Source organism: Paramisgurnus dabryanus, chromosome 10 (assembly GCF_030506205.2).
Source record: "Paramisgurnus dabryanus chromosome 10, PD_genome_1.1, whole genome shotgun sequence".
In the NCBI taxonomy this organism is placed as follows: Eukaryota; Metazoa; Chordata; class Actinopteri; order Cypriniformes; family Cobitidae; genus Paramisgurnus; species Paramisgurnus dabryanus.
In genome coordinates this window covers 2,716,080-2,860,258 of record NC_133346.1, presented here as the reverse complement: position 1 = coordinate 2,860,258, position 144,179 = coordinate 2,716,080, and the positions used below count along the sequence as shown (strand labels likewise).

General features: G+C 37.8%; 1 protein-coding gene and 2 long non-coding RNA genes across 4 annotated transcripts; 1 reads left to right on the top strand and 2 right to left on the bottom strand.

The window, feature by feature from the left end:
* Window positions 1-35,987: 35,987 nt before the first annotated feature.
* Window positions 35,988-126,278, bottom strand: zswim6 (zinc finger, SWIM-type containing 6). The gene is made up of 14 exons (XM_065263489.2): window positions 125,740-126,278; window positions 84,441-84,797; window positions 82,225-82,373; window positions 81,711-81,861; window positions 74,008-74,187; window positions 72,355-72,531; window positions 71,972-72,118; window positions 68,848-68,997; window positions 64,508-64,774; window positions 60,631-60,766; window positions 43,386-43,543; window positions 42,532-42,695; window positions 42,368-42,449; window positions 35,988-38,781 (listed from the first exon to the last, which is right to left on the bottom strand). The coding sequence occupies exons 1-14, from the start codon at window positions 126,164-126,166 to the stop codon at window positions 37,919-37,921; spliced, it is 3,408 nt and encodes a 1,135-aa protein (XP_065119561.1). The 5' UTR covers window positions 126,167-126,278; the 3' UTR covers window positions 35,988-37,918.
* LOC135745113 (uncharacterized) lies at window positions 45,279-50,747 on the bottom strand. The gene is made up of 3 exons (XR_010531027.2): window positions 50,664-50,747; window positions 50,323-50,358; window positions 45,279-45,383 (listed from the first exon to the last, which is right to left on the bottom strand). It is a non-coding gene; the product is annotated as an uncharacterized lncRNA (long non-coding RNA).
* LOC135745107 (uncharacterized) lies at window positions 45,381-50,761 on the top strand. Of its 2 annotated transcripts, none has more exons than XR_010531017.2 (5): window positions 45,381-46,045; window positions 46,553-46,623; window positions 46,780-46,839; window positions 48,570-48,608; window positions 50,594-50,761. It is a non-coding gene; the product is annotated as an uncharacterized lncRNA (long non-coding RNA). The 2 variants fall into 2 exon arrangements; XR_012337763.1 differs by having other exon boundaries at window positions 45,381-46,293.
* Window positions 126,279-144,179: the final 17,901 nt, after the last annotated feature.

Below are 144,179 nucleotides of genomic sequence, written 5' to 3'. Positions count from 1 at the left end.
CTGTAATGCTTTTCTTTGGTGCCTTCTGAAGATAAAGATACAAGAAATGTGATTGTGAGTCCTAAAGGCACAATATGTAGGATTGTCACCACTAGAGGTCGCTATTTCACAATAACGAGCCATTATTGAAAGGTGCATTGTGTAGATGGATCTCTAGAATGCAATATAATATGCACAACTGTATTATCTGTGGTGTATAAAGACCTTACAAAATATTCTTGATTGTTTTATTACCTTAGACTGAGCCATTTTTATCTACATACACCACTGGTCCCCTTCATGGAGGTCGCCATTTTGCACCGCCATTGTTGTACAGTAGCCCTAAACGGACAAAATGCTCTACAGATTGCGTTTCGTCACTATGTTGTCTCAGACGATGACATGTTTATCTTGTGACAGCTACCATAGCTTCTCTATGCATTTCAAAAGGGAGGGGTGAGCTGTGAACTAAGCCGTTGGTTGCACTTCACAATCTCACTGATAGATGCCGCTAAAAATCTACAAAGTGGACCTTTAAAATTAGATATTTTTGGATTTACTTTTGGGATAATGTACACAACTGCATTAAATATGTTATACTCATATCATATATCATAAGTGTTTTTTGGATATTTTATAACAAAAATCTTACATATTGTGGCTTTAATCATCATCGTCATAAAACAAACTTGACTTGCACTTGAAACTTAAAGTGACACCATGTAATTTTTCAACCTTCATAATAAATTTTCAAGACCCTTGTGATAGTACATCGACTTTAAATAGGTTGAATGACATTTCTACCATAGCCTGACAGGGTCTGTATCACTTTTACTCGTATTTTAAAACTTAGGGTTTCTGGTAGTAACCAGAGCACAAAAAAAACTACAAAATTCGACTGCTTTACGGCATACGTCACTTCCACCACACAATTTGTTTTTAACTTGAATTTTACTGGAGGCTTACTTAAGGAATGTAGAGAGCAGCTTCTAATATGTGACTCTGTGGCACAGTCTTTAGTGTCACGGACCTATGACACGGGCGACCCGGGTTCGGTTCCCCTTTAAGGCAATTTTTTTATATAAACTCTTGATTCATACATAAATGCGATGTTCTTTATAAATGACGGCGATTATCTTGCATATAGTTCCCTGTATTCACATGCGGTGTTCGCGTATTTACCTTTCTTTTACTGTGTCTATGATATTTACATTACAATCCAAGATGCTATAGCAGTCAAACTTGCTCAAACTCACACAGTGTAAAACCAAACCCTATTCATTCACCAATCAGATCCGAGCGTTTCTCTCTTCTCTCTTCCTCATTTGCTGCGTTCCGCTGTCACTCGCGTGACGTATTACAAAGCGGCAGCCTTTAGGTCTGCTTGGACCACATCGGTTTACTTGGATTTGGAGCGACAATTTTCACACAAAAGAGAGGAAAAACGAGCGCCATTGCGGAAAATCCTGGTGGCGAGGGAGAGAGAGAGACGATGCAACAATATTTGTTTGGAAAAAGGCAAGGAAATACTTCTGGTCGTTTCTCAATTGGAAGGCTGCAGCCTCCGGAGGTCAAATATGCAGGCTGCATACGTCATCAAGCCTGGTTTATTAAGGTAAACTGAGCATTACATTCGCAAGTCATAAGCATACTGCAACAATTTACGATTAACTAAGTATAATAGTCAACTTTGTAATTGTTAATATTGTGAAATAAGACAGTCTTGATGACGTATACAGCTTAGAAATACGACATCTGGAGGCTGCAACCTTCAGATTGAGACATGGCTTCTGCCACGACGAGTTCCTCATCAGAAAGTTGTAACATGACTGCGTTTCTGCCTGTTGTCTCAAAATGTTGATCGTTTAGCGTTTTAAATGTTTAGTTTTTAGTTTAGTTTTAAGGTTGGCCAGTTCCTTTCCTTTGCGACAGTGCTGCGGCGCTTGTGGGCTCTAGGGGCGCTAGAAGTGAAAAATACATGTCTAGCACCCCCTAGTGGCCAAAAAGTTTCATGGTGTGCCTTTAAGGTTCTAAAAAGGTTTCTTTACACCTTTTTTGGTTCCCCAGAGAACCTCACAGCCTCATAGAATAATTTAGTTTTTACCTTTTTTGGGGCGGTTCACATTTCGCATCAAAATCCGCGCGTAAAACGCAATCGTCTGTTGCTTCTTATCAACCTGACCTGCGGTGCTCTTCTAGAAAGTTGAAATGTTTTAACTCGATGCGGTGCGGATGTGCTTGGAAGAACTGAACCGCGTCGCTTCCGTTATGAGTAAGTATAACCATTTGAAAAAACATTTGAAATAACAAACTTGAGCGCGCAAAAGATGCAAAATGTGAATCGCCCCTTATTGGCTGTAGAAACTTTTGTGAAACAGAATTGAATAAATGAGAATGGCATGATACAATCAATCTGGCAAAAAACTTTTTAGAAACGTTTAGTTTTAAATGTCACTTTAACAAAAATGTTATTGAATAACCAGAACTGAGACTTTTTTAACTGAAAAGGGTGAAAAATAAAAAGTGAACATTTGTGTTAGTTATTTTTTGTATATTAAACAGTCTGAATGTTTATATTAGGGATGCACCGAAAGGAAAATATTTGGTCAAAGCTGAATAAAAAGAAAAACTTGAATAACCAAAAAAATAGATTTTTTATTTTCCTAATTACTTTGCCAATTTTCTCACCATTGCACAAGTTACATTTTGAGAATGTCCTCTCGTTCTCCGTGCTTGTGCATTCAACAGACAAATATTCATTGCTGCTGTGTCTCATACGTTGCATGGTGTTCAGGATGTGTTGATTATAAATTATTTATGAAACTTGTAGTGCTGTATGTTTTTGTGTCTTTTTCTGACACTTTAAAATGCTTTTACCAACATGTTTGCTGAATTTGCACACCTCTAACTCTGTGCTGGTTAATTCAATCGCGTCATCAAAGACCTCATTGTTCAGTAAAATTTATTCGACCTTTTCACTTGTTCGGCTGAACACTGAAAATTATATTTTGCTATTTTTGGCCGAATAATTGTATCTCTCTCTCTTTCTTTCTCTCTCTCTTTCTATCAAAACACATTTAATTTCCAGGCTTGTATTAGCAAAAGACATTACACAGATGGCACATACACGGAGTTCCTTTTGCATACCAAAACTCACCGAATGTCAAAAGGGAGACATTTAGTCATATCTCCCTGCTGTATCTCTTCATGTGTACACTATATGAGTGCAGCTGTTTTACTGCATATGAAACAACACGTTTTTCATCTGATCATTTATCTGAGAGAATCAGAGGTAAGTCACCCTTCACAGTTAGGGGGCGTGTACACCAAAGCGTTTAAACGCGGCTGAAAACGGCAGGCGGACGCCGACTGCTGATTGTTGTGATATTTGTCCCGCCCCTCCTCCACTGTGATTGGACGGCCGACTGAAAAGTGACATTGACGAGCTGAGCATTTTTCCCAACGTTGAACATTTTTCAACTCTCGGCGTTCAGTGTTGAGCTCAGGAAAATTACTGGGCGCCCTCGCTCAGCGCGGACAAAAACCCGCCAGCCGCTGCCGTTTTTGAAAAGTGCGGCGCTTCTTTTGGAAACAATTAAAAACATACGCCAGTCGCCGACGTAAACGCCTTGGTGTGCACGCCACCTTACACAGCCTTTGGTTAAGGACAGCCAATTACAATGTTTCTGTGATGTATAAGAGTAAAATACAAAAATAATTACTTTAACATATCATAGTAATAAAAGCACAAAAGAGATAAGAAATGAAATTTCCATGGGGCGTGTAAACCAATTACACCGGCGGCCGGCTTACGTTTTTTAATTGAAGTACAGTGCGCAGCTGCCGTTTTTTTCCACGCCGAGCTCTCGCTGTTTTTTTCTGCGCTTAGTACCCAGAGTTGAGAAATGTTCAACTTTGGGTGAAACACGCAGCTCGTCAATGTCACTTCTCATTCGGCCATCCAATCACAGTTGAGGAGGGGCGGGACAAATACCACAACAACCAACCAAAGCGCTTAGCCGAAAAATGGCTTCCCGTAAGAGTATAATGCACTTAAAAATGCATCAAATGTTTTATTTTATTTTAATTCATATCTGAATTAGTTTTGACACTGCACTTTTTCATTCATCAATGAAAAGCAATACAGTACATAAAATACATAAAGTAGACTGACAACACCTTTTAGCAGCTTTTTGTTGAAACTTTTAACATTTGTAATTTAAAACATACAACTTGATCCTTTAACTGTTCAAGTTTTATGAAATCATTCATCATTCACGACAAAAGCAACTGTTTTTAATCCAAAAACTTCTGACCAATAAACACTACAAAGCTTACCTCATTTTCATCTTGCTGAAAAACATGTAATATGCTCTTGTATACTGTAGCTCAGTGGTAGAGCCAGTGCAAAAGGGTCATGGGTTCAAACCCAGGATATAAATCTATTTCTTGTGATCTATTTCACAGGGTATTTCAACAAACAAAGTTCAACCAGTGATTACAGAAGTAAGGCCAAGTGTTAAACTAAACCAATTAGTCTAGTAAAAGACATTCTGAGATCGCCAGGCCGTGGCTGTTTTCAGAGCGCCGGCCGTTTCTGTATGCGAGTTTTGTACAGACGAGCATGTCTGCGGTTATATTAGCCTGATGTGAAATTAGTATACATTATGTGTCATATCCCCCATTGCCTCTGTAAATTGGATTCTGTTGAATGGTGGCACACGGCCGCACTGTTGCCTCCCTTCCCTCTCATTTCATCGACTCTTTGCAGCCATTTGCCCGGGATGAAAGTGATATGCGGCAAATTTGTGTATAATATATTATAATGACACGGCTAGAGGTGCTCCCATGACTTCCAACGGCGCCCCCTGGAAATAAGCTAATATGAAATTCTGCTTGTCTGTGTAAAATAAAAGAACTTAAAGATTGTGCCCGCAGAAAGACAGAATTGACTTACTGTGTACTCCGAACACAAAGAAAGGTCACAGGGATTATCAAGGGTGACGAAACACATGAGCTAAAACATGCAACAATGTGCGCAGAAACGTTCGGTTGCGGTTCCCTGACCAGGATGAATCTGACGATGAATCTCACAAACATACCAAATGCAGACACAAATGCACATACATGGCATTTCAAGACGTTTTAGAGTATTAATTTTAATTGATTTAAGCTAACGTGCTAAACTAGATTCTCATTTAACTGTTGCTCCACCACGACAGTAATCGAGGTCAAGACAAGTCAAAGGCAAGTTTTTCAGAATGACGCTTGCCGTCTCTGTTTATACTACGAAAATGTCAAATCTGTGTAAACTATGTGAATCTGTTCTAAATATGACGTCATGTGCATGTGTTAATTCACTTATGTGCGAGTATAACCAAAACAACAATGGCGGCCTACAGGAGTTTATTAACCAGTCCTTCCAGAAAATTATGGAGTTTTTTTGTGATTGTTACGGGCAAAAATCCATGATCTTGTGGCACATTTTCTTAAAAAATGCAATGGAATATGCGGGATATTTATGCAATTTTATGCAATGAAACTGCGGGAACTTGCATAAATTGCGGGGACTTGCAAAATAGTGGGAACTTGCAAAAATTGCGGGAACTTGCAAAAACTGCGGTCGCGTAATTACTTTACGTTCCCATGGCACATGGCTGCGGTTGTGTGATGTAAATGCAACATTTTTCAACTTTTAGCTAAGATATAAGTGACTTTTTACTACGAAAATGCGGGGATTACGAAATCATGCAAGCGTCAAACTTTCGCGTGCTCACGTGAAACTTTGCATGCTTACGTGAAACTTTCGCATGCTCACGCGAAACCTTCATGTGCAGAATTTTGTTTTAAATTTAGTTTCACGTGCGCACATGAAACTTTCGCTTTCATGTGCGAGCGCGATAGTTTTACATGGGCACGTGAAACTAAACACAATAGATTCATGTGCGCACGCGATAGTTTCATGTACGCATGCGAAACTAAACCTTATTTAATTTTTTCTCCATGTCCCCTTAGGGGCTCCGTACGTCTAAACAAAACTGCTCACTGTTTTTGCGTTCTTGATTGTTTGTATTTATTGCTTTGTAGACAAATTCGTATGTATGCAGAAGTGCAGTGTTTCTTTACAAAGTAACATCGCCATCTACTGGCCTAGTATGCATAATACTATTGAGGCTTTGCAGATCCGTGTAAACGCTTTGTGACATCTTTTTGTGATGTGTGGGTGAAATTTTTAAAAACGTGAAGGAAAACTTTTTTTACTACGGTATTTTCGTGTAAACATAGCTTTAATTTTTGGCTGTATTCGTTCTCTAAAGCTTCAGGTGACATGATTTAATTCCGCCTCTGATCAATCACGCTTTTGCTTTTGTAACGATAACCATCTCAGCCAATGAGAGTGACGGATTACTTCTCCAATCTTTTCTTAACTGGCACTTGATCTTGGTCACATGGATAACTGCATCTCTTCTGGCTGTAGACTGCTTAAGTATTCTGAATCAAAGCTGGACCTTTCATCATGCACACGTGCACTGACGTTTCACTATCGGGATGTGGTGTGCATGCATGCGGTCTGTTTCACCGTGCATATTTAGTGAGAAAAAATGCACTTTATCAGCATTTGTGCCTTGGTTTCCATGGCAACAGTATAATGGATTCGCTCTAATTCAATCCCAGAAGCGATACCGAAGCACATACGAGGAAGAAACCCCCCGGTGCCTGCATTCTTTTGAAGTTGGGGGTCGCGAGTCAAACTGTGATAACGGAAAACATGAGGGCCGCAAAAATATTCACAGTAAGTCATCATCACGGCCCTTTGCCGTTCACTGTTCCACGCCTTTTCATCTCAGCCCCGCCCCCCTCCTCCCCAAACGCTCGCGCTGACATTCACAACACAGGACCCCATTGGATTTCACTCCCGCTTTTAGATGTGCGCTTTATTGCTGTGCTCTCCTTGAAATAGAAAGGGAATTATAGCCAGGGTCAGAAGCGTTTCAGGGTAATAAAGTGCTGCCAAACTAAGAGAGTGATTCCAAAGTGACGCTCCCATGAATTCCAGGTATGTGAAGCACTTCAGTAAATGAAAAGGCCGCATGACACAATACACAATCGTGGCTTGACGATGAGAGCCTCTTCCGTCCGTCTCCTTGGTGACCCTGAGTGGAGATCTCAATGGGGTCTGGTGTCTGAAACCCAGAGATGTCCAATTTTCTGACCGTGCCTGTGCAGATGAAAAAAAACACAGCGGTTTTCTCAACAATTTTCTTTGAAATGATTGTAATCATTTTGGTTAATAATAAACGGAAGGCCTTCAATCAAAAGCCAATGATGAGAGAATTGGACCAGTTTACACAAATATGCTGACTAATGTTTCAGGACTCATAAATCATTTCACTTTAAAATATTATTATTTTAATGGATCATAGTTCAAATCAAAATGTACTAATACAAAAGCTTTATCTGTTAACATGAGTTAATGCACAATAAACTAAAATGAATAATTGCATTGGCATTAACCATATATTATTAGTTCATGTTAGCTATAATGCATTTACTAAAGTTAACAAACACAACCTTATTGTAAAAGGTTACCGTTCTTTCTTTTAAAGAACTAAATAAGACTCTTAAAAATGCATTGCACAAAAGCTCTTCAAATAAAATGTCTCCATGCAATGCACAGCCCAGCCTGGGCCCTCATGGGTGATTCTCGCGAAATTAGACTTATGAGGAGTCATGAAACATTTTGATAAGAAAAGTAAATGCTATCAAAATAAGAAGCATACAGTTACAAACATCTCTTCACGTACTATTTTGCACGTAATTTCAAATGACATCACAAAAACCAATTTTTTTTGTTGTTTTTTCCACATTTAAGGGGAAAATTGTCATTACCGCAATGTGTCCATGACTGGATTTGGGTTCTTTGACATGGAAATATTTATAATAAAAAAAAATTAAAAAAATAAAAAGCTTCAGTGGTACAGTACAGTAAAGAAACATGTGGTATTTGGTGATCATTGGTAATAAGTAATATAAATGTGTCCAAGACCAATGTTCTCATCCTCCGCAACAATTTTCAATCATTGTTTAAGCCCTTAATGAACTAACATTTTCAAAAAAAAAAAAAAAAAATTTGGAAGGGACATAATTGACTGTAACACTCAAGATGGCTACCAGGTAAGCAGTTCTTATTTTTTCTCTCCGGATAAAAGTTGAAATTTTGTTTGTCATAGTACCTAGACAACTTTTTAGTTCTCATTACCAAACATGAGTCTGTAAATGCATATTTTTAATGTAATATCACGTTACAGTAATGAAAAAATTTGAAAATGATAATCTAAAAAATGTAAATAATTCTATAGGAAATATTTTTAAAATCCTCTAAAAATAATGGCTATAGTTCAGACCTTAATCTTATATGTGCAAAAAAAAATTGGCTTCAAGGGCTTTTTAAAAAATCTGATGCTGGACATCTTCTAAATCTGGATTTTTGGAGAATCACCCTCATTTATAAAATGCTACGTAGGAACCATCCTACATCTTACGATCATGTATCAAAAATGCATACGTGTGATTCATAAAACAAACGTACGCACTAAAAACTTGCATACCCCTTTCTTCAAGATGTGAAATCTATAAATGATCACAATTGATCTTAAACTTGTGCGCAGCTTTAAACGATGCCTAATTAATGTCATAAACATATTAAAAGCACTTGTCAATGTTTAAACCTTTTTCGAGTAGCAAGAATGGCTTATATTTAAAAAACCTGCAGGAATTGGAAAAGCAAAAGTGCCTACGTCTGCTCAAACCCTGACACGGCACAAAGCATTTTACCACGTTTTTAGAAATATGGACTTTGTCGTGGATTTTTGCGTACGCAAACCTTATGATCAAATCTGTGCGTATGCACATTTATCTTTATAAATGAAGCCCCTGATCTCACAAAAATGTGTATGTATTTTATAAGTTGGCTAATTTGGATGAATTCATACGAAGTGAATCATATAAAAACATATGATTATCATAAAAAACAATAATGAAACCCCACCCCTAACAACAATGTGACGGGCAAAACAAATCATACAAAAATCTATGAATGTGGTCGTACAAATGATTGAGAATTAGCCAAATATGTACGCTGCAAAAAATTAGTATTAGTATTTTTGTCTTGTTTTCAGTAAAAATATCAAAAAATTCTTAAATTAAGATGCTTTTTCCTGATTAGCAAAACGACCCAAGAAAATAAGTCTAGTTTTTAGACCAAAAATATCAAATTTAAGTGACTTTGTGCATAAAACAAGCAAAAAAATCTGCCAATGGGGTAAGCTAATTTTTCTTGAATTTAGTGTTTAAGAAAAATTTTCAAGATTTTTTTGCTTACCCCATTGGCTGATTTTTTTGCTTGTTTTATTCACAAAATCACTTAAATGTAATATTTTTGGTCTAAAAACTAGACTTATTTTCTTGGGTCATTGGCTAATTTGGATGAATTCGTACGAAGTGAATCGTACAAAAACATACGATTATCATAAAAAACAATAAAGAAACCTCACCCTTAACCACAACGTAATGGGCAAAAGCAAATCGAACAAAAATGTATGAATGTGGTCATACAAATGATTGAAATATGTACGAATTGCCGCTGCACAGCCAGCTAGAATGCAGAGATACTTCAGATCACAAATACATTATAGATAGCGAATGCTTGGGTTTTTACTTTTAAGTTCATGCTTTTCAACACAAGATTCAGTCTTTGACCCCTTCATCTAAAAATCTGTCACTTCAGTCGATCCGATCCCCCGAGCACCTGCTGTGATCCGCCTGCATCTCACCCTTCACCCAGAAAAACATCAGTCTCACCTCAGACCACAGCATCACAGTCTTCACCTCTCTGTCTCTCTTTCTCTCTCTCTCCATCTCTCTTGTCCCATCTTCAGCTGGTCTTCGCACCCCCACAGATTGCTTCCTCGCTGTTTGACATGAGAAAGCCTGAGATCTTCTGTTCACCTGCAGGCCAAAGAAATCCTACCGCAACCTTCAGCATCACCATCTGCCGTGTGTCTTTCATACTATAGTGTTGTGTTAGCAAACACCTTCAGATGCCGTGGAGGAACGTAATGACAAACAGGGTCAAAGGAGACGCCAGTTAGTGCTGCCTCTGAATTCCTCTGGGGAAATTTGTCTTTAGGAGCTCAGGTGTAATTATGATGGGATTTTGGTTGGGTGATTTCTTTTTTTACTTTATCAGCAAATACGGTGAGCTTTGAGCTCTTTCGAAACGAAATTAGGAGCGAATTGCACATTTGTGACCCTGGACCACAAAACCATCATAAGACGCTTTTTTCAGCTGAGCGCTTTGGTTTCTATGATACTTCTGCTTTGTTTATTAGTCGTTGTACAATGAACCAGTTGGTTGTTGTGATATTTGTCCCGCCCCTCCTGCACCGTGATTGGATGGCCGAATGAGAAGTGATATTGACGAGCTGGGGTGCGTTTCCCAAAACCATAGTTGCTAATTTCCCATTGCCAACCAACTAAGTTGCTAGCAGGTTAGCCACTATTGTTTTGGGAAATGGACCCCTCAGCGTTTCACACAAAGTTGAACAAATTTTAACTTTCGGTATGCAGCGCTGAAAAACCAAAGAGCGCAAAACCCGCCAGCTTTTCGAAAAGTGCGGTGCTTTCATTTGAAACAATAAAAAATACAACATTGGTGTGGTCACATTTGGATTGCAAAATGATTTTTTTCTCTATGTTTGAATGCAGATTTATTACTGATTATGAAACAATATTTAGCATTTTTTTATTATTATTTGTACACGAGTTTATCAGTGCAATATTTTACTTTATATTTATCACAATATTAGCATTTCACACAGGTGTCACCGCAGACATTTCTAGATAAACACACATTTTTTAAATCAGTAGACGTGAGATTATATTGTTTACATTTATTTACCACACTGCAAAAAAAAATTTCTTAGTATTTTTGTCTTGTTTTCAGTAAAAATATCTAAAAATTCTTCAATTAAGAGGCTTTTCTTGATGAGCAAAATGACCTTAGAAAATAAGTTTAGTTTTTATACAAAATTTATCAAATTTAAGTGAATTTGTGGATAAAACAACCAAAAAAATCTGCCAATGGGTAAGCAAAAAAATCTTGAACATTTTTCTTAAAAGAAAAATTCAAGAAAATTTGCTTACCCCATTGGCAGATTTTTTTGCTTGTTTTATGCACAAAATCACTTAAATGTGATATTTTTGGTCTAAAATTTTTAGATATTTTTACTGAAAACAAGACAACAATACTAATTTTTTTTCCTGAAAATCATTTTTTGCAGTGCAGATGCTTTATCCAAAGTGACAGTAAATTCAACATATACTGTACATCACATCATCAGTATTTGTGTTCTCTGGGAATCAAACCCATGATTTTAGGGATGCAAACGCAATGCTCCAACAATTGGGCTAATCGAGTTTAACTTAAATTATTTGATGCTTAACGTATTCATTTTTAACCCTGTGTGTAAATGACACTGCAAGTATTTCAATATTGATGTGCTGTCACTGAGAATCATGAGAAACATAGATAAACTAGATAAAGCTTGACAGGTCTCTTATCAACATCAACAGCACACAAACACATACAAACGAACTATACAATATGACAAGCAGTCATGATCACGAATGATTATAAGAAATCTTAGATGTTCCTTTAAACATCTGTGCATGATATTTAATAAACAAATATCTTCATAATCTTAAATCAAAATATAAGGATTCCTCTGCTGACATCATTGAAGACGTATGGGCTACAGGACAATGTTAAGAGCTCTTTGTCTATCGTTCTGTGGCTGAAGTGCATTGCAAATTCACAGCACTTTAAAGTTTCTAACGAGTAATTCTGTCACGTTATTACATTTGTGCGCGTGAAATACCATCATTTTGATCTGTATGCTGCCAAAGACAAAGAGAGACAACAGAAAGGATCTGTAGCGTAGAACAATGGTCCATTATAGAGCGGCAGAAAATGATCACCTCTGTGTTCAGGCGATGGTGCACCTGTCACACCAGCAGCTGACGGCTCCATCAGAGCCACTGAGACCTCGACTCAGCCCGGCCTTCATCTGTATGTGTGTGTGTGTGTGTCTGTCTGTGTCTGTGACAGCCCCACTACTGTGCAAACATCCCTACTTATTATCTTAGATGATGTTTGCACAGCTCCGCCCATTCTCATTCTCTACATGCCTTCACTTTAAAACTCACACGCTTATTTATTATAAACTCTTGTTATAGGTTAGCAGGTGTCTGCTGTGGAAATGTTGTGTTTATAAAGCACTTGCAGCACAGAATGAGTCAGAAGTGTTGGGAACAGTAATGCTCTCTCAGAGGAACAGGATGAGCAAAAGATGACAGACACTCGAAATACAAAGATGTGACAACCGATAGAGTTTGACCACATAACACAGAAAACTGACAGGACGTGTGTGTGTGCGCGTGTGTGCGTGCATGTTTGTGTGTGCGGTTTATGAGATCTCATTTGTGAAGGCTTTAATGATAATGAATGCAGATCACAAACAGAGGACACCTGCATGTGTGCCATGTAGCACCAACATGCTTGCCAATTTGCATGTAAAACAAATCATTAAATAAAACAACTGTCTAATGTTTCAATTTTCGTGATTTATTTTTATCCATCTGCAAGATCTCAGGGAAACGTTAGGATGACATTCATTCAACAGAAGAACTTTTTTATTTGTTAAGTTTTTTAATATTTACATTTATGTACACTGCAAAAAATGATTTTCAAGAAAAAAATTCTTCCTATTTTTGTCTTGATTTCAGTAAAAATATCTAAAAACTCTTAAATTAAGATGCATTTTCTTCATGAGTTTTAAGACAAAATCTAATTTAAGTGAATTTGTTCATTAAACAAGCAAAAAAATCTGCCAATGGGGTAAGCAAATTTTTTTTTCTTAAATACTAAATTTAAAAAAAAATATCAAGAAAAATTAGCTTATCCCATTGGCAGATTTTTTTGCTTGTTTTATGCACAAAATCACTTACATTTGATATTTTTGGTCTAAAAACTAGACTTATTTTCTTGGGTCGTTTTGCTCATCAAGAAAAAGCATCTTAATTTAAGCATTTTTAGATATTTTTACTGAAATCAAGACAAAAATACTAAGAATTTTTTTTCTTGAAAATCATTTTTTGCAGTGTATTTGGCAGAAGCTTCTATTTATAGCAACTTACACCACTCAAGCTATTTGCTTTATTAATATGCGTGCTCCCTGAAATCGAACTCATAACTTTTGGACTGCTAATGCAATTCTTCACCAAAAAAGTTCCTGCAATTTAAGATAGCCGTCATTTCACTGTCTAGACCCAATATAGTCTGCATATGAGTAACTCACTTCTAGCCAAAATAAGCTTACATTTGTCACATGTTGTTTTTGCTTTAAATAACTTGTGAGATGTTTGATATGTGAGCAAAGTCAATTACTAAATGTTTTTATTTTATTTCATTTATTTTTGAGCTATGACGTCTATTTAATTTTCAAGTCTAGACGCCTGGGTTGTGTTCGGACCAGCCTGATCTCACAAGAACTCGTACATATTTAACAAGTTGGGGAATTCGTATGAATTCATATAAAGTTAATCGTGCAAAAAACTTAAGATTCCCATAAAAAAACCAACACCAAACCACTAAAGGGGGTCGCACAACAGCCGCACAGCTCAGCGTCGCGCCGAGTTGCGTCTAGGACAACTCGGAGGTATCGTAAACTGGAAGTGCACATTAAATTGCGCGAGCTTTGTCAGATAGCGTCTACTTCAAAATGCAAACTATACGTTAGCAGCCAATGTTAAACCTTAATGATTTGGGACAAATTTGATGTTATTTATTGTTAAACTATGTTAGTGGCGCTTTGTGGCGTGACAGGGATTTGAGCAACTTTGTGAGTCGTAGCTAGGCGGCGCGGACAGGCGCCACCGTGCATATACTCATAGAAAGCATAGAGACCCCCTTAATCTAAACCCAATGTCACAGGGGTCAAGGCAAATCGTACAAAAACTTACGAATGTGGTCGTATAAATTAATACGAATTAGCCAACTTGTAAAATATGTTTGATTTCTCGTGAGATAGCGGTGGTTTGGATGGCTGTTTGATGTGTTTTAACCGCAGAATTGCTCGCTGGGATCAGATAAAAAATTCATCTGAAGAACATTTTGCAATTGTATGCATGTAAAAGTTTAATACTCAATATCAATATATATATAAGTACCAATGTATACTATAGGTCATCACAGTCAGAATCTGCTAAAACCATCACCGTCCAGCCGCAGTTCACAAAACAGCAAGAGCTTTAAAATCTCATTTCATCTCAGCGGTTTAATGTGACCACACTGCCTGATGAGTAAAAAAAATACACACACACACACACACACACACACACACACACACACACACACCAGAAATCTCCATATTTCATTTAATTAATCTCAGGGTAACCCAAAACCTCAAGCAGATGTTCGGCTAATTTCCAGTAATTACTTCTTTCTTTATATCTGCGTAGTGTTTTCGCGAGTCTAAACATGCTTTGTTAATGAAGCTTTGTGTGAGCCGCTGCGCTGGTTATGTGTATTAAATGGACAGTTAGGTCCTAATAGTCTGCTTAACATCAGGGGTCATGTCATAAAATTACAGTGAAAAGTCGTCAAACAACACACTGACTGTGATTTTAATCAGGAAGTTTGAGCTCCTGCAGGGACGCGGATTGAACGATCGGAAGGTTCAAAATCTAAAAAATCAATCGTGCATTCAATAATATGAAAATATTAGCTCGAGCACCAGATCAGATTTGGAAAATATTCAACATTTTAAAAAAAGGTTTATAATGTATCTGTACGTGGTGTATAAAATTTAATTTTCGAATGAATGGTTCTTCTATGACATTGCATGGACAATATCTTGCAGTCAACAGTTAGAAGAGATACCTGCAGAGCAAATGCAATTTTGCAACATAAATATGAATATATTCAGTTGAATGGCACAGACAGAAGTAAACTCTACTGTATCCTTGAGTATGGAGGTTTGTTATCTCTACACCGATGCAATGCAAGAATGCAACAGATCCCAAACATTCAGTGCAGGCCCTCATTTCAACATTGTTCAGATTCTCACATCAATAGAGACGTTACAAGTGTGTGCGTGTGTTTGCGTATTCCTCTGTGTTGTGTTTGTGTGCGATTGTCAGCGTGTTGTCAACCGGGAGCCCACGCTGCATGTTGACTACAACACGCACGCACACACATACCCGTGAGCACACACACCTGCTCGACTGGCTGTCTGTGAACAGGTGGAGCATAACAGAAGGTGCTTATTGTCTCAGTGTCTCACACCTCACCACAGATACCCGAGCAGAAGCAAACCGCAAAATATTCAGCAGAGATAAAACACAAAGCAAATGCAAAGACAAGCGAAGGCTTTAGGTCCAACTGAGTTAACTGTGCAGCTCAGCCTCATGCTGTCATTACGCAACATCCTGCATGTGTGTGTCTGTGTGTTAGATTAATCTGATGAGGGCTGACAACAATAGAAACAAAATGGCTTCTTGCAAATAAGACACAATTTGTCCATAGGAAGTACAGGCTTGTGTGTGTTTCTGCTTTGTGTTATGCTTACCTGGTTGTGTGTTTTCTTTATATCTGGTGTTGTGGAGCTGTGAAACAAAATAGACAAACCTTATCATCTGTGTATGAGTTATACAAAGGCTGTTTTTGACATTGTCCCCTATACCCCCAGTCAGTAGCAGTTAAGGGCTCATTATACTTTTGCGTAAGGCCTAGGACCAGTGTAGGCTTCGCATCGGTTTTCATTCATACTTCTGAGTCATGTCGACGTGCATAGGGTTTGCATCTCTGCATAGGCTATGCCATAGGCTACTGCGTAGGGTTTGCATCTCTGCGTAGGCTATGCCATAGGCTACTGCGTAGGGTTTGCATCTCTGCGTAGGCTATGCCGGAGACTACTGCGTAGGGTTTGCATCTCTGCGTAGGCTATGCCGTAGGCTACTGCGTAGGGTTTGCATCTCTGCGTAGGCTATGCTATAGACTTCTGCGTAGGGTTTGCATCTCTGCGTAGGCTATGCTATAGGCTACTGCGTACGGTTTGCATCTCTGCGTAGGCTATGGCGTAGGCTACTGCGTAGGGTTTGCATCTCTGCGTAGGCTATGGCATAGGCTACTGCGTAGGGTTTGCATCTCTGCGTAGGCTATGCCATAGGCTACTGCGTACGGTTTGCATCTCTGCGTAGGCTATGCCATAGGCTACTGCGTACGGTTTGCATCTCTGCGTAGGCTATGCCATAGACTACTGCGTAGGGTTTGCATCTCTGTCCAGGCTATCCCATAGGCTACTGTGTAGGGTTTGCATCTCTGCGTAGGCTATGCTATAGGCTACTGCGTAGGGTTTGCATCTCTGTCCAGGCTATGCCATAGACTACTGCGTAGGGTTTGCATCTCTGCGTAGGCTATGCCGTAGGCTATGCTGTAGGCTACTGCCTAGGGTTTGCATCTCTGCGTAGGCTATGCCATAGGCTACTGCGTAGGGTTTGCATCTCTGCGTAGGCTATGCCATAGTCTACTGCGTAGGGTTTGCATCTCTGCGTAGGCTATGTCATACGCTACTGCGTAGGGTTTGCATCTCTGCGTGTTGGGGTTGCCACTCTGCGTAGGCTATGCCGTAGGCTACTGCGTAGGGTTTGCATCTCTGCATAGGCTATGCCGTAGGCTACTGCCTAGGGTTTGCATCTCTGCATAGGCTATGCCGTAGGCTACTGCCTAGGGTTTGCATCTCTGCATAGGCTATGCCATAGGCTACTGCGTAGGGTTTGCATCTCTGCGAAGGCTATGCCATAGGCTACTGCGTAGGGTTTGAATCTCTGCGTAGGCTATGCTATAGGCTACTGCTTACGGTTTGCATCTCTGCATAGGCTATGCTATAGGCTACTGTGTAGGGTTTGCATCTCTGCCCAGGCTATGCCATACAATCTACTCAAAAGTATAAAGTCCGCTTAAGTTGCGAGTGTTCATCAGTTGTACCCTCCTTATTGGGATGCTTCATGGGATTGAGTGCACTCGAAGTTCCTTTAGGGACACTCGGCGGCTACTGAACTGAATATTGAAATTTTCCTCATGCCCATAAAAACCTGTTCTGTCGAGGTATTTCAGAATTTCACTGATCTAGGACATTAATTATATCTCCTTTAAATACAATAAAAAGTAATGGAGGCCCTCTGGTAAAATGCTCCCAAATTCACAATGCCTAAATGAAGTTATCAGTTTTATTAATGGGCTCGATTCTTCTTCATCTATTATGAATCGTACAAGAGATCTATTTTACTGAGTGGTCAGAACCGGCCGACGTTATCGGGGGCAATTTCGAAATTAAATCTCTCTTTTGGGCAAAAACGGGAGCGGAGGAATGATGCTTTAATCAGAAACGTCACGAGGAACCGGGGCTTGGTGGGTACCTTAATAGATGGGCTCCATTTATCACCTGAAAGCGTCTATGTAAAGAAGAGTGCCGGGGACTGACGGTATTAATTACTATTCAATTATAAAACCCTGGGCCATAAATAAAAATTAAAGAGGATATTCATGAGGCATTTATAGAAATCCACCGGGGATGTGAGAGATCTGAGAAGAATAAATCAGAGAGAGTCTCTGTGGAGATACAGAGAGCAGCTTTACTGAAGAGAAACTACAGGTAAACAGTGTAGAAGAAAAGAAGTTTAGACTTTATTTAGAAACTTTTGAAAGTTTCATTGGTGTGATAGTGATTGTGTGATGTATATAGGTTAAATATTGCGCATACGAGCCATGGTATCTGTCAGTTCGAAGGATAACACTTCATATTCACTTATTCAATTAATAAATATTAGCACTGTTACAAAACATAGTGCGCTGCCTACCTAGGGAGCATTTTAAAATGTAAAAGGTCTGATATGAAGTCGTTTCTAGACTTTAAAGTTTAAGTTCAATTTTATTTATATGGCTTTTTTACAATGTTGCATTGTTTCAAAGCAGCTTTACATAAAATAAAAATAAAAGAAATCACAGAAAATTTTAAAGTTATTAAATATACAGTAGAATATATTGTTTTCAAAAATATATTTAAATATAATAAAACAGCATATATACATTAGTTGATGCTTTACCTAACATAAACCTACAATGTGCAATACAGTATTTTTTATATTTGTTCATGTGAATATCAGCATTTACAAATACAATTCATTTAAATCAAAAGTTTAACAAAACGAACAATTAAATTGATGTTAACTAACATTATTACACGGCACTGTAAAATGCTTGATTCTGATTGGCCAGTACTGATATTCCAAGGTATGTTGATGATATTCCGAAATATCAACCACTCAAAACTAATAACAAATGGTAACCCAGATGCGGCAGACCATTTTGACAGGTACAGTTTACTACCCCATATGAAAAAAATATATATATTTTCAAATATTCAAAAAATGGCCAAAAATAAATGTGCTGAAATATGTTTACAAAAAATAATTTTTTCCCAATATATATTTTTTGGCCATTTTTTAACATTTATTTTAAAAATAAATATAATTATTCACTATTCATTATGGATAAAAAACATTGTATGTTACAAACCTTTACATACTTATACATTTTATACTTATACTATATATAGATATATTATATACAAACTTTAATATTTTGGCCAGGAAAATATATTTTTTTGCCATATGAGTTGTGTATTTGTTGCCCCTGTAATGAATTTTTAAATATATATTAATATATGAAGGTTAAAACTAAATATATTTTCAAATTCAAAAATATATTTAAAGGGGGGGGGGTGCATGATTTTTGAAAAGGGAGTTGGGCAGACTACCAAAACACACTTGTAGCCAATCAGCAGTAAGGGGCGTGTCTACTAACTGACATTGTTAGGTGTGTTTGACATCATTTGGTGCTGCACAGACCGATTGGTGGCTGACTTGAAGCAGTACATTCCGGTTGGTAATTTTGTCCGACTTCAGCTGGCGCTGCAGGCACGTGACTGTGTCATATGGTTTTTAAGAACCGCGAGAGCGTTTCGAGAGTAGCCGGCTTGCTCAGTTGTGATGACGACACAGCTTTACGTGATTGGTCGCCTCACTGATGACAACGATCACGTGCGTTTCAAGTTTAATTCAACCTTTAGTTCCACTAATAAACATTATAAATTCATGTTTTAAAAACAGGAAAAAACATGTTAATATGCATAAATATATGTTATATTGTGTGGTGTAATAAAATAAAAATGAAAATAACAAACTCTATATTTTAATAATATAGGCTTGTTTCCCGTTATATACAGTATAAGCAGCAATTAAAATATTCAATCTTAAATGTTTCTGGTTGCAACTTTTTATTAAAAGATTTGTTTTTATCGAATTCAACATCTACTTCACTTTATTCGCGATTAAAAACAAGGAAACACGGCGCGCACATCACTACGGCAAGCAGCAGGTGTCTGGCTTGACGCCGGATGATCTCGAACACACCTATTGCCTGGGGTGCGTATGTGTGGGGCGGGTCTATCAAAAGAAGGTTCAATTTCTATTGGGGTAGGGGCGTGTTTGTTTAGGTGACTTCAAATACCAACATTGGCTTTCAGAGATCAAGCACCCCCTCTTTAATTAAGCTTCACTTTCTACAAAATGTATTTATTTTTGGCCAAAGAAATCTATTTTTTGCCATATTACACAGAAAGTACACATAACTATGTCTTTAATAACATATATGACATTATATTTACTCATGAAAAAAAACATTCAGTCAACTAAAATGATAAATAACAGGCATCATATTAAACTAGACATGCCTTTCCATCTTTCAGTACATGAAAATGATCTTTAAAAGAAGGATAAAATGATATAAAATCAAAAGTTCAACATTAAATAAAGAATTTGCAATAATACCATGAACCGCAGTGTAAAAAGCATAGAGACATACATTATCATTAGGTTTGTAAAGAAAATAGTCATTTCTGTACCTTTGGAAAAGTTGCTGTCACAGAGCTGTGGATGGTTGCAGGTTCCTCTGGTTTATTTGGTCGCTTCTTGAACTTATCATTCCCAGAATGCACTGCAACAAACAAAAATGTATTAGGTTTTGTTTGTTGAGAATTTTGCCCTAATGTAAATATTATCTAGTAGATTATCTGCTTATTTGAATCTAATGCATTGAAAAATGTTAACACATTTTATTTGATTATTATTTATATATTTTTAACAAATGTACATTTAAGATACGAATGAGTTATATATCTTAGACGAATTAAAGGGCTTTTTACTGTATGTATAAATAACATGCGCTCTTGCTGATGTTTATAAATAAAACACTGAAAGTTTCTGTTTCAATTCTGAAGACTTTCTTTGAAATGAAAGCTCTTGACCATGTATGGAAATTCATGCACATTTTTTCTAAGAATGTCAAAACAGTCAATGCTAAATGTCAAACATCCACCATGAGCAGACAGTTTTCATACAATCGCATTAGATGCATTGGATTTTATATTTATTTTAGAAGTCCATTATTAACTCATTTGCATAATCAGATCATCATTAAGCTCAATTTAAAATATATTTTATTTCGCTGTGTTGAGCTTTAATTATTTGAATATCACTAATAATGCATTAAACATAATGTTTATTCAAATTCTTGATTTAATGATTTAATGGTGAAGTTGCATTTAAAAATTAATGCATAAAAACATTGATCCATATTGTAACTCAACTCAAAATGTATTAGAGGGACAGGAATGAAAGTGGACCAATTGTCCATCATTATTGCTTCTTTCTTCAGCAGTGACATTTACAAACTTTACAGACAGCCATTGTTTCTGTGCGTGACATTTTTGCTCGTCTTTATAGTTGAGACGCAGAACGTCACGTGTCGTCCAGAAACAGTGTCTTGAAATCTCTGTGGCTGTTGCTTTAGATGAAAGTGTGAGCCGAGACTTTCATCTCCCGAGAAAAGGTCACAAACACCCCAGTGCGATGTATCACATGCTGATAGATGTTTAAGATATAAGAAGACCTTGTTTAAATCTCCAGGTTAACGTTCCATCTGTGGTGAGATGATCTTTGAAGGCCAGAGGAAGAGGATGAGACTCACAGGCTTCAAAAACCAGCAGGCCTTAAAGTTTCTCCATCGCCCAGGGGAAACTCTGCTTCTTTATTGGAGAGAAAAAAAAGTCAAATTTGCCAGGCACACAGAAATCCTCCTCACGGGGAACTTGAGGAGACAGATTTTAGATAGCAGGGTCAATAGTTAAGTTAATGAACTTAAAGGGCACCTTAGATTCTTTCACTGCTGTGATCCTTTATTTAAAAAAAACTGTCTATATTTAAGTCATCTTGACAGCTTATCACCCACAACCACGTCTAGACTTAATCAACAGATTTGTGCACATTTTAGAGAGAAAATCTGTAAATTTAAATAATATATTCAGATTTTATTTTAAACAGACATCTAACATTGCTAATTCTGCTGCTATACCAACACAATCACATGGCAATTTGTACACTGTAAAAAAACTTTGCTGCTTTAAATTTTTTGTTGAATTAACTCAGATTTACTGATATTTATCTTGACAAGAAATGAGTTGCTACAACTTATAAAATGTTGACTTTTTCAACTATATTTTATAAGTTATAACAACTCATCTGTAGTTATAACAGCTCATCTCCAATCAAAATAAATAATAAATTGAAATAACTTGTAAAGAGTTGATTCAACAAAAAAATTAAGGCAGCAAAGTTTTTTTTACAGTTTACGTATTTTATGATATTATTACACAGCTCATTGGAATGCTTGATTCTGATTGGCCGGTGGCGACATTTACAGGTACACTGTAAAAAATTACTCTGGAGGGTGTTAAATTTAACCCATGAAAATTAGTTATAATTTAATTAAGTATATAAGCTAGCAAGTAAAATAAAAAATAATGGGTATATTCTACCTTCACTATCCAATTTTTAACAGTAATAACTGCAATACTAAAAAAATAAGTAACATATACCCCAAAATATTGCCCTTAGCACCGCAAAGTGCGCATGAATCAACATCCAGGCGGGACTCGAGTCACCATTTTTTCATATCATATCGGCGGGAGAACTGCGGTTTGTTGACAGGTAAGTTTTTATTTAACTTGTTGATATCATCATGAATGGAAATGTTAAGTTGGTTAACTGTAAAATCTACCAGAAGTTTAGTCATTTGCGTGCTTCTCTGTCTCTGTTGTTGACAGATTGATAGGTTAGAATATGTCAGTCAGGTTAGCTTTGAATGAAACATCGCCCAGTTCTTGCACCTGCGAATACGAATAAATATCCATATTTATGATTAAAATATGAACTTCCATTATTATTATTTACATGTCTGAATCTCGTGAACAGCGGAGCTGCTCAATATGAGTGGTTGAACTTGAGCAAGCCACGTGACGAGAGAGAGCAGCGGACGGTTGATGTACGATACAGACGGGAGGGCGTCGAGCAGACAAACAAACAACGGTAAAGCTGTCGATGCTAGATAATTACTGTAAAAGTTTTCTTGCATTTATCTGTTAATATATTGAGTTTTGTTTTAGAAGGGATCCATTTATAAAGCCATTTTATTATTATTATTATTATTATTATCATTTACGGATATATACTTAACGTTGCCTTTCGCTTTTTAATGTCTGTTCAAAAAAGTATTTCGGAGTTCATATGTTATATATGAGACTTGTATATGAAGTTGAATCACTTAAAATTTAATGTAAGTACTTCTTGTTAGTGTTCAATGTTTTGTGCACGTGTACTGTGAGTTATAGCATAATATGAAGTTGTATTTTTGCACTTAATAAGTTTTAAATGAAGTTGAAATGTTTGTTTGTATCGATATAGCATGCTAGTCTACTGAGGTAAATGAGATCAGTTTTTCCTCTCATATTATTGTCTTCTTTAATTTTCTAATGATAACGTGAAGAACAGTATTTAGGAATCTTGCTTTTAATGGTTTTTAACATCTCATGAAGCCTTGGTTTATTTTGTTTTATGAAATAATATGTTCAAGAAGCTTTATGTAAAACTATGATATGTTGTATTTCACTTGAAATGTATTGGGGTTATTATACGTCCAATAATTAGTTTTAAATGTTTACAGAATGTTATTTGGTCAATAAAGCAAGCAATTTATGCAATCTTGTGCATGACTATTTTCTTATTCAACCCTCTCTGAATAAGTAATATGTAATGTTTCTTAATGGCTTATCATTATTAATAATAATTTAATAGATCTGTGCCTTAATACCAATAGGGTTAATGTTATTCATTTTTTTATAAGTAATTAGTTATGAAAAAAATAGGTAGACCTTACCTAATTTTTTTTACTTTATCATAGTAATTAAATTTAGGTACTTTTTAATCAAATATATAGGATATAATTTACTCAAACAAAGTGAGTGCAAATTGTTACAACAATTTTTTTGAGTAAATTCTATAGGTTGTTTTTTACAGTGTAACAACTGCTCAAAATGCTCAAAATGAATAATACATGGTGACCCAGATGTTGTAAATTATTTTGACAGGTACAGTTACACAAAAAATAAATATAAATAGGTCTTTTAATAACATATATGACATTATTTACAATTGATTAAACCAAATGTGCTTGTGACATTCCCATACAAAAAAAATACATTTCTCTGGCCAAAAATATGTTTCGAAAATATGCTAAATACATTTTGTAGAATGTAAAGCTTAAATATATTTTTAAATTAAAAAATATATTTAGTTTTAACCTTCATATATGTGTATTTCAGGGGTAACAAATACATTTCTAATTTTACAACTCATATGGCAATAAATATATTTTTTTCTGGCCAAAATATAAAAGTCTGTATAAAATGTAAATTTATAAGTATATTTTTTGCAGTTGAAAATATATTTTATTTGAATCTTTTCAAAGAGTTTATTTGTTACATGTTTACAGGTTTGTAACATACAAAGTTTTTCTTCCAATGCGACATGAATATAAATGCTTTAAAATATATTTATTTTTAACTACATTTCAGAATATACATAAAATGGCCAGAAATATATATGTCATGAAATATATTATATTTTGAAATATATTTACAAAAATGTATGTTTCATCAATATATTCTTTGGTCATTTTTGTATATTTTCAAATAAATATTTTTAAAGAAAGGAAATATATTCAAGTTATTCAAGTTTATGTTACAAACCTGTAAACATAACAGGTTTAAAAAAAGTAAAAATAAATGTATTTTAAACATCAAAAATATACTTTTCAAAAATAACCAAGAATACATTTCTAGCCAAATGGTTTGTAAAATTAGAAACGTATTTGCTTGCCTTTAAAATATATTTAATTTTAACCTTCACATCAACATATATTTTCACATTTTAAATATATTTAAAACATAATTTTAGCAAGAGAATTTAATTTTTTTCCATATGGGGGTTACTTTATTTATACAGCCACATTTGTTAGTTTTTGTACGATTTGCTTCATACGAAGTAGCCAACTCATAAAATTTGTATGAATTCCAGTGAGATCAGGCTGGGTATACATTTACATTTATGGATTTGGCAGAAGCTTTGCATTTAACCTATACATTTAAGCAGTATTTTCATTTCCAGGGATCGAACCATTGATAGTCTAGGTAGTCATTGTGTAGATAGTGGATAGTTTGTGTGTCTGCCATCTGAAACTAAATCTGTTCATTCACCTGACAGCAGCTTCTACAGTAAATCTGTAGTACCAGCATGACCGTGTGTGACAGTAAGCTTGATGCATGAATTGATGCTCTCGAGGGAAGCAGGTGGATTATGGGGTCCTATCTATCAAGGACTACCTTGCTCAGGTGTGCTTTCACAGTCTGGGCTCTCATATGGGTTTCTTAAACCTCTATATGGTTAATTTAATCTCCCGCGGCCACGTGAAATCTCAAAATTTATTTGGACATGCCATGATGAGACAGATAGAAACAGTACCTCACCAAATCATACTGACACACAAAGATGAACTTATTAATATGTAAAATGTGTTAATGTGATTTAGGTGAAACCCTGAGGGTTTTAATGAAAGAGTATAATATCACCAGTCACTGAAATCCACTATTAAAGAGACAAATCCATACAATATCTAGTATGAATGAATGAATCTTTATTTAAACCTCCTAACCCAATATACATACAGCATATCAATTTATCTCCCGGGGGTTATATTCAAATCAGTAGTGAACAATTATGTCACTATGTGAGATTAAGCTAGAAAAAACCATGCCGTTTTGTTTATTTCTGCACATGGAGGATTTACCAAGACAGCAAATCGAATGAATGAGTGTTAAACATCTGCTGTAGGCCAATGGGATTTCAGCACATGACTGCAAATCTCTGAACACAGATAATTAATCTAAATATTATTTTCTCTTTAGTAAATTACACACACATACATGTTAGATGATGATATTACAGTCTCTCTTCTCTTTTTTCATTGTGTTGTGAAGGTAAAGTCACTACCAGGGCAGGACTTACCAGGGTGGAGGCCCCTGGGCTTGAATAAATTTTGGGCCCTACACTCTCAGAACAAAAGGTACAAAAGCTGTCACTGGGACGGTACCCTTTAAATGGGTCCTAATGTTTACCATTTAGGTACAGATATAGGTACATTTGTACCCATTATATTTAGGTACAAAGGTGTACTTTCAAAGGGTACCACCCCAGTGACAGCTTGTGTAAATTATCTTCTGAGAGTGCACAGACAGTAAACAACGTAAAATAAAAAATATCATAGAACTACATTTTAGGGAAGTTTCCCGACAGGGTTTAGATTAATCCAGCACTAGGCCTATTGCTAGGTTATATTAGGGCATTCAAGTAGTTTTTACAAACAAACCTTACAAAAAACATTACTGGTGTGCGACTTGAGAGGCAAAACAATGGCAATGAAATATGTTAAGATTTATCAGTGCAAGATGTGTTTAAATTAAGACAGATCAAACATGCATTTTAGGCTTGGACTAGGATAAAACCTGACTAGGAAACTGCCACTATATCTCTAAAGCAGAACATAAGCCCACTGTAAAATTAAATCATGTATTTTTAGGGATGTCACAAATCCACATTAATCCTGCACATTAAAAAATACCCCATAACAACATTTAAAATCATTGTGTTAGACTTAGCTTAAGAAAATAATAGTCTTGATAAACATTCACCTTATTACACACCATATAATGTTATAAACATAATCAACAAGTGTATTTTTTTGCATATAGCCTACAAGTGGTGCATTGTTTAACAATGAAAAACAAAAGATTTTAGGATGTTATTTAATAATTATAACAAGACCATCATGTAATATTAGAAACCAAAATCCAAAGTGGAGAAGATGATCATTAATTAATTTTTGCGTCTGATATGAACGTAATACATTAAAACCTTGAACGTAGATATAAAAATGAACACTTTTCAGAAGTTTAAACTGTGATTCTGTTAAGCACAAGCAAACATGCTGAAAGAGAAACTGCAGGTAGGCTAGCTACTGGATTATATCAAAAACCATCAGGACATCAACATGGCCATAATTTAGTGCATCCTCACCTCCAGATGAAGTAATAAACTGGACTGATGATTTAAATGTTGACATAATCATATGTGCGTTGTTAACTCTCCGGATTTTGTTATGTTTCGTAGCTATGCTTCGAAAACTATGGTTACAGTGTCGTGTGAGCTGCAAACTGCGAGCAGATTGGATTTCATTTGGCGCTACGCAGACTGCTTGGTGATGAATACACCTGTCTGCTTTACAGTCACTTTTGCGCCGTGATAATTTGATTTCATATAATGATCAGATCGCGCAGTGCCGCATGAAGTCAAATACACCAAATACCAAATAGCCGACTGCATATGAGGTTCAACCCGCCAAAGTAGCAAGTGGAGCATGCGAATGGTGAGTTATTCAGATGTCAATTTATGAATGAAAGTGTCAAAGGTTTGTCAAACACTGTTAAGTATCCTCACGCTTTTTTAAATGGGTATACGGAAGTCCTTGACCATTCCTAGTGGGTATACTGTGTATACCGGCGTATCACGTTCAGTGGCGGAACTAGAATTTTTTTAATGGGGTGGCCAGGGGGTGGCCAAAGCTACTTTAGGGGGTCCATAGTCCATAAAAGAAAATGACGTGTAACCATGTATCAAGAAAGAAATTAATCTTTTGATCGCATTAGATGTAAACATAATCAATCTAAATAAAATCTTTCTACTGTATTTCTTACATCTGATTTACTGTCTGTAAAAGGGATTCACCCAAAAATGAAAATTCTGTCATCATTTACTCACCCTTATGTTGTTCTAAACCTGTATTTTATTTTAATAAATACAAAAGAAGATATTTTGATAAATGATGGTAAGCACACAATTAATGGTATATCCATTGAATTCCATCATGTTGTTTTTATTCCTACTATGGAAGTCAATGGTTAACAGCTCTGTGCACACCATCATTTATCAAAATATCTTCTTTTGTGTTCATCAGAAATAAGAAATTCGTACAGGTTAAGAACAACATAAGGATGTAAAAATTATTTTCATTTTGTGAACTATCCCGTTAATGAAGCAAAAGATCAGGAAATCTAAACTCCATGATAAACCTTAAACTTACTTCAAATAGCAGAGCTCTACACAAGGATGTTTATTTTCGAAGATACAGAAGATGCAAAAGTTTTCTTTTTTCTTTTGATATTTAATTCACTTTAATGACAGAGAGACTTCAACAGGTTAGGCTAAAACCGAATGCAATACAATGTTTATTCGTTTAAGACGTACAGTAACCAAATGTTTAGTATGAAAATCACCAAGACAGCTATTTTGACATATGAGCATTTGTCCGTTTAAGCCAAAAAGACGCGAAGTTGCGAGCATGAAGGCGTTTAAGCTCTTGCTGTGCACGCGCTCTATCAGATATGCGCAACGCTCTTTCAAGTTCAATGTGGCAATCCAGTCGAGTTAACAATCATACAGTAGCCTATAAAGATCACGTCAAGAAAGAAAACATGGTGCTGGGTTTTGTTGTAAAAAGAATTGGTAATCTTAGACTTTATTCAGTCCACAAGAAAATTACCACACTTCCAGCATACGGTGAAATCATGTAGTATTAGCATTAGTGAAGTACGACTGCACTTACATCTTTTTAAAGAGATTCCAATTATGTAGACATGACATTTATCTTCTGATGGTATGAAAAGTATTCGTTAAGTTACAGTAATTTTTCTGACGTGTTTTTGAAAAGACATCACGATGGAGAGATAACAGAACGCGCAGTATGTATATTTTCTTAATTTTGTGAAAAGCACAACATTCAGCTTTTATAGAATTACAAAAAATGACACCTTAACGTTTTAAATGATGTATAAATTATATCTGCATGTCCAAAATCAGCAGAGTAATCCAAGTCTCTTTGCGCAGTGATTGAAAAATAAAGAGTTTGTGCCGCGACCGCAGGGAGGGTTAATATTCATAATGTTTTTAACAATGTGCTGCGCTGCCGCATGTCGAAAATAAACATAGGGATTAAGTGAAAGTAGCGCATTAAATTTGGGGTGGCACACGGGGTGGCCAGTGACCTGTCAAGGGTGTCCAGTGCCACCCTGGACACCCCTCTGGCTCCGCCACTGATCACGTTAGATTACAAACAAACAAGAAAAAACAGAGTTACAAGACCATAGCCTTCTCTAGTAATCTTTTTCATACTGAGCGCTTCATTTTCGCGTTGCTCTTTCTCGTTACATGTAAAGCTCATTCATGACTCCCATTTCGCGTTGTGCTATAGCATCTATGGGTTTCAAAAGCAGTAAACGCGTCATATTCAGCACCAAGATGACTGACATATATATATTAACGAATTAAATGCAGCACCAACCAATAGGCTGTAAAATAAAAAATGAAAACGACTGAACAAATCAAACGAACGCAAGCAAGCACGGAGGCCCCTATTGGCCGGGGCCCCTGGGCTCAAGCCCAATCAAGCCCAATGGTAAGTCCGGCCATGGTCACTACAGACCATTAACAATGAAGTCCAAATGTGTTGGGAGTTTGTATTCTCCAACCCAAGCATTATTTAATCGAATAGCCATCAGATTTGGGTAAGAAACAGATTACAGAGAACTGATGCTGATCTACACAGAAGTGCACGAAAGGTTAACTCATGCATAAGTGAAAAGATGTAAAATCTTGAGAATGTGAAAGTTCAAAAGGTTGTCTTTAAAGCTCTAATATGGAAATACTTTTTCCGAAAGAGCAAACAATGGCAAATGGGTAAATGTGAAGCTTATTGAATGGTCAGTAATGGTCCCTCATAATGGCCACTGGCATTTATGAGTGAATTTGAAGCGCTAAAGTACAGTTTAAACAGTTTTTTTTGCTAAAAGACAAGCAAGGCCAAGTCTAAGGGGGTGGCTAGGGTGGCTTTGCCCCCCCCCCAGAAATTCCCTCTGCCCCTCAAAGATGTCCGGAAAGCCATAAAAATGAAACAAAAACACTTCTTATTTGTAGTATTTATGCAAATGTAAATGGTCAATATAGTCGCAGAAAAAATGAGCAACTTATGCACATAATAACATTTGATTAAGAAAATCTAAACATCCAAGCAGAAAATGTGTCAGTGCATTGCTTACTTTAAAAAGCCAGTTTGTCAAGGACACACTGTATAGGCAAACCAAATGGTTTAGTTAAATTAATCTAGAATTGTCTTTAAATAAAGTCAAATCTATATTTTACCCAATAATGGATTGAAACAAACAGCCCAGCGCTTTTTTAGTGTATGAATCGTGTTTTGATGCCCAACCAAAGAAAATGCATCATTATACACAGTAATACTGCGATGGTCAAACTAACGTTTTATTTTGACAATAATAACATATATTTACACGCACTACATACACAAAAGAGCTGGGATATTTTCAACCCAGCGTTGGATCAGAAAGGCACAACTCCAGCCATTGGGTTAAATTATCCCAGAAATGTTTATATTTGACCTAAAAATGGGCTAAAACAACCCAGCATAGGTCAAATTACAACCCAACAGCATGGGTTTGCCCCTTTTCCACCCAGCAATTTAAAGGGTGTAATAGAAACATTTTATTTTAAAAGTTTCAATATTTTCTAGATTACAAAAAATTTAAGTATATGTACATAGACATAGCAAATAAATAATAAATAGTGAATTAAATAACATCAATCATCTACACTGCAAAAAATTATTTTCAAGAAAATCTTTTCTTAGTATTTTTGTCTTGTTTTCAGTAAAAATATCAAAAAATTCTTAAATTAAGATGCTTTTTCTTGATGAGCAAAACGACCCGATAAAATAAGTCTAGTTTTAGACCAAAAATATCAAATTTAAGTGATTTTGTGCATAAAACAAGCAAAAAAAAATCTGCCAATGGGGTAAGCAAATTTTCCTTGAATTTAGTGTTTAATAAAAATTTTCAAGATTTTTGCTTACCCCATTGGCAGATTTTTTTTGCTTGTTTTATGCACAAAATCACTTAAATTTGATATTTTTGGTCTAAAAACTAGACTTATTTTCTTGGGTCATTTTGCTCATCAAGAAAAAGCATCTTAATTAAAGAATTTTTTGATATTTTTACTGAAAACAAGACAAAAATACAAATACATTTTTTTCTTGGAAATCATTTTTTGCAGCACTGTAAAAAATACTTTGCTGCCTTAAAATTGTTTGTTAAATCAACTCAGATTTACAAGTCATGTCAACAAAGATGAGTTGTCACAACTTATAAAATTAAGTTGACTTCTTAACTACATTTTATAAGTTATAACAACTCATCTCAACAATAAGTTGAAATGACTTGTAAATCCGAGTTGATTTAGCAAAAATTTTTAAGGCAGCAAAGTATTTTTTTACAGTGAGTATATCCATGATATTGCCATTTAAAAAAAGCCAATACATATGAACAGTGAACCCTATGTCATAATTCAGATACATGTACTATTTAATATTATCATGATATTATTTTAGCATTATTAAACAGGAGGGAATGTTTTAAAGTCAGACTACGCAACTAAATTCAGAAATCCTCACTGAATTCATTTTTGCTGTTGTTGTTTTGTTGCACTTACCTTAAGGGATGACATCATCAGGGGGCTGGCTTTTGGAAAAGCTATAAATACAAAAACAAACTTGTTAGAAAGTAAGTAAGGAAACAGAAAAACATTAATTGTACAGAATTCCCACAAAGACATGTTTTCTTTGAAATATTTGAATTATACAAAGCAAAAATGAAGAAACACCTGGAACGTTGCTTGGCACCAGGGACACGCTAACAAATTACAACACAAAATTATACGATTTCTAATATGACTTTACCAACATGAATCTGATAATATATCTTGCTTCATCCAATACATCAAGATGAGGGAGGGGATGTAAATGAAATATCTCAGGAATATTTTGAAAGCGGATCAGGAGGTTGTGTTGTTTATGCCAGCAGCCGTTCATTGTTTTAAGGATTTGACTTCCTGTTTCGGCTGAGAAAGGTCTCGTCCAGACGCCCGGGCCTACGGTCATTGTAGGGTGTTTGGGGTCTGGCTGTCGTGTGATAAAGGATCAAAGTTGACCACTGTTCAGAACTCAACATCTGCGTTAACAACACATGTCAACAGAACACATTTACAACCAACACTTCCTGCCGTAGAGGAAGTGAACAGCACGCTGCTGCCGTAGCGACAGATATCAGATATTCTTTTTTTTATTTTTCGAGGACCGCTAGAAGAGTTTTAAGAGAAAATGACATTTGATGAATGGGTCATCAGCAACGCAAGCTTTATGAGTAAATAGTTTCCTGTTTTATAGCCGATATATCATTGAGATACAAAAGAACCCTCTCAAGATCCCTTATGACATTATTACCAGGGTCAAGGATTTACTGTAGTCAGCGTTGAAAGAAAATTTGCAGTATATATAACCAGTGATAACGTATCCCACAATGCAATGTGCGTACCTTCATCTTTTTTACAATTTTATTCAAAAATCGAACATTATTGTATTTATTATTTATATAGACCAATGATAACTGAATCGAACACATGGTATAGTAAAGTTACATGATGGCAATTAGCATTCTAGGGTGATTCTCACGAAATAAGACTTATGAGGTATCATGAAACATTTTGTTAAAAAAAGTAAATGCTATCAAAATAAGAAGCATACAGTTACAAACATCTCTTCATGTACTATTTTGCACATGATTTCAAATGACATCATACAAACCAATTTTGTGTTTTTTCCACATTTAAGAGAAAAATTTTCATTACCGCAACGTCTCAATGACTGGATTTGGATTCTTTGACATGGAAATATTTATAATTAAAAATCTAAAAAATCAAAAGCTTCAGTGCATGTTATACTATAAACATTTACAGTAAAGAAACATGTGATCATTGGTAAATGTAGAGACAATAATAAGGAATATAAATGTGTCCAAGACCAATTTTCTCATCCTCCGCAACAATTTTCAATCATTGTTTAAGCCTTTAAGGAACTAACATTTAAACAAAAATTGTTGTAAGGGACATAATTGACTGTGACACTCAAGATGGCTACCAGGTAAGCAGTTCTTATTTTTTCTCTCCAGATAAAAGTTGACATTTTGTTTGTCGTAGTTCCTAGACAACTTTTTAGTTCTCATTACAGAGTTTGTAAATGCATATATTTAATTTTAATATCATGTTGTGGTAATGATAATGGTAATCTAAGGTAAATAATTCTATAGGAAAGATTTTTTAAATCCTCTAAAAATAATGGTTATAAGTTCAGACCTTAATCTTATATGTGCAAAAAAATTTGCTTCAAGGGCTTTTTAAAAATTCTGATGCTGGACACCTTCTAAATCTGGAATTCGTGAGAATCACCCACTGGTGTTACAATTTTTTTTACTGTTACTGTTTTAGATACCATTACGTAAAGGATAATGTATTGTTGTCGCAAAAATAAGCTCAAACAGGTCTTGTATAACACTGAAGGGATTCATTTCAACAACCTGCTACCTGTACATTATACTGCTTATTACATGGCTATTTACCTCATAAGTAAGGTGAATTTGAAATATTTTTGCTCATTGAATACAGAACTTCTCTCCGAGGAAAACACGTTTCTTTGGTTTTCAAGAATAAGCAAGACACACACTATTTTGTTTAATCATTTGTTAATTCATTGTTATATATGTTACATTTTTGTGTAATGTTAAACTGTACCTGTTAAAATGACGTTCGAGTTACTGCGTTATTAGTTTTAAATGGATGTTATTTCGGAAAAACCTAACATTCCTGCGCAATCGCGACTGGCCAATCAGAATCAAGCATTTCAGCTAGCCGTATAAAATATATAGGGTATAAAAGCCTGTTTGCATATATATTACACACTTTGTAGTATAAAGCCAAACATTAAAGCAGCAATTCGTCACTTTTGCCTCTCTATCGCCATCTCTGTTTAAAACAATATTGCAGGTTGCGTTACATACTTATCTTTACATGCATGCATTAAAAAAACTTACATTTCCTGTGAAATACAATCAGACAGCTCAGATTATAAATCATTATAATAAGTTGTTAAGACCTGGTGAATCATGGTAAAGAAAGAAGGTAGTTTTTCGTAACTAATCGTTTGCAGAATAAAATTTTTGCTTTACATCATGTACTGTGTATAATAGTTATGTATATATAAATACACACACACACGAATATATTTAAGAAATATTTACATGTGAATATACATTATATATAAATATGAATACTTAATTAATATTTAAAAAAATTATACATGCATGTGTGTGTGTTTATATGAAGAGTTTTGTTGCAAAGCGAGATAAATCCATTTTTAACATTTTTGTCAAAACATGTTTATTATTATGTTATCATGATGTTATTTTGTTTTATGGTGCTACTTAGCTGTGTTTTTTAAGTTATGAAAGTTTAAATCAAAACATTATTAATATTAATTGGAATGCACAACCAAAAAACGAGATTTTTGACAAATAAAAAACAGAGTTATCTCGCTTTGCAACGAAACTCTTCATATATACATAATTATTATTATTATTATACACAATACACACACATATAACGTAAACAAAAACTTTTATTAGTTGCGATTAATCGTTACGCAGCCCTATTTTCACCATTGATTACTTATATACAGTTGCGGTTTTGTCATTTTTTAACCAAAAATGCAGTTTAAAGTCTGTTAGCTATTTCTTTTTCTATTCATTGGATATTTTTCAACAGGGTCGCATCCGGTGTCTTTGGTTAGTGGCATGTCATGCCAGGCCCGATAAAGTCACAAAGCTCGAATTTGTTACCATCTTCACTCAAGAACTTGGAAACCTCACCCGAAACCCGCGGCCTCCTGTTCAGCCCAGCTTTGGCAGGAACATTCACAGGCCTGAAAATGCTTCATGGGAATTATGACTATGAGCCTATTACAGTTTGTTCTTCCAAATGTACCGGGGGTCTGACGGTCTGGACCGAATACTCCATCTTGGATTGACGGTGCATCTGTGCTCTCAGAAGCCGAGTGTGAAGGGAGAACATTGGTCAGCAGGTCTTCGTCCCATCTGTCCATTATGCTGATGAAGAGAGGCAAGAAAAACAAAGCAAACACAAACGAGAATCTATGCATAATCACACAGCTTAATAAGAAAATAAATGCATGACAATAAATGCAATTTCATAGTGCGAAAATCTCCCTCACTTCTCAATGGTCTTGGATGTTTACTATGAAAAAAGTAGTGTGTGAGAGGATCTGTTTTGTTTTATTACTGTGGTCAACCTTATCTTTATAAACCAAACGTGAAGGAATAAGTCGAGTGTCAATCTTTCACTGCAGTCAGTTCATCCAGTTCCTGTTTAGACAAGGTGGGTCGAGTCTTTGTGGAGCTGCCATCAGGAATTTACCAAACTGTAAATCCTAAAGCTAATCTAACACAACAGACGAAAACTTGCTAGAAAAACAATCATGATTTAAGACTTCTCATAATGTAGATCTTTTTTTTACAAAAGATAGCAAGTTTCTGGTCACAAACATTGTTCAAAAATATTTAAATAAATGATTAATTCCAAACAATAATAATAAATGTAAAATGCAAACCATGCAACATCATTGAAGCATTGCAATGAGGACAATTAAGAAAGCAAGAGAAATGTTGGAATAAAATTGCATAATTTTTACTTAATATTTGTGTACCATGTAGAGCTGTCAAAAGATTAATTGCATACAAAATAAAAGTTTTTTTGCATAATATATATAGTAATAATTTTGTATATATAAATACACACACACACACACACACACACACATGCATGCAAGTATTTAAGGAACATTTACATCTATATATTTTTAAATTTAGATTTTGATTTATTTTATATTAAATATAAATTAAAAAATAAACATAACTAACATTTTTCTTCAATTTATGCATGTATGTGTGTATTTATATATATATACACACAAAAATATATTATGCAAACCTTTATTTTGTATGCGATTAATCGCGATTAATCGTTTGACAACTCTAGTACCATGGACTGTTTTTATATTGGAGAGATCTTAGCCAGTTGACACAGCAAGCAGCAAAATGAATGTGCATATCCTAAATGAAACCTTGTTTGTCCAAACCCATCTAAAGTAATTTTTTGTGATTTAATGTTTTTTTTTTTAAAATAAAATCATCCTATTTTATATTAAGAATATGCATTGAAAATACAACCTTGATATCTTTAATGTGATCACGTCAAAGACTGAAATCATGAGTTTTTATAGACAGTCACAAATTTGATCAAACATTTAAAAATGTGTATCGTGTCGTGCACAGAAACAACGCAATGAGTTTCTTCCTCTCAAAAAACTAATTTTAATTAAAACAAAAATGTTGAATCATTAACAAGTTTATAAAACAGTGATTTAGTTACATAAATAAATTGATATCGGTGTATCAAATCTTAAATTCAACTTCATGAGCATGTCGACACGGGTGAAGTACAATCGTTTACCTTTCATAATAAATAAAACAAAGAAAAATTATAATTCAGTTTCTAAACAAACGAAAAGTAAAAGAGCTACAGACATACCTCTAAGGAAGGAAAGAAGGAAGGAGACACTCGACAACGTTTTTGCACCAAAAATTTAAATGAAAATAAAAAACTGCTTTTTAAAGCACAGAATACAGAAGCGTTCAGCTAAAAATTAAAGACAGCAAAGTTGTAATAACCAAAGTCGGTTGGCTTTCATTTTAATGAACAAGTTTGGTAGTTAGAACTCCAGTTTGGTTATTTTAAAGCGTTAAGACAAGGCAAGAAAGAAGGCCGTTTCGTTGAGAAAACCTACAGGGACAACAAAACGTGAAGAAAAAAACAAAAGGGATTACAAAACGTTTCAACAGTCAGACCTGCACAGCAACTTTCTGTCCTGCACAAAGTTAAGATGTCAGCAGATAGGCGTGTACATGTTATTGTGCATAAAAATGAAGCGTCGTCGTGACTCGATTATTGTGGAAAGAAACAAGAGCATCGTCAGGCCAATCACTCTGCATGTCTGCCATAACATCCATACTGTTGAGTCGAAATTTTTCGAGGCACGTCGGCCTGCGTTTCTTGCATTCCCAATTCTTAATGCTAAGGCTTGCCGGATTGTTCGGCGTAGATGCCCAGCGCGCAGATTCACTGCCCGATTCCAGCCCCGACAGCGCTGGCTGTGTTCAGAATAGCACACTACTGTACTAGTCATACTATTGCTGCAGTATATACTATGTATACCGATTCTCTGTATGCATAGAATAACATATGCAAGCAGATATCCAATAATGCAAGTGTACTTTATTTATGAAATGTTTAGCGTGGTTAATGCCTACTTGTAATTGAAGAAAAAACAAAAAAAGTATACAGTATATACTGCGCAGTAAGCAGTACACGAGTACTCGATTCGGAACAGAGCCCGAGGCCCGCGTTTAGTCCCTCTGATATGTTTTGTTTTAAACCAAGGTACTGCAGCTTCAAGTATTTTGCATTACATAGAATATTCTTTATAAATTAGTTAACGTATACATTTTTTCAATATTCAGACATATACTATCATATATACAGTACAATAAAATGCTCTCATTCTTTTGCGTTCATGATCATTTTCTCTTTTTTTCAGTTTTTTTGTGTTTCGTTTTCAAATAGAAATCCCTGAGAATGTATGTCGACAGTCGCCAAGTTTCCACAAGCGCAAGCACAATGGGTTTATAAGCGTGAGCGTGTGACATGCTTTCGGACGAAACAGCACTGCAAAGATGCGCGATTAGCCTGCTAAACGGAAAAAATACGAAGAAAAGTCCCGAATGGTTTGCCGTGTTCCTAACACTTCTTTTAGTACACTGTTGGTTCAGAGAGGAGTAAAGCTGAAGCCATATGAGGTACTCGTCACTTAGGATGGAGGTGTTGTTTGGTTTAAAGCCATATTTCTTCACTTTGAGGCTGTGAATGTTAAAACAGAGAGAGAGAGAGAGAGAGAGAGAGAGAGAGAGAGAGAGAGAGAGAGAGAAAGAGAGATAATCGGAGTGCTGTGTGGACCTTCGCCACTGGACAACATATACTCAGTGTGTAAACCGAAACCTTCGTTTCGCTCTTAACGTTCCCACGCTTTCATACAAATAAAAGGGAAACACACAAACTTCCACAACATGACAACGTTCCATTTTTTTCCATTTTTTATAAGTCTATACACATAATACCGGTGTGGTTCGTATTGTTTTTGTCGTTTCGTTGCGAGGATTTCTTGCTAGCCGAAGCGCTCTCGGACTAGCATCATGAGTTTCTTTTTGCCTTTGTATATCTGTTTCAGGTTGTCTATGAACTGCGTGAACTGAATGTGTCCGTCGTGCGCCATGAGAAAAGTCTCTCGGGCTTTGCTGAGGAACTCGATGAACTCGCTGTAGTGCCGTGGACTGATGTGCGTTAGCCGCGAGTGCGTCGTGTTGATGTAGGCCCCGATCGTGGCGTCCAAGAGCTGTCTTAGCGGGGCCTTGTCTAATGACATCAGTTTCCCAGAATTCCTGCGGCTGTGCAGCGCCACCATGCCGGGCGTGGTCAGCGTGCAGCGTCGCAAAATGTCCGACAGCACGGTGGCGCATTTGACGCTTTTCACAACTAAGGGGATGATGGACGCAAGCTCGGTTTTACCCAGCGAGTGGCTGAGCGCGCACGCCCACAGCACGTCGTTGATGGCCGGGTGCGTGTCCTGGTTGTAGCTCAGGTTCAAGTGGGCCATGGCGAGAGTCGCCAGTTTGTAAGCGCGCATGGGGTAGCCGCGGTGCTCCATGTAACGCGCGATGGTGAAGAGCTGCGTGTAGCTCATGCCCGTGGTGGCCGCGTCCAGCACGATTTGGTAGGCCGTCTCGAAGGCGATGTGGTCCTTCTCGCAGAGCGTCAGGGCCGACAGGGCGCAGTTCTGAGGGTCCTTCATGGCGCACTGCAGGGCTAACGTCCGCGCGCTGCTGGCCAGGTTCTCCTGCTGATGGCAGTCCAGGTGAAGCCGTACGATGGTGCTGTTGGACATGACGGTGGTGGCCACAATGCTGGTGGCCTCGGTGGGCGTGAAAAGCGTGAACCAGCTTTGCATGATGCTGTCCAGGGCGTAGACCCCTGCGGACACAAGATGTTATTAGACTTCCAGAAAGTGAACAAGACACTAAAATTGTTTGTGCATGCAATATTTATACAACATTGGTGATATCTTAATGCTTTTGAGTAATGGTGTGTTCACACCAGATGCGGAAGAGGCGGCAAGCGCGAGTGATTTACACGTTATGTTAATGCAAAGATGTGAATAGGCATCCTGCAGTGCAGTAAGCGCGGCGAATTGAGCATTGATGCGCGATCTGCGCGAGTTGAAAAATGTGAACATTGGCGGATGTTAGGTCAATTCAAAGACGCGAATAGGCATCCTGCGGCGCAGTAAGCGTAGCGAATTGAGCGTTGATGCGTTATCCGCAATGATTTGAAAAATCTGAACATTGGCGATGTTATGTCAATGCAAAGATGCAAATAGGCATCCTGGCGCGTGGTAAGCGCGGCAAATTGAGCGTTGATGCGTGATCTGCGCGAGTTGAAAAATCTGAACATTGGCGATGTTATGTCAATGCAAAGATGCAAATAGGCACCCTGCTGTGCGGTAAGCGCGGCGAATTGAGCGTTGATGCGCGATCTGCGCGAGTTGAAAAATGTGAACATTGGCGGATGTTAGGTCAATTCAAAGATGCGAATAGGCATCCTGCGGCGCAGTAAGAGCGTTGATGCGTTATCCGCAATGATTTGAAAAATCTGAACATTGGCGATGTTATGTCAATGCAAAGATGCAAATAGGCACCCTGCTGTGCGGTAAGCGCGGCGAATTGAGCGTTGATGCGCGATCTGCGCGAGTTGAAAAATGTGAACATTGGCGGATGTTAGGTCAATTCAAAGATGCGAATAGGCATCCTGCGGCGCAGTAAGAGCGTTGATGCGTTATCCGCAATGATTTGAAAAATCTGAACATTGGCGATGTTATGTCAATGCAAAGATGCAAATAGGCATCCTGGCGCGTGGTAAGCGCGGCAAATTGAGCGTTGATGCGTGATCTGCGCGAGTTGAAAAATCTGAACATTGGCGATGTTATGTCAATGCAAAGATGCAAATAGGCACCCTGCTGTGCGGTAAGCGCGGCGAATTGAGCGTTGATGCGCGATCTGCGCGAGTTGAAAAATGTGAACATTGGCGGATGTTAGGTCAATTCAAAGATGCGAATAGGCATCCTGCGGCGCAGTAAGAGCGTTGATGCGTTATCCGCAATGATTTGAAAAATCTGAACATTGGCGATGTTATGTCAATGCAAAGATGCAAATAGGCACCCTGCTGTGCGGTAAGCGCGGCGAATTGAGCGTTGATGCGCGATCTGCGCGAGTTGAAAAATGTGAACATTGGCGGATGTTAGGTCAATTCAAAGATGCGAATAGGCATCCTGCGGCGCAGTAAGAGCGTTGATGCGTTATCCGCAATGATTTGAAAAATCTGAACATTGGCGATGTTATGTCAATGCAAAGATGCAAATAGGCATCCTGGCGTGTGGTAAGCGCGGCAAATTGAGCGTTGATGCGTGATCTGCGCGAGTTGAAAAATCTGAACATTGGCGATGTTATGTCAATGCAAAGATGCAAATAGGCACCCTGCTGTGCGGTAAGCGCGGCGAATTGAGCGTTGATGCGCGATCTGCGCGAGTTGAAAAATGTGAACATTGGCGGATGTTAGGTCAATTCAAAGATGCGAATAGGCATCCTGCGGCGCAGTAAGAGCGTTGATGCGTTATCCGCAATGATTTGAAAAATCTGAACATTGGCGATGTTATGTCAATGCAAAGATGCAAATAGGCATCCTGGCGCGTGGTAAGCGCGGCAAATTGAGCGTTGATGCGTGATCTGCGCGAGTTGAAAAATCTGAACATTGGCGATGTTATGTCAATGCAAAGATGCAAATAGGCACCCTGCTGTGCGGTAAGCGCGGCGAATTGAGCGTTGATGCGCGATCTGCGCGAGTTGAAAAATGTGAACATTGGCGGATGTTAGGTCAATTCAAAGATGCGAATAGGCATCCTGCGGCGCAGTAAGAGCGTTGATGCGTTATCCGCAATGATTTGAAAAATCTGAACATTGGCGATGTTATGTCAATGCAAAGATGCAAATAGGCACCCTGCTGTGCGGTAAGCGCGGCGAATTGAGCGTTGATGCGCGATCTGCGCGAGTTGAAAAATGTGAACATTGGCGGATGTTAGGTCAATTCAAAGATGCGAATAGGCATCCTGCGGCGCAGTAAGAGCGTTGATGCGTTATCCGCAATGATTTGAAAAATCTGAACATTGGCGATGTTATGTCAATGCAAAGATGCAAATAGGCACCCTGCTGTGCGGTAAGCGCGGCGAATTGAGCGTTGATGCGCGATCTGCGCGAGTTGAAAAATTTGAACATTGGCGGATGTTAGGTCAATTCAAAGATGCGAATAGGCATCCTGCGGCGCAGTAAGAGCGTTGATGCGTTATCCGCAATGATTTGAAAAATCTGAACATTGGCGATGTTATGTCAATGCAAAGATGCAAATAGGCATCCTGGCGCGTGGTAAGCGCGGCAAATTGAGCGTTGATGCGTGATCTGCGTGAGTTGAAAAATCTGAACATTGGCGATGTTATGTCAATGCAAAGATGCAAATAGGCACCCTGCTGTGCGGTAAGCGCGGCGAATTGAGCGTTGATGCGCGATCTGCGCGAGTTGAAAAATGTGAACATTGGCGGATGTTAGGTCAATTCAAAGATGCGAATAGGCATCCTGCGGCGCAGTAAGAGCGTTGATGCGTTATCCGCAATGATTTGAAAAATCTGAACATTGGCGATGTTATGTCAATGCAAAGATGCAAATAGGCACCCTGCTGTGCGGTAAGCGCGGCGAATTGAGCGTTGATGCGCGATCTGCGCGAGTTGAAAAATGTGAACATTGGCGGATGTTAGGTCAATTCAAAGACGCGAATAGGCATCCTGCGGCGCAGTAAGAGCGTTGATGCGTTATCCGCAATGATTTGAAAAATCTGAACATTGGCGATGTTATGTCAATGCAAAGATGCAAATAGGCACCCTGCTGTGCGGTAAGCGCGGCGAATTGAGCATTGACGCGTGATCCGCGTGAGTTGAAAAATCTGAACATTGGCGGATATTATGTCAATGCAAAGACGCGAATAAGCATCCTGCAGCACGGTAAGCGTGGGAAATTTAGCATTGATGCGTGATGCGCACGAGTTAGGACATTGGCGGATTTTCGTGCTGCGTTAACCAATCAGGAGCTTGCTCTATCAGTGATGTGATTACAGGAAGCGAGCGGAGGCAGAATAACAAAACAACAATGGAGGACAATCATCATCGCTATACGAGACATCTTCGTACTTTTACAGGAGTTAAAAGGATCTTGGAAGAAAGTGAGTGGGGAGGTCGAACAATCTGGTACGTTTTTTTTGAGTTATATAAGTCCATTCTATGCCGCGAATTCAGGCATGAATGTCTCGAAATGGCTAGAATTTCACGCACGACTTTCACAAGCTAATGAAGCAAGTAAACTCAAAATGTTTAAGCACGGTTTTGCAGACACAACATTTTTGTGTCTGGTGTGAACACACATTTACAAAGACTACCAACAGCTGAATGGCTCAAACTCACCGACTTCCGTGGCACACGTGACCAACCATCGCACCATCTCTCGTCGCCGCCAGTTCAACGTCGACAGCGTCATACGCATTACCTGTGATGCATACATACCAAAAACTTTATAAAATCCTAGACGTGGGCATAAAACACAAAATATGTGGACAGATGGTGGATACCTGAAGACCCAGCTCCAGAGAGACCTTCAGCAGTGTGATGTCTGGTAAGCTGTCCATGAGGGTTGCTATCTTAAAGGCATCCTGCGCCAGTTTGAAGATATGAGAGGAGGAGTGAATGTTCTTCTGGATGGACTCTAATACTGTCTCTAACCTTCGTGCATCACCTAGAAAAGACAAAAAATTATGCAAAATAATGTTATAAAAATAAATAACCACATGCATTTCACTAGTTGCAAGATTTCTCCTTTATTTATTTCTGAAAATTCTGGAAAAAAGAAAATATGACAATGCATTCTTCTTCGCTAGTAGGCAAATACATAACTTTGTAAATATTTCATAGGATATAAACGGATTCACGAACGTGATGGAAATTTGATGTGACTGGCCATTATTTTAAACACAGCAAACATTCACTAGTGACCTTGGGAAAGCGCTCCGAATCTCTTTTCCCTCCCGACTACAGAGATCCATCACACAGCATAATGAGACCGTGAGTCAGCATCTGAGATGCTGAGAATCCAACAGTAAAAACACTGAATTATGGGATGGGATTTCTCCTCATCAGACGAAGATCTGTTCTGAGAAATCAAGCGATTTCAGCCCTACACTGCGGTGTGATCAGATCTTAAAAATAGCTCTGCAAATTTGCAACTTCTCCGAGCTTGTTGTTTCTCCAAACCGAAGAGACAACTCCCGATTTGATTTTATGGCCCGGGTTTGTTGTGCGCCCTGTGGAACCAGTTTGCTAGCGGAAATGCGGTACACAGGCTGCCATTAAGCAAACAGCGCTGTTGTCAGAGTAATTGCAGCCTGCGTTTGATTGATGGGCACGCAGGAGAATGCGATGGTCTAACCTTTGGCGGCAGTGAGCATGGTCGACGCCAGCTCACACTGCTGGGACTCGATGTGGCTGAGGGTGAACCAGCGCGGGTAGCGATTGGGGACGACTGACACTATATGGTGAGGGCGAGACATGTCGCCAGAAGGAGCTGTGGATTCCAACACTGGTAACCTGAAAGAGAAAAGAGATTGATGTATTTAGCCAAACAAAGAGCAATGTGATTAATCACAGCTTTAGCAGAAATACACTACATGGGTGAAAGCACTGGCACCCATTCCACTAAACACGTTTATCTCTACCAGTAATCTCAATCAAAACAAATATTAAGGGTCACCTTATGTCTGTGAAGTTTCAGATCCAAATACCCTATAGATCATTTATTGCAATATGGATTATCACCAAAACTGGGGCACCATTGACTTGCATTGTAGAAAAAAATAATACTGTGGAAGTCAATGGTGCCCCAGATCTGTTTCTTAGAAACATTTTATAACACAAAGTATCTTCACTTCTGTTCAGCAGAACATAGAAATACAGGATTGAGAGTGAGTAAATTATGACAGAAATTATATTTTTGGGTGAACTTTCCCTTTAATAGTCACCTAATATGGCAATTTTTCAACATGTAATATTAGTGTCTGAAGTTTCAGATCCAAATACCCTATCATTTATTACAATATGGATCATCACCCAATCTGGGGTGCCATTGACTTCCATCGTAGGAAAATATAATACTGTGAAAGTCAATGGTGCCCCAGATCTTTTTTGGTTAGAAACATTTTTCAAAATATCCTCATTTGTGTTCAGCAGACCAAAATAATACAGGACTGAGAGTGAGTAAATGATGATGGAATTCAATTTTTGGGTGAACTATCCCTTTAATAGTCACCTAATATTGCAATTTATCAACATGTAATATTAGTATCAGATGTCCCCAGAATGTGTCTGAAGTTAGATAAATAGATAATTTATCACAATATAGATCATCACCCAATCTGGGGCACCATTGACTTCCATCGTAGGAAAAACTAATACTGTGGAAGTCATTGGTGCAACAAATCTGTTTTGGTTAGAAACATTTTATAACATAAAATACCCTATCATTTTTTTTACAATATGGATCATCACCCAATCTGGGGTGCCATTGACTTCCATCGTAGGAAAAAAATACTGTGGAAGTCAATGGTGCCCCAGATCTGTTTAGTTATAAAAAATTTTTTAAATATCTTTATACTCAATCTTCATCTTCAATTGTATTTGTGTTCACCCTTACAGAAAAAGCACATGCATTTCACATGTTTTTCACATGTTGTTCACATGTGGTCACATGTGACCACATGTTATCACATGTTATCACATGTGGACAACATGTGCTCACACGTGGACAATTTATGCTCACATGTGGTAAATATGTGCTCACATCTGGACAATATGTGCTCACATGTGGACAATATGTGCTCACATGTGGACAATTTATGCTCACATGTGGAAAATATGTGCTCACATGTGGACAATATTACCACGTGTGAACAACATCTCACCACATGCTGCAACATAATCGCGAACATGTGGAACATGTTATAACATAAAGCACATGTGAGAAATGTCTTATATAATGCAATAGTTTCAACATGTGGATCACATGTTACCAAACCACAAGTAGGCTAATGTTTGCGTAAACATCAACTTTCGGCTTTACTGTGCATCAACAAGTGTGATAATGTGTACTTTGGTTCCAATGATAAATTATATAAATACATTTGAAATCTGCATAAAGGCAATATACACACGAATGTGGTGGCAGATTTTTTTAATCTTTATTTTGACAAAATGATCTATTTACAAAAATTGACAACATATTTTTAAACAGATATTTGGTTGCTGGCAGGTGGCAATGTTGTAATAGAATAAGACTTAATATTTGGAGAAGGGTTTGCAGACATTATTGTCAGTCCTAGTTGCAATAAAGGCAATGGAAGCTCCTTTGTGTCATCACCTTGTCATCATCAACCTGGAAAAAAGCCACCCTGTTAGTTACAGTGCATTATCATGAAAAAAATATGCATTAATTGCAAACTTGCATATCCAAGGAACACAGAATTATTTGATGGCTCTGCTGTGCAAATAAGGGGTATATTGATCCGCATTTAACCAATCCCAGTGAGCATGCGCAAGCACACACGCACACACGCGCACACACTCCTCTTTTTTTCTAGGCGGTTCCAATCTGTTCTGTGTATTCATCTTTTTTTTACAGTCTGTCGTATTCATTCATCCAGATCATCCAGTCAAAAGGCTTTTTCGACTTCATACGGCGCCAAAAGAACTGACAGGCTGACGATGACGTCAAAGTATCGCGAAAGCGATTCGAGGAGTCTGCTTTCAAATCGCTCTCGCGGAACTTTGACGTTGTACGTCTGTCAGTTGATCTGGTTTAATGTGATTCGCGCTCTTTATCCGTTGCAACTTGCTGTCTGAGGTAAATAAGACGAGAAAGTTGAACCTTGCTCATTAAATGGATAAAAGAAAACCATGTAAGAGTTGGTTTGGATAAATATGCGAAGGACAATAAATGTTAAGTGACCCAAAGACGGTTGGTCTTGTGGACAACGAGGAACAAACCGCCTAAAGGCGGTTGGACAGCGTTTCCAGCACAAATACTCAACGTGAACGGTAAGTGAATTTCATTTAATTCGTTTATTTAACTTTTATAGGTTTTAAGTCGCCTCATGGTAAACATGTTTATTTGATAAGTCATGTTTAACATGCTACGCAGACTGCTATTTTTAAATGTTGAGCTAACATAAATGGGAAATATAACAAAACGCGCCTCGTGCCTTAAACTGAACTCAGACCAGCGCTTGCACAGCAGTCTGATAGGACCGATCTCCGAATTGATACACGTGATAAAACCACAACCTGTGAGTAAAGTTGTAAAAAAACAATGTCGTTTGATAGCAAAAATATCTACAACAATGTATTTTTGAGGTGATTCCTTACTGACAGGAAAGTTCATCTGACAGAAATAGGTTTAAGTTAATCAGCTAACTTATTTTTAACAAATAAATGTCCTTTATTAAAAAGGAAAGTCTATAAATATTTTGATGCTTTCATTTATGTTATTATTTTATACTCTGCAAGATACTGTTGTATAATCACTTTTGCTTTACTTCAATACAGAGAGCCTTGGGTAAAAAAAGGCAGAGTACCAGTGGTTAAAGACACACAAAATGTGGACATCAAAACAAATGGTATGTTATGCTATAATTGAGAGATATTGTCCTTCAAATCAAATATTTAATACATTTCCTTTGTCATGCTCTCATTTTGTCTCTTTTCTTATATCTTTTCATATATTACTCTCATGTGTCCTCTGTCCTTTTAAATGTGCTTTGGTGTTTTGTAAGGCTACATTTGCTCGTGAGGAAGATGATAACGAAGAGGATGAGACTCCTTCAAACCATAAGGTGAATATGCAACCCGGTATCACCCCAAATTAGGTACGTTTACATGCAACCAAATAATCCGTTTGTAATCATATTGATGGCTCAATCGTATTGAAAAGTCCTCATGTAAACACCTTAATCAATATGATTGAGGACGATCGGATGCAAATTGGATCGTATTGAAGTGGTGTACTCCGATCTGTGATCCGATCAGCAGGAGAAAAGTATGCATGTAAACGCGTGAATCATAGTATTTTCTAAATCGGATGCAAAAATACATTGTGCACATGCGCTGAACATTTGTGCACGTATTATATTTACCTCTTATATCACATGATTCTCGTCACAGAAACATGCAACAACAAGGTAATGCATCACGTAACGTTAATAGGGTCACACGCTGTGCACCCAATGTACTAAATTCTGCAGCGTTTATGTGTACTTTTAAAACATTAGGCTACTTAAAGTAATTAATATAGCGTTGTGCCTTTTAAAATGTGTGTTTTCATTACCTATATCTGAAAACTTCTTAAGAACAACTTTCTAACTCAGTTTTAACTTTTATCCAGAGATAAAGCGTGAACTCGACGAGAGATGCTGTCCGCAGCGTAGCGTGGCCAAGTCCTCTGCTTTTTTTCGAGTTTAGATTTGGGCTACTGTTTAAACTGTTTCCAGCAGTTGTTTTTTCTGCGGGTTAAAGATTAAATTATTTCGTTGCTTAGTTCTTGGTATTTGGGCTGTGAATAGTCAGTGGGCTTTTGGGCTAGTTTTGAACATCCATTCGGATGGTTTTGATATGCGAGTCTGGCAACGCTGGCGGTGTGCTTGTGCAGACTGTCGGTTCGGATTCTATATAATGTACATGTAAACGAACATTTAAATGCATGTAAACTGTATCGTCGTAACTTTCAATCGTATTAAATTCAGTCGGATTGACAAAATTTTGTGCATGTAAACAGAGCCATTGTGAAATAGACAGTTTGGTCCACTAGAGCACGGTTTTTTCAAACTGGGGTCCCTCAGGTTGTGGTCTAATGTACGTTAACACTGCTGCCGACTTGAGCTTCCAAAAAAGCTCAGGCCGCCTGGTCAAGGACATTTGTCAATAAGTACGCGGAAGCTTGTTGAAGCTTTGGCCGCTCTGAAGTCTTTGTCACCATGAAATGTTTCTTCGGAATCAGAAAGCGAAGAATGTCTAGGCTATATTCCGATTGGTTGCTGGTGTTTTGCTGCTGCTTGCCGCTGAACCCTGTCATACCTCATTACCATAAAGTTGAGCTTCTTTCAACTTTTTGATTGATGCTCTGGTCGCTCAAAACGCGACGCCGATGGATTTGATGCTCCTTGCAGCTGATAGAAGTCAGCTTTCATTGTAAATGAATGACTTCCGGTAACTTTGGAAGCTCAAGTCGGCGGCGGTGTGAACGTACAGTAAGAGATTCCCCAGCAAATTTCAAGGGAAAAGACAAATCAAAAATGGTAAACGTATACACAGTAGTAGCAAAGTATTTGAGTTTGTAAAAAAATTGCTGAAAACATAATTACAATGTTTCTTTACAAAATATGGATAAAAACTTTAGGAAACGGGTCTCTCGCTAAAACTTTATCATATGGGGTACTAGCTATCATACCGTTAAAAAACTCCTGCACTAGCAATACCTGGGTTTGTAAACAGCTGATAGATGTGCAATTTTTCATAATCATTATTTAAAATACTGCTGACCTCAACACTCCATACACTTCTTTTTCAGATAGTGGATGATTCACACTCAACTGCAAAGCAATGAAAGGTAAGCCAAATAAAACAGAACCTGTTTTGTTTACATTCACTTGCTTAAAGGGATAGTTCACCCAAAAATAAAATTAGGGAAATTGACCCACTCTCCTGTTGTTGCAAACTTGCATCATTTATTTGTGCTGATGAACACAAAGGAAGATATTTTGAGTAATGTTTGTAACCAAACTGATCAGAGGCCCCATTGACTTCCATAATAGGACAAAGAATACTAGAAGTCAATGGGGCCTCTGATCAGTTTGGTTACAAACATTACTCAAAATATCTTCCTTTGTGTTCATCAGAACAAAGAAATGTATCCAGGTTTGTAACAACATTAAAGTGAGTAAATTATGACCATTTTGGGGGGAACTATCCCTTTAATTTAGAGGTGCCCAAACTAGGGCCAATGACCTTTAAATTGGCATGTCATGCCACGTGAGATAAGGAAACATCATTGACGCAGATGTTCATATTTCTAATTAAACAGTTTTTAAAATGTAATTTTTTTTGTTTTATTTGTACATTACAAAAATGTAAATTGAAATTAAATGCAAGGAATTAAAATGAATACATTTATTTTTAATGTACATGGATACTTGAAGGTGTGCATCACGAAACTCAACGAACTCAGGTACCCTGCACTATAGGCTAATAATGGGGAGGTCGAGGGAGTGGCACACAGACAAAGGAAAATGTAAATGTAAAAATGATTGGCAAAATTATTTTCTCAGTTACCTTTGAAAATAAAACTGTATTAGTTATGCATAAACAGTAGTGCTGTGTTCAAAATATTGATACGAAGATACATCGTCATGAACGCCTGACGATGCGCGCATATATACCTCACCTTCCGTATCGATTCGGATGCACTTTTGAAGGTAGCATGACGAATCGCTGTTGATCGAAAATACGCATATGACTCGTGGAATATGTAGAGTTAAAGTTAAAGGGCACACGGGTCTGCACAACTTGCAAACTTCTATTAAATACAGTAGTATTAGGTTTGACTGCATGTGTATACATATATTCATAGATATAGAATAATTAAATGAGAGACAAATATAATGCTTAGAGTAAGGCACTATATTTGTAAATCTGCTTTAAAAAAAACTTTATTTAAGTATTACTTAAAGTATTTCTACGAATTACCCCAAAAGCTAATAAATGAATGTCAAACACACAACAGTTACAACACTGCTTATTCAATGTATAATAAACAGATAATAATAATAATGTAACTAAATTCTGAACAAAATGTAATTCAAAATATTATAGTATTGTGATGTGCATCGTATCGTGGCCTTGTATCTGGATATGTACCGTATCGGGAAATTGTTGGCAACAAAGTAATGTTTGCTTATTTATTTTTTAAATATTAGAAATGTATAAATTAGGAGAATCAGGGCAACTTTAATTTTAATATATAACACAGCAACATTTACTTTAAACTCTCGGCTCTTAGTCAGGTTGGATTTTTGGCCCTTGGTAGAAAAAAGTTTGGGCACCCCTGCTTTAATGTGCAAAAAAGTATATTTTAGACAGGCAGTAAAAGTTAAGAGAAAACAAAACACAATTCTTTGTTTGTCTCTTAGTTGTACTGAGCAAAATTAAAGAAGCATAGGTTTTGTTCTTATTACTTTCAGGGCAACAAAAGATTCTACAAAGTTCTCCAGGCCTTTAAGGGCAAAGTCCACCCTTACAAGAAAATTCTGTTGTAATTTACTCACCCTTATGTCGTTTCAATTCCATACACTTATGTTACTCTGTGGAACACAAAGAAAGGTATTTCTATAATACCTAGTAATATAAACAGATTGAAAGATGAACAGAATGTAAGGTTTTACTCACAATATTGAAGATTGACATAATGGTAAATTGGTAAATAATGTTTATTTTGGGGTCATCTGTCCCTTTAGTTGTTACACTATTGTATTTAAAATATTTTTCCAAGGTGGGCTGGCCTGTTAATATAGGATTATGTTTTTTTTATCTTTACAGAACACATCTGTCACTAAATTGAACCCAGTCACCTTGGATTATGCCCAAAAGTGTATTACAAGAAACTCACCAGAACTGTGATGGACTCCATTTCCACCTTAGAAAAAATGACAACATGCTCCGTCACAGGGAAAAAAGGGACCACTGGTGAACAAAAGACAGAGTCCTGACAGAGAAAGTGAAGCTAGTAATAGGTAAGGATGTTACAATATTGTGAGTTTTGGGCAAATTATAGTTTACCAACTTGTTTACACAAATATTATTCTTTTTAACTATTACATTCCTATTCTAATGTTGCTTTTCCATTGCATAGTAGGGCTGTCACTTTTGAGAAAAATCAAATTCGAACGGTTTCGAATATCATGCAATGTATCCGAATATATTCGAATATCTAGCAACCCATGGCATTTTAAGAACCGGATGGTTTATTTATAGTTCGAATACGGATATTTCACGTCATGTTCGAATGCATATTCGAATATCGAATAAAAAGTGACAGCCCTATTGCATAGTACCCCACGGTTTGGTTTAGTTTGGGTCGGGTCTGCTTACTTTTTGGAGCTTTTCCATTGGGTGCTGTACATAGTACCCGATACTTTTTTTCGTACCACCTCGGTTGGGGTTCAAAGCGACCCGAGCTGATACCAAACGTGATGCGAAAACACTGTAGATCACTGATTGGTCTGAGAAAATCGCGTCATCCTATAATCAGGGTTCGTACGGGTGCTGGAAATCCTTGAAAATACTTAAATTTGAATGTTGTGTTTTTAAGGTTAGAAAAATGCTTGGATTTTATATAAAGGCCTTGAAACTGCTGATTTTATTATACATTGCTTTTATAATATTTTAATGTCTTACTGAATAGTTTTCTTTTAAAATAAAATAATCGTAATTTTGCAAAAAAAACAAAAAAAAAAAAAAACTGGTCGAGTCTGCGCATGTGGCTAGACTATGCCAGGCATTTTGAATGTGCGCCCCCTGACGGAGCAGAAAGGGAGATGAAAACATGCCTGGAGGTTGCCGCTTCAATCTTCGTTGGCTGGACGACGAAAAATACAAATTATGGCTGAAAAACGGACCAAATCCTCGTGTTGCCACTTGCAAAATATGCAAAAAGGACCTGCAGCTCTTCACCATGGGAGAGTCTGCACTTTCAAGCCATATGAAAGGTAAGATTTGAGGGATTTCAACTTTTTGCCACAATCGCGAGCTGACCAATTTCTCGGAGAAATGTAAAATGTGATTATTCAATTTTCATCAGATTGGGTTGGAAATGAACAGGGACTTGAGGCAAAACTGCCACAAAATTAACAAAAGATTTTTCCAAATTCAAGTTAAGTATGCATAAATGCCCCTACACAATCTGTTAAGAATGTTAAAATGAAATGTGGACGGATTACAGTTTAGTTGCTTTAAAATACTTTTGTTCGGTGTATGGAGCGAGGGAACTGATTCAGACGCACACAGTACTGAATTCTGCAGTCTCGTCAGACATCAAAGTGTTAAAAACGATATTTGCCATTAATTTTGCAGTTTATACAAGCAGATTCTGTGTTTACCGGGAAATTCGCGAGTGCTTAATGAGCTAGTGTTGTAGTCTACGGCCGTGTACACCAATGCATTTATGCCTGCAACAGTTTTGTCCGCGCTTTGCGTTTTTTTTTTTCATGATCAGCGCTTAACTGAGCTTGTCACGCTTAGCTCGTCAATAGGCATGTTCGTCTACATGCGGCCCTGTAAGAACTGACGTCAAAGTAACACGAGAACGATTAGAGAAATCAGACGAAGTCTGTTTTCGTCCCGCGCTCGCGGTACTTTGACGTCATCCGGCTGTCGAACTAATGCCTAAAATGGTTGCGTTCCACTCCAGTTTTTCGACCATTTGAACCCACTTCAAGTGTTCTAGCAGTAGTGGGCACTGGTACAACGTAAGCAATGACTTACATTCGAGTGAATGAGACGGAGGGAAGTTAGTGAGGGAAGGTCATAAAAAACGAACTGGAACGCAGGGCCTGTCATGTTTCACTCAGTCGTCCAATCACAGTGGAGAAAGGCGGGACAAAGACTGATAAACAAAACAGAAGTAGCTAGGGAATGTCTATTGCTGGCTTTCTGTATATGATTCAATCCCAATTTAATAATTTGGTTTTTGATGCTAGTAAAATAACCAGTTTGAAGAATGTCAGCAATATGACATGCCTTTTCCCCACAAACAAAAATTTATTTAATGTTAAAATTTATCAACATTATGAACTGACATAAACCGTACTTCTGCAGCATTTAATAATCTTTGTTAATGTTAATTTTTAAAATGAAAAGATAGTCAATTAGTTAATTCATTGTGAACTAACATTACCAATAATTTAACAGCTAAATTCTTATTAAGTAACATTAACAGAGATTTATAAATACCGTAACAAATGCATTGGTTATAGTTAGTTATTTAATACATTAGCTAGTGGTAAGAAATTAAACCTCATTGTAAAGTATAAGCATAATCTTTACAATATCAAGAGCCTTAAGCAACAATAATACATTTCTTGTAATACTGTGGCACTACCCTGTAATTAATTCCTTGTTCATTCTTGTTTTTGATTTATATACTTAAAAAGCTATGCTACATTAACAGTATTTTTATCTTCATACTAAGTTATATTCATGCATCATTATATTAAGGTCTCATATTTTTTGGTGTTTTTATTTAGGAAAAAAACATCAAGATCTAAGTAGAAGACTCCTTCATCCAGGCCCTGCAATGGGGGATTTTTTTCAGCACACAAGCAATTCATCAAGCAGCACAGCTACATCTACACATCCAAGCAGCAGTGTAGGGAGAGCCAGTGCAGTGGAAGCAGCCAGTGGGGTACCAATAGGAATTGCACATCTACCACCCACAGGTTCATCTAATCCACTGCAGTCAACCAGCAACTCCCAAGGAATCATAAAAACATTTGTTAGCTCTAATCCAGCACTGAAAGCAGAAATATGCTGGGCAACAAAAGTAGTAACAAGCCACTATTCATACAAGTCATGTGAGAACATAGGGGATATTTTCCAAACCATGTTTCCTGACAGTACCATAGCAAAACAGTTCAAATGTGGGGGAAATAAAGCAGCATACCTCACAGTGTTTGGGATAGCTCCTCATTTCTCGTCCCTGATGAAGACCAATGCCAAGAAAGAGTCTGGTTATGTTCTTCTATTTGATGAAAGTTTAAATCGGGAAATGAAAAAAAATCAGCTTGATGTTCACTTGAGATTCTGGAATGATAATCGGGTAACCTCAAGGTATCTGACATCTTTTTTCTTGGGCCACCACACTGCAGAACAAATGTATGACCAGCTTGAGACAGTATGTTCAGATATTGGCTTCCACACCCTGATTCAGCTGTCGATGGATGGCCCAAATGTAAACTGGAAGCTCTTCTCCATGGCCCAGCAAAACATAGAAGAACAAACAGGCAGGAAAATGGTTAATGTTGGAAGCTGTGGTTTGCATGTACTAAACAATTCCTTCAGAGCAGGGTGTGCATCCACAAACTGGGAGCTGGGAAATGCTCTTTTAAGCCTTAAATGGCTATTCAAAGATGTACCAGCTCGTAGGGAGGACTATACAGAAATGACTGGTTCCATATACTTCCCTCTTGATTTCTGTAATCATAGATGGCTGGAAAATGTGGAGGTGGCTGAGCGTGCCCTTCAGATTTTGCCTTCTCTGAAAATGTATATCCAAGCTGCTAAAGCAAGAACTGTAACAGAACCAACTTCTAAATCATTTAGGACTGCTCAGAAGATTGTTCAAGATGACCTCTTCCCAGCAAAGCTCAACTTCTTTCTAATGGTGGCTAAGGAAATCAAACCATTTTTGACGTTATACCAGACAGACAAACCCATGTTGCCATTCATGAGTGGTGATCTCACCAATATGCTTAGGAGTCTAATGGAGAAGTTTATCAAGCCGAGTGTAATGAAGAATGCAACTACTCCAGTAAAGCTTCTACAAGTTGAATATGCTGACCCAGTCAACCACATGGATGTTACCAAACTAAAAGTAGGATTTGTCACAGAGCGAGCCCTGGAGGAGCACATCAAGAAGAACCCAGATGCTGGGAGGCTTAGGCTGGAGTTTAGGCAAAACTGCAAGCTGTTTTTGCTAAAGATGGTCTCCATGCTTTTTTCTGGATCCAAGGGTGTTCATCAAGAGCAAAGAGGTAAGCACCCGGAAACTCACCACTGTTCTGCGTCTCCTTGTGGATACAAGACGCATTGAAGAGAAATGCTGTGATGAGATTCTGAGGGAGTTTGGTAATTTCTATGACTACAGCCTGATGACAGCATCAGATTCCTTTAGAAAGTTCAACCCAGAAAGTGGAAGTTTGGATGTATTCTACCATGAACAATTATCCAACAATGCAGAGTTTCACCATCTATGGGAGGTAGTAAAACAACTTCTGATCCTTTCACATGGCCAAGCCTCTGTTGAGAGAGGGTTTTCCGTCAACAAGGAGGTGATGGTGGAGAACCTCAAAGAACATTCATTGATTTCCCAGAGAGTTATTTATGACCATGTGCGGAGTGTTGGAGGGCTTCTCAACATAGCCTACACAAAGGAACTACTCCTCTCTGCAGCTGCTGCCAGACAGAAATATCACATGTATCTTGATGACCAAAGACGTCTAAAGCAAGATAACCAGAAGGCACAAAAGAGAAAAGGACTAATGGCAGAGATAACAGAAATAAAATCCAAAAAGAAGAGACTAGAGGAGGATATGAGGGTCCTCTTGAAGTCTGCTGATGACAATGCAGAAAAAGCTGAATCACATGGAAAACTAAGCTTCATTTCGAAGTCCAATGGTCTTCGAAGAGCAGCAAAGGACAAGGAAAAAAGTCTGGAGACTTTAGAAGAACAGCTAACCGAAAAACTGAAAGAACTGAAGGACACTCCTTAATACTGCAGGTCTTACCCTGTTTGGCATAACCTTGGTTAAGCCAACTATATATTTTTTGCTCTACTGATTTTGTTGTTCATTGCAGTTTCGTTTTGAAATGTCTTTATTGCAGTTTCATTTTTGCACAATTTTCATTGTAGTTTTTTGTACTTGTGTTGTTCATTGCAGTTTATTCCCAACTCAACACCTTAAAGGGCACTTACAATGCCAATTTTAAGTTATTGATAGTTTTATGGCAGAAACAGCTAAACGAAAAACTGCAGGACAGTCCTTAATAGGTCTTACCCTGTTTGGCCTAACCTTGGCAAAGCCAACTATGTATTTTTTGCACTACTAATTTTGTTGTTCATTGCAGTCATATTTTGAACTGTCTGTATTACAGTATAATTTTTGCACTATTTTCATAGCTGTTTTGCACTTATGTTGTTCATTGCAATTTTTCTCCAACTCAGCACCTCAAAGGGCACTTACAATGCAAATTTACGTTATTGATAGTGTTATGGCATTTGTTTAAAGTAAAAAAAACAGAAGACAGAAAACGGATGTTCAATAAAGCATTTATTGAAATTGAAGTTATTTGTCTAGTAATTATTTGTAATTTGTTATCAACTAATCTAGGTTATATAGGATGCCATGTGAACTTACAGACAGGTGATGCATTTTAAACATCTTTTCCTTAAAGTTGTAATTTCATTTTAGGTCTTATTATAGCAAAATAGATTTAATGTAACAAAGTACATAAATGTGTCAACATGTAATTTACCACAGTTTTAAAGTGCTGAAAAATCATGAGTATGCACTTTGAAAAATGCTGGAAAAGTGCTGGAATTTGATGTTGGAAAAGGTGTACGAACCCTGTATAATGTAGATTAGCTTTACCTGTGCTAGCTTGCGCTGTCTCGAGCAAACATGTTGTCATCTGTGCTCTGCTATAAGTTCCCAAACTCCCTTTTAGCGATGAAAAACATCCACAAGTTGAGAATCAGGAACACCATAAAAGTTTTTTCCAAACTTGCAGTTTTTGGCAGAACATTCACATCGAGCACTTCAGCATTATATGCTTAAATGCAACTTCATTGAGGCTCAGCGGAGCACCGTCGACTGACGCCGCGGTGTTTGAACAGAAACTGTCATGTGAGACAGAGGTAACGTTAGTTATAAACGCGATGTGCAAACATCTATTTGTGGTGGCCAATTTTAATTTTGTGGCGGACTGAGAAAATAATAAATGTATGGAAATGTACAATGATGCTCTCACTTGTATGATGTCACAGTCTGCAGCGCAAATATAACGACACCCCTATAATCCCTCCCACTAGGAAGTGATACTAAACTCGATGGAAAAGCTAACCACGCCAAAGTGAGGTGAGCTGACCCGACCCAAACTAAACTAAACCGTGGGGTACTATGCAATGGAAAAGCGCCATAAGTGCAGAGTAAGATCATACACCAATACAAATAACAATACTTACTAGGGTTGGGTATGAAGAATCAGTTTCATTTTAGAACTGATTAAAACTTTAAAGAACCGGGGATTCGTTACGATGCACGCATTTTGATTCTTTTGATCGATTCCTGACTTTTCTCATGCATTCTCGCATGGTGAAACAGTAGTGAGCATTTTATTGTTGTATCTACCTGTATATGCCAGGACCTGCGACAAGAACAGGTGTTTCATTATGCACATGCATAGTTCATCATAATCAATATTTAAAAGTTGTAATGCTAACCAAATGCTGCCATAACCACAAAAAATAAATAAACCCACACGATCATGGTTTCATAATCGATCGTCGATGCCACATTCGAGTGGCCATTCCTACAAAGACCATACAACTAAAAACAGCTAATCCTGAAATTCAAAAAGAAAAAGTAAATGCTATCGAGAGAGACTGATGCTTGTACTGCTCTAATCTTCTTTTTTTTTTTTTTCCTAAAACAGGGAGCCTGCTGGAAGAGAATCTGAGGACTGATGCACATATAACAATGGACATGCATAAAGACACATCTCTAACAATGGACATGCATAAAGACACATCTCTCTCTCTCTCTCTCTCTCTCTCTCTCTCTCTCTCTCTCTCTCTCTCTCTCTCTCTCTCTCTCTCTCTCTCTCTCTCCACATACACACACACTCAGATATACAGTTGTTGTTGTATGGACAGCATTTTATTGATACTTGTTTTTTTATGAATATGTTTGGATACTTCTTATAATTTTCTGTATGTTTGCAAATAAATTCTCCATTTGAATCAGTTTTTCCTTACAGTAAAATGTGTCTTATGTCAAAGTCACGTTGGTGCCTTTATTTTATATCACCGACATCTTAGCAAGATTATAGCTTACCCTTGGGGTCAAAGGGTGAGTTTGAGTCCTGGGTTATGATAAGCAATTGTATGGCCTACTTTATATACTTTAACTCTCAAGTTCACATGTAAAAAAATACGTGATCACATGAGAAACCCATGTGATCACATGTGCATAATGTGATGACAATTTTTTGTGCTTCACATGGAAATTCACATGTGATTCACACAAAAGTGTTCCAAAAGCACACATTTCCCATGTGCAAAACACATGTTCTGCATGTGATTCTAACATGTTTTCATGTGTCACATGTGATTTTAACATGTTTTCACACAATAAATTTCACATGTGAAATATGTGCTTTTGGAACATTTTTGTGTGAATCCCATGTGAAACACATGTGATCACATGTGCATAATATGGTGACCATTTTTTTTTACATGTGCCACATGTGATCCACTAATTTCACATGTTTCACATGGGATTCACACAAAAATGTTCCAAAAGCACACATTTCACATGTGAAATTGAAAGGGAATTTGCATGTGTTTCACATGTGAATTTGCATGTGCTTCACATGTGAGCCCATGTGTTTTACATGTGAGCCCATGTGTTTTACATGTGAGCCCATGTGTTTCACATGTGAATTTGCATGTGTTTCACATGTGAATTTGCATGTGTTTCACATGTGAATTTGCATGTGTTTCACATGTGAATTTGCATGTGTTTCACATGTGAATTTGCATGTGTTTCACATGTGAATTTGCATGTGTTTCACATGAGAATTTGCATGTGTTTCACATGAGAATTTGCATGTGTTTCACATGTGAATTTGCATGTGTTTCACATGAGAATTTGCATGTGTTTCACATGAGAATTTGCATGTGTTTCACATGTGAATTTGCATGTGTTTCACATGAGAATTTGCATGTGTTTCACATGAGAATTTGCATGTGTTTCACATGTGAATCTGCATGTGTTTCACATGGGATTTTGCATGTGTTTCACATGTGATCTCATGTGTTTCACATGGGAATTCACATGTGATTCACACAAAAGTGTTCCAAAAGCACACATTTCCCATGTGCAAAACACATGTTCTACATGTGATTTTAACATGTTTTCATGTGTCACATGTGATTTTAACATGTGTTCACACATTAAATTTCACATGTGCAAAATCACACACATGTGATCACATGTGGCCACATGTGTATTGCACATGTGGCCACATGTGTATTGCACATGTGAGCATGTGTATTGCACATGTGCCCACATGTGTATTGCACATGTGAGCAGATGTGTTTTGCACATGTGAGCACATGTGTTTTGCACATGTGAAATACATGTGCTTTTTCTGTAAGGGCAGCAGAACAAAGAAACACAGGATTGAGAGCGAGTGAATGAAGACAGATTTTTCATTTTTCTGTGAACTATCCCTTTGATAGTCACCTAATATGTCAATTTTCAACATGTAATACAAGTCTCAGATGTCCCCAACATGTGTCTGTGAAGTTTCAATCTGGGGCACCATTGACTTACATTGTAGGAAAAAATTATACTGTGTAAGTCAATGGTGCCCCAGATCTGTTTTCTTAGAAACATTTTATAAAACAAAATATCTTCATTTGTGTTCAGCAGAATAAAAAATACAAGTTTAGGGTGACTAAATGATGACAGAAATTTCATTTTTGGGTAAATTATCCCTTTAAAAGTCACCTAATATGATTATTTTCCAACATGTAATATTAGTCTGAGACGTCCCCAGAATGTGTCTGAAGTTTCAGATCCAAATACCCTAATAGATAATTTATTTCAATATAGATCACCACACAATCTGGGGCACCGTTGACTTCCATCATAGGAAAAACTAATACTGTGGAAGTCAATGGTGCCCCATATCGGTTTTGGTTTGAAACATTTTATAACACTATCCGATCTATCCGATCATGTCAGAACAATGACTGAAGATCAGGCAGGATCTCATATTTTCCTTCAGTGTGGTGTGGATATCCCGGACCATCACGTCCTGGCATGGAAGTAATTACTAACCCATCTACGAAGGGAATTGTATTATGAGGAGATCAGCTCAGGTCTGCCACGGAGAGCCTTTATTTGGAGACCACGGCTTTTTATAGAGAAAGTCAATACGGAGTCTAAATCTTCTGCGGCGGCTAAATTTAGGAGGATCTTCTTTTGATGCCACTGAGCTGCGAAACCCGCTGAAGATAATCCAATCAAAATATCATAACGCATGGTGAGGGGATTTCGTCGGTTGGTTAAAAAAAGAAAATGAATAAAACACACGAGAAGAGATCTGTGATCGGTGTCGATAATCTGAACCAGATGCGACAATAAAACCACAAGATATAAAAGGCGTCTCTTACTGTACATGTACACGAAAAAGCCCCTGTGTGTGTGCGCGCTGACAAAGAAATTCATTAAAATATTCAAAATACATATTAAAGAGATTTGTGGGGTGCATGAGGGATAAAGCGTTACCTCGACAGCCTGAATTAGACTCAACGACACGTATTTATTATTCACACTTTTTCAAAAACTCATTTTCAGCGGCCATGAATTATTTAGCAGTTTTCCAAGCAAAAGGCGCCTTTTGATTAAACCGTGCCCCAGATAACCTCGCGCCCTACACATACACACTCATCTGAGAAACAGTGGAGATTTAACTGTGCGCTCTCAGGATGAGTAAAGTCGGTAAAACCCAAACAGAAAGCTGGGGGCGAGTCGGTTACTGTAGGTGGAGGAGACGGTTTGGAAACTCACCGCATTGCTCTCAGTGCAATTTTGTACGCCAGCTCGGCATCGTGAGGTAGGAGGCATGTGAAGAGATACTTGGCGAATGTGTGCATGGGAACGCTCTCTCTGTAAATGAGCTCCCCCAAACCGCTGTACGGCCCACCTGGAAAGAGAATAAACACGCACACATGAGCAAACAGTCAACAAAAGTTGTGAAAACACACATGATGTACATTGCAACTGAATACTGACACATAATATGATTCATTTCCACTTAAAACACAAGACGGGTCATAGCGTTTCATGGGTGAGAGGTGCATTGTGGGTAATCTGATCAGTTTACAGACTCCCATCATCTCCAAACCTGATAAAACCACACGTCCATTTTTCAAGTGCACAACACACTCTTTATACAGCAGGGCGCAACACAGATAGCTAAACATATCCGCTAAACGCATCCACTCCCTTATAAAACATAGAAAATAGGCCCTATATAGGCAGCAGACAGTGACATGTAACCTCACAAGTGAATGTTTTAGCTTTACAACCTACAAACACGTCCATAACTTCAGAAACACATAAGTATTGATGTGAACATTTACATTTATTCATTTAGCTTTCAGAAAGCATTTAACATTTGGTCTTATCACGTCAATAAGCTGATGACACACAAATAAACAAATGTACAATTTATGCACTTTTATTGTGTGAAACTACTGTTGTATAAGTATTGATTTTAAACGTTAAGTAAAAAAATCTGATTTTTGTATATTATTATTGCAGTTTTTAAATATTGGACGACAAAATAAAATGAATATTTGCCCATATTAGTTTGGGTTAATATGTATTTTTATGTCCAAAGTGTCATGCTGTTGGCTTCGCAACACACTGACGCAAATGTAAAACTGTAAAATTTATCGTATGAATAAGTACTGATTTAAAGCGTCAATTAAACAGTTTGTAAAAAAATATTTTTTTTTTTACATTTCTTTCAATATTAAATAATAAAATAACCAAATATTTGTCCAGATTAATTTGGGGAACTATGTATTTTTATGTGTGTATTGCCACGTTGTTAGCTTCGTAACACACTGACGCAAATGTAAAACAAACTATCGTATGAAGTAGTACTGATTTTATGCGTCAAGTAAAAAAAATGTAAAAAAACAATTATAATTTTTTTTTATTTCTTTCAATATTGAATGATAAAACAACCAAATATTTGTCCATATTAATTTGGGAAACTAAGTATTTGTGTGTAAATATGTATGCGTGTAGTGCCACGCTGTTAGCTTCGTAACACACTGACGCAAATGTTAAAGTACTTATTCATACGATAGATTGTGATTTTAAGCTTCAAGTACAAAATCTGTAAAAAAAATTGTTTAGAAAACAATTGTAATTTTCAAATATTGAACGAAAAAATAAACAAAATATTTGCCCATATTAATTTAGGGAGCTATGTATTTTTATGTTTGTAGTACCACGCTGCAGTTCGCTTCGTAACACACTGACGCAAATGTAAAACAATCTATTATAGCATAAATATGTACTGATTTTAAGCATCAAGTAAAAAAATCTGAATTTTTTATATAATTATTGCAGTTTTTAAATATTGGACGACAAAATAAACAAAATATTTGCCCATATTAATTTAGGGAGCTATGTATTTTTATGTTTATACTACCACGCTGCAGTTCGCTTCGTAACACACTGACGCAAATGTAAAATAAACTATTATAGCATAAATAAGTACAGATTTTAAGCGTCAAGTAAAAAAATCTGTAAAAATATGAATGCAATTATTAATTTTTTACAATTTCTTTCAATATTGAACGATAAAATAAACCAAATATTTGCCCATATTAATTTAGGGAGCTATGTATTTTTATGTTTATAGTACCACGCTGCAGTTCGCTTCGTAACACACTGACGCAAATGTAAAATAAACTATTATAGCATAAATAAGTACAGATTTTAAGCGTCAAGTAAAAAAATCTGTAAAAATATGAATGCAATTATAAATTTTTTACAATTTCTTTCAATATTGAACGATAAAATAAACCAAATATTTGCCCATATTAATTTAGGGAGCTATGTATTTTTATGTTTGTAGTACCACGCTGCAGTTCGCTTCGTAACACACGGACGCAAATGTAAAACAATCTATTATAACATAAATAAGTACTGATTTTAAGCATCAAGTAAAAAAATCTAAATTTTTTATACAATTATTGCAGTTTTTAAATATTGGATGACAAAATAAAACAAATATTTGCCCATATTAGTTTGGTGAGCTTTGTTTTTTTATGTTTGTAGTACCACGCTGCAGTTCGCTTCGTAACACACTGACGCAAATGTAAAACAATCTATTATAGCATAAATAAGTACAGATTTTAAGCGCCAAGTAAAAAAATCTGTAAAAAAATGAATGCAATTATTATTATTTTTAAATTTCTTTCAATATTGAACGATAAAATAAACCAAATATTTGCCCATATTAATTTAGGGAGCTATTTATTTTTATGTTTGTAGTACCACGCTGCAGTTCGCTTCGTAACACACTGACGCAAATGTAAAACAATCCATTATAGCAAAAATATGTACAGATTTTAAGCGTCAAATAAAAAAGTCTGTAAAAAATAAATCCAATTATTATTATTTTTTAAAATTTCTTTCAATATTGAATGATACAATAACCAAATATTTGCCCATATTAGTTTGGCGAGCTATGTATTTTTATGTTTATAGTACCGCGCCGTTAGCTTCGCAACCCACTGACGCAAACATAAGTGAAACCTCTCGCTTTATTTGTGTAGCACTATCTATATACAACTTTCCAAAACAGTCGGGTTCTATTTTAGTTACTTTCCTGTATTAGACGGCTGCCTATATAGCTAGCAAACAGAATTGAATATTTACATTAAAGCACTTCACAGACAATTTTAAGAGACATTACAAAAATAACTAAAACAACAAAGCAATTTATCTTAAGGAGGCAAAAACTAAGTGCTATACAAAGTTACATGCACACATGCACAACAGCTGGCCATGTTAACTCTATTACAGCTCACGCTGGATGTCTCTGTGTTAAAAAAGCTGTCGCTGTTTTGATGGATCCTCACATTTGGCCCAAACTCCCTCAAACCCTGCAGCCAATAGCATGCGTGCCTTTCTGTTTCACGCCTGTTGGCAAACACCGAGCGGAAGGATCCACACAGCAGGGTCGGTTTATCAGTTCTCTTCAATCTTACAAAAACAACAGCATTCATAGCCGGCCCCGTTTGCAAACAGTTTCGGCTTTCCCTCAACACCAACAAACAGCTTCGTCCACCACTGTGATGTTTAACACATTCTGAACTAGGGCTGTCACGACACCGGATAATAAACGAATCAAAGAAAACCTGCGAGGGCAATATTATCGCAATATATATATATCGGAATGGTAAAATAATAATAGGTCAAATTTATCTTTAGTATATTTTACTTTGTTTATGGCCATTGTGGCTCTTAAGGACAAATGTAATTATTCACGATATTGTCGTATATCGCGGTTATTGGCGGTAAGCAAAACGTAAACTAGCAAACAACAAACCGACTGTGTTTACATCTCCTGAAGAACATAAGAAATTTTTCCAGCTTTTTAGTATTTATTCATCTTGAACACTACTGTTTGCTTAAAAAAACCTTGGATATGTTTTTAAACATGCTTTAGAAACTCAGCTAGGCATTTCGCTGACGCAGGAAGACCCAAACGCACCCATTACAGAATCATTAACTAAACCCAAACTATTTCCTCAGGCTACTGCACCTCCTAGCCTCGGTTAATGAAAAACCAAAGCCGCTAAACCGCAAAACGGTTGTCCTACCCAGTCTGTAAATCTGAGAAAGCGCCCAGACTTACCCTCTAACAGGAAGACGGCTTGTTTACGGAAGATCTTGACCAGGGTATCGTCCAAGTCCACTTCCTGAAGCTTGGCGATCAGGTGCTCCTCGTTGCGACACACCTTCTCCTGGGCATACAGTCCGTCGGGCATGATCCTCTGCTGACCCAAACCCATCAGGGCCGTCTCCACCGCCAGGGCCAGATACGACTCGCCCTCTTCCAGGAATCGGCGTGTGGACGGAAACAAGTGCAGTTCGCTGTGTCTACTGGAGCTCATTGGACCGGCTGCAGAAAAAGAGTCAAGACACAAGAGTCACAATCAGTAAAAGCGACACTGGACCACTATAGCAAGACCCAACTGGTTTTCGACAGGTCTTGCTTTATAATGAGGCAACTCTGCCTGGTCTAATGAAGCCAAAGCATGCTCAATTAAACCTGTGACTGACTGAGGTTATGCACTGTACCATAAACTGGAAAATTATTTGCTTCATGTATATCTATGAGATGTCTGAAACACTGAACAGAGCCTCAATGCTGGATATGAGGTAGCAGTTATTAAAAAAAGAGAAAGAGACAGACAGACAGAAAGTGAGACAGGCTGATCTGATCTTAAAACTACATGACTGGCGAATTTTCAATAAAATTCTTCCCAAAACAAAATCAGCATTAAATAGTTTATAAGTTGTTGATCTCAGCAAATATTCCTGCTTTTTAATTGGCTGTATGGAAACAACTAAGAGTGTAACAATACATCGCTATGGATCAATGCCTCGATCCAATGTTTAACGATACTCATGCATTGATGTCAAGCATAAATATCGATACAGGTTATTTTTATTTTGACACTTTCAACTAGGGCTGTAACGATTAATCATGCAAATGCGCGTCTTCACATCCCAAAGACAGGGGGCACCCTCGTGCAGAAACTCCCTTTGTGCCACAGAAGTAGCAGCATTACGAACGCTATTCCAGGAAATGTCTAGAAAATATTTAAATCACCATTCTTCAAATTGTTTCAGGTATTTTCATGATAATAAAGAATATTTTGAATGATTTTGTTTAACAAGTGTTGCTTTTTTAGATGCACGTTATAAACGACTCCGACTCATAATGATTTTAGATTGATAAGGACTTCTTACTGACCAAAACGCCATAGTACACGCACAAGCTGCGCATGAAACACAAAATCGCAGCCTTGCGATTCAGAATCGATTTTAGATTCTTTTTAATGTGACATGCGATTTATCGTTACAGCCCTACTTTTAACATGTTTATGTAATATCCATCTGCGCATTTTTGCCAAACACACATTTTTGTTTCTGCCTATACTACGTGTTGGGGAAAGTTACTTTTAAAAGTAATGTATTACAATATTAAGTTACTCCCCAAAAACTAACAAATTGCGTTACATTTAAGTTACGTTTAAGTTACGTTTAAGTTACTTTTAAGTAACTTTTAAGTAACTTGGCTGAGGCCTGATCTCTTTCAGGCCTTGCAGGTGTTTTTTATTACTGAGAAGTTCTGCATTCAGAAATTGCATATTTAAAATTGCAAAAATGTCAAGCTGCCATCTCAGCTTCCAACTCAAACTGTTCTCGCTCAGGCATGTGTAATTTAGTACATTATTTTTTTAATCAAATTAGTTATACTGAAAAGTAACTCGCATTACTTAAAAAAAATAACTCAAATAGTGAGTTGTACATTTATGAAGTAATGCGTTACTCGTTACTTCAGAAAAGTAATTATTTTTACGTAATGTACGTTACTTGTAATGTGTTACCCCCAAAACTGCCTGTTGCCACGTCAGATTGCAATGGAACAACTAAATTGTCCAAAAAAAGACGGATGTAAATAATTAATGTCTACCTCAGATGCAGTCTAAAATCGATAAATTGACCGAAATACTCTTGAATTTTTTTACTTTCTAATGATTCAATTCTGACGTAAAAAGTAAAATCGGATGCAGATAAAAGTTGTGCATACTTAAACACTGAGGCCCGGTTTCACACACACCCGCAAAAAAACATTACATTACAAGTGTGCATCTTGAGACAGAGCAATCCGCTTGTCAAGTCATCGCTTCATGTAAGACTACAATCCCAACAGCAATTTATGAGCGGTATTTATTCATATCACACATTTAAGCTATATATTTTTTAACGTGCAGTGTACACTACATTCTCCATGCTCAGAATGTCCCAGACAACAATACTTTACCAATTCATAAAAGATTAATGACTTTCTGACCAACTGGGATTTCAGTATGGAGGTAAGGGTTAAAATCGTGATTTTCAGTAGTTTTACACTGAACTGTGAATGTTTATTAGTATAGTTTGTTGTTTGCTTACTGCATCTGATAAAGCGTTTGGACCCAGAAGTTGACATCAGACTTAACAAGTGGATGGCACTGATATATTTGATCAATTGTAAGAAAATTCAAACATGCATTTTATTCTGGAACCAGGCTTAAAGGTGCCAGAGAATGCATTGTAATAATCTGTTAAATTGTTCTCTGATATCTACAAAGAAAGGTTTGTGGCTTTATTAAGTGCAAAAATTATCCATAAATGTCCATTTACAGCCCTAGGATTTGCCTTTACAATGAAATGGTCTATTATTACCATATTTGAAAGGGTCATGAATAATAATGTTGAGCTCTGCTCTGATTGGCTGTTTCTCCTTCAGTAGCTCTGTGTGTGTGTAAACAGATATTATGTTTGAGTCTCTATCAGATTTTGAGGAATTATCAATTGTTTGGAGATTGTTAATGGACGTTTCTGAGTGGTAAGTTTTTTTTTGTAACGTCAATAGTAGAACTTCAGCCTAAACGCTAGCATATAGCATTAATTAGCATATAGTGCCAACTCAGCAGTCAAAACTTAGTTTTAAGCATTGTAACAACATTGTACTTAATTTAATGTTGGGGCGTACATCTCGACTGTAACGTCACAGTCAGTGTTATGTTGAGATTGGTCTGTTTTCCAGCGGTCATTTGCATGCACAAGGTTTAAATAAGGAGGAGAAAATGATCGTGTTAAGGCTCACAATATGTCATTACTATGTACAGAGCTCTTATTATTCATCTATACCTACGTAAACACAGTTTTCCTTTAAGTCTTGTCTGTAAATGTGAATGTAGTATTCTAAGAGCCGAGTCGATGACCCGTCAGGCTTCTTAAACTGAGATTTAAGCATGCAAACATGGGCCGCAGTCTGCCGGCAAAATTACATATGCTTTGCATAAGAGCCTACAGACATGCTAACATGAAAACCGGTTTTCTGAAAAGACTTTTCAGCAAATCCCGCACTTTAAAAAAAAAATAAATTTACATTTATGCATTTAGCAGACACTTTTATCCAAAACAACTTGCAGTGAACTGAAGAAGATATTAATTTTTATCAATATGCGTGTTTCTTGGGATTTGAACACACAATGTTTGCGCTGCTAACACAATGCTCTATCAATTGATGCAACACATGCAAAAATCTGTAAATCCACAGCGTTTTTGGTTACACATCAATGCCACCAATAGCAATGAAAAGCAACCACGTTTTAATGAAGCTTCTTTTTAATTCAACATCAAAATCAAAACCAAGAGCAAACAGGTTAAAGTCTAAGGTTTCACACCTACTTTTCTTCCCCACGCCTTCCCAAATTGTCCTATTTATCTTTACCTAATAAACCCCACGTCTAGTATAAAGTGAAGGACGGCAGACATACCAAACGTGTAATTTAAGCAAAGGTAATTTAAACTGGACAAACGCTTTTACTCCAGGTTTGGCAAACCTGCTTGACGTATACTAATGTACTGGAGATGTATACAGGCCACAGAAACAATCAAGCAATAACCAGAATATGAAATATCTATCAAATGAACCCTACACAATTTAGTGGCAAAGGGATTTGGCACATATATACTTCTTATATAAGCGGGTGTGCTTGCCCGTCTCCTTTCCTGTGCCAATCAGAACGGGGCCGAGCCCAAAGGCAACAATACTGTATAATTGCAGCAGCGTGTTCTCTGATTGTGATACAGTCATCTCTCCAATCAAAGCTCATGAATAAGAGATGGGAACAGAGAAACATTAAAATTAAAAGTGCATTAAAAATGCAGCAGGGAAAAGTGAAGTTACGACTTTTAGGTTGAGATAAAAAGCCGCTCACTTTTAAGCTCACCATCTTTTTAATCTAAAGCAGCAGCATACGTGAGGTTCATTCCAGAGAGGATCAGTCTAAAAACACGCTTAAACCTTTAATTTGCTGGAGATGGCTACTGAGAATGAATGTGGCACTGAGATGTTGAATTCGGCAGTGATGTTGCACCTCATAAATAACCCACATTGTGCAGCACTTGTACCTGAGAAATCCAGGAACCCTCCGTGTGATGCATCTTCATCTCCACGACCGGTTTCCATCAATGTGCTGAACAGAGTCCCGATGGGATCCAGCGGGTGACCCACCCATCCTTCAAGATTCGTGATGGACGTCACACCTTTATGAAGCAGGTCTGGAAAGTGAAAGAGACCTTGTTAGTTTACTGAGCACAACATACACTTTAGCTTTTCTAAAACTATAGGATCTGCCTAGCTAAGCGACTCTCTAGTAGGCAGTAATTTAAGATACCTGGTAGCATTTGTGTGCAATCCCAAAATGCATTGGGAAAAATGTAGTGATGTCGATTCGAAATGTTTATTATTAAAAACATTTGAACCAGTTTGGAGCCTTGACGGTGCGCATGTTGCATCGAGTCATCACTCTCTTGTGAAAATCACTGCACCGGTGTTTTTCATAAAAAGCCCCAGTTCGGGCCGTACAGCCACCTCATTTGAATATTATGAATTATGCGTGGGCACTATCACCACATGCAGTCATTTGCATATAAATGCAATTGACCTGCGCCCTACTGGGCATGAGTGGACATTTAGCTTGAGTGAAGAGCAGAGCCGCATAAAACCGTTACCCGGCCATTAGACACTGAATATGATACACAATATTCAAAGGATAATTGCTTGAACTGTTGTTTAATGTTTTTTGGCCTTTTTGCCACTTGTATTAATAAGAATGGAGAGAAAGGGAAATGATTGAGGGAAACAGAATCTGGAAGGCACGTCTGCTGCGTAATACGATTCGGAAGTCGCTCATTTTCAATGAGAGTCGATGAACTCGGTCAACATGAGAACGAGACGCTGTTGCTGATGCAAGTTGAGCGTGTCAGTAGCTGTGTTTCCTTTACACTGATTTATGCACATTTTGAAGAATCGCATAAGAAACAAGTGATGTACACAGCAAATTTAGAAAAAAAATCCCTTAATTCGCAGAAACGTTTTTACATTCGCTCAGGTGCTTTTTGCGGAGCCCCAAAGGGGACATGGAGAAAAAATTTCATTAAGTTTAGTTTCATGTGCTCACGCTTAAGTTTCACATGCGCACGTGAAACGAAGCATTAAAAAAAAATTGCACATGATAGTTTCGCGTGAGCACATGAAACAAAACTTTAGATTTTTTTACTCCAATGTCACCTGTAGTTTGTTGACTTATGCAATAAAGAGTAAATGCGAATAATGGAAGACGGAAACGTATTTGCTGCATAAATTTTAAAATAGCGAACATTAAACCCATGTGAGCGATCGTGTAGCTGTATCAGCTGATGTTGTCTTTCCCATATATGGGGGTCGACGTCATCGCATTGCCCTTGCTGCTAGTACCTGCATTAAAAACTCTGCATTCCTTCTTCTGTGCACAGCATTCAGTTTGGCAATTACAAGCTGCACTGCTAGTAAATTTATAACTTGCCCAATCGTAACTAAATGCAGCCATGTCTCTATTTTCTAAGCATGCTCGTTTTATTTACTGTTGGTTACTAGTTTACCAATACCACTGTCATTCACGTCATTCACTTAAACAACTTGATGGAAACGCACCTAATAACTATTTTTCGCAAATTGCGAAAAGAAACGTTTAGATGGAAACCCAGCTAGTGATGCATCAAAATATTCACAATTTTATGCAATTTGTCTCTGCTCATATACAGGCACAGAACAAAACTTCAGTGTGGAGAATTGTGCCAGAAATCGTCATCGTTCTAAGTAATTTTAATTCATGCATTAATGGTCGCTCATCTTGTTCTTAATATGATGCATTACGCACTGCTGTGGTTAATAAACAAACACTTTCCTCTACAGAATGCTCATTTATAAACTGCTCTGCTGTCCAAACATAATGATGGTTTTATTTTATCAGTAAAACAGCTGATTTGTGATCAGATATTAACCCTTGACTGCTAAGTCCCAGACCTGGAATGACATTAATTCAAATGTTTTAAATTGTATGTACATTTTTGTTTAATTCCTTTCAAATTTAATTCAGATTTATTTGTATAGCACTTTTCACAATGCATATAATTTCAAAGGTGCAAAAGCATGTATGCACATAGAGGGTTTTGCAGCGAAAGACAGACAAATTTGTTAGATATACTAATGAAATGACTAAAGTGACATTTGTGAAAATAAGGCATTTTAATTACTGACTAATAACCTTTTCATTTCAGGAATATTCCACAATCCTAATAATATACTCACCCAGATGTTTATGTCTTTCTTTGTTCAGTCGAGAAGAAAGTTTTTTGAAGAAAACATTCCAGGATTTTTCTCCATATAGTGCACTTTAGTGAACCTCATTGGTTTACAGTTTCAATGCAGCTTCAAAGGACTGTAAACGATCTCAATCGAAGCATAAGGGTCTTATCTGGCAAAACCATCATAATGTTTGACAAAAATTTAAAAATATGTACTTTTAAACCACAACTTTTCGTCTAGCACTATGTATTATGTCATCACGTCGATTACTATGTAATACGTAAGGTCGCGCTGGCGCATCACAAGGCTGGTGCAAGAAGAAGATGTGGTTAAAAAGTACTTTTTAAAAAAAATGATGATCATTTCACTAGATAAGACCCTTATGCTCCGGTTGGGATCATTTAGAGCCCTTTGAAGCTGCATTGAAACTGTAAACTGTTGAGGTCCAATAAAGTCCACTATATGGAGAAAAATCCATTAATGTTTTCCTCAAAAAAACTTAATTTCTTCTTGACTGAACAAAGAAAGACATATACAACTTGGATGACATGGGGGTGCGTAAACAATCAGATTTTTTTATGGAGTGGAGTAATCCTTTAATAAAAAAATACTCATGTTAAAGAAAACTTGTCAGAGGGTTTTCTATCTGAACTCTTCATATGCTTTATTTGATCATTTTTTAAAATCAATAATAAAGTATTATGACTATAGAGAACGCTTAGAGATTGTTGTTTGATATACATTCAGTAATGTTATAATGATTAGTGTAGGGCATTTCAAAGGTAAAAGCTAAAGTGCGGCCAACCAGTACAGTATTGTACTCAAGTGACAAAATCAACTGCGCAAACAACCCGTTTGAAACTTCATATAATGTTGGTAATCGAACAGTCGGGATTGAAAGTTTACCTTTCTTGTGGTTTCGAAAGAGTTCCAGCTGTTTCTGCTGTTGCCTCCGAAGGGTGTTGACGATGGCGATGGCCAATCGCAGCGCCTCCCGCGGGTAACCGTGAGATCTCAGTGCATCCACCCTGGCGCAGGCCGTAGGTACGTGTTCTGTCACACAAACCCCCCAAAAAACCCTTCAATGAGCACAATAGTAACATTCACCCACATGCAGACTTGCATCTGGCCGAGCAGACAAAAATGAAAAATTCCTTTCATTTTGTTAGAAACTCTTGTTCTGGTTCCATATAAAGCATCTATTCATACTTTTCACTTTAACTTGCTTTTCTGTTAAAGCCTTAGACCGCACAAAGAGGCGAGTCAAGCAAACGTCATTTTCCGCTCACCGTGCCACAGGGGCCAGCCGCGAGAGTCAAAGAGCGAATTTTCAGTGTTGTCATGGTAACAGTAGTTGGTGTAGAGGTCGTCGTTGATAATGTGCTGCAAGTGGCTGTCTTGCCAGTGGAGATCGCATGCCTCGATGGCTCGCGTGAAAACCGTCCGGTGGGGCCTGGCGCCCGAATCTGAGGGGGGAGAGAAGAGGAAATTGCTCTGTCATTCTCAATGCCAGCTTTGAGAGCGAGGCCCCCGAGGGCCCGTCAGTCTGGGGCGAAGCCGAAAAACCTTCGCAAATAAGTTGCAGATTAGTCCAGCGAGCTCAGCTGTCAGTCACGGATGTTGCAGATATGAGCGTGTCTGTTGCGAGATGGTTTGGGTGTGGAGGAATGAGCAATGTATAGCTAGAAAAAAATACATCTCTATAAAGTCTCATAATCTAATAGAGATGGGGAGCATTTCAATCTTACTCAGTTAATATTAAAGATTATATTTTGCGCTTTACATTATGCATGAAAAATGCTGGGTTTTCACAGGCAGGGTCATCTTTTTAGAAACTGTGCCAAGACTTTATGATCAATATATTGACAAAAAACCCATTGATGATAGGTTTACATTTATTTATTTAGTAGACATTTAACATTTTGTCAATTCAAGGTCGATTTAAAAAGATATGACGCAAAATATACAATGCAGGAAAAACTAAGTAAACTAAAAAAACTAAAGTCATAAAAAATGTAGAATATTCACTGCAAAAATGATAGTATTTTTGGCTTGTTTTCAGTAAAAATATCAAAAAATTCTTAAATTAAGATGCTTTTTCTTGATGAGCAAAATGACCCAAGAAAATAAGTCTAGTTTTTCTTGAATATTGTGTTTAAGAAATATGTTTAAGATTTTTTTGCTTACTCCATTGGCAGATTTTTTTGCTTGTTTTATGCACAAAATCACTTCATTTTGATATTTTTGGTCTAAAAACTAGACTTATTTTCTTGTGTCGTTTTGCTCATCAAGAAAAAGCATCTTAATTTAAGAATTTTTTGATATTTTTACTGAAAACAAGACAAAAATACGAAGAATTTTTTTTCTTGAAAATCATTTTTAGCAGTGTAGCAAAACAAAATGATAACGCAAAGCCCTAATGCAAACCAGAGAAAAGCTTTAACATTTAGGCTCACATGCTGTTTAAATCTATACTTTGTAATGTTTCTTTAAATAAATGCATAAACGTAAATGTTGATGCATTGCTAGGAAATCAATCCTATCACTACCCGAACACGTCTAACATCCAACAAATCTGCACCTTTCTGTCTACAGCCTATTACACCGATGCCTAAGGAAGAAAGTCATTTCTGAGCAATTACCCATCCAGAGCATGAATATTTATAACGAAATCTAACATTTCTTCGGCCCTTTTCGCCCGACACAAAAGGCCTGACAAATCAAAAAGTTTCAATAGAGCCATTTCACCCGCTTCCTAACCCCACAGCCATTGCCCACAGTTATGATTTGCAGCGAGGACAAAAGCTGGTGAGGAAGTACTAAACCATTGTTATTATGGGCATTCCATTAGTCACAAAAAGCCTAATAAAAGGGGCGCCGGGCGGCACGCTTGATTAAAAGACCCGCTTTCCACCCTCCCCACTACGCGTGCACACGCTTACCTTGGTTCCCGTGCGCACCCTGAGGCAAGGCATTGGTTAAATTGGGCAGCTCGTTGCCGTGGTTACCATCCTCCAAGGGGCACACGTCCACACTGTTCCACTTCTTCAGCTGTCGGAGCCAAGCGGCCTTCTGTTCGGGCTTACAGTGGGGGTTTAGCACGATGCACATCCACAAGGCACCTGGGAGAGAAAGAGAGAGAGACGGCGTCAACACAAAGACGGGATGGGAGATAGACGGCAACGATGGAGAAATGCTTGGTTATATCATCATCATCAGACAGACTAAGGAATAGATTTGGTCGTTAGCATAGCACTTGGGGACAAGTTTATTTTTTTTATTTGATATTACAGTTATAGTACATAATGTATCTAGCTATGAAAATAATGAGTGATGTTTGCTAGGACATCACTGTTAATATCACTTGTAATCCATTGTTTAAAATATTACATCTCAGCAAATAACCATCTGTTTATAACATAAATGATCTCTGAAAAACTATTTTTTCGGAAGATGATAAACGTTCGGAGGGACTTGAGACAAATATTCAAAATATCAGAGACAACCATACAGGGCAGTCCGACAATATGCTAAATCTATTGCACCTTAGCAACTACAATTGCATTTACACATTTGGCAAAAATTGAATGTGCATTACGCAAGGTATACTTTTTTAGTATGTGTAAGGGTTCCTTTCAGATCAAACGCATAACATTTGCATTGAGCTACAGGAACAACAACATAGCAAGAGCATTGCTATTAGGGATGCATAATCGCGATTAATCTATAGCAGAATAAAAGTTTTTGTTTACATCATATATGTGTGTGAACTGTGTATAATAATTATGTATATATAAATAAATATGCACACATGCATGTATAATTTTAAGAAAATATATATTATTAAGTATTTATAGTTAATATAAATTATACATAAATATACAAATGTATATAGACCGTTTCATCGGGCGCACGTGCGGTGACGCGATAAGTGTCTGGTCCGAACTTTACACCCGGTTTCTGTTTGTTTAATGGTCTGACTAGTTGCTGAAACTAAACTCTTAAACAAATACCTCGTCGAAAATAACAAATGTTTAGGGTTCCTATGTAATCTACGTGTTGTTTATTTTGCTTGTTATATAAATGAACTACTTTAAAAGGACTTTGTTGTTATTTATTCTTCGCAGAGTTTACCGGAAGTTACGTGATGACCACGAAAGCCGCTTGTTTATGTTGTTACTGCTGAAACCGTCTATACACATGTGAACATTTCTTAAATTTATACATAAATGTGTGTGCATTTATCTATACAAAGTTATTATACACAGTTCACACACATATATGATGTAAACAAAAACATTTATTCTGCTATAGATTAATCGCGATTAATCGTTATGCATCCCTAAAAGCAATCCTCTTGCAACCACCAACAATATTTCAGCATTGTAGCTGCGACATAAAAATAAAGCTCAAGATGCACAGATGCTTTTATTTTTGTGCAATTCACTTACATTTTAAAAGGTACAACAAAAACCAGCAACATGAAAATATGAAAAACTATGGAGGTTAAAATACTTTTCAACAAGGTTACAGAGATGCAAAGAGGTTCGTAAACATTTAATGACAGCGGTTTCATTTCGTTTGACAAATAAAACGCATAAATAGGTCAGCTGACTACTCGACTCAACCCATTTACTGTTAACGCAGACAAATGAGTTATGTACCTTTAAGACGAGGTCACTTCACGGGACTTCAGTTTAACTTATGTCATTTATGCTCTACTTTAAATTTGATGATAACCAAAGTTGTACTAATGTCTGCAATTTCTACGAATCAGCGTTATATTTTTGCTTATTAAGGTTGACGAGAAATGCACCAAACTGAAAGCAGTTCATTTGATTGGGTAAACATGTTGTATAATGAGAAAAATCATATCTGCTTAAACCATGACATTGCATAGTGATGAATAAATGTTTTTCCAAAAGCTAGAGTCAAGGGTCTATCAACGCATAAACGTATACAACAATAGTATCCCCAATACACAATGACCCCCAATCCCTGATTTGACAAAAAGAAACTCAGTTATCTGATATCCATCCAGAGACGAAAGCCAATTTGAAGCCAAAGAACCACAAAGTTAAGCAGAACGCTCTCATATACGGCTCTGGATCGATACTCATTCGTCCCTCACCGGGTAAAGTTGCTGGGCATTGCCGGCAACCCACGAGGTTCATTTCGCCTCTAATTCATCCCATTGGCTGCATTAGGCAGTGATGTATGAAGGCTGACGCGAGCGCCGCGCCATACGGATTGTGTATGATGGTTTAATCACTCCCAGAGTGCTCCACAATGACACGCCGAGACTACCTGCGAGAGCCAGCTGAAAGGAGGAGCGGGCGAGGTGGAGGAGGGGCAAAGGAGCAGGAAAGAAACGAGACGGGGAGAGAAATGAAGAGAGCGAGAGAGACAAATGGATGATGGCAGGAAAGGAATTAGATAGCCATGGAGAAAAAGAGGGGAATACAAAGGAGAGTGAGATGGAGAGAAAAGCGAAGGAGGAGAAATGGGATGCAGGAGGAGAAGATGTGAGGAAATGATCTGGAAAATGAGGGAGGCTTCTAAAGGGGGTGGGGACGCGAGTTTCGCCTCTTTGTTTGGACCGTTGGAGGACAACATGAAATACATGCATGCTGAAACATGCATGCTTAACAAAAATTTCAATGGACATTAACAAATCAACAACATTCTCGCTAGTATATTTAGTAAATACCTAGTTGGGAACAATTAGGTCAAAATTAAATTGGAATTGAACTGTAATACGGGAAATTTCTTACAATTCCAATTCCAAGACGAAAGCCGACGAAAAAGACGCGAGAAACCGACGATGCTAACGCGCTACATGCTAATCAAGACGTTGCTTGCTGTCTACCTTTCCATTGTCTTGAAGTTGCTGGCACTGCGGCTTTGTGTTTGGACAACGTAAAGGATTAGCACTCACTAGTGTAATCATGTCAGCTGAGAGAAGTCGTGGCCTAATTTTCAAGTCTTCTCCGTCATACGTAACCTAGATGAAAACGAGTCACTTTCACCGCGCATGCCCCTGTGCCCGGATTAATTAAAACAATATTGAGCGCTGTCGAATGCATTCATGTGCCCGCAGACAGGAACACACTGCATCCCTCCCCCACATTCGATTCGACCGTGGCTTTCATGGACCTAATTTGAGCTTTCACTCCAAATCTCATCCTCGCTGTCAGGTCTCGAAGCGAGAGCATCCTGTGGTTCTACACACAAAAGGTATTGGGCAAAAATGTTGGTGCCAAATGTGCATCAAACAAATAAAAAAAAGCTTTTTTACTGAAGCCATGCATCATTTCTTGCCATGCAAACACGCATTTTTTACAGTGGTATAGTAAGTCCTCTGCGGGATGTGTATGTTTGGAAATCATTATTTTTGTAATTCAGTTTCAAGCCCCTGGTGGTGCCCACGCAATTATACACTTTACCGTTGCGGTCAAAAATCATAATTGACCCCATTTACCGAATACACATATCTGGTGTTATTGTGCATAATTCATCAATCATGTTATCGCAAAGTAAAACATTTGTTCTCATAAAAGTTGCTCCACATTTGACCTATGTTTTACAATCCAATTGATTCCCAAAAGAAACAATAATTTTTTATCAAATCCACTTAAAATGCATTAAAATTAAAGAAATTAGCATTATCTGTTTACTAGCTAGATACTGGTGGTCAATGCCAATCTCGCAATCCGAACAATATATGGACCCATAAAGAAAAACCAAAGCAACATCAGCAAACCAATCCAAACAGCCATCAAGACCTGCCTGATGCAAACAGGCCTTTGTTCCCCCAACAAAAGCGACCGTCTCCCAGCGGAGGAGGCAGAAGACGGATGGAGCGAGGAATGTTGGGAGGGGTGGGAATATAAATCTGGGCTGTAATCTCTCTCGCACACTCGCTGGCAGACGTCTCCTCATCCTCAGTGCCTACCTGACCGCCGGTGTCAGATTAAGTGTCCGGGATTTAATGAAACGGTCTTCGTATTATCGTGCCTGTCAGGGAGGAAGAAGAGGGGGCAGCCTTCATAACGAAGGCCTCTCCAATTACGGTGGGGCTTAGAGGGTCTGACAGCCATAATGATTCATCTGAGGGATAGAGAAAGAGAGAGAGAACAGATCTGTCCCTCTCTTTAATGAACCAGGACCCCTCTGTGAGCTCTTCAGGGGGTTATAAGGGCTCTCAAAATGGCTGCCGGAGTTGAGGAGCGGATCAAACACTTGAAAGATACTCCGAGTTTAGTTTGACACACTTCGTAGCAACTAGATATCTAGAAGCGGGATGGTATCAAAATCATGTGACAAACTGCAGCAGACTTTATGCTGACACATTTTGGGTATCTACTGTATGTACCTTGATGTTACTTGGAAAAAAATGTGATTTATACTTTCAGAAATCTTAGGTGTCATTTGCAACATTGCTAGTGTCTTGGACTCGCTTTGGTTGTATTAGTCCGGGTTGCTATACTTTCCATTTGTAACGCAGATACTCTCGTCCCTTTCTGGATAGAGAATGCGCAGAATGTTTGGTAACCGAAACTATTCAGTTAAAAATAGCAACTTTCTCGGACATTTTAAAATGCTACCACACTGCCGACATGTTAACAGTTTTTATAAAGCATGCATGCATGCCCTTCAACCTACGCTGATTGCATCATCAAAAATGTTATTGTTCTTTAAAACTTATTCTGTCTTTTCATTTATTTGGCTGAACACTGAAAATATTTTTATTGTTTGCCATTTTCACCTAAAAGTTTCAGTTGCCCAACATTTGGTGAATAGCTACTTCTGGATTTACTTTTTAAAAAATATTAATGTGTACATTTATAAAGTAATGCGTTTCTTTCACTCGTTACTTCAGAAAAGTAATGCACGTTACTTGTAATGCATTACCCCCAACACTGCATGACGATTAATCGCGATTAATCTATAGCAGAATAAAAGTTTTTATATGCGTGTTAACTGTGTATAATAACTTTGCATAGATAAATGCGCACACATGCATGTATATACAGTATTTAAGAAATGTTAACATGTGTATATACACATTTGTATATTTATGTATAATTTATATTATATATAAATATAAATACTTGATATATAAATATATTTTTGTTCTTAAAATTATACATGCATGTGTGCATATTTATATATACATAATTATTAAACACAGTTCACACAAATATATGATGTAAACAAAAACTTTTATTCTGCTATAGATTAATCGCGATTAATCGTTATGCAAAAGTATCACAAGGAACTTCAAAAAAGTTACATTTTGTTTAAATACTTTCTTTTATGAATTTCAAACACATTCAATGTAAGGTCTCGTACTCATCTTCCTCTCTGATACAGTTTAACACAAATATATGATGTAAACAAAAACTTTTATTCTGCTATAGATTAATCGCGATTAATTTTTATGCAAAAGTATCACAAGGAACTTCAAAAAAGTTACATTTTGTTTAAATACTTTCTTTTATGAATTTCAAACACATTCAATGTAAGGTCTCGTACTCATCTTCCTCTCTGATACAGTTTAACACAAATATATGATGTAAACAAAAACTTTTATTCTGCTATAGATTAATCGCGATTAACTTTTATGCAAAAGTATCACAAGGAACTTCAAAAAAAGTTACATTTTGTTTAAATACTTTCTTTTATGAATTTCAAACACATTCAATGTAAGGTCTCGTACTCATCTTCCTCTCGGATACAGTTTAACACAAATATATGATGTAAACAAAAACTTTTATTCTGCTATAGATTAATCGCGATTAATCGTTATGCAAAAGTATCACGAGAAGTTTAAAAAAGTAACATTTTGTTTAAATTCTTTGTTTTATGAATTTCAAACACATTTAAATGTAAGGTCTCATACTCATCTTCCTATCTGATACTGTTTTACACAAATATATGATGTAAACAAAACCTTTTATTCTGCTGTAGATTAATCGTGATTAATTGTTATACAAAAGTATCACAAGGAGCTTCAAAAAATTAAACATATTATTTAAATTCTTTCTTTTATGAATTTCAAACACATTCAATGGAAGGTCCGGTACTCATTTTTTCTCTCTGATACTGTGACTGGCACCCTGGGACCTGGAGTGCTGTGTTTGTGCCCACGGCTATTGGGTGCCAAAGCAAAATTGATGAAACATCACAGGATTTGAAAATTGGCAGGCCGGTGCGACAACACGGGCCAATCACAATTAAAATGATTACCGGTCCTTCTAATTCTCACCGCTCTCATTCCAATAGTGCTGACAGCAAGAGATTGAATTGGAGGATTAAAAAAAAACAGGATATATTTTCTACATATACCGCTCTGGGTGGATTGTATGGCAGTAAAACAACATTTACTGTCTGGCTCTGTGCTTTTTGATCTAGTTACAGTAATTGAAGCAATAGAAGCAGAACGTAGCACTCCGTCGGTTTCCAGCGCTACGGTTCGTGTGTGCTTACCGCACTATATTTTAGATGGAACGCCCAGGAGGGTTTTAAGTGGGAAAAGAATATGCAATATTGATCAACAGCAAAAGCTACGAATATGCAATCTGGCAACGGCAGCATCCTCTAAATGGCCGTCCTTAGAGACGCAGGTTGAGCTCAGCACTGTTCCGAGTACAGTGAAGATGATCTCAAACTAGGCTGCACTGAGGGCAACAACACAACTACGGTGTCCCGCTAAACCACACTTTATACACACACACACACACACACACACACACACACACACACACACACACACAATTGCAATGCTTTCTCACAGAGATGCCTATATTCAGGGTTCCCACACCTTGGCAAACTTCAGGTTCAGGGACCTTTCAAGGACTTTCCAGGTCCAATACCCTCAAATTCAAGTACTAAATGTGGGGACACATTTCAAGTGAGAGCAAGGTTACATCGTGTTACCTTTTTAAGATACATTGTTACAGTTCCCTTTCGAGGGAACTCACGCTGCGTCACTGCAGTAACACTTTGGGGATGCCTCCAGTGCGTCTGAATGTGTATATCAAATACAACCAATGGTGAGGCTTAACGACAAAGACAGGGTGACGCGGGAGCCAGGAAGTATATCGCTATCTGAAATATTGCCAAACACTGCGTTACAGGGATGCAGGAAGTATGGCAAGGGAGATGCAGCGTCTCGTTCCCTTCTCAGGGAACAACAGATACATACATAACCAGAGATGTTTTCATGTGTCAAACACAACTATGCAAAAAAGCATTTTGGTATGAATCAACATTCACATACAGAAGATATAAGCATTTAAAGCCATCAGTTTAGCACGTGGGCTTAAAAAGTCTAGAATTTTTGTGATATTATCCTACACTACATAGGGAATATAATATAGATTTTCCCCCCAGGAAATTTCTTGCATAAAATGACCTGTATCTATGTATGTAAATTTTCAACAACTTCCCAGGGCCTTGAATTCCCCCCCCCCAGATTCACAATTCAGATTCACAGGCACACGTCAACTCGGGAGACACAATCTCCAATGCTGGATAAATTTAAATGTTACGAAAATTGTGACTGATACAATTTTGTCTTACGATCTATCTGATGATCACCAGACAGTACGTAAAGGAGATATGAAGGGTTTACTCTTACCTAACTCATCCCAAAGTTGCCGATATTTGTCCGTCATTGTGGTTCCCTGTTGTCGCCACAGCGCCAGGCGCGGGTCGGCCATGAATTGCTCTGTGATGAGCGTTAACATGCGAGCACCATTAGAGTCCCGCATCTTTAGCATCTCCCGTACCTACAACACAAACACGTAAACAAACACTTTGAGACTTGTTTATTCAGTAGTCAGATCTGTTTTAGACATGCACCGAATGTTTAGCAAAAATAAAAGGCATCTTTAAAATGCATCCACATTGCTGACATGTGTGCACACCTCCCACTCAATGCTGGTTGCTATTTGATTGCATCACTAAAAACGTTATTGTTCAGTTTATTCAGTCTCAATTTTAATGGCAGACACCAGAAATGTTTGTTTGTTATTTTCGGCCGAATAGTTTCGGTTGACGAAATTCGGTGCATCCCTAATCTGTTTATTTCATGGTTTAAAAGCATTAATGCTGTGAGATGCCAAAGAAAGAATCAGGTTTGACCGGCTCACCTTTGAGAACAGAAGATTGAGCTGTTTGCCCGAGCCGTGGTATCCCCCCTGAGACAGGAAGAGTTTGACCTGTTCCTGGACCTGCTCTTCATCCAGATGCCAGCAGTTCTCATCGTCCACACTGGCCCCTGCTGTGGGGTCCGGGGCCCCTAATTCACATCAGGCAACAACGCAAGAATAACTCTTGATTAAACAATTGATTACAAAAGAGTTACAAGAAACACGGCACGATTACAGATCAAAGCAGTTGATAATAAAAAACAAATCGTATGCCTAAAATTCAACACAACTACTACAACCTACACAGAGCTGTAATTCAAAGCAGACGGCATGTTTGTGATTCAGACATGAGTCGGTTCAATTTGCTTCACAACCAAGGAAACTCCAAACCCTAAACAACGGCTGATGATTTAAGCATAGTCCACAATGCAGAGGGTCTATAGTAAAGATTTATTAGACGCCACATCAAACCGACTTCCTGCATTCCAGCCGTGACCTCACACGAGCCCGGCTGATGAAAGCACTTCCCTTTTCCTCCATTCTGAAATGTGCTGTTTGCTGACGTTTTTTTCCTATAATTGGCACATCCGCTTTAGATTTCCTCTTCCCAACAAAAGAGAAATATAATATGGCCATTGTGCCTCACGTCGACAAGAGAGACCGAACCAGCCTTTCTCGCTCTTTAGATTTATGTCATCAGGCTCTGGGACCATAATACTCAATAACACCAATAACTTTGGGGCGCTACGCAACTCAAGACGTCTGCAAATGCTATGGAAATCTGCATGGGACTTATAAAAGCGGATGCGAGGCAAAGACTTTAAAGGGACCATATGGAAAACAGCAGCTTTTGAAATAAGATTTCAATCTACCATGCAGAAAATACTCACTCTTAATTTATATTTTCCACACAAATCTATCTACAGGTATTATGTATCCAAAATAAATTGAACCCATGTTTTACTTGAGCATTTTCAGTGTAGTCACCCTTTGGCTAGAATTTGTAAAATAGTACTTGTGTCATTCAATCGAACCGCTTCTTGCGTTTTCAACAATATTGATGGTGTTCACATCTTTTGTTCTAATAATTATTTAATTGCAGCACTTTGCAGTTCGGGCGGCCCGCCTAAGCTGGGAACCCTACCGCCTTAACTATGTCGTCCAAAAAAAATAAATAATAATAATAATAATAGCTGCAAAAAAGGCTGTCAAGTGCATCTCCGAGAATAGCGCAAATAACCCTACCACCTTAACTAAAACATTTCCTGCGTGAAACCCTGAATTGATATTATAATATTAATATTATATTATCAATATGTAACCCTGGACCACAAAACCAGTCCTAAGGGTAATTTTTATTGAGATTTATACATCATTTGAATGATTTATAGTTTGATAAACAATATTTGGCAGAAATAAACTATTTGAAAATCTGGAATCTGAGGATGCAAAAAATTTAAAATATTGTCCAAATTAAGTCCTTACTAATATAATTCAATTTCTTATATACTTACTAGGGCTGTCAAAAGATTAATCGCAATTAATCACATACAAAATAAAAGTTTGTGATTGCATAATATATTTGTGTGTATTGTGTAAAATTATTATGCATATATAAATACACACATACATATATACATAAATATAATTTTTCTTAAATGTATACTTTCAATATAATATAAAATATATGGATGCGTGTGCAATTTTATATAAAAAATATTTACACACCGTGCACACACATATATTATGCAAAAACAAACTTATTTTGTATGCATAATAAATAATTTTTAAATGAAATAAATATGTTGAATCTATTTTATTTTTCTCCACATAATTTTTTGAAACATTCAGACACACACTGTAAAAAAAAACACAGCATGAAGTCAAAACAACTTAGTTTTGCAAGTCAATTAAACATACTTTTTTAAGTTTTGCCCTGTGAATAGATGACATAACTTATAAAAACTAGTTGAAGTTGTTTAACTTCATTTTAAGCTAAAGTAGCATAAAATATATGTTGATTTGACAAAAATGCTGTATTTTTTAGTGCATGCATTCAGATCGAATGGTTTTGAATATCACAAAAAAAACATTTTCTCATGTCTCCCTGAACTTTTGAACGGCTGTGTACTCGAACTAAACAAACACAACCTACACCAAAAACATTGAGATTTTATATGAGCTTTCCAACGCATTCATCAGATGCAGGTTCTCACCGTGCACTTGGTTGATCTCTGAGTTCTGGGACAGGATCTCATCTGCGAGTTTCTGGGCCGTGGGGAGGACTTCTGTGTGATGGACGGTGATAAGATACTGCACAAACTTTTGCAACTGGTCCCTGTTCATTTGGAAAAGAGTCTCTGAGATGGGGAGGTGAAGTTTGACCTGCTCGGGTCTCCGTACGCGGTACAGCGACAGCGCCACCACGTGAGCGCAGTAGAAGATGTCCTTATTTCCACATCCGCACGTTACGGACGTGATCTTGCAGCGGTCGAAGCTAATGGCTACGCTGCACACCATCTCCGGTTCCGACGATGTGGCCGGTTCTGTTACTGTACCGCTGAGATGAAAACCTGCGGGATGGAAAAAGACGGAGTTAAAACTCATTTCCTCATACTGATCAGTTTTACAGTTTTCCTATAATAGATAATAAAAATCTGTAATAGGAATCTGAGTTGGAGCGTTGGTGAATTCAATCTGCATGTCTGTCAACTATCCAATGCATTCAGTCTATTTAACAACTGCAAGACATCCTCAAATGTCAATTTTTTGAAAAGGGACAGAGTAAGTCAAGGTTTCAGTGTACTGCTGGTGAACAGATGTCTGTGTGCGTAAAGGGAGATCTGACAGAGGGCGGGCAATGTGGGCGGAGCCGTTCGGTGACTGGCGTGTGCCACTACAAAGGCCAGAGTGAATAAAGCAGCTGCTCATTTAAATATTATTTATAGCACTCCTTGTTGTTCATCCAAAAAAGGCGGAGCATCAAACATTTACTATGAAGTGAAGCGGACACTAATGAGTCTCTCCCATCCACCCAACGCCCAGAAAGTTCCCATCTTCTGCGTTTCCAAAACTTCCCGCTCCCAGTGGTTTCTGATGCAGGACTGAACGGAAATAAATGAAATTATAATGTAATGTCTGCAGAAATACTGCTAGGAGTGTATTCACTGGGGGCAATACATCGATATGGATTTCGATATGAGGTACCTTTATTTTGGGTCCCTGCGATTTCACCAAATAAGATGTGATCCTGAATCAACATTTTTGTTGATCCTGACTCAACGTTTTAATAAAAGATACCCCAACTTACCCTTAACTCAAACCCTAACCATTTTTAAACCCTCAAATTAGTGTTAAATAAAGTGTTAAAGCCCCTAACCCAATCCTAAACCTAAATCGAACAAATACCCTAATCCTAATCCTGCAATCTTATTGGTTAATGAAAATGTTGATCCAGGATCACATCCTACTTGGTGAAATCACCTTTATGGTCGACACTCTCCGCGTTCGTATTCCTTGACGAAACGTCCATATAACGTATATTTCCACCAAAGTGCGCATTTTCGTTTATTTCCGTGTGTTAGTGTCAGCAAGTTTAATTAGGGCTGCAATTATTAAATCGCGTGTCCCATTAAAAATGCCTCTGAAATGTGTTTCATGCACAGCTTGTTCGTGTACTACGGCGTCGGAGTCGTTTATGACGTGCTTTTAAAAAAGCAACACTCGTTAAACAAAATCATTCAAAATATTGTTAATTATCCTAAAAATATCTGAAACAATTTGAAAAACAGTGATATAAATATTCCTGTAGACATTTCCTGTAATAGCGTTGGTAAAATGAGTTTCTGCACGAGAGCGCCCCCTTGCTTTGGGATGTGCCGGGAATTTCATCGTAATTCATTAAAATTCATTCATTGAGAAAACGCACATTTGCACGATTAATCGTTGCAGCCCTAAAGTTAATGCAATGCAGCAACAAAGCCATTTTAGCAGCGAAAACACAGCGAAAGAGGCAAAAGACGTTGTGACTGACCGCTATGGGACGCAAATCGTGGGTTTGGAAATATTTTGTATTTGGAAAATCGACTGGACAAACAGATTAGCAGAAAACCTTTGAAACACTAAAGACTTTGACTGTTGTCATTATAAGCTTAATTTTGTGTGACTTTTTTACCCTCATTTATTTTTCTTTATTTAAAAAAAAAGTTAATTTTCTAAATATGCTAATTGGGACTGAAATTGTGCTTTTTTTTAAAGAGTTTAATTAAACATTCATGTTATAGATATTTTGGTTGCATTTGTGAGTTATTAAAACAACTACTTAACTAGGCACGTATTATTAAAGTATCAATAAATTAATCAAATCGTATTTGCATTAAAGAATATTTGATGTATCGGCAAATATCGCATCGCTGGCGGCAGATGACCAATACTGTATCGTATTGCCATGAACTGTCAAGTTTACACCCCTAGTATTCACAGCGATGTCAAAAGTACAGCTACTTTAGGTAAGCCTAAAAAAAATGCCAATAAGTAATAGAGTTTGAACAATGACAGTCAAAGACAAATGACATCATTAAGATTTACAAAGGTCATAACAGAGATTAATGCAGGTGATTATAATCTAATAAATGCATTCATCAATGTCCTATGTCTTGAGTTGGCCTTTTTCTTCACTTGTGTCTTAATCTACAGTCATCAGTTTCTTATTTTATTTATTTATTTGCGACATCCAATGCATTACAAGATAAAAACATTTCATTGTGTGTTCCTGGGATCGAACCCAGAACCTTTGGCGTTGCTAATGCTCCATCACTGAGCTACAAGAACACACAACCTTTGCTAAATGGTGAAAAAATGTATTAGCACATATCCTGTTAGCATGAGAACAGCCCATTATTAACACCCAAGCAGAAGCAGCAAAGAAGTTTCACATCCGTTTTGAATGTGCTGACCTAGTAAAGCCCACCTATATAGTCTCTTTCCACAACATTAAATATACTTCATTACTTGAGAAAAGCTTTTGCTTGTAGTATGCTGAGAAACGTTGCACAGCGCTATTGCACAATAGGGAGTACACGAGTGTAAAACAGACACCAGAATCACATTGCTTGGGTACACAAAGGGTTGTGCACAAGATGCAGCTGACGGCGCTTTAAAACGTTCACGCCCATTACGGTTACGCATGATATCGGTTTACCTTCTGTTTGTGGAGGTCATGTCGAGGATTTCAGACAGATGACAAATGCTGAGCTGTGGTTTGTTGTTCAAAACACTCCCTATGTGTTGGGCCATACCGCATCACCTGCGCTTACCTCGGTAAGTCTCATCCTAAATAAACATGTCTAAACTTCTATCTCTTAACACAAACCACTCTTAGTTCATCAAGAAACAGTGCTTTTGTTACAGGAGGTAAACAGACAAAGCAATGTTTGGGATATAACGCTGCAAATCAAGTAATTATGCCGGTGGTCTCAGGGTGGTCACTTACCCAATCACCAGACAAAAACACACTAACTCTCAAACGACATGCACAGTAGTGAGCATCATCATCGAAATTATTTTTCTTAAACGCTCCCTGCGGAAGGGGGAAGTAATAATGAAGCCAAGCGAAGATTTGGGAGCCAATATAAACAAACATCGAGAGACCTTGCTATTCATCACGGCCCAAATGACTAAACAACAGCACGTGGATGCTGATGTCTCATGAAAACATGTCAATGTCACATTTCAGCTCAAAACCTAAATAAAATACATTTTGCATAAAGGCAATGAACACAATGACTACTGCACACAATTAAACGATTTTAAATACTAAATGTGTTCTCAAACACTTCAATAATTTGTTTAAAGGTAAAGTAAAAATTATGCCACATTTTACTCACTTTCAAGCCATCCTAGGTGTGTAATGCTTTCTTTATTCAGCCCAACACAATTAGAGTGACATTAAATAATATCCCGTCTTTTTCCAACATTATAATGGCATTGGATAGTGCCCCAATTTTCAAAGCTCCACAAAGCTGAAAAGAGCTCATTTTTGTACAGTGATGATTGTGATTTTATTCAGAGATTTCAAAATGTGCTTAATTGACATGAAAATAAGGGGCTGCGTTACAAAATATCTAATGAATCTAAAAATAGGCTTCATTTTCTTTGAGCAAACTGTAACTTTTAAATGTTCCCATTTATATTCAAGCTAGGCGCTCTGACAATTTCTCTCACAGACAGACAATGAAGATACACACACACACACACACACGCACACACACGCACAAAATGTTTTTTGCCACTGAGGCTTTCATGGAGACAGGGGAACTCTTTAACAAGCGTCTGGCGTCAGGAGAGGATGTCGTACGGGGAGAGCGCAAATTCTCCCGAGCTTCCATATCGCGCGAGGAGCCGCGTTTCCAGGACAGACCGTCACAAGGAAGCCATCTGTTAGCCTGGGTTAAAGGGTGCGCTTCATTTCCTGCTGTTCAGTGACAGACTGCTAAATAATTAGCTTCACCTTCACGCCGCTAACAGCTCCACCACAATTTTTATGCAGGACTAACTAACCACATGAAGCTTGTCGTCTCCTGTAGATGCCCGAAACTCAAATAATAAAGCAAGGAGAAAATCTTACTCACACGGAGCACAAAACCAGAAAACATGCCTAAAACAAAATCAATACACACTTTACCTTTTTGGTTGTAATGTGACCCAGAAATTTTCTAGGTGCCACGTACACGGCACAATGACATTTATTGTGGTTTTATGACAAATAATTACACAGCACATCGTATATCACGGTTTTATAAGCTCTCGGGCTGACGAAAGTGTCACATGTCAGCTGATGGGTCTTTGAGTTATGTCAGAGACCCTCCTGCAGGGGGATTTACTGCCCGGGCGGCTGGTGTTAAAGGGAGCGTTATTGGAATAGCTGGGGCAACAAGACAATTAGTATGACTTTAATTAAGACATTTTCTCTGTGGTCAGTTTTATTAAAGCACTTAGATAAAACCCAAAGGATATTACACACTTCAGACAGCACAGGAGAGCGATCTACAGCTTATATGCAACTTGGGAGGGCAGCAAATTACAAGATGCTATACGCTAACACGTTGCTTCAAAAAGACAACTACATAAGCTGATCCGAGATTTGAATTTGGTCTTCAGGCAAATAGGATTTAGAGATGTTCAATTTAGTATACACTCTAAAAAATTAGTTTTTTTCAGTAGGGTTGCAAACCGATTAATCGCGACTAATCGTTTGTAGAATAAAAGTTTTTGTTTACTTGATATATGTATGTGTACTGTGTAGAATAAATATGTATATATAAACACACACATGCATGTATAATATTAAGGAAAAAATATGTATAAATTAAGTATTTATAATTAAATCTAATATAAATTATATATAAATTTAAAAATGTATATACAAATGTAATTTTTTCTTAAAAATATAAGCATTATTATTACAGTATTATTACTATTATTATTACTATTACAGTATTATTACTATTACAGTATTATTACTATTACAGTATTATTACTATTACAGTATTATTACTATTACATTATTATTACTATTACATTATTATTACTATTACATTATTACTATTACATTATTACTATTACATTATTACTATTACATTATTACTATTACATTATTACTATTACATTATTACTATTACATTATTATTATTACATTATTATTATTACATTATTATTATTATTATTATATTATTATTATTATTATTATTATTATTATTATTATTATTATTATTATTATTATTATTATTACTATTACAGTATTATTATTATTATTATTATTATTATTATTATTATTATTATTATTATTATTATTATTATTATTATACACAGTACACACGCACATTTGATGTAAAAGAAAAACTTTTATTCTGCAAACGATTAGTCGCGATTAATCGTTTTGCAGCTCTAATTTTCAGCCCAGCATTGGGTCAAAAAAGGGACAAGCCCAGACATTGGGTTAAATTAACCCAGAAAATGTTTATATTTGACCCAATAATAGGTTAAAACAACCCAGCATTGGTTCAATTACAACACAAGGGGCTGGGATCGTCAAACACTAGGTTGAAAATATACCCAGCATTTTTAAAGAGTTTTGACTTTCAAATTCTGGGCTGCCAGTTTGATCAGGAAAAATAACTTAATATTAATGAATATCGCAAACAAGCATATTGCAATGGTTTGCAATAACCAAATAATTGTATTACTTCAAAAAGCAATGTACAGTCAAAGTTTTGTGTAAATGCAGGTAGCAAAGAGAAATCTCAAGACAATGACGAATACAATAAAACATACATAAAAATGGATGTTTGTTGCATAATTTTTAAGCCAAAAGCAGTAACGCATCGCATATTGTTTAGTGCATTGTTTAGCAAGTTATTGAATATTGCATTTTTCTTCAATACCGTTTTTATATAAATAATTATACCATTCATGTGCTATGCAATTCATTAGTTTTTGGGCCTTGAAGCAAAACCAGTTGTGAACCACTGAAGTACAATACAACAACAAGATACGTATTTATGCCACTAGTAGTGAGGTGAAGCCGATATCGGCAGTTTTGTGGAAAAGGCATCGGCGGATTAAACCCAGCTGAGAGAACCTGACGGCACAGAGTTGAGATTGATAACTCCTTGTTTCCTTGCCGACAGCGGGACTAGTCACTCTGATACACCCTGACAAAATAAATGAAGAAGAATGCCGGCTGAGGCTTTTTTCGCTTGTGAAACGCGCTGCAGAAATGTGCTCAGACAGCCCCACGTTCCCAAAGATGGACAAGTCTTATTGTACAGCGTCTATCACCGGAGAGCCGCATACGATACGAGCCTTCCCGTAACCTTTCCGGCCCGAAAACGACCTTTTCCGAGCATTTCCATTTTAAAACGTCCAATTAGCTCTGACCTACACATCCAAAAGACGGATCTGCGGCATCGGGCGTCGATAAATGCAATACAGGTTGGGTTCAGATCAACACTGCAGTGTGTGGCTGACACAAATGTGTACATTGGGGGGAGAAACACAGACCTTTAATCAGCTAAATTCCTAAAAAAAATACAAACATTGTCCTAAAGAACCTACTTGTACTAAGACGAGCTTACAATGAGACACTGCGGGGAAAAGCCTACAGCTGAATCACATTGCCGATTCTCACAAGGCAACCCACAATGCGTTGCTTGATGTTGCTAGCACAAGCAAACAAGTGTTTTCCATTATGCTGAAAGATATCGGATGGAGGGAGTGTTTGCTTTGGGGAAGACGCTAGAGAAACGCAGCGCTTAATGATGCAGAACGTGTTTTGGTGTTTACTTACTCCGGCCAGTACACAGATAAAATACAATCTCGCCTGGTCCTCACAACCCTGGCGAGAACAAACCGAATTTAATACAGTGTGTGTTTTTAGCTCACTGGCTCCACGGTTTAACCCTCCAGCCATGCGAAAGCCACCTGGTTTCCAAGGATCTCTGGTGTGACGAGAAAAAACCCAGAAGTATTTGAAGGCTAATGCTAATTTACTCCTCCAGCTAGATAACTAGAAAGAATTCAACCCTGTTCAACCCACCGTGATTTGAAAACATGGGCGTTTCAGGACCTCATGTGCAAGTTATTAAACGCTGACATTTCGGCCCCATCACGCCCTTTAGGGCGGTCACTGGAGAGTTCCCAAAGAGGCCCGTACGTCTCAAAAGTAGCCAATTTTAGCCTGAGCCCAACACTGAGCTGTTGTCCCAGAAACCACTTCACCGTGCTGAAACCCTCGTTTCACTTGAGCCGGTTCAACATAAACCAGTTTTTTTTTTCTTCAGACCACCCAAACACAAGAAAATGGATCAAACGCAGTTCCAGTCAGCTAAAACGGTCGACAGCGTGATTACTACCACGTCCCTCAGCGCTCGCCACTTCAACCAAAAATATTCAATGCTGAATAATATAAATCAACACAAAGGCAAATAACAGTAGCCATATATAGTTACAAAAAATTGTGAGGGTGCTAAAATCGAGGTCAGGGGTGGAAGTAGTTTCCCTGCTTACAAATTAAATAATTGATCTCATGAGACATTTGAAAGAAACATTAATGAATGTTTAACCATTGCATCACATTCGCAGTTATAAATGTGTTTGTGCAATACTTCTGCAAATTCAATTTTCCCATCGCCAAATGCTTACCTAAATCAAATTTGGAAATTCCCAGAGAATCGCGCATAATCAGACATCAAAACATGCCAACGTTAATCATATAGAGAGTCATATCTCCAATACACATACATACAGTTTTACATTTAATTTCCAATGAATATCTCAGTTTCAATAAATCAAAATAAAAGACCCAGCAGTCAGACATTAACAAAGACCCACCGAGAGCTTCATCTTGGTATCAGATCCATTATATTGTCTGTATGAAAAAGACAAGCTCGGTTATATAAACAAAACACATTCCTTGATCTGCAGGCTGTAATTTCATCTGTCCATACTAAAGGTTTTCTGAAAGTGGACACGACCATACCGACGAGCATAATTTATGCTAAGGTCAGAGGTTACACGAACAGTATGAACACTCTGTCATTTGTCTTGTTTACATAACTTTTCATTCATCTTAAATACGAAAAGATGTCTTGGTGTTTTTGTAGAAAACATGACATACAACTCGATTATTTTTCTCTTCCTGATGGAAGCAAAAAGTGTGTACACGACTATGCGTGCGTCTGCCATCGTGTAAAAGTCTTGGTGTGTGGTCTCATCAGTAAACAGCTTGCTGCTGGTCTGAATAGAGACCAGGCTCTTTACCAGGGGCCTGGAAAAGCACAGCTGCAGCCCAGCGGTGTTTTCACAACAATCAGCCTTCGCCACGCAATACGGGGCCCAGCGACCAACCGGGCCCCCTCCTCCTCCTCCTCCTCCAGGGGCCGGTCTGTTTGCTCAGTGGATCGCTTTCCTAAAACACATGAGAGAGAACCAGATCTGCTCTAGAAACGCTAGACCCCTCCTACTGAAGAAAAGAAAAAAAACAGACTTACACCTGTTTCCCGGGGTGGTCTTAAAGACCTTACGCTTCGGCCTTGATTCACATTACGGGATGAAATGGAAAACCAGGTTCTCAGAAACACGTGGTGGAACGAAAACAAAGGCTACGGCCGAAACCCTCTTTTTACGATCAACACTGCTGTGTGGAAATGAAATTGAAATGGTTAAAATTTTCCTATAGTGAATATATGTGGCTAGTTTAGTTTATGTGGATAGCTTTGTTTTGAAACTAAGACAACACCCCAAATTATATAAAGCAATCTTCTCAACACGCATAGAAATTAACAAAAATAATTGTATCCTCAACAAAACACCAAATATTGTGTTACATAAGGTTCACCAAGCAAAAAAGTTTACCAAGTCGTCCACTGCTTGAGCCCGAAACTTAATAGGAGTCAACAGGGTGGAAATATGGCTGTTCAACCGATGAGAAAGCAGATGTGTTTGATGTGTTTCTGCATGGGTTTACCACATCATCCCTCGCCAGCGCGGGAGCAGAGGTGTGGGCTCCGGGGAGGGGTGCGCTGGACCCTCCCTGCACATTAGGGCCTCAGTGGGGAGGGTGAAATGGCATTTATAAATAGGAAGCAGCCACGTACACGAGACCAAGTTTGCTTCCCTATGCCACATAATATCGGAGATCGCCATATGTGTATGAGGCTGGGAACAAGATATATATAACATGGTAAATACTTTGCTAAGCTCACTGTATAGAAGGCCAAATAACTCTATCTATCTCTCTATATATCCATCTCTCAATGGGGCGGTTTCCCGGACAGGGTTTAGGTTAATGCAGGACTAGGCCTTTTTATATTATATATTAGGTCAATTAAGAAGCATTTTTACAAACATACCTTACAAAAAATACTTCAGTTGTGTATCTTGAGAAAAGCAGTTTAAACATGCATTTTAGTTTTGGGACTAGCATAAGCACTTTCCAGGAAACCGCCCTTATATCTCCATATGTCTATAGCTCGATACAAGTCTATAGCTCGATACAAGTCTATAGCTCCATAAGTGAAGCGCCTATAGCTCCATAAGTGAAGCGCCTATAGCTCCATAAGTGAAGCGCCTATAGCTCCATAAGTGAAGCGCCTATAGCCCCATAAGTGAAGCGCCTATAGCTCCATAAGTGAAGCGCCTATAGCCCCATAAGTGAAGCGCCTATAGCCCCATAAGTGAAGCGCCTATAGCCCCATAAGTGAAGCGCCTATAGCCCCATAAGTGAAGCGCCTATAGCTCCATAAGTGAAGAGCCTAAAGCTCCATAAGTGAAGCGCCCACCTCCTAGACAGCTCCGCCCTCTTGCTCCACAGTCAGCTGATGCTGCGTCTCATGTGTTTCACTTCACTTGCACCCGCTCACCCTCTCTGACACGCACACACCCTTAACGTTTTTTATATAAAGCTAACTATAAATACCACACAGTAATCTAAACCTCCACAACGTTTAAAACATTTACATAAATAACAAAAACGTCACCACAAAGGGAGGTTTTGTCATATATAACAGACCTCCAGAGCAATACTACAAATAAGTAAAGCGCCTATAGCTCCATAAGTGAGGCGCCTATAGCTCCATAAGTGAGGCGCCTATAGCTCCATAAGTGAGGCGCCTATAGCTCCATAAGTGAGGCGCCTATAGCTCCATAAGTGAAGCGCCTATAGCTCCATAAGTGAGGCGCCTATAGCTCCATAAGTGAAGCGCCTATAGCTCCATAAGTGAAGCGCCTATAGCTCCATAAGTGAAGCGCCTATAGCTCCATAAGTGAAGCGCCTATACCTCCATAAGTGAAGCGCCTATACCTCCATAAGTGAAGCGCCTATAGCTCCATAAGTGAAGCGCCTATAGCTCCATAAGTGAAGCGCCTATATCTCCATTAGTGCCTATATGTCCATAAGTGAACTGCCTATATCTCCATAAGTGAAGCGCCTATATGTCCATAAGTGAAGTGCCTATATCTCCATATGTAGATATGAAACATTTACATACTATAAACAAATTGATGACCCATGCTTTAAAAAATACCAGGAAAATGCACTAGTTAATTAGGTGAAGTTTGATATTAACTTAACTGGGTTTTGTAACCAAACAGTTATTATTCATATACAGAGATGTCCACACTTGAGCAAGCTTTTCACTTCCCCTTGAGACACTTGCTTGGTTAGCATGCCTGGAATTTACACCCAGACTAACTGACTGGAAAACTTGACTAATAATGCACATGAAGAAAAGAGTCACGCACAGATGACAGAGAGAGCGCAAGAGCGAGAGAGTGTGTGAGCAGAGGAGGCAGAGAGAAATGCTGGAGTGTGCAAGCCCCGCCCACCTCCTAGACAGCTCCGCCCTCTTGCTCCACAGTCAGCTGATGCTGCGTCTCATGTGTTTCACTTCACTTGCACCCGCTCACCCTCTCTGACACGCACACACCCTTAAAGTTTTTTAAATAAAGCTAACTATAAATACCACACAGTAATCTAAACCTCCACGACGTTTAAAACATTTACATAAATAACAAAAACGTCACCACAAAGGGAGGTTTTGTCATATATAACAGACCTCCAGAGCAATACTACAAATGTATGGCTTAGTAAACCCACACTCACAGAAACGTGCCAGACACACCCCTGTGTGGCCAAACCCTAAACCGTGTCTGTCCCCGAGCTGAACTGCTGACATCACGGCAATATGAGAGAGCGCGTGGGGAGGGTGGGGTGTGTGTGAGAGAGAGAGAGAGAGGGGGAGAAAGAGAGAGAGCGAGAGAGAGAGAGAGAGAGAATTCCTAAACAGTAGACAAACCCACTGGTGGGAAGCTTAGAAAGCCCTCAGCTGTGGCAAGAAAAAGCGAAGGCTTGGCCGCACGCCAGACCTCTGAGCTCAGCATTTTGTAATGCACTTCCTTTTCGCTTAACAGCTTGCATAATAGTGCCGGCCGCCAACCTTTAACTCTTTGTTTCCTGGACGCTATTTAATGCATGTGTGGGATGGGGCAAAACAATGACTGTTACAAAACAAACAATACAAGCAAATCACTTTCCTAGAATTACCAACCTCCAGGTTCTGAAAACAAGCACCTCTTGGAAATCATTGGGCCGATGTGGCGAGACTGCATAACCTAAAACTCTCCAGACAAGTTCTCGCCTACTGCCATGCACTTGACAGCTGTTTTTCTATTCAAAGTGGCATACATTGCATTACAAAGTATAGCATTTTATCAGCATGTCTGTTTCTTGGAAATCGAACCCATGACCTTTGTGTCACTAAAGCACGGTTCCACCATTTAAGCGACATGTATATGAAAATGTCCTTCAAAACCTTGACACGGGAATGAATCCATCAGACAAAGCCTCAACAACATTCAAGTCAAAGTCACTCAAGTCAAAGCTCTTTTTCCCTACCATCCTCATCAACCACCGCCCCAGTCAGGCCTGTTTACACTGACGCTCGACAGAAATGTGCCCAGGCAACACACTTCAGCTATCTCATCATGGTAAGCCCAAACGTACCTCTTCAAAAACTCTAATCCGCTTCCTTTTGTGCGAAACAAGGAGCTCAAGCCGGACTTTCGGTTCACATGCAAGACGGCAGAATCTAATAAATGTTTATCCGCCTTTCATTGGTGCGCTAATACACCACCAGCCAGCCAGAGTCTATAATATCTCCAGTCCTGGGGGACAGACTGCATGAGTCTAAAAAAAGCAGAGCAAATAGCATGTTTGAAAAGGTGAAACTTCACTGCATCGCCCACAAAAAAGATTTAAATGTCACCCCTGAGGAGGAAGGTCCCTTTGACTACAAATTCAACGTGGCAGCCGTACGTCCCTGACCGTGGACAGACACCGCTGAGGGAGAGATCACTCTATGTGCTCTCATTTACTGCAGAGGATGTCATGATTGAAGAAGATGCAGCTGTAATACACAAATATTACCTTTCCTAACTCGTGCAGCTATTGTAAGCCAATTTGTATCACCTAAAACCCTTTATGGGCACCAACAACTGATAGTCCCCCTTGTGTCAAATCTAGAACCTAAGGCGAAGTCTGTCAAGTAAAATTTTAAATCATTATTGTGCAAGTTGTTGCATGCATACGGATGAGAATATACAGTATGCAAAAGTTTTTTCTTTGATCATGTTTTATGAATAAAGCAATTCCTATCCGAATACATTAAGATACTGTAAGAAGCAATAATAAAAAAAACAAAGCAGTTGACCACGATCACCAATTGCTTAATTGGTACCCAAAATAATACCCTAAAATAATTAAATTTAAAAAATCCCAATTTGTTTAAATCCCAAATAGACGATGCAAACACGATAATTTTCTCCTTCTTATGTTAACCTCATACATGCAAAAGACTGCTGAAAAACAGACCAATCTCAACATAACACCAACTGTTTTCATTACAGTCATGATGCCCCCAACATTAAATTAAAGAAATAATTACAATGTTGTTACAATGCTAGAAACAAAGTTGTGACTGCTGAGTTAGCGCAATATGCTAACGTTGAGGCTAAAGTTCTACTATTGACGTCACAGAAACGTCCATTAACAATCTTTAAACAATTGATTATTCCTCAAAATCTGTATCTACAGACTCGAACACAAGATTTTTTTACACAGAGCTACTAAAGGAGCTGCTCTGAGAAACAGCCAATCAGAGCAGAGTTCAACATTATTATTCATGACCCATCCAAATAAGGTAATAATCGACCATTTCATTCTAAAGGAAAATCCTAGGGTTGTAAATGGACATGTAAAACCGTCTCTGTATAATTTTTGCACTTAATAAAGCCACAGGCCTTCCATGTAGATATCAGAAAAAAATTAACAAATTTTAATCTATTCTTTAAAACTTTCAAAGTAAAATGCATCATTCAATGGCTCTACGAAAACAAAATGGCGCCTCTACTTCAGCAAACCAAAACATTGGCATTGAGAAGAAGCTGTAAAAGAGCCAAGGAAGCGTAAGGCGTTCCTCCCCATTCACACCAGCAATGACGGCCACGACACTGAAGAGACGGTTGACATGACTGTCTGGAGGGGTCATTCTCAACTTGCTGTGACTAGACCGGTCTTTAACTGCAGGCCTAGGAGACAATAGCATCCCACCTTCTTTCAACGGCATCCCACCCCTCACACAAGACCCCTGGCTCCCCTCCAAGCCCTGCATTGTCCGAGTCTGAATGTGCAGGGTTAGGTGTGCAGTGTAAGGTAGCAGTAAGCCCTGCTCACAATAGAGAACACAATCTCTCCTTTAGACATAGCAGCCGGCCCCTGAAGGGTCCGAACCATGAGGGGGTGGGGTCCGGTTTGGTACGTAATTGTCAAGAAGAGTGAGGGGCTCTCAAACTAAAGCCTCGACAACAAAGCACCTCTCTACAACCCTTTAACCGTGCACAGGAACCACAAAAGGGTCCCACAGCCTTCCAGGCCAAATCTGCAAAGACCTCTGAGCAAACAACAACAAGAGGTGGAGGAGTTGGAGACGATGACGACAGTTGGGGGAGGAACCGGGATTCAAGCGAGCAAAGCATCCACAAATTAGGTCAATGAGGATTTCCCCAAACTAGGTCAAATGAAACCCATTGCAAGCAATTTCCAACTGCTCTGATGGGGGAAATAAAGATGGGTGGGTGAGACATATTTGGAGAAAAATTCATTCGCTTGCTTGCTGTGTTTATGTAGTGGGAAATCTTTGCACTTCTCAGATTTAAGGAGTTTCTGCAAACAAATCAACCAAATTAGCGAAGGGGCTTAGAACAGCCAAAACACATCTTGTTTCCAGGGACCATATAGTGACATTTGGAGCCCAATTGTGACCATCACGGGTTCCTCAGACCCTGCCAAAACACATTCTTTAAAGAGCAGCTTCAGTATTGGAGAGCTCCATCTGTCCATGAGAATAATAATGCTTTTATGGCTTTCAGCAATTGAAGCCCCTAGCTAGAGGTAAATAAGGCGTCCACGATGTATTGAAATACAAAACAGTTTTTCCTTCGCGTTTCAGAAATATTTCACATACACACGACAACGCTGTCAAAAAGATCAACATTAATTATGCATATCCGCGAAGATGATTTAATCCCCTGGATTAAGGTTTGTTTATACTCGCTCTTTGCTCCGCCACGCGAGCCTCCACGTGTCTCAACAAACGGACGAGGCGTTTATAGTTGACATGCTTGCTGTTGCACTATTCTTATAAAAAAACAACAGGGGGCGACTCGAGCAATCGAGTCCAAAACCAACACAAGAAAGAGGATAGAAGTTGTTTGCTGAAACAACCCTGGTACTTGTAACACCACAGCTTGATATAAATATGAATAAAACATCTCTTAAACATGTCTTAATGAAATGATAATGATTAATAAATGTTTTTACTAAACAAACAATACAGAAATCTCAAGCTTTTTATTTTGTTCCTCATCCAGTGGTACATTCAATACAAATATAAGTTTGCATAATTTACTTTAAGATTGTCAGATAAACATACGCATTGTTTTTCATGGATTGATCAAAGAGACACGTCACAATCTTGCATGCTCGGACAAAATCGCCTTGACGTCTGTAATTTTCGGATGCGGCGCTGCATGCGTGGTTACAAAAATTGCCATGCACAACTCTAGGCGAAATTGGGTCTTACGCACCCAATGTGCACGACCGGCAACTACGGTTGACGTCATTTTTGTTAAACGCACTAGCGTAATCATAGGGAAGTGTCGAGTATAAACAATACGTTACATATGCCAGGCCGGCAGATGGCGATGTTACTTTGTAAAGAAACACTACAAGCCTGCGCACATATGCATTCATCTGCATTCAATCAAGACTGCAAAGGCATTGATCAGTTTTATTCAGAAGAACGAGTAGGTAGGTTTATTACTACAAATGATCCTGGACTATAAAGCTCCACAATTTTGTAAACTTCGGTGTAGAGGTGCTAATAAAATCACAGCAAAAACACAGTAGTACTGCATAACAATGAATCGCTACTAATCGTTTGCAGAATTAAAGTTTTTGTTTACATGATATATGTGTGTGTACAGTGTATAATAATTATGTATATATATAACTACATACATATGCATGTATAATTTTAAGAAAACAATATATTTATATATCAAGTACACACACATAAATTATATATAAATATAAAAACATGTTAAATATATACACACACATATCAAGTAAACAAAAACTTTTATTCTGCAAACGATTAGTTGCAATTAATCTTTATGCAGCCCTAAAAAAAAAGTCCTGCAGGCTGCCATTGTTGTTTTGGTTATACTCACACAAGCCAAACTGCATAAAACGTTCAGGTTCACAGTTAAAATCGCTGATGTGTAAACGGTACTTTAGATCATGCATTCTTTACTTGGACAAACTAAATAATTTAAATCGGAAATTAACCAATTTTAAAATATGATGATTATGGTCACTACAAATTTAATTCCAACCAGGGTGGAGAGAAAAGGGCAGGGAAGTCAACAGCCAAAATGCAATAATTTCAGTTTCCGATTTTTCCAATTTACAATGAAAACCGACAGATTATTTATGTTGTTAAAGGTGCAGTGTGTAAATTTTAGCAGCATTCAGTGTTGAGGTTGTGAATTGCAACCAACGGCTCAGTCCACTGCTCACTCCTTGCTTTTGAAACGCATATAGAAGCTACTGTATCCGCCACCGGAAAAACATGTTATAGTCGGAGACAACTTAGTAAAAAAGTTTGTCCGTTAAGGGCTTCTGTAGAAACATGGCGTCACAAAATGGTGACTTCCACGTAAGGGGACCCTCTGTGTATGTAGATAAAAACGTCTCATTCTAAGGCAATAAAACAACGGTTCATTATAAAAAAGTCTTTATACACTCCTGATAATATAATTTTGTATATTATTTTGCATTTCTGTCAAGAGATCTAGGGCTGAAACGATTCATCGAGTTACTCGATTCAAAACAATTCCGAGGCAAAAATTCTGCCTCGAAGCCTCGTTAAATTCCTATGACGCGCATTGCACGCGCAGAGATCTGATTCACACGGACCGTTGTTCAATGTTCAGGAAGCACATCATAGCGCGTGATACATTTTGAATTTAGTTGGCGCGATGGCGGAGCGAATATGTCCATAAACGACACAGAGAGAGAATGTCTAAAGTTTGGGATCATTACATTATCTTTACATTCAGCATCTGAACCGAAAACATCCACTGCTGTTTCACCAAGCGTCGATGAAACAAGGTAACGTAGCTTTTGATTTTAATCCCATACTGTATTTGTAGCGATGTCGTTATGCGGTTTGACTAGATATGATGTTTAGCTTTGATGTTTTTAAGTAGTAAACGTATTCACGTTCAATTGCAGGACAGTATAGATTAAAAAAAGAACCCCCGCCTTCACACACACGCATGCACTACAGGTGTGTGTACCAAAAAACGGCACCACAGTGCAATCATATATGGGCAACTTGTAATCTGACATATTTTGTTCAATAATAATAATCTCTGTCTTATTGGAGTTTAGCATAAGGAAGATATTCTCTCTCATGCGAGTCAGACCGATCGCGCAATGCATCACATATGCTTAAACTTTTATGTAGCCACGCAACAATAATTTCAGCATGCATTCACTGTATACAGCGAGGCGTGATGTTGTGATTTTTTGAACGGATTCTTAACCTAAAATGCACCGCAATGCAAGTGATGCAAACCAAATGCAGCGTTCTATTGAAAAGGAATGTATTTATTTCTGCCGTACCAAAATGCAATGAAGCAACTGAACGTCTGACTGGGGTGTCACTCTTCCTCACGCACAGCACGTGTGCACACACACAAACACAGGTGCACGTGCGCGCACACACACAGGTTGTTACCATAGCAAATAGGCTCACCCCAGAAATGATATATTATATGTTAAAAGCCTAATGGTAAATGCTGCAGGTGTAGAAATGTACATAAACCAGATATTTACTTTGATGTCAGGGCTAGATTACAGCATGAAACCTGTTGTGCATATTAAATTAAAGTGTTTAATTGTTGGCACTGGCACTTAAACACTAAATGGGTAAAAAATTTAAATAAATAGGCTTATTTCTTGGAGCCAAATACCTCTGGTTTTTTTTAGAAATAAAAGCCAAATGCTTGAACATTTTACAGCCAAGTCATTTTCGTTATGCATTATTTGTTTTGGTTGTTTAAAAACACACAAAAAATTATCCGATTACTCGATTAATCGATCGATTCAGTGCTAGATTAATCGATTACAAAAAGAATCGATAGCTGCAGCCCTAAAGAGATCCTTCTAAATATTACACAGTGCACCTTTAAACAACTACTAAAACCAGTGAATACCGAAGATTACACAAATACAATGTACGAGAACAGAAACGTGTGGAATTACTCAGCCTGAATCACATGCAAGTCGACAGATTAGTGTGTAAACTTGTAAAACGATCTGAGTGGCTGCATACGGTTATCGACTATAAAAAACCCGCTGGCATTCTGTTGGCACGTCTCTACCAGCTGAACAGCATTACTGACTAACAACTACCCTTTAACTGCCAGTAAATCCAGCCATGACACATACCACTCAACTATCAATGGACTACAGAGAGGAGACAATATCTGCAACGAACAGGCTGGAGATATTTCAGCGTTTAGTTTCACGGAGATAAGATCACAACTGTGATTATGGCATACTGAATTATTTTCAAACCACAAATATTTGATGACAACATCCTTGTTCCCGTAACACTACTTGTAAAGCATGGCTTGATTTAACAAATATGCTGTTTATGTAGCTGATGACCACAAATTAAACACCAACTTGAATTATAAAGAATGCAACATTTGCATGCTTCTTACAATCACAAACGCATTCCCAACAATATAAATGTTCTTGTTTTTTAATAGCTTTTATTATTATAAATCTACTAACATGACTGAAAGCAATCACTCAGTATGCACCAGAGAGACGATTTCAATTTCAATTCTACTGTCCCTGCTCGTATTCGTGGTACAATATCTGCGTTTTGTGTAACCAACACTTAGGCCTAATTGGAGAGAAAGTTACACTCGCACAAAATGTTTAATGTCATCATTCGCTTGGGTTTCTGAATAATAGATTATAGCATGTGCCCGTTAGCCTGCTGGCTTTTATGAACAGCTGAGCGAAATGGATTTCAACCTTTTATAAAGACGACTTGTTTACACTAGTGCTCACTAAAGCATGCATCATTATTACTATTTATTATTATGCAGGTTTTTCAAATTGCCTTACACAGACTGACATCTTTTAGCATTGCTGGTTAATAAAAAGAGCTGCACAGATTTCGACGCTATGAATGTATGGACAAAAATGCTCTGAATACGTTTATATACAAGGAAAAAAATGACATTTAGGTACTAGGGTTGCACAATATTTCAATATCGCAGATGCACATATATGGCAATATGCAAATTGCAATTGTTTGCAATAACTTATAAAATGCTTATATAAAAGACAAAAATTACAAGGGCTGCACAATATGCATAATATAAAAAAACATAATTGAAATATCGCAGACGCCAACATATGCCAATATGCATATCGCAATCGTTCGCAAAGACGTAGGGCTGTTACAATGATTAAATAATCGTCGATGATTTCAGATCACCGCAATGATTGCACATCTCTCTAAAAAACACAAGGGGGAACTGCAGGAATTTAATTTTTTCACAGCCACTACAGAGATGTGCGGTCCAATACTAATATGACCTTAGCAGGATTTGCTACTATTTAAGGCCTGTTCTTGTACAGTTTATTTTGATTGCATTTTTTTCAGACACTTTATTGTGTTTATTTCTTATAACGAATTTTCATTTTGAAAGATATATTCATTAAATAATTACTTTAAAATGTGTGTTATGTGTAATTTTCACTTATATGTAAACATATTTAAGAAGTTCAAATAGATTTTACAAACGTAACGGTATTGCAAATTGTTTATCGGTTCATTTAGCAAGTTATCGCATATCACATTTTACTTACTTCAATATCATGCAGCCCTACTAGGGACCAGAATATCGAAGACAAGGAGATTTGATTTTATGACTTGGGTTAGTAAGCAAACAGCTTTTATGTGTATTACTATTTACTGGCAGGTTAACCTTGCAAAAGATTTTATTTAAACAATCACAACAATGTGTGAAAAAATATTTCATAAACCAACAAAAAATATATGAGAATTAAATGTCAAAGCAATAAAACAGGCAATTAATCGCCACAATTTATTAGACAATCAGCCAAATATCATAACCGTGACAGCCCTACAAAGACGTATTCAATTTTAATACTCCCAAAGTTTGTGTATAGTCAAAGTTTTAGGAAAGAGACTGGCACACTAATGAGCGCTTGCATGCACTCTGACATGTGGAAAATGATCAACAATCAGAAACAATGTAATTTTCACTTATATGTAAACATATTTAAGAAGTTCAAATAGATTTTACAAACGTAACGGTATTGCAAATTGTTTATCGGTTCATTTAGCAAGTTATCGCATATCACATTTTACTTACTTCAATATCATGCAGCCCTACTAGGGACCAGAATATCGAAGACAAGGAGATTTGATTTTATGACTTGGGTTAGTAAGCAAACAGCTTTTGCAATCCCATATTCATCAGAAGCAAAGAATTAGTTCCCTTTAAATGCTGCTGACTCCGCATGTATGCGAGCTCTCAAAAGAATCTGTATTACGATACGAAACCTTCATCTCACCAACACTCCCTCAATCCCAAAAACCTCAAAAAAACAAGGCTGCTCTCAAAACAAAGTTCCACTAATTAGTTGCACATTGAAGGAGTCTGAGAGCAAATGCCCGGTCTGATATTGGTTTTAGCCTTATGAAAATTCCCCTTTGTCCTGTGCATTTCCAACAGCAACCCCTAGAGCAGTAAAAGCACTGGCCATTCATCAGAAAAGACAGCTGGCTGGTTCACAGTCATGCCGCTTGGACACGCAGATCAGGCGAAATCCAAACACGCATAGCGCTGTCAGCCTTTTCGGTTACCTCACCTTTAACTCCCAGAATTCCTGTGTGCATAGGGGAGCGGCACCACAATGGGGCCAGAAAGCGAACCGTTCTCCTACATAGCAACCCGCATTAGGTCTGTGTTTTCAGTTGAGACCTGTGATGGCTTAAATGGAGTGAAAGCTGTCGGATGCACGTGAGGGCGAGATGAGAAGAGGTGGAAGAAGATATGTCAGCAGAGCATGGGCTCTCAAAACCTCCAGTTAAAAGAAATGGTTTTGCTTTAGTATAGATTTTACATTATCCCTGTATAAACGCAGTCCCGCAAATTATTTTCGTGTCACTACCCACCCATGGAAAACCAATGCCATGATCATCGCAGCTAGCCTAAAAATTTGAGAAAGGGGCGAGAGGTACCAACAGAACCGTACCCCGCTCACGAGAACAGGACCGCACGGATGAAAGATCCGCAGATGTACCGCAGGGTTTATCAGCGTTACAACCGGTCATCTTACAGTTAAAAGGCAAATCTCATCGGACACAGTCATACGAAACCCGGGCACACACACTCGGCCGTGTCAACAAACAACCCGTTCGGCTCCAAGTTCTCACCAGGAGCAGGACAAAGCCTCCAAAGAACCCACGAGAACAGACACTCGACTGAATTTCAAAAGCCTCTTTTTGCTCTTCGTTTGTTTCTCAAGGACACAAGCTTGGAGAGCGAATTGACAAGCGGCGCTTGAGTTTTTGGATCAGCAGAGACGGAGGAGGACAACATTGAAAAGAAAAGAGAGAAATAGAGAGAGAGAGAGAGAGAGAGAGAGAGAGAGAGAAGGACAGTGATTGGGGTTACAGTGATGAAGGGGATTTCATTGAATATAAAAGCAAAACTATTTTCTCTTACTATCTGTAACATGAATACATCTTGTACGGTTGCATGTTGCACAAAGACACACTAATAAATACAAGATCTCCAATGAGCCTTTTTTTATGATGATGAAGGTCTGGGTTCGTTTACATGAAAACTGTGCTTTTGGGTCCTGAAAATGTCAGTGTACGAAACTACAAAAACGTGAATCTTTGATAACGGTGAGACATGTCAATATGTAGGCATTTGCGAGAATACCCAAAAAAACAAATGGTGGCCTACAGAACTGTCTGTATTGCTCAAGATACCGAGATCAACGGTATTCAACGCCTCATTGTCCGCCTAAACAAAACTTCTTGGTGCTTTTGCGGTCTTTTTGGGCATACACACCAAACGGGAGTTCAACGATTTGCGCGAGTAGATTACATACAAAGTCAATGCAAAGACGCCATCAGACGCATTCTCGCGCGAGGGGATGTGAATGACGCGAATTGGGTGACGCGATTGCCGCGAAAACACATGCTCTTCGCCTCAAACGTGCCTTCGCACAAGTTGAAAATATTCATCTCAAGCGAAAAATTAGCATGACACAAAGTTAAATCCTGCGAGTAATCTAGAGCGAGCAATGCGATGCTACGCATTAGCTGTGGTTGTAGCATTAATTGTTTGTATTTATCGCTCTGTAGAAGAATACGTATGCGTGCAGGAAGTAACAGCGCCATCTGCTGGCCTGGCACACTTAATATAGCATTTTAGTTTATTCCCCTGATCAGAGTAAATGCTGACCTTTTTGACAAATATGTACGTTCAATTTTTGATAAACTTTGCCTTGTAAATAGCTGATTTTATCATATGATTTTATGAAGTATCGCATCAGAAATGAGTGATGGAAACGGCAAATTTCAAATAAAAATCCCTTACAATTTTACACACGCTTGAGGTGGTTTTTGACTTATGCGAAAAAGAGTTAATGCAAAATAATGAGAGAAACGCATTTGCAGAATAAATTCTGACGTAGCGAACATTAAACCCATGTGATCGTGTAGCTCTAGCAGCTGTCGTTGCCTTTACAATATATGGGGCCTGACGTCATCACAATGCCCTTGCTGTTAGTGCCTGCATCAAAAACTCTGCATTTCTTTATCTGTCCACAGCATTCAATTTGGCAATTACAAGCTGCACTGCTAGTAAATTAACAACTTGCGAAATCATAACTAAATGCAGTGTCCATTTTCTAAGCATGCATTTTTTTATTTACTATTGGTTACCAATACCACCTTCATTTCCTCGAACAGCTTAATGGATACCTAATTCGCATTCATTTTCTTTTTTTGTACGAATTTTGAAACGCTTCACGTTTTGATGGAAACCCAGCTAATGTAGCCTTATTTTGCCACCCAGATATTACTGCTGTCACAGAGGTAACAGCGTGGGAATATCAGAAAAATAAACACATTTTAGTGATCAGGTAAGGGTGCATTGGTAATCAAATATTGGCTCTGCTAATAAAACTACACGCTGTATCACATTGCTTGAACATAGTTATAGTTTTAAACTAAAACTTCACCTGAAAATAGTAATAAAGATATATTTAAAAGAAATCCCTTTGGTCTGTATGGAGACCAGATACACTGAATACATATACAGATGGTTCACTTCCAGCCATCCCCGTGTTTGGAGGCTCACTAAAGGTTGCAGATGAAGGCGTGGTCACGACCCTCACGTTCCCCTGCTGAGGTACGGGGCGCAGCCTCCCACAGGCCTCTCGGGTTCTGGTTTTGTCAGCTGTTCTCAGAACCAGCTGCAAGGATAAGCTCAATAACCCAGCAGAGGCCTGAAGCACATCTGACATTTTGGTTTACTCTGACTCCAATTCCACCATGTTTTATTATTTCTAAGGTTTCTCCTTGTGCGAAACCAACCCGACCTCACTTAAGACATTTTTACATACGTTGTAGAAAATGTGAATATGGCTCTTCTATCCTAAACTGGCTACTATGTGCTGTTAGGTTTACCAAATAAAAACAGCCCAGATCTGTGCTATAGACATTGCGCAGGTCCCAAAATAAAAAAAAGAGCATAAACATAAAAAAAGGTATTATTAAATACAGGGCTGCATAGCGATTAATCGCAACTAATCGTAAAACATGTGATATTTTTTTCTACAAGCGATTAGTTGCGATGAATCGTTATGCAGTACTAAAGCAATATTAAAAAAATTTTACAAAACAGGCCAAAGGCCAAAGCCTGTATGATTAAATATACAAACACACAACTCCAAGTCCTCAACCAAAGCATTCACGGTGTTGATGTTTCACATTAACAAAGCAATTCACTTAACTGGTAAATCAATGGCAGGTGGGGGTGTGCTTGCCGTAAACAGCTCAACAAAAATGCTTACAATACTGATGGAGAAGAAGAAAAGCAAATCTTCCTGTGTGAACTATATTACATACAAAAGACGTCAAAAGGATACAGAGCAAGAGATGAGAGGCGTTGGATGATTATTAGCTTCGATTACCTCAGGTCTGAATACAGCACAGAAACAGCCTCGCTTTCCCAGCCCCCTTCTCATTGATATTTCCAGAAGAGCAGGGTCAACACTGCGGTACTCTAAGCTTTTCCAATGCAAAAAAGGCTTCTGCCCTCGACCCTGCTGATCACAGATCAGTGAAACAGGCACTTGTGCAACTCAACAATCGACCGGCAAAGCGTGAATATTCATTAGCCGGTCTGCGTGCATGAACTTTGCATCTTGCATCCATGATAGAGGAAGTGAAACATCAAAACTCAGTTTAAAACAGGAAGAGGTTGTGTGCGTGTGTCAGGAAAAGGCTTGCAACCTTCCTCTTGAAATCCTCTAAAACAGCATTTCCCAACCCGGTTCCTGGAGGCCTGAAACATGACACATCTAAAATGTTTCACTTATCTATGACACCCATTTGAAGAACACCAAGTACTGAATCGTCATAGAAAAAATTGGCAACGATGGTTGTTTATTAATCGACTTACTAATTTTGAATTTGGATACATAAATAGACAGACGGACACACAGATAAATAGACAGACATGTTAATAAATCTAGCTGTTAGTAGCGTCCAGCTGAAGATTAAACCTGTCAACAGCCTGTCACTTTAAATTATAATCAAACTGCCCCGCACCATTTGGGAGCTGCCCGTCCTACTGCACCTGCAGACACTGGGGGCAGCACACAAACAGAGCACTTTTAATAGGCGTCATCAGTACGACCCTCGACCTCTAAACTCTAACAGGTGCACAGACTGCAAAAATAGGCTGAAAAACAAACAAACAATCGGCTAATGTCACAGTCCGTCACCATGACAGGTTTGGGGGTGCTAAGGACTCCCTCAACCAGGCTGATTTTCAACAAGACTAAGTCACTAGTTGCATTAACATTAGTTATTAAATTGCCCAAATCAACATTTTGCTAATTGTACTTATGACCAATGGAAACATGTCATTTTCGCAAAAACTCCCATATATCGCAAAAACGTTTTTATGCTCGAATTAGGTATTTTTTCAGGCAATTCGGAAAATGTGTATTTCGCATTTTCAGGTCACCTGATGCCTGATAAGGGGCTTTCCTTGGTATAAATGTTTGGATAATACTCTTATGTCTCCTTCGGTTAAAAATAATACCTAGTTCGGTGGATGTGAAATTATTAAACCTACCAACATCAGTTGACGTTATATTGGAATGAGTTATCGCGAGAGGAAAAAATGCAATTAAGTCGCATATCATTGATTAATGGAAACGCCATTATTTTGCATTAGCCCTTTGTCGACATTTAGAAAATAACGCTAAAATTTTTCGCAAATCAACAATGGAAATGCAGCTAGTTATGCAAAGAGTTGCCATCACACAGCTCCACGTTTTGTTCGATAAACAGCATTCTTTGAAACGAATAATAGACGTTTTCACAGCAGTAAAAGTTGTTCACACCAAGAACAATAACTATAAAGTTAACTATATTAGCATCTCCACCAATGGATGACCATGTAATGTTTATTCTAGGCTCCTATATTGCAGTCGCTAGAAAATAATCACTCGATTCATTAGTGTTCAAGTTGTTGTTGCAAACGACACTTTTCTCTTCAATTTACAGTTATTGTTCTCAGTGTGAATGGGCCTTAAGATCTTCAAAAAGCACCACACAACAAAGCTTGTTCGGCTCATAGACAAAGCAAGAAGCTAATTAACAACATCTAAGCCTTTTGCATGGGTAGAAAAGATACCAGCGCTGCACATATGCTGCCACTTGGGCTGATCATACCGAGCCAGTTGTCATGTTTTTGTAGAGGTTAATAGCCAATGCCTGGGCTTGGATCGAGGCTTGGTGCATTCCTGTCTGAGGGGAAAGTGAAAGGTGGACTCGTTCCATTTGGAAAACCCTCCTCACATTGCGGGAATGAGACCAACATACAGCTGGAGTCATTGGGTAGGGTGGCATGGCGACAGGCCGTCATGCCAAGCCCTCATTGTGCCCGCTGGAACGCAGCTAAGGAGATCGTTATTGTGAATGCCAGGCTCGGGAATTGCTCATTTTTGAAGCTAACGAGCACGTAACATCAATCTGCGCTCCCTGCGTCGTCAACCGACAAGAAACAACAGAGACAAAGCCTGGCCTACGTCTACAGCACAAAGAGGGATTTCTAGTGCCAAGCTCTTCCTTCCACACCTCCCCCAGATAGCCAGCTACAAAGCCAAACAGCCATGTGCGTGTCAGACCTAATTTCCAGTTTGTGATCAGCGCTGGAGGCTCATGTGGCCACTTACCAGAAGAACGCTGGTGAAACCAAAAGCCAACACGAGATTATATCTCAAACCGGAGAAGCATATCTGCATCCAAAAATGTTGACCAAATACTGTCAGATGGGTTTCATGTTCAGACAGCCTTGTGTGTCATTCACAACAGAACACAAACAGATCCATTATTCTCAGTGTGCTACAGAAACAGCTGAAGCCTGCTGAGATCCCTCAGGGTTTCATACTAAACTATCTCTCGGCTTCTGACTTGTGACGTCATCCACGTCTACAAGGCAATAGATACTACACACGTACATTTTTGTGCATTTTTGCTGGGTTCACCTTATGTCCAAATTAGGGATGCAAAACGATTAATCGCGATTAATCTATAGCACAATAAAAGGTTTTGTTTACATCATATATGTGTGTGAACTGTGTATAATAACAACTTTGTATAGATAAATGCACACACAAGCATGTATGTATTTAAGAAATTTTTGTATATTTATGTATAACTTATATTGCTATAGATTAATCACGATTAATCGTTATGCATCCCTAGTCTGAATTATTCAAACAACTTTTGCCAACTAGCAAAAACAACAAATCATAAGGTTAATGTCATGGAAAATGTCTTGCTTACATGGCTTTAAAATAGTTATAATATAGGGCTAATAAAAGGTGTACTGATCAAACACTTCATCATCGTCAAATCTGTCAAAAATGGGTGAATAGTTAACAGTTCACCTTTATGCATATTTCTGTCTGATATGTCATCATTACTGTAATTATATCCACTGTGACCTATATTGTTCAACATAAAAAGAAAGTAAATGTTAATTACGGTCTTGATTATTTTGTTGTCATTAACAATAAAGCAATACATGAATCCTCTTTGGAGTCATGAATGTTGCTATAGTAACGAATGATTTCTTCATTAAGTTTAAGCTTTATTATTATTTCTGGATGTAAATAGCTCAGAGTACAGTAAAAGTCATCATTTCATAATTACAAAAATTCCAGAAAAGAAATTAAAATGTTTGAGAGACCAAAGGTCATTCTTAAATGAATTAAATAAAATAGTTGCCATTTATACTCGCATGCATCACTCTTTTAAATGCCTAAAACTATTAAGCAAATAAAAAAAGTGCTTTGTTTACATGCACGTGAGCGAATCGGCAGTATTTCCTTCACAGACGTGAGGCAGTGACACAACGTCCATTTAATGCTTTAACCTTGTCAGAGGCAAGCATGCCAAAATTTTGGTAATGCAAATGCCTGCCAGCAGCCAAATGTGTGTGTGTGTGTGTGTGTGTGTGTGTGTGTGTGTGTGTGTGTGTGTGTGTGTGTGTGTGTGTGTGTGTGTGTGTGTGTGTGTGTGTTTGTAGACAGTCAGAGCGGCACAGCTGTGCTCAGCTGAAAAACTTTTTTAAAGCGTGTCAAAGTCACACTCGACTCACTGTAAAGGACCGACGCGCCAGCGCTGCCGTCTGTCACACGACCGCAGACCAATTTTCCTTACTATTAAAAATCTGACTTCTGTTCCTGAAAGAAAAGCTTAGAGAAGATTTTTCTCCGTGCTGTGCGTTCAATGCTTTTATCCTGTTGCCATCCAGAAAAACTCGTTTAGAAGACGTGAGGCACTGCAAACCACGTTTAAACAGTTCAACTGACTCACCAGCTGCTTCTATAGAGGTACTGTGAGCGGAGTCAAAAGACAACAAATGACTTGTCCTCTTATCTTATGGTGCGACAAGAACAATGTTCACTTAGTCAACTTAAAGCACCTTTCATCAGAAACAAAAGGCAAACCATTCTGGTTAGACAAGACGCAACAAACTAAACAAGAGGCAGCAACGTCTTTTGCACAACACCATCATGGCGGTGTTTCAAATTGCACAAAACTGAAACAAATATATACAATAAATGATAATACACTCACCTAAAGGATTATTAGGAACACCTGTTCAATTTCTCAATGCAATGGTGTAATGATGTGGGGGGGTGTTTTCTTGGCACACTTTAGGCCCCTTAGTGCCAATTGGGCATCATTTAAATGCCACGGCCTACCTGAGCATTGTTTCTGACCATGTCCATCGCTTTATGACCACCATGTACCCATCCTCTGATGGCTACTTCCAGCAGGATGCACCATCATTTGCACAATCATTTCAAATTGGTTTCTTGAACATGACAATGAGTTCACTGTACTAAAACACCCCCCATAGTCACCAGATCTCAACCCAGTGGAGCATCTTTGGGATGTGGTGGAACGGGAGCTTCGTGCCCTGGATGTGCATCCCACAAATCTCCATCAACTGCAAGATGCTATCCTATCAATATGGGCCAACATTTTTAAAGAATGCTTTCAGCACCTTGTTGAATCAATGCCATGTAGAATTAAGGCAGTTCTGGAGGCGAAAGGGGGTCAAACACAGTATTAGCATGGTGTTCCTAATAATCCTTTAGGTGAGTGTATAGTTACATTATTAATGAATATGACAAACCCAAGACATGCCGAAACCTAACCTGTACATGTCAGAATGCATTCCTTTTTTATGCTTTGCGGCAGACATGCAAAAACACTTGTTTATAATCATATCTGATGACCATGAATAATGGAGGGATAAAAATAATATTAATCAGAGGCAAGGATATAAAGCAATATATCTTCCACAGCAAATCACACCCTTCCACCTTCTTTTTCTTTAAAAATTATTTACAAACTGCTAACCCTATGGTACGGAACAGGCGATTTGTTTCACCACCCCATGTGTTGGATTCCCACCTTCTGCTCGGGATACGGGCATTTTCTCATACCCTGCGGATAGAATTATGATCATTATTACAGTTCACAACGAGCCTCTTTCCCACCGTTCCAAGCCATTGTCAATATCCACACTAAATTAATAGCTGCCGCCCATTCTCGTAGTGCTAAATGTGTCATTTATGGCATATTCTGCCTTCGAATAGCGTTCCGCAGATGAAGACGGAGCCGTCCATTCATCTTGCTTATGCTACCATAAATCTTGATCGGTTTTGGGCTTTGCCAGCGAATTGACACACACTCCTGCCTCCTGAGCTCGCTCGCTTCCAGTAAATAAAAATGATAAAGGCCTGTCAATAGTTTGCATACTCCAGCTCGGCAAACAAATCATGCCGCCACAGTGCACCATTGGCTCAATTTCACCGCCTGGCAGCCTCATTTCAAAATCTGATGAGAAAATGTACCACCGCACATACAAGCACACAGGAAAAATAAAACAAGCGTTCGTGCTATAGACTAGAATGTAAAATCGACATAACATCACAGATATACTTAATCATTGTATTTATAATCATTTATTTAATCCCTTTTAAAGGGATAGTTAACCGAAAAAATTAAATTCCCTCATTTTACACTCACTGTCAAGTGGAGCATAAATTTGTATAAAACTATATTAAAAAATTTTGTTAGCTGAATACAAATGAAGACATTTCGAAAAACAGATCTGGGGCACCATTCACTTCCATATTACCATAATTATAATGCAAGCATTAAGAATCAGAAAAAGATACTGAGCCCTAGACCACAATCATCACAATTTCACAATAGTAATTACAGTTATGTCCCAAGTAACATTATAAAAACTCAGTTGAGAGATCGGAACAGAAGCAGGCGGTTGCCAAAAGGAGGAGGGTTTGATGACATCACCTATAAAAAAGCTGAGTTTTTCTTTTTAAAAAAACTTTCACGTATGAATCATTCACAAAAAAAAACAGAGCCGTGTATAAAGAATGCAAGCAGGGCGAGATTATATTGCAAGTTGACTGAATAGGGATTGGGTTGGGAAATTCATGCCGTCACGCGCTTCTACTCCCAACGTACCGCCTGCAGCTTTTGCCAAGCACTTACAGCAAAGAGGCCACGCTCATCTCAGCCCTGTGTTGCGCTATTCCCCTTTAACCTGTTCCACTTCAGGAACTTCTGGTTCTCGCTGGCTTCTGATGGGTGAGACGTTGGCCCACGAGGGCCTGTGCGAGCATGTGCGGCCCCTGAAGGTGCCTGCGTTGGTTTTGTTTACCTAAAAATGCTCGAGCAGGGCCGGCCCTGGGAAGGTTAAACTCTCTGTTCTTCATAGCTCATTAGAGCCGTTCACAGACGGAAGGCAGGGGCGGAGGAAGAGGGCTGCTGTGTGTGTAAGTCTATCCAGCACATGGGTCCCAGAAGGGGGAGCTGAAGCAGGAAGTGGTGGATAAGTGGTGACCTGGGTTCGCTTTTGAAACCGATCGCCAGGAACACAGCTGCTAGCTCTGCTGCATGGTCAGGTTAACCACGCTCTCAGACAAAGAGAAAAAAAAACAAGAGAACAGGGAAATAACAGCACCTCCCCTCCACCCCTGCAATAGAACCAGAGCATCCTCCGTAGCATATTTACATCAGCTGTATTTAAAGGGCTAATTCGCCAAAAATAAGCTGCATATATAAAAAGTAATGTTATTATTTACTAGGGGTGTAACAATACATGGATATGGATTGATGCATCGATTACATTTCTAACGATTCGATGCATCGATGCCACACATTATTTTGACATTCTCCACATCCTCATTCCTTAACGTAACGTTCAGGAACACACTTCAGCGCGCATTTTCGTTTATTTTCATGTGCTAGTGTCAGCAAGTGAATGCAATGCAGCAACAAAGTGGTTTTAGCAGCGAAAACACAGCGAAAGAGATATATATATATATTCTATAAATATAAATATATTACTTACATTCGTGATTTATTAAAAATGTAACTGCTTTACTAGACACGTAAAATTAAAGTAGCAATACATTAATCGGTTCGAATTTAATCATAATTGCATCAAAAAAACATTTGATGTATCGCCAAATAACGTATTGCTGGCAGAGATAACCGATACTGTATTGTATCGCAATTAACGGTCAGATTTACACCCCAGGTTTTCACTCTCACGTTGAGAAAGAGACTGAAAATCATTAAGAAACAAAGGGAACCTTTAGACAAGATATGCCTTGTCAGTGACACCTATACATTTGTTTATCCATTTTAGAGCCTGGGTGGAGAGAGGTTTAACAACTTAAATGTTGGTGTGTTTCTCACACAAATCTGTTGTAATAGTTACAGGGGCTATTCATGGTGCGGTAACAATTTACGGTTAAAACGTAAAGATTAGTTAATACATTAGCTCACATGAATTATTGATGAACAATACTTCTACAACATTTATTCAGCTTAGTTCATGTTAATGTCAGCATTTACTAATACATTTTTAAAAATCAAAAGCTGTAAATGGGGCAGTTTCCCAGACAGGGCTTATCCTAGCTCCAGACTAAAATGCATGAGCGGTCTCAATTTAAAACAGCCTGCACTGACAATTTTATTGTATATCAGTGCCATTGTTTTGTGTCAAGATGCACACCAGTAATGTTTTTTAATAGGTATGTTTGTAGAAACTACTTAAATTTAGGGCTGAATAACGATTAATCGCAACTAATCGTTTGCATAATAAAAGTTTTTGATTACAGTATATACGTGTGTTTACTGTGTATAATAATGATGTATATATAAATACACACATGGACGTATATATATTTAAGAAATATTTACGTGTGTAAATGTTATTTACATTTTGTATACTTTATATATTAAAAAACACATGTATGTGTGTATTTATATATACACAAATAATAATTATACACAGTACACCCACATAAATTACATAAAAAATATAAAAAACACATAAAAAACGTTTATTCTGCAAACGATTAGTTCTGATTCATCGTTATGCAGCCCTACTTAATGTCCTAATATAACCAAGGCCTAGTCCTGGATTAATCTTAGGGGTACACCGATATATCGGCCGATAATGCCTGCTATGCTTCTCAATTAATTACGGTGAAATGTCGCTACATTCAAAAGCCAAAGTCGCATAATGTGTAATTTGTATTTATTGCTGTAAATATGAAGCTTTTAAGATACAATACTCAAACATTAACTGAAATGCATGGTTTTACTGACACTACGCTTTATTACTTTGCGCAAAAATACCAGAACTTAGCTTGCAAAAACATACATTTTGTTCAGGCACAGAGACACCTGATGATTCTTGTATCATTATTTGTTTCATTGTATCTTTATTAGAAAGTAAAAACAGATAATAATATTAAAATCACATGAGCGACAACCAGGTCAATGCATGATACGGCATGAAAATTGCGACTCTTGCTGGGTTCCTATTTCTGTGCCGATATTTTTCATGTCATTACCAAAATTTCAGAAACAGCTTATTCATTTTGCAGCTAAACTTCTGACAAGATAACCATCTTAGTTTAAATACATTATAAAATGCCACATCACTGTTAGGTGACTTAAAGGTCCATCTTAGCCATGATAGTTGAAGGGGTTTGCATTTTACAATGCAAACGGCCTTTGAAGAACTCGAAGCACACCAGAAGCAGGGCAAGCGTATGTAAAGCCTCTTTGTCCTCTTCAAAGAGACACAAAGACATTAGCGAACTACACCGCACCAATCAACCAACGAGAGCCAATCTAAAGCTCTTTATGAGCAATAGTTAGCTATTAATGTGAACTTAAAGGTCTCATTCATCACCGCACGCTTTCCAGGTCTCAGCTGCGGCCTAGATAATGAAGACTGATAGGGCCCTCGCCATCCGCGAACAACGAGTCCGTGGTACGGTAAGGATACGGGATAAATACCCCACTCCCAAAACCTCATAACATATGGAGCAGGAGAGGTTATGACGGAGTTCCTGGAATATGACGGAGTTCCTGGAATCCGACGGTCTGTTTTATGGCCCGTTCCCCTGCGGGACTCTCGCGGTTTGTGCGTCAGCGCGCTTCGGGGTACCCGTCCAAAACCCAAACCACGGTAGTGTCTCACTGCAGCCTGGATTAGAGAAAGGACAGGCAATCTGGCTTTTGAGGTAATTCCCTGCGTTCGAGTCCAATACCACGAGCCCAGGAATACTGGGCCTCAACGTTCCAGCCTTTTTATAGGGCCTGGTGCCGTATGGACGTGCGGTGAGCCCTGATGTCTGCCGCGAAAGCAGGCCAGGAGAACGGGGAGGGCGTGAAGCCGTGTAATGGAAAACAAACAGATCAGAGAGCCCTCGGTCGAGGTAAGGCAAGCCAGCCTATCCCTTCCCCCACGATACGACTCCTCGCCCCCCTCTTCCTCACCCTCAGTGAAGGTTAATGGTGCTGGAGGGACACGGCGGAATACAGATCAGCATTAGATGGATGAAGAGGTGGTAGAAAACTCTCCCGCAGGTCTGGAGTCTAGAGATTATCTAAATATTAACTAACAAAAAACCCATACGGCTGCAGCCCTAAAAGCAATTAAAGACGCTCCGTCTCGATTTCTCCCATCAAACATCTCCCTATGAAACAAACCAGAGAATGAGCTAATAATATTTAGACTTCCCATGCCCCCTCGTTCAAGTGCATGTTGAAGGTTAGAGAAGGAAATTTCTTAAAGGGGAAGCGTGGTCTGTATATGGCTATGCTATAATAGGATCCAACATACTACCATACTATGCACTTTTTTTATGCATTTCTTATACTTACTACTTGGAGTACCCTATAAATTTACAATAGAATGAAGAGGCTACATATTTACTATAAACATCTTGGCCATGACAAGCAAATAAATACCACAGTCCAAATTACTTTTCAATTCCTGGTTGTAAAGTCAACATGAAATGTGATTTTTTTCAAATCCCTTTTTGCTTTTTCAATCGCACAAATTTCCTAGTGAAACAGGATATTCAACGAGAATACATAGGGTGGGACTTTACATTTTATCTATTAAAAATGGACTTAATTATGAAACAGAGTTGCGCATCATAATCCAGTCAGGTGTTTCTGGAAAAAATAAGAAAGATTTGAATTTGACGTCAAACCTTTCGTCCATTTCGAATATCATACACCAATTGATTATGTATGATAAAATAAAACATGAATAAAGTTGATTCATGTTGACTGACCTTACAAAACTAACCAATCTGAAAAAAACTACAAAATTAGCAAAATCACAACATTGTAAAACTGCTGACCGCAATTGGTGCTTGAACCCTCTTCTTTACGGTCACCTTGATAAAAATTTATTCTGTAAAACAACATTGAATTTCTATTTGCATTTAAAGTAATGCTAATAAACAGTCAATGCATGCATGAAAAAACACGGCAACAGTTTCTGGCATCGCTTATTGCCATGCATTTGAATGATCAACCATTATCTTCGTTAGGATGTATTGATTCAGACAATTGTGTGCGAGAGCAAATGAGGCCGAGTGACTCCCATCGGTCAGATTTAACCAGGACAAGCTTCTTTAAAAAGATATCAAGCAGAAAAGCAAATAATAACTTTATAGACAAAGGGCTTACGAGTTGCAAGACTGCCCCAAAAATCATAGAGCGCAATAATCATTACCAATAATTTCAAGTGAGATATTCACGGGGAAGTCAAGCATAACAAATTATATACGACAACGCCATATGCACACATCAGCTTCATTACAGCGAGTCGCATGTGCATCTTTAACATAAGAACAAAAGACACTGTATGTGTCCAAGAAACAAAGCAACTCAAAGCAAATGTTCGCGCAACACATGCAAAGATTACTTGCTCCATCGGGCCGGAGCTGCACATCTCTACATCTTACATTCATGCAGAATGCGCATGTGCTGCATGCACTGCACCAGTCAATTCGAAAATGCACATTATTAACTCCAGCACGATAACACGTTAACACACATTGCGGAAATAAAGCACATGAGTCATTTTTTGAAAACACTATTTAGTTTCACTCCTAAAAGTGCGCATATGAGTTTCATAGCTTTAATGTTATTGTTATAATACTATAGATATAAACTAGCTTTAATAGCAAATTAAATGGTTAGTCAAATTTATTATTTTTCCTGACACACACAAAGTGAGATTTTTATTTAAAGAGGGCCTAAAATCCACACAACGAAACTCCACCCAGAGAGAAACGCCACCCTTCCAGGGCGCTGGTCTCTGCTCAAGTATTTAGACGTTGGGAAGTGAACCACATTTCAGTCCATCACAGGTTTGGTCTGCTCTCCACACGCCACGCTGTCTCGCACACAAAGTGTGGCTGCTCAGAAATATCTGACTTTAGGCTACAAAATAATAAGTGGATAAATGAGGAAGGCTGCTATTAAATAATGATGTAAGGGCTGTCTGTCGTGGCACCATGATCCTGTAGAGAAGAACCAATCAGAAGTCAAACTCCTTCATCCGCTCCGGTTACTTCACCGCGATGTTGCTCTCAAACTCGAGTGTGTACGGATATTAGCATACTGAGGAACTCAACAATCCTCCAGAACAAGGTCAAACGTTTGACGCTGCAGAAAAATGACTGCTGACTTCCTACTGTATGCTGCAGATAATTGACCTCTCAGACTTTGTGTAGGAGTGTGTGACTGTACAAGTGGTAAAAAACAAAATGAAGCAAGGCTGGGTTGATGAAATACAAATTTATTGCTGTCTCAAGGCATTCTTCACTAGCGGTCGACCGATATGTTTTTTTAATGGCCGATGCCGATATTAAGAAAGCTGTGTGGCAAATTGGCCAATATAACACAAACGTTATTACAGTAAATAGGCGACAAAGAGAAAATTGGTGAAACTAAATAAACATTTTTTATGCATAACATTTATAAATATAACCTTTTAAAGAACTTAAACCATATTTATAAGACATAATTAATGTGGATCTGACATCTCACGGTACTGTTTGAATAAGTGTGTTGAACTAGTGTGGTGTTGTGTGATGTAATGTTAAAGGGACACTCCACTTTTGTTGAAAATATGCTCATTTTCCAGCTCCCCTCGAGTTTAACATTTGATTTTTAACATTTTGGAATCCATTCAGCTGATCTCTGGGTCTGGCGGTACTACTTTTAGCATAGCTTAGCATAATCCATTGAATCTGATTAGACCATTAGCATCGCGCTCAAAAATGACCAAAAACTTTCGATATTTTTCCCATTTAAAACTTGACTCCTCTGAAGTTACATTAGGCACAATTATATACGCAGTGCCCGAAAATAATCCCCTTCTATTGAAAGTTACCAAGGGGACTATTTTCAGGCACTGTCTTATATCACTGAGCCTGCTACAGCCATGTTACGGCAGCAAAGTCCTTGATTATTACGCCAGAATGAGAGTATAGTTCCTAACCATATCTGCCTAGAAAATTGCACCTTTAAATTTTCCGTCAGTTTTATTACACAATGTAACTACAGAAGAGTCGAGTTTTAAATAGGAAAAATATTGAAACTCTTTGGATATTTTTAAGCACGATGCTAATGGTCTAATCAGATTCAATGGATTATGCTAAGCTATGCTAAAAGTGGTAGTGCCAGACCCAGAGATCGGCTGAATGGATTCCAAAATGGTAAAAAATTTATTTTAAATTTAACTCTAGTGGAGCTGGAAAATGAGCATATTTTCAAAATAATATGAAAAGTTGTATAACTTCATAGAAGAATGATGTTATTTATTAGCAGAACCCAAACACCATCACAAAAATACAGAAGCAAACTTGGATTTGATCCTAAATGGTCTCTTTCTTTCTTTTTTACTTTCTTTTCTTTTAAATGCCATACAAGCTTCTAAGGCTATATTCATTGCAAGAATAAAGTGTAATTAAATAAAGAAAATGTGACAATTTAGTTTGTAAGGTTTTTGTGTCCTCATAATGAAGAATAGTGAACATCTTAGTAAACATTATTTATTGTGCTTGTTGACAACAAACTAGTGGCACAAATCAATGTTACTCAACTAATCCTCTTCTCATTATCAAACTAATAAAAAAAACCTCCAGTAACACTTTACAAAAAGGTTGTATTTGTAAACAATTAATAAATGCATTAGCTAACATGAACTATCAATGAACAATACTTTTACAGCATCTTATTTCCTGTTCATTTCAGCATTTTGTAAACCAAACATTGTAGGTGTTAAGATTAGTTAATGCACCATGAACTAACATGAATAACTATATTGACATTAACAAACAATAAATCCTGAAAGACATTGTTGTTCATTGTTTGTTCATGTTAGTTAATGCATTTACAAATGGTTAACTAATACAACCTTATTGTAATGTGTTACCAAACTTCCTAATAAAGAGAAATACAATACTGCCCAACAACAAAACATCATTAAAAGCACATATGAACCTCTTTATTCCCAGAATCGTTCATTTAGATAATAGAATGAAATGTGTAAAAGTTAACCATCAAAACAAAGATTAGCATTCAGAATTTCAATTTCCTTAAACCGAGTCCATTTTGGCACAGCACAACAGTTTGGCTAAATACAAAAAAGTACCATTTAGGCCAGACGAATGGAGATTTCACATCATCAAATTGCGAAAATTCAACAGAATGAAACTCTGAAGGTAACTAAACAACCCTATATATGAAGTATTTGACATACTACAGCAAAGGCTGAGTTTGGCAAATCTTATGCCCTCCACCTCAAAGCACATCAAAGAGTATTGTGGGTGGAGCTTTAACTTTCAAAGCATGGTGCTAATCTGTGAGCTTACTGTCAATCTGACTTCAAAACAGCTCAGAAATAAAGCATAAACAGCCAATAATAGGAAAACTAAACTGAAACAACAAAATATAAAGCCTCATTTTATATATTATACATGCATAAGCAACATACACAAGACAGCACTAAACAGCATTTCTGATGATAAATGATAAAAGTTATCATTGATTTGGGTAACAAAATGAACCACAATCACGTATAAAGGAAAACTTTTGTGTGTGTACTGTACAAAAGGTTAATATCATCATACAAACATTTTGTATCTCCCCAAAAACAGCATGATTAACTACCACAGACATCACGTGATCAATTTTACCTTACGGTCATACAGATTTAATCCCATCAAACAGAGCCCATCTCACTAACGCTGCCTCCCAGTCGGCCCCAAAAGCAACAACCCCATGCAAGATTTAAGTTGTACATCTTAAATTTTGCACTTGTGTGTATGAATGACAGAAATGTGCAAGAGAGCCCAGGCCGGCTCGACATCCACAAACACACATTAGGTCCAAGTCGTGTGCACCGAGCTTCGCGACGCGTGTCTGCTTTCAAACACACCCTTTGTGGGTTAATAAGATTGATGGAAATTTGTGTCTCCACTGATGTGAGATCAATAAATAAATCAGTTTATTCTGTTCCGTTATATCATTACGCCGTTTTGCCACTGACTTTCATATCTGATCAATAAACCTCTCTGGGGTTCACATGGTTTTGCCATTAAGATTCTACAATTCTAGAATTTCAAAAACCTTAAGTATTTCCGAGAACACGCCACAAAGCTTCCTGACTTGTACTATAATAATAATGGAAAATTACATCACTCAGCTGCTTTGAGATTTAACCATCAAGCGATTACACCAACAGAAAGTAGTGACATCACAATAGGCAATGGCATGCTACTTTCTTTCTCCATGTAACAATTTGTAACAAAACACCCACATCAAAGATACGCTATTAGCATGATTGTCACACGATCCCGTGTTATTTGTTTTTAATTCCAATTGATCTTTAACAGCTGAACATATTGGCAAACGCCACACAACCAAAGGCAGATTCTAAACTAATCGGATCAACGTTACATGAATGATAGCTTAATAAAGTATTAACAGATGGAAACGCATGATTTGATAATAACACAGCTAAAAGACGAGAAGGGGGGGCTGAACTTGAACCTAATGACCTTTCAGCCAAAAGTGCCGCGTCTCGGTTTGATCAATAAAATGACAACCTTCAGCAACAAGGGCTTGACATAAACACTGACTGATATCAAATGGACACATGATAAGGATATAGATTTATTTAAAAAAAAAAATATTCACCATTCTGACTATATTGTCATGAATGATGCATGCTTGTAAATCCAACTGCCTTTCTGGTTGCATATCAGCCGTTCACAAGACAAGGTATGTAAATACGGAGTATCATAACCAACAGCCTGAGAAATGGCATAGCCATATTTACTGACAAATATATCGCTTTATTGCCTCCCTTCCCCCTGTGTATGACAGAAACGAAAACAAATTCCCGTCCCGTCGTTCATCACGCCGAGCCCTACCTATCAGGGGCTACACCGGGTCTGCATGAAGCGACCCCCCGGCCCTGCCTGCGTGGCAAGATTGCATCTTTTATTTATCACTTTGTGGCTTTGCTTTCGCCGAGCATTCCATACCGGGATGCAATCAGCCAGCAAACCCTCCCCGTGCGAGTAAGCTTGTCATTTCCCATCGCCTGAGCCCGGAATGAGGTTCAGACAAAGGGAAAAGCGAATCAAAAGCAGAGAGCTCCACGTAGCCTGTTGGAAAACGGGGCAAGAGCCCTTGATCTTCCAAGACAGCCTGCCCATTTAGAGACTTCAGGAAGAGACACAGGCATGTGCATGTGTGCGCTAGTAGAAGCAGTAACCCATTTTGGCTGAAGGGTGAGGGCACAAAGCCCAGCTGAGGCACCCTTCTTCAAACAAACTATGGACTCTATCAGGAAAAGGAGGAGAAGGAGGGGGAACGGTCATGCAGAAAATGATGTTTGTTGATTGCATTACAACTCTAAATGACAAAAGGCAGTAATGCGATTAATATCTTGAATTGTTTCCAAAGGGTGGAGAGCCACGAAATCAAAAGGCAAATTGCGGAGACTTTCAAAACAAAGGTGGATAAAGTTGCAAGACAACAAACCACGCTACTCACGAATTGAGATGTAATTAAGATACAGTGCGAGGTGCGTGCTGACGTCACGAGGCTCATTCAATCAGCTGGAAACGTATGCATATTGTTAAGGGTCATTTAAAAAGAAATTGAGGCACTGCGCCTTTAAATCGCCATTCATGCCACCCCATCCCAAATCTTTTCCATTTAACGCGCAGTGAAAGAAAATAAAAAGCAGCTTTTGTTTCCCTTCCTCTTTAGAGGTTGACAGAAAGCTGAAAAGACACAAACGAACATGAAAATGGGAACAAAGTGCCAATTTCAATAGAGATGCCTGACGGCTATTTGATATGCGCAGCCACTAAATACAAAACCAATAGTGTGCTAACGTCTAAAACAGTCACAAAAGCCTAAAACGAGACGATATTTCGTTATATTTAGTTGACACGATATCTACATCAAGCAGTTGATCGTCTTACTACTACGCCAATGCACCCCCACACGCTTTCACTTCAGAAAAATAAACAAGACGAGACGAGCCTCGTCGGATTTACCATTTCAGTCGTTTTTCTGAGGAAAAACACGACTGGTGGGGCACGATAGCGATTTGAATCGATCTAGAAAGCAATGTTGAGGTGACAGAATAACTATAAAGTCGATTAAAACGTTGTTTAGACGTTAAATGCCTCGCGCGACACCGAGCTTCACTTCCGTGCTGTTTATCTCGAGCACAAATATGCAGCGATACAAAAGCGTTGTTTTAACGTCGTCTGAACGTTTTCCACAAGCTTAAATATCTATCGATAATCCAGATCGGTCGGTATGCGAGTGAGAAATGAAACTGCATCCCAGGCACTGAACCCTGTCGGGAGATTTAAACCCTTTGTCGTTGTATTCCTCCCTTTGTTCGCCGTAAATTCAATAGTCCCCCTTTCATTCGACTCCTGTGCCTGTTTCTAAACCATATCCCAACGTTTGTGATCGTATTTTGACGGCTGTATCTGGAAAAAACACATTTATATATTTTCCACAGTGTCGGGTTCAGTCCACGCTCACTCACCGACTTGTAATACGTTGTCCACGCAGCCGCTCTCCAACAACGCGATGCCCCGTCGGAAAGGTAACCGCGTCTCGTCGCCGCTTTCCCCGCTAGACGCGCTCTCCTCGCCGCCTGTGTTGAACGAGGAATACATGCAGATCTCCCGTTCGCTCCTCGGGAAAGACCAGTACACGATCCGCCGCTGAACGGGCTCCGGGATGCGCTCGAAACGCTCCTCCACCCGCTGAAACGGCCACTTCTCCGCTACTTTCCTCGCCGCAATGTCCAAGAGCGATTCGGGGCTCTGGGTTTTGCTGGATCCCCCTTGACCAGAACCCGAACCGCCGCATACTGTTCCACCGGATCGTTGCCCCTGTCTACACGTCGTACTATACCCGGGTCGGCAGCAGAGCCGTTTAGCTGGGGGCTGCTGAACGCGCTCCGCCATGATCGCACTGCTTTAACGGCAAGGGCGGAAGTCGCCGTAGTATATAAACGGGATAAGGAAGGGAAAAGGTTGCGACGAGCATCGATTGTTCGCCGTGTAAGGACAGCCCGGCCTTATTTGGTCAAAGAGGCGGAGCTCCCGAGTGTTGTCAAGTCTTTTGATCTCGTCTTTTGTGCAGACAAATTAAGAAAGGGGCGTGGCCTGCGTGTCTGTAGCCGTGCTAAAAAAGGAAATGAAGGCGGAAATCTCTCGCGTCGGCGAATCCTTTCTGGAGTCATGATGAGTGTCAAAAGTTCACGACGTGAGCTGGAAAACTCTCGTGTTTTATTTGGTGTCTAAATAAACACAGAAATGACTGCGATTATAGAAAATACACGAAAGCAGGAATGCAAAAGAAGGGGCGGGGCATCGGTGGAGTCTTGCACGAGCTGTCACAGGCTGACAATATTCAACATGTCATTTCCAAATAAAACATAAAACATTCCAGAGATTTGTTTTATTTTGTTGATGCAATATAAATATTATGCTATAAACAAATATCATATTTCCAAGACTTATCTTTTCATAGATTTCTGAGTTTATATATGATATTTTCAAAGAATTCTGATATCACATTATGTTCAAATGCCAGATTTGAAGTTAGATGCTGTTTTTAGATTATTTTGGTGCATATATGAATGAAAAGTTGCTATTGTATATGCCAGCAATGCAAATTATATCTTTACAAAATAAAAATTATATCTATATTAGAGATGGGCATGGATTAATCTAGATTAATCTCATACAAAATAAAAGTATTTTTTGCATAACAGATGAGTTTGTGCTGTGAGTAATTATTATGTATATATGAATACACACACATTCATGTATGTATTTAAGAAACATTTACATGTTTATATATATTTATTTATATTTTTATATATTCTAAATTATATTTAAATAAATATTTAAATAAAAGATTTCTTAAATGTATATATATATAAATGTATGTGTGTGTGTGTGTGTGTGTGTGTGTGTGTGTGTGTGTGTGTGTGTGTGTGTGTGTGTGTGTGTGTGCGTGCGTGCGTGCGTGCGTGCGTGCGTGCGTGCGTGCGTGCGTGCGTGCGTGCGTGTGTGTGTGTGTACCTGGTAATTATCACATTGTGGGGACCCCATAAAGATAGCAATACCAGTGTTTTTGTGACCTTGTGGGGACATTTTGATGTCCCCATGAGGAAACATGCTTATAAATCAAACAGAATGATGTTTATTGAGAATGTGAAGTATGAGAAAGTTTTGTGTGATGGTTGGGGTTAGGGATCGGGGTAGGTAAGGGGAATAGAATATACAGTTTGTGTGGTATAAAATACATTACGTCTATGGAATGTCCCCACAAAACATGGAAATCCAGAATGTGTGTGTGTGTGTGTGTGTGTGTTTAAATATAAATAATATTTACACACATCACAAACTCATATATTATGCAAAAAATTACTTTTATTTTGTATGAGATTAATCTAGATTAATCTATGCCCAGCCCTAATCTATATCCTAAAAATATATCATATTAAATTGTACTTAATACATTATAATTTTGCATAACACCATCTTCTGATGATGCTGAATAGCAAAAGCAAGTAGCGCATCTTATAGTTTCAAAAGCAAATATGTCAACACATGAAAAAAACAGCTCACACTAGCTGTACTCATTTTAAATCACACATCAGCAAATAAAACTGCACCACATTCATTCACTTACATTTACACTTTACCTGTTTTTGTTCAGATGTGAACGTCTTGTATGTGATATTTAAGATCTACAGTCAAGGCTCTAGTCTCTAGAAATTAAAGAATGATAAATTTCTTCTTAAAATCAACACAGCAATTTCTCGGTTGGTTTACTTTGTTTATAAAGCATCTGTTAAATGCTGAATAAGTAGTTAAATAAGATCTATTAACCGTAAATGTGCAATCTGAAGGAGAAATGTTTACTCCTAATCTTAAAATAGATCATACATCTGGACAAAAAGTGTCCTCCACATCCTTTCCTATATGGACCCTATACTGTACATATGCAACAGAGGAAAATCTGTTTTTGTGATGATAAAAAAATACAATTAGCAGAAAAACACAGAAATAACTTCTTCAGTGGTCAAGCCTTGCTATCTGTTCCAATGACAGATCACAGTAGATGACTGTATTAAAACTACAAAAGGGGAATTTACTATAAAGAGGCACTAATTTAATTTCATGTAAGAGTCTCACCGCCGATATTAAAAAGTGTGGCTTCAGGGTAAATGTAATTGATTGAGAAATGTGATGTAACTAATTGGCAGGATGTTATAAAATCCAGCCGATCAATGCAATATATTTCAGATTAGTAATTTCATCTTCCCTTATCTGTCGTTTGACAGATTTTTAATGGTCACATGCTGCGTGACATGCGACTACTGTGACAATTCTTTCACTGTGATTGTATTATAGTCATATGCATGCTTTGGTTAAATGCTGTCAAAGATTAAGCAATGAGATGTTTTATGAAAATGTACAGGATATATGAATAAAAATGTTTTCTTATGGTATCACCAAAAATCTGTATTGTATATCCATATGAAAGCAGCAATGTTTGCTATCACACTGTTTTGTCAAAAGCAATGTGACGTTCAGTTTACACTTGAAAAGTTTGGTTTACTCCGAGTTAAACCTCTTATTCATGCATATGGAATTCAATCCTGGATAACTGCCCTACTAATTAGTATAACTGATCAAAGGATCCATACAGACTTGGCCAAAACAAATCTGTTTGATCTGACAACATTTTGGCTTCATGTTAATGACAGCTGGTAAAACAGCGAGTCAGGGGGTTTGGACCGCTCCATGTCCTCTTCTCTGATCTTTCCCATGTTTTTCATTACACTGACATACAGCACACATTTATCATAGCAGGGCTTTTTTGTTGATATTAAACTAACATTTTTGTTTCACTTTAGTGTTTAGTAGGCAGATGATCATTTCTGCTTCATTTTCATATGAACAATGAAATCTATACTTGCAATTTGAATTGTATATCTGTCTGTCTATCACTCTGACAGTAAAAGACCTAACATTTATTTTTTCACCTGACAAAATCTTCACACATCATCCTGAAGGGATTTATTTTGCAATAATGTTTATTTCACCTTTCTGCTTAGCAATTAAATAAACATGAAAAATATTTACGATTATTATATAACAAGACACAGAAGAAGGAGTTGACAGTGTTAGCACTCATTATGCAAATATATTTCAATTGCAAAATGCCGCAATCAACCAATCAGAACTGAGTATTCCAGAGTGCTGTAAAGTCATAAGGCTCATTTTTATTATATATTAATCTGAGATCTATAGATTAGACCTACCTTTTTTGGCTATTACATATAAAATTTTCTCATTAATGAAAGTTGATTGTAAGGACTGAAATATAACCTATTTTATTTAATTTCATTTATAAATCATCTGAAAGTTTGATAGATTATCTTTAATGTATGGTTTGTATGGATCAGACAATATTTGGCCGAGATACAACTATTTAAAAATCTGAAATCTGAGGGTGCAAAAAAATCTAAATATTATATAAATTTTTTATATATTTATGGTAGGAAATTTACAAAATATCTTCGTGGAACATGATCTTTACTTAAAGAGCACCTATTACGTTGCTAAAAAAACAACGTTATTTTGTGTATTTGGTGCAATAAAATTTGTTTGTGTGGTTTATGGTTCAAAAACACATTATTATCCACATACCGTACATTATTGTTGCTCCTTTATGCCCTGCCTCCCTGAAACGCGTTGATTTTGTACAAAGCTCATCGTTTTAAAAAACGCAGTGTCCTCCGATTGGCCAGCTAAGTTAAAATGCTGCGATTGGCTTAAATACCTCTGACGTGAGCTGGAAATGTGATGCTCCTTACCATGTTTGAAAGATTCACCCACAATGCAATACTGACAAGAGTAAATATCATCTTTACTACCTCATCAATATGAGTCAAATCTGATGATACAAAAAATGCAGATGACCAAGCTGATTGATCAAGGTAAAGATACTAAAACATAAAACCATGTCTGAATTTGTGATCATAGAAATGACAAACAACAACACTGCAAAAAATTATTTTTAAGAAAAAAAATCTTAGTATTTTTGTCTTGTTTTTAGTAAAAATATCTAAAAATTCTTAAATTAAGATGTTTTTTACTATTAAAGTAAAAAGACCCAAGAAAATAAGTGATTTAAGTGATTTTGTGCAAAAAATCTGCCAATGGGGTAAGCAAAAAAATCTTGAAAATTTTTCTTAAACACTAAAATCAAGAAAAAAATAAAATTAGCAATTTTTTGCTTGTTTTATGCACAAAAGCACTTAAATTTGACATTTTTGGTCTAAAAACTAGACTTATTTTCTTGGGTCGTTTTGCTCATCAAGAAAAAGCATCTTCATTTAAGAAATATTTAGAAATTTTTACTAACAACAAGACAAAAAAAATTCTTGAAATTATTTTGGCAGTGAAGCGCTACTCTGCAGTGCACAAAAACTTGCATTTGAGTCATGGTTTAGTCCGTAGTAAATTCATTAAATATGAAAATATAGACGACTTACTGGCTATTGAGTCAGAAGCGGGATAGTAATGACCGCGAATATCCAGTCAACCGGCCCAACTGCTGCCTACAATCGGTGTGTTTGTTGTAGTCCAAGAAAAGTGATTTAAGTTAGAGACAATAACTCGCGTCATTGTTAACTTTGGGATTTTTGCATATTGTTAACATGAATTAAAACACACTTACACACCAAAGGAAAAGTAAAATTGTGAATCGGATAATAGTGGCTCTGTAATACTCTGAAAATGATCAAATTTTATGCCAAAAATCATTACAAATACAATGTATTGTTGGCTAATGCTACAAATTTACTCGTACGACTGGTTTTGTCATCCAGGGTCACAAAGGAAATTCTTTTAAAGAAAGACATCCTAATTTTATTCCTTAACAAAACAAAGAGGATTGTGGGTAGTGAGTAAGGTTTTGTATTGTTCTCAGATACCTGTGTGAATCTCATTAACATCCAGTAACTCCCTCCCGGTGCCGAGCAAACGGACCAGTGCTCTCATATCACACTGCACTCACATCATGCTGGGTAGAAAATGTATGAGCCTCATTTTGAATATCTTTATTATTGGTTCATCTTTGCCCTGCAGACAGGAAAATGGTGCTGCAATAATGACAGAAGCTATTCTCACTGCATGTGTGCCACTGTGAGGGGGCAAGAGAGGGCATTTATTTATACTCTCTTACACACACACACACACTGATTTCATTCATTTGTCTTTGCTTTTGCAATAATATGAGATCATTTTTCCATCATATTTAAAAAATGCACATAATACTTCAAATTTACATATTTCTTTCATCCTTTAAAGAGGTAGCATGCTGTTGTTTTGTTATACAAGGATGCACATCACTGAATGCTTGCATTTGCATTATGACAAATGAAAAAACAAGTTGGACGCCAATGGATGCCATCGCTCATGTGACACACGAGAACCAATCACATTCAATGTTTATCCAGCTCAAGCTATCATCCAATCTGGGGTAATGCACCATATTTGAATGGATGACTTACATTTTCCTTACTCATCTATCGTATGACACTTGAAATATAGCTCCACATTTACAGGCTTTGACCCTGACAGTCCCCATTTACTTTCATTGTACAAAAAGAGCAAAGCATAGCCAATCAAATGTAATATTACGTCTTAAAAGCGGCAATAATTTCTGCAGTTTTTACATGGACACTCCACCGTAAACAGCACAATGTACATTTTAAATTCATAACGCTCGCCGCAGCCTCTTTCCTTTCTGCACGGAAAGCTATTTCTATCTGCCGCCATTGTGCTAATTGTTACACGAGGATGAATAGTTCCTTTTATCGCATTCTTTCCGTTCTTAAACTGCCTTTTTACACGCCGTGCTCAATCCATGCACATGTACCAAAAAAAATCTATTTAGCCCGAGTCATTTCTTTGGCTTGCTGGAGAGACAGTCACGGCGAGAGATAACTAACGACACTTCTAGCACCTTCTTTTATGCCAGCCTCATTTGCATTCTGATTAGTATGCATGAAATTTCTCACTGAACTTTAATACCCTAACTGCTGCATAATACACTTTAATGAGCATAAAAGTGAGCTTGACAATTAAAACTCATATTAATCACTAAACGCTACACTCAAGTAAGCGAGGGAGGGTGTCGATAGGGGTGTCGGGAAGTGCTCTGATGGGCGGGCGATGTAGGGATGAAGAAAATGAGAGAGTCGGGGGTGAGGAGGAGAGATATGGAGGCATGTAAGGGCAACGAAGAGCTGGAGATACCTGCATCTATATAGGAGGACAGACAATGTTGTGCTTTAGTTTAGTAAGGTTTCAAAGAAAAATAATGCATACAAAAAAATGATGTTTATTATATGCAATTTGAAGAAAAATAAATTTTTGATTTTATGCAACCAAAACAAAACATGGCAGTGTTAATAAAGCATTTATTTAGATATCAAAATGTAATCTAACATTATTGCAATTTGGTAGAAGCTTTTATGCAAAAATAACTTGCTGGGCATTTCAACGCAATTTATACGCATTTTACAATGTGGCTATAATTTGTACGATTTTGTACAAACGAATTTGTACGTTTTTGTACGATTTGTTTTCGCCAGTGATGATGATGGGTTAATGGGCGGGGTTTAAGCTGGGGTTGCATTATAGTTTTTTTTCTTTGAATAATTATTAGGGCTGTCAAAAGATTAATCGCGATTAATCGAATACAAAATAAAAGTTTGTTTTTGCATAATATATGTGTGTGCACTGTGTGTAATTATCTTGTATACATAAATACACACATGCATGTATATACTTAAAAAAACATTTATATGTATAGACTGTTTCATTGGACACACGTGCACTGACGCGATACACGTCTGGATCCGGTTTCGTTTTTTTTTTCATCTGATTAGTTGCTAAACTGATATCTTGAACAAATGCCTCGTCGAAAATAACAAATATTTTGGTTTCCTAGGTAATCTATGTGTTGTTTTTTGCATGCTATACAAATAAACGACGTTTAAAGAACTTTGTTGTTATTTATTCTTAGCGGAGTTTACCGGAAGTTACGTGTGGACCACGACAGCCGCTTGTTTATGTTGTTACTGCTATATATATCATTTATTTAGATTTTGATATATTTTATATTATGTATAAATAAAAAAATATATAACACAAACAAATTTTTCTTAAATTTATACTTGTATGTGTGCATTTACATATACATAATAATTACACACAATATACACACAAATATATAACACCAACACAAACTTTTATTTTGTATGCGATTAATCGCGATTAATCTTTTGACAACTCTAATTAATTATACATTTTTGTATGATTTCCGTGTTATAGTCACAGAATATTTTGCTCATTTATCCGTGTCATTCTCACGGATCTCCGCATTTTTCTGTGTCCGTACCATGGACTTTCTTTTCCGTGTCAGTTTCACGTACTGGTTACTCAATAGTTTTTCCTATTTTCTTACCATTTTTCGCGTGGGTTTTGGGTTAGAACGACTTTCTGAAACATAAAATGACATCCAAACCCAAACCCAACTCGAACCCTAATGTCAGGCGACAATTGTTTAAAAATACGGAAAAAATTATATAAACCAATAAAGTGACATCCTAACCCAAACCCCAAATCTAACCACAAACCCACACGAAAACGGTTTAAAAATGACATTGAAAGGAAAGTCCATGGTACGGACATGGAAAAATGCAGAGATAAGTCACAATGACATGGATAAATGAGCAAAATATTCGGTGACTATACTGGAACTTTGTGAGACCATGTTGCATAAAAACATATGAATTCCCATAAGATCAGGCTGGGCATTCAGTCTATACATTTCTTTTATCAGTATAGGATCGAGACCTTTGCGGTGCAAACACAATGCCATACCTACTGAGCACAAGAACCCAACATGAAACATTTTTATACACTCAGGATCCATTACAACATTTGTGAAAAAAGACAACTACAATTGTCAAATTTCCACACCTCTTATTTACAGCTTTTCCATACTGTATGAAATACTTGAATTTCAAATTCCACTTTAGTCAAGTGTGCCCATTCGTACATTTGCGCGCTGCCATAATGTGCAATGCATTCAAGCATGCTTTTACACACGTGTGCACACACGCATGCAGACATACACGAAACCCAGCCCCCCGCTAGTAAATGAAGACTCGAACCATTGGGCAATACGGGCATCTATAGGAACACTCAGCTTGATACAGATGGGCTGTGTCACACCCTTTCGTCCTTCTGCTGAAGTCAACCCTACCCTCTCATGCAAACATCATCCTATAGATCTATGCATATAGCCTACCTCACGTACACCTCCTTTGTAGTGACAGGTTTTTTGTGTGTGCACGCAAGGCCCTGTTTATTTGTGCATGGACTGCGATGTTTAAAACATAACCTCCATGCACAATTTATGATGATACGCCACGGCTCTGACAGCGCGCGGCTTATTAGAGCGCCGGAGCCCGAGGCCCTGCTCTTAGGATACTCAGCTGTAATGGACAAATCTGCTCCACAGATTTATGTATGTAAATGCAGGATGGGGGAGCTGCCTCCCGCCGCAACGGCTCATGCAAATACGCAGCGAGGAGGAGTGAAGAGGACAAAGGAGGAGCAAATATTCCTAGAAATGCCTGGACGATCCTGCGTGGGCTGCTTTAATTAAAATAGGAGCTTCGCTGCGAATGGGACAAAGCTCGATTTTGAGTGTTGCGTTTGTTTGATGTGATTCGCAGTAATGACGTTTCTGGCATAAAAGATGAATCTCATTAATATAAGAACATACTGAGCCAACAAGTCTGATTGCTTACAAAAATAATAACACACCTGTCCTCGACATGATTACAGTAGTCACAAGATGACAGATCTACACCACACAAATGCACAATATACACTTTCAGAAAAATTTACAAAAGAGTGTAACCTTTCAAAAACCTTATAATAGTGCACACCTAGCAAGCAACTTGGCATTTTAAAGTCCAGATGTCTAGGCCAAAACAAGGCAAAATCTGGAAAGAATCTGAGAAATTTAATAGATGTCCATCCCAAGCCCCAAAATAAATGACAAAAAAAAAACAATTTGTAATCACTGATGACTTTGCCTACATAATGGACCTCTCACAAGTTATTTTGGGTAAACCGACATGTAACCAAATTCAAGTTTTTTTTTTGCTACAAGTCTATTGGACTATACTGAGTCTATTGTTAACCTTGACAGTGAAATGACAGCTATTGCTTGCTGGATATTAATACATAACTTCACCTAGTCCTTTTAAATGGTGACAAATTGTGTAACTTTGTAGAAGTTTTTCAAAGTGTGATCAATAGTTATTGTGTAAGCAAACACCACCATTGAAAGTTGTCATGCTTTTGCAACTGTTAAAATGTATCAAATATGAGGTATTACTGGTATTTAATCCTTTGTAAGTGTTCAATAATACATCCGTGCCTATTTTCAAATGAAATGAAGGTGATCATTCAAAGAAAAAGCAGACAAAGCGAAAAAAAAGATTTTGGCATTGAAATTCATTTTGATATTATAATCCACTTAGCCTAAACTCTCTGCAGTACATCAAAGAAAACCCTTAAAAGCCTTTTGTTTGAATGTCTGTTTGATTTGTTGTACAAAAACAGGACCTGATTGTAAACACGCAGACACTCAATGGTCCAAAGCTACGCTGTAAAAATTGTTGCTGCCTCATATTTTTAAGTTGAACCAAATCTGCACTTTAAAGGGATAGGTCACCCCAAAACGAAAATAATGTCATTAATGATGAGACTAAAGTCATGTGACTGTAGTGACGCGGCTGACGTGTTATCTGGTGCGCCCCAGCTGTTTTTGTTTTTTTTTGTGCGCCTGGGCTTCGTTTACAGTCTGAGGGGGACGTACGCTGTAAGTTTGAAAAAAAAAAACGTTGCAAACATGTCTGAGGATAAAACGTCATCTGCGCCACTTCAGTCTGGCGCATGCGCTTCACAACAGAAGAGAATGCTGAATAAAGTCGTATTTTTTTTTACCAAAATGTATTTTCGATGCTTCAACACATTCTAACTGACCCACTGATTTCACATGGACTACTTTGATGATGTTTTCTGGACATGGACAGTATACCGTACATAGATTTTCAATGAAGGGTCAAAAAGCTCTCGAACTAGATATAAAACATCTTAAACTGTGTTCTGAAGATTACGACTTGAGGGTGAGTCATTAATGACATTATTTTTATTATTATTTTGTAAACCAGTGTTTCTCAAACTTTTTCAGCCCAAGGACCACTTTATCTTCCAATTTTTTTCTGAGGACCACCTAACAAAATCCCGTTCTAACACTCCCCCAAAAAACAACAAAATAGGAAGGATAAACTAAGTTTAAGTTTAATATGCAACTGTTCCAAGTCAAAAACTAATTTTTTTAAAGAAAATGCAATGCTATGTTCAGAAATTATTTTATGAATTTTATTTCATTTGAAAAAGTAAATGTGAAATGATTTACAGCTTAATATGAACAACAAACTGCACATATGAAAAAAAAAACTGCAATTAAACATACTGTAACAGCCTAGGTCCCACTTAATGTCATTCCAAAGAGCCATTAGTTTAAAACTGAGGTGGTGGGTATATGAAGTCTATGGTTTTAACTATGGTAACAATAAAATACTGAAAAAAATGTTCCCCTTAATGTCCAAAATCACTGAATTTACAGGGATTTTACACATGAACAAAAAGTAGTACATTAAAAAACTAATAGATCTGTGGATTTTAGCTGCTCTCAGTTGACGCTTGATCTTTTCTTTTGACTCCTCTTTGGTTTAGCCACCGATCAATTTTTACGTTATTAAAACAGAATGGCAAGAACTGATATCACAGTTTCGCAAGTGCTTTAAAAATCTACTTAAATAAGTGACGATTGTATAAACATTTGCCTAGTTTAGGTCATCTTTTGGCGGACCACTGGGGGGGGTTTCCGCGGACCACACTTTGAGAATTACTGTTGTAAACTATCCCTTTAACTTACTATTTTAAATGTTGACTAGTGATGAGTTGTTATTATTTAGTTTGATAAGTTAAATGGGTCATAGATTTTGTCCATGTTTAAGTGCTTAAATTGGGTCCCCAGAACCTAGAAAACGTTATAAAGATAAACCCAGTAATTTAGTAAAAATTAGGTTGTATATAGTTTACCTGTTTTGTGATGTAGGTAATGATTATTGCAATAATACCACCACTTAATTGGCACTATCCAACCACGGCACTGCCCTTTAGTGCAGAGAGAAAGAGAGAAAAAAATTATTGACATCACAATTGATTTTCAATTTCAACAAACCACCATCACTGCAATCAGTGTTTGCATTTCTTCAGCTCATTTGCATTTTAAAGGACACGCCCAAAAATTGCTAATTTTTGCTCACACCTACAAAGTGGCAATTTTAACATGCTATAATAAATTATCTATAAAGTATTTTGAGCTAAAACTTCACATATGCACTCTGGGGACACCAAAGATTTATTTTACATCTTTAAAAAAAATCATAATATGACCCCTTTAATCTTAAAACATGATTTATTGATCACATCAATTTCTGCAATATAGATCTGGATACAGCTCTAGGCTCCGCCCCCAGGCTCGATTCAACAGCAAGGCTGCATCACTCAGGGTGTGTCGACGTGCGCATTTATTATTTTATCTATTCATTCATTGCACCGCTAAAACAAAAGCACTGTTTCCAGGCTCCATTACTCTATAGGTGCAGAATTGTCTGCCTCTGTGGGTTCCTCTCCCTCGTGATTTTGTGGATTGGTTCAGGAGCTGAGGGTGACAGGGTGTGGAAAGTGCGAATCTGTGCCAGGTTTGTGGGAGGTTGGGTGTGAACAAGCTGTCAGAATAACCATATTCATTATATTTTCCATAAAAGGAGCCTCCCCCACCCGGTTTCACCATTAGCTATTCTTTCAAATCCTCTAAAGGGTGCCCTACGAATTCATACAGAAAACCCGAACTACCTGATATATCTGGACTTTAAGCCCAGTATGTGTCATGTGAGACAAAAAGCTTATGTTTGTGTATGAACACCATATCTCAAATTGTACAGCTTGCTGAAGAGAGACCTCAGCAACCCCATAGCAACACCTTATGACACGTTTTGCATGGGAAATCTTTAAATTGTATTCTTCATCACTATCAAATATCTAAATGGCAGATCTTGTATGCTAATAGACAGCTTTATGAAAGTGTGCTCGTGTGTTGGAGCTTTAATAAGACGCGGACGATTGATACAAACACCTGCACTCTCCCACCAATTTTCTTTGTGATAAGTGATGCAGCAATGGTTGTCATGGTTACGACCAGCCTATCTTTAGCCAGATAATATTTTAAAACGTTGACTTTCACCATGCTGGATGACTGCATAGCAACTTCTACAAAAGTGCAGAAGAAATAAATATCTGCAGACAATAACGTCATGTTCAATCCTTTTGTATTTAACATAGAGTTAAGTTTAATACATAAAACATTACAAATAAAACTTGTGCTAATAGATTTTTTGAGGTCTAAGGAGTAAAATCATATACATTTACAAAGACGAAGGAACCTGAGAGCTTAAAAAAAAAAGAATATCATACTGGATTTTAGTGAAGTTTTTTTATTTGGGTTTGTAAAGGCAAGCATCAAAACAAATCTATCTTTGTTTGATGTCTCAAAAGCAAATGTGGTCAGCAGGTCATATTAACTCTTTCCCCGCCATTGACGAGTTATCTCGTCAATTAAAAGAAACATTTCCCTGCCAATGACGCTTTCCTGATAAGTTTTTAATGTAATCTGTAATTCCGCTATTATCCACTAGATGGCTCTTACTCAATTGATAAAAAACTGATGCAAAAACTAATTTAATTAATTTTAAACTCTGTGTATGTTTTGATAATCACTCTAAATCTAATTTCTAAGAAAAAATTCCTTTACAAAAATGCTATTATTTCAGCTTTTTGCTCAAAATTTTGTATTTTTGAAGAAACCTACCCATATTTAAGAGGTTATAAAAAGAGAACAAATGAAGATAGGATGAAACTTTTTTCCCGTTTTGTTTGTTTGTTTGAAAGCAGAGGGTTTGTTCTTTCATTTGATATATTTGTGTGTTTATAGATTTTTCCTGGAAGGCATTTTGTGAAACTTTTGTGAAAATCATAAAAAAAATGCTGGCGGGCAACTTAAAAAAAAAAAGGCTGATAGGAAATGGTGCAGTGTGTAATTTTTAGAAGGATCTCTTGACAGAAATGCAAAATAATATACAAAACTATATTATCAGGGGTGTATAAAGACCTTTCATAATAAACCGTTATGTGTTTATTACCTTAGAATGAGACGTTTTTATCTACATACACCGAGGGTCCCCTTACATGGAAGTCGGCATTTTGTGCCGGCATGTTTTTACAGAAGCTCTTTACGGACAAACTTTTTTACTAAGTTGTCTCCGACGATGACATGTTTGTCCGGTGGCGGCTACCGTAGCTTCTCTATGTGTTTCAAAAGCAAGAGGTGAGCAGTGGACTGAGCCGTTGGTTGCAATTCACAACCTCGTCACTAGATGCCGCTAAAATGCACCTTTAACTCTATGTCTACACATGACTATAGGGATGCACCGATATATATCGGCCATTTGGCAAATGCTTTCATCCAAAGCAACTTATAGTGGAAGTGCAAACCAAGATGCACTGATAACAGTATGTGCCTTTTGGGGTTCAAACCCTGATCTTTTGCACTGCTCAGCTGAGCTTTACAGTTACATAATAGAAATACGCAGAGTAAAAAAATAGTTGGTAACCAATTAAAAGAGACTTTTAAAGACTGTTGTGTCATTAAGGACTGATCATAGCCCTAAAAGCATCTTTGTTATTGTGGAAAACACAATGCACTCTCCTCCTCCAAACAGATATCCAGTTTAAGAGGAAAAAAAACACAGGACAGCAATAAAATAATGCATGTTTTTAAATATAAATGTGTAACACTTTGTGATTATGTTTTTAATAATTGAAGTCTTTATTGAAGGTAATGCTGCGTTTCTTATCAACGTGCCGGATAATAATTGAAAGGATTGTGAACATATAAATATTTTATATCCGTCTTCTCGATTCTGCAGTGCAAACAGACATTTGCACCCAAAAAGTGCTGTATTAATTTTTCAGTTATTAAATAATTAAGATGATGCTGTTTGGGGCGGTGTAACTCTGACAAACTCTTTTCAAACTCAGATTTTTATCTCTGTTTAGTCCTCAGTAACACAAACTTCGGATTCATCAGATTTTAAGAGTTGGTTTCCTCGCTAGAGGATCTGATCTATCTTACGGCTTTAATCTTCATGCATTCGACCCAAAAGTGCACATAACAAACACAAATCTGATTTTTTATCATTTGCATTGACAACACTGCTACTGTTTGTTTAGTAATCTCATGTATCATTAAAGGAACAGAACATGCATACAGAAATAATAAAGGCGAATGAGAAGTTTAGCGCGGCGGGTAGACGCGATTCCGCCTCATTCGCGCGTCCAGTTCACGCGAATGGCGCGAATTGTGCATTGCCGCGGCAAACGCGCGAGTTGAAAAATTTGAACTTTGGCTGAAAAACGTGCCACTTTAACCAATCAGGAGCTTGCTCTAGTAGTGACGTGAATACAGGAAGCAAGCGGAGTCTCAGCAGAGTCGCAGAAGCCCCTCCCATGACGCGAATTTCCGCGTGAATGTCTCGATGACTAAAATTTCATGCGCGGCTTTCACGCAAATGAAGTGAACCTGAAATTTTAAACCTCGATGACGTATGCGGTCGACCAATGCGACTTTCAGAGGGCACACCTGAAAATGGCAATTATGGTCACCCTTTGCATGCATGTGTTTAACACAAGCGTTGTGCATCAGCCATAGACATAAATATACACAGATGCTTAATTTGACCGCTCCATACATGCGAGCTGGTAATGGGCATCTATTCATGTAGATATGTCTATGGCTGATGCATGATGGCTGTGTTTAACGCATGCATAGTTTCCAGGCATATTAATCTGGATAGACTAATATATTTTAAACACATTATTAAATACTGATCTGGTCCTGTACAGGCATTTGTTAAGACCCAGGTGAATGGCCCTTGAAACATGAGCTTTGTGTTAAGAAAAAGCATTTAGCAGCATGCGGTCACTACTAGTCTTGACTAAAAAATTGGACCTGAGTCCTCTTATGTTTCTTCTCTTTCTCTCTCTCTCTGTGTCTGACTGTCAAGTCCCCCCCTCCAGGCGTCCACATTTGATGGCCTTTATGAAAATATCATAAATTCAATCAGGGCCTGCAAATTTCATGAGCTGTCCATCTTCTTTCTGAATTTCTTAACGGGGTGTCAAAACAATCTGGCGCGTGACGTCTGACAGTCCGCACGGCGAGGAGAGAGAAATGTCTGGAAATCTCTCTTTTACCCCCCACCACCACCCTGCCCTCCCACCTACCACAAAAATCTGAATTTCATATCATGGAAATATTGAGATACAGGCAGATGATATGGTGATGTGTGTAACCTTGTTTTGTCTATGCAGAGCCGGAGACCTTGCTGGATTTCTCCTTTGGACTCAAGATATGACACAAAGGCCTTAATCTTACACATGCCTTTAAAAAGCCGATTTAAAGTTGATTTGTGATACATTTAAGGCTCATCATTGACACAAGCCGCCTACAAGAGAAATATCTTGATCACAACCTTAAAGGGGACATATCATGAAAATCGGACTTTTTCTATAAGTGCTATAATTCGGTGCCCAGTGCTTCTATCAACCTAGAAAAAAAACATTAACTTTAGTTTTGGTCCCCTTGTGATGTCAGAAGGGGATAATACGGCCCCTTAATCTGCACTATTAAGAGAGATCTTCTCTTAATATTTTTAAGTTCAGGCTAAATACGTTTTTTTAAGCGTATGGCTGATGGGATAATTTGTACTATTTTATAATTTTTCTGTTTGTTGTGTGTTTTACTATTTTTAATGACCTAAAACACATTGGTCAACGGAAGTTGTAATTAATTGTGCTATATAGAAATTGTCATCATCTTAATCTGCACTATCCAACCACGGCACTGCCATTTAGTGCAGAGATCAGCTCATTTGCATTTTAAAGGACACAACCAAAAACTATTTTTGCTCACACTTACAAAGTGGCAATTTTAACATACTATAATAAATTATTTAAATGATATTTTGGGCTAAAACTTCACATTTGTACTCTGGGGACACGATTTATTTGACATCTTAAAAAAGTCTTGTGAAATGTCCCATTTAAACAAGATTGGGTATTGCAATTTTAATTGGTGACTGGCAGAAAATACACACTGCACATCATAATGTTAAAACTTTTCCTATGGTGTATTTTCATAAGGGCTGTTAAAAGATTAATCGCGATTAATCGCATACAAAATAAAAGTTTGTTTTTGCATAATATATGTGTCAAATAATTTGTATATATAAATACACACACATGCATGTTTGTGTATATTTGATCTTTATATATATATTTGATCTTTCCAGTCTATCCAGATTAATATGCCTGGAAAGTATGCTTGCGTTAAACACCGGCACCATGCATCAGCCATAGACATATTTAAATGGATAGATGCCCATCGGCTCACATGTTTGTAGCAGTCAAATGAAGCATCTGTGTATATTTATGTCTAAGGCTGATGCACAACATTGGTGTTAAACACATGCATGCAAAGAGTGACCAAAATTGCCATTTTTCCCAGACATTTCCTGGCCAGGATTTCAGGTGTGTCCTCCAAAAATCGCATTGGTTGACCGCATACGTCATCGAGGTTTAAAATTTCAGGATCTATTTCAGAAAATCAACTGTTACAATTCAAGGTAAGAATAAAACTACAATGATTTTATATCTTAAGAGAAATAAATCTTAATTTGTATAATGTTTTTAACTAGGGATGCACCGATACCACTTTTTTGGAATACGAGTACGAGTACTTGCATTTCAGTACTTGCCGATACCGATACCGAGTACTTAATAAAAAAACATGATTTAAATTTACAGGTAACAGCTTTAGTCATATAATTTAACAAAAAAACAAGGGACTAGTTTTCCAGTTTGTTGTAAACTCTGCCACTTTGGACAACACAAGAGGCATTAACCCCTTACACGCTGATCAAACATAGATATTTCTCAGACCGTGGTATCGATTCCAGGTATCGGGGGACTTTTAACGAGTACTTTAGAAAATGTGGTATTGAGGCCGATACCCGATACCAGTATTCATCCCTATTTTTAACTGAAATGTGAGTACCTCGATGATGTTTGCGGTCGACAAATGTGACTTCCGGAGGACACACCCGCAATCCTATCAAGGACGTGACCGGGGAAAATGGTCACCCTTAGTGTACCTGAATTCATACTATTTGAAAAACTAAGCAAAAAGTACCTACTACAGATTTTTAAGTATGCATTCAATGAACATGGTCACTACTCGATTCGTACAGGAAACACGATTTGTACTGTGCATGTGTGAAATGATGTCACTTCCTGTCGTCATCGAGCCATCCTGTGAAATTTATTTATATTTTGATATATTTTATATTATATATAAAATATATAAATATAATACAAATTAATACATTTGTGTATTTATATATACATAATAATTACACACAATACACAAACTTTTATTTTGTATTCGATTAATCGCGATTATTATTTTTTACAGCCCTAATTTTTATTGTACTTCTATGGTAAATTTAGTTAGGTCTGCAGTATTTCTATTCTCTCTCTCTCTCTCTCTCTCTCTCTCTCTCTCTCTCTCTCTCTCTCTCTCTCTCTCTCTCTCTCTCTCTCTCTCTCTCTCTCT

Excerpts from the sequence above, each read along its gene's own strand:
- zswim6 (XM_065263489.2), bottom strand. The coding sequence starts at position 126,166 with ATGGCGGAGCGCGTTCAGCAGCCCCCAGCTAAACGGCTCTGCTGCCGA. Across the intron at positions 42,696-43,385 it reads CATGCTCACTGCCGCCAAAG|GTGATGCACGAAGGTTAGAG; the intron begins GTTAGACCATCG and ends TGTCTTTTCTAG. Across the intron at positions 42,450-42,531 it reads CTCTGGAGCTGGGTCTTCAG|GTAATGCGTATGACGCTGTC; the intron begins GTATCCACCATC and ends TATGCATCACAG.